Below are 112,737 nucleotides of genomic sequence, written 5' to 3'. Positions count from 1 at the left end.
CTGCACACAGATCTAAAACTGTTCAGATCTGGACTGAATTATTTTACACAGGATTTAAGTAAAGTTAGTTTGTGCAGCACCTTTCACTCGTCAAAGTGCTTCACAGAGAAAGTAAGTCAATAAAAATTACAACCCCATAAAATAGAAGAATAAAACTAACTAAAAGCTTGTTGGACAAAAAATGTTTCAGCTGCTTTTAAAAAAATAAAATCCAAACTACGTAGAGATAAGTGCAGGTTTTTCCACAGTCCGGGAGCTACTGCTTGGAAAGGTCGGTCCCCTCGAGCGAATACGAGGGGCGTTTAAAAGGATCTGATTGGACGACCTCAGACCACGACAGGAAGCAAACAGCTGAAGCGGGTCAGCGATGCAAAGAGGAGCCTGACCGTGAAGAGCTCTGAAGGTTCAAACCGAGATTTTAATCTCTGCAGTTTCTGATTTATGAAAACTTGATTAATGAAAATACAAGAAAAAAAAGAGGCCATCTTAAGTTTTTTTTTTCTTTTTTGGCATTAAGGCGCCGTTCACACAGCCGGTCTTAATGCACAAATTCCTTTTCTTTTTTTTCGTGGTCTTTCACATCTTTTCAGTTCAACCTTCATCAGATTAAGTGTGGACGGTACATTGAAAACACGACATCACGCAGTGTGTCGTGTTTACCGAAGTAAACATGGAGGTTTCATGTGTTTGTGTGAGAGTTTGGAAGTATCGGAACCAAGAAAGTTTTCCTTAATTGAAGGAAATTATGCGATATTTCCGTTTCCTTTCCACCGGTGCAGAATTGTGACATTAAGGTCGGATGAAATGTGACCGAGTCGCCTCCACACAGATCGGATCTGTATCCGATCTAGGACCACATAGGAAAGTGGCCTGGTTCGGATTTTAATAAATCAGATTTGTGTCATAAAAAATCTGATATCAGTCACATATGAGCATAAAGACGTAGTTGAGCTGCCGTGGGAACGAAGCCGTGGACGACCAGGTCCTGACTCGTTAAATCTGGGTTTCTGTCTCGTGATGATCTCTAAACTTCCTCCATGTGTCTGAACGTCCGTCACCGAAGCAGGAAACAGATTTGTGTCTTTCTCTGTTTGCAGTCTGATCTTCGGGATCATCACCTGTGTCACAGGTGTGCTGGGCGTGGCCAGCGGCGTGCAGGTGAGTCGGCAGCTGAGGACAAGGACGCCTCGAGCCGACCCGCTGGTGTGTGCCGCCGGCTTGCTGCTCTCGGCTCCGTTCCTGTACCTGGCCATCGTCTTCGCTGAGGGCAGCACTATCGCCACATACGTGAGTCCTTCACCATCGACCAGCGTCCAACATGTCGCCCGAAAGTCAGAATCACAGGATCAGTTCAGGACAGATTAAGATCAGGACAGGACAGGTTTTCATTGATTTACCCAAATCTGTAAAACTCTTGTTTCCTTTTGTCTTTACTTCTGGGTTTTTGAGGCCTTTTTCAGACTGAATATGTTCTGGATGTGAGAATAAGCTCAGTAAGGGATTCCCACCGTCTGTACATTCCTGATAGATCCTAGATCTGTTTGTTCTGCAAACATTCACATGAATCCATATCAGTGTGTTTCTGAACAAAGTGTTTGCATCAGGACTGACAGTCCTCATCTTTATCTCCGTTTTCTCTTCGTAACACGCTGAAGAGAAGTGCTTGTTTTAACTGCTAATCCAGTCCTCGCAGACAGACACTTTATTGATCTCAAAGCTGGGAAATTAGGGGTAGCAGCAGCACACATGGGTGCAAAGGACTCAGATAAACGAAATAAAGCTTGAACATGTGATTAATGGCTAATATCTAAACTAGTTCCAATCCTCAACACAGTCTCCAGGAATAGTTTTCCAGGATCCTTGAAGGACTTTCCAAAGATCTTCTTTGGATGTTTCTGCCTTTTGTTCCGTTCTCTGTGCAGATGATCCCACACGGCTTCAGTAATGTTGAGGTCTGGGTTCTGGGGAGGATCCATCCCTCCATCAGACCTGTTTCCACTGATCGTCAGTTCAGTTCTTGTGTCACGTGACACACCTCAGCCTTTTCTCCCTGTTTCCCTTCCTTAACAATCTTCTTAACAGCCACGTTTCCATGGAGACCATTTCTGATGAGGCTTCTGCCAACAGTAGATGGATCAGCTGAAGGTCTAGATGCATCTCTCAGGTCCTGGTTCAGGTCTTGCTGGATTTATTACTATTTCTTCAGGACATCTTATTTTGTCTTTCACATGTCCAGTTTCTGCCTCTATGCTGAGATGAGCCAAGTTTCCAGCTAACAGCTGTTTGGGAATCACCTTGTTGCTGCTAAAATCCTGTTTTCTGTCTGTCAGACTGTCTGATTTTTGCTGGTTTTCACACATGAAACTAAAGAAATGAGAACAAATTATGTCTTTATGACAGGCTGCCTAAAGGTCCCATTTATAACTGATTCTTGCTAAGTTGTCTGTTATGTGTCGGCTCTGGTTCATTCCTTGAGTTAGGGGCCTTTTTTATCCTGAATGATTCATAGGTCAGAGTGAAGGGGTTTGACAAGGAAAAAACAATTTAAATCATATTAGCCGAAACAATATATTATCTGCTCTATTAGCATTAAGCAGGTCATTTTAGCTAGTATATTTTGGCTAAAATCAGCAGAAATGTTCGTGTATTTCTGTTTGCAGTCCGTCTCTCCATCTGACGTCTTCTCTGTCTGCAGGTCTTTATTTTCCTCGGGGAGACCTTCCTCTCCATGAACTGGGCCATCGTGGCCGACATTCTCCTGGTGAGCGACTGAAACCTGTTGTTTCCATGATTTGTTGTAAAGTTGATGTGATTGAGACGCCCCTGTTTTTCCTGTTTCAGTACGTGGTTGTTCCAACTCGTCGCTCCACAGCTGAGGCCCTGCAGATCGTCGTCTCTCACCTGCTGGGAGACGCAGGAAGTCCATACCTGATAGGAGTGGTAGGCCTCACACTTCAAAATGTTTATCTATAGAAGGAGACACGGATCTCTGGGAATATTTTAGCTCCTCAGAAACCTGCAGGACGATGTTGTCCATGTCCTTATTGTTATTTACTTTTTTATTGTTATCGTTATTTTAACACTCTAAAGCACTTTGTAAATGAAATGTGCTTTAGAAATAAAGATTGATAGAAATCAGCGTCTACTGTAGTGGACATGATGGGTAATGCTGGGCTTACACCAAGCGATTTTAACAGTCAAAGACTAAAAACAGAAGTCTTTAGGAAATCTTAGGAGTTTTACTGGAGTCACAGCGCGCTCCCGTCATCTCGATCGTTAGGTTTAAGGTGGTAATCTGCACTATTTTATGTCAGTCTTTCTCTAGTCTTGGGTCTGCAACCATGTCAAACATGTTTGATATTATCGTAAGTCACAGTGACGAAACATGATGACAACCAATAGATGAGCTCTGACAAAAGCAGAAACAGGAATCCCGACAGTCAGAACACCGGCAAAAACGGACGGAAAAAAAAAAGAAAATAGGCGAACAAGAAGTGGTGATGAAACGTCGTCGGTGGACCATCCAGAAAGAGAAGTGGATGGTTATGTAAGGGATAAAGCCCAACGAGGTGTCCATTATCATAAATTATTGGATGATGCAGAGGCGTGAACCATCCGGCATTATCCTTAAATCATTTATTATTACGTTAATGTTTTTTTCCACCATTAAAAAGCCAATAAGCCTGCAACTGCTTTCACAGCTATGCACCATGATGCAGCCTGGCGTCTGAGTTTCTGTGTTTAGTCAGCGCAAAAATTTACAGCGATAAGTCCATTTAACCGGAACTCCTTTCATAGGTGTCTGTTATCACTTTTTAATGGACACCCTCCAGCCAATCAGAATCGAGTATTCACCCAGAGCATGGTATAATAAGAAGTAAACGTCTACTGTGGATCATTTATGTGTTAGAGTATAATGATCTAACAAATGAGAGAAGAATAGAAAATGTATTCATCCCTCCAGATTCTGATGAGTCTGTGTAACACCTGGTGGAGATGCAAAAGCACTCTTAATGATGTGTAATTCCTTATTGATACTGGAGGGAAACTCTCATCTTGCTTGCTTTGCTATGGGCAGATCAGCCCTGTTCGATACCAACTGTCCAACATATCACAAAAAATGCTAAAAGAATCTAGTTGTAGTCTCGTAAATAGTGATTCAGTCTTTGTCAAATCTCAGTCTAAGACTGAAAACTCTGAACATTTGTTTTTAGATGTGAGCAGCTGGTAGTTTTCAAGTCTTTTGCAAATCTTTTTAAAGTCTCCTGGTGTAAGCTCAGCATAAAGCGGTTCAATATTTATTTATTTATTAATCTGATCTGCTCATTTGCATATTAAAATTGACTTGTATAGAAGTTATTTGTGTATTTACCTGCTGGAAATGTCGATCAGAGGAAGACTGCAGCTTCATCATCCACATTAATCTCTCACCCCCCTCCTCATCATGCTTATTGTCCTTCGCCTCCTCTTCTTCCCACTTCTTTTCTTCCTCCTCATGATGCTCCTTTCTTTTTTAATCCTCCTCCCACCCCTCTTCTTCATCATCCTCATCATCTTCCTCCTCTCCCCCCTTCCTCCTCCTCCTCATCTTCCTCCCATTCCTCCTTCTCCTCTTCTTCCCCCTTCTCCCATTTCTCCTCCTCATCCTCCTCCCATTCTTCTCCTCTGCCTCTCCTTCTTCCTCCTCCTTCTCATCTTACTATTCTTCTTCCTTCTTCTCCTCTTCATCCTCCATTTCTTCCTCCTCTTCCTCTTCTTCCCCCTTCTCCTTTTCCTTCTAATCATCTGTCTCCTCCCCTTTTCATCCTCTTCTTCTTCCTTCTCTTTCTCCTCCTCCCTCTCCTCATCCTCATGCCCTTCCTCATCTTCCTCCTCAGGTTTCGGACTCTCTGAGGAAAACGGACTCTTTCCTCTGGAAGTTTCGGTCTCTGCAGCTTTCTCTCCTGCTCTGCTCCTTCGTGGCCGTGGTGGGCGGAGCTTTCTTCCTCGGCACCGCCCTCTTCATCGAACAGGACCGTAATCGGGCGGAGAGCTACGTCCCCTCAGGTGAGAAGCACCTGGTTGTTGTTGTTGTCCACCTTTCTGTCCTCTGAGTAAACAAACCTCTTCTTTTGTTTACAGATGACGAGCCCATCGTCGTACCGAAGAGTGGGCGGTCCACCCGGGTGCCGGTGTCCAGCGTCCTGATCTGATTCCAGGATCCGGAGGATGGCTGGTTTGTTTCACCTGCTGCGCAGAGACGCTTCTTTTTTTTTTTCTTTTTTTTTAACACTTTTTATTCACGTTACATTTCTAAGAGCTCCATGTCGGAGAGCGTGGCGTCGGAGGAAACCTTGTCATTTATTAAGCCACCAGACGACTTCGACGTGGATCCTCTGATCTGGGATCAGCCTCAAACAGGAAGAAGCTTCATTTATTACTTTTACTTTAACTACGACCTCCTGCAGCAGAGAGGAAAACACCCACCCAGAAATCTTTTTATTCCTTCATTCGTCCCGCTTCCTCCAAGGAACTTTTTACTTCCAGGAAAATTCCTCTTTTTATTCATCTGGAAACAAACTGCAGGAGCTTCATTTCAGCAACGGTTCTTATTTAACAAAAAAAAAAACTTTTAAATGGAAAATGAATGTTAACCTCTGATTATTTTAGCTTATTTTTGTGAACTATTAAAGGAGATTTAACTTAACAGACGTTTGTGTCTTTATGAATGAAAGTGAAGGGTTCTTAAAAAAAAAGAAAAGTGCCAAAGGAAGGGTAAACTAAAGAACTAAACTACAAAGAAAAGAGATAAAAACAGAACAAGCTAAAATAGAAACGAGAGAGAGAATACACAGTATGATACAGACATCAGAGGGAAATGCATCGTTAGGGCTGGTTGGGCAATATATCGAGATTTTCAAAAATATCGATTTTCAAATATATCGATTTTCAAATATATCGAGATTTTTAAATATATCAAATTTTTCACAATATAGAAAGAGTTTATATCCTGATGGCTTGTTTGAGTTAAAAGTTTCTTTTTGCATTTTGCACAATTATTTTTGTTACGGTCATTGAAAAGTATTTTAATTTTGTTTTGGGAGCATTTAATTTAATAAAAGGCTACTTTAACTCCAGTCATCTGTTTTGTTGCACATGTGCTACTATTCCTTTATAAAAGTGTATTTTGTGCACAAGGAGTAAATTCAAGCTGTTTCCTTTAGTTAAGATTTATATCTCTGTATAATTTTTATATCTTGATTCAGATAAAACAATATTGAGATGAAATTTGGTTCATATCGCCTACCCTTCATTGGTATGTCACTGTCGGTGTACAAATGCAAAAAGTATATTTAAAATAAAACTCTGGATCAGAGTTGGGTTTTCCAGGACTCTGGGTCGGGATCAGAGTTCACAATTATTATTTTAACTATAATCTTGAGATAATGGGATCATTTATCATTCATCTCGAAATCCTTAGAAAACTGAGTGTGTTTCTCCAGATAACATTTAGATATTTAAACCTTCGTTTTCTTGTTTTTATACTTTCAGTCTGTAAAACTATAGTCGGTTTAATTTTATTAATCGGAGTAATTCTTCTTTTGATCTGAATTGTTTAAGTCTGTTTGTTTTTAATCAGATGAACTTAGTGTGTTAAAGAAACCAATGTTTTTTTTTTCTTTAACACTGCTGCAGGTAATAACTCGTCCTCATTCATTAGGATTAATTCATTATTTACATCTGTTTAAATGGAATGGAAAAATCTTAAATAAAATGTCATTTCTACATGTTACACCCAAAACTTCTGTTTAAAACAAACAGTAAAATAAGAAATTGGACAAATAATTTTAATTAACTTACTTTAACTAACTTTAATTTAACAGACGAGGGCAAGGCGACCCTGTAGACCGAGCAGGCATAACCCCGGCATGAGGAAAAACAGCATACCTGGGTATATATATATATATATATATATATATATATCGCATAAATAGGTGGTATTTAAAATAGAGTATAAAATTAAATAAGTAAAAAAAAATCTACAAAATTGATAAAATAACAGAAATAAATAGATAATAACTCAGCTATAGGCTAAGCTATAGGTCTTGAGCCTTCTTTTTAAAAACATCAACCCTAAGGTTTTCTGGCAGGACGTTCCACAGTCAAGGGCCATAGTGCTGGAACAAAGCCTCATATAATAAACTAGTTTAACCTGCAAATGATTAAAAGCAGACCAAGAGACGTTTGGGTGAAGTGTGGTCCCGGGATGGATCCCTGAGGAACCCCTGTGGTTACACTAAGATAAATTAAAGCTGGACCAATCGTTCTACAGGGTCAGATCCTTTGGACAGGTGTTCTGTCAAAACGTACTACCGCAGACTGATTTTATAGGTTTATCTGTCGATCTGTGCTAACCTATCAGAAAAGAATACTGTGCATATTTCTCATGCAATTCAGTTTCCACAAGTAGCTAGATAGTTTAGAGATCATTAATCCACATATTTGTAGATTAATGATTTATAAACTAACTGAATTACTCTTCAGGTACAATCTTTAATAAAGTCATGGCCATTCAAAAATCAAACTTCCTCTAAAGGCAAAGGCAGGTTTATTTGTAAAACACATTTCATCTACAAGACAATTCAAAGTGCTTTACATAAAACATTAAACATTACAGCAGGGTGCAGAAAGCAATAAGTGCAATAAAAAAAGATTAAATAAAATTAATTAAATAAAGCAAAAAGGAAAATAAAATGATAAATGGATGAAGGTAGGGAGTCATTACACTGTTGTGACTCTGTTCAGACTCAGAGTTGAGGTCATGCAGCTATGATGTTTTTGTGTTGTGTGTGTGTGCACAGCAGGCATAATCTTGATATGTAGGATGAAATGATGAACTCCATCTGATCTAATCCGGACTGACTCCAGAAGGCTGAGACCAGGACTCGGGTTTTAACCTGGTCTTGGAATCATGGCTTGTCTTTGGTTTTCAGAGTTGGTTTTAGAACGGTCTGGGACTGTGTACTGAACTGATTGTGGACTTTGACTTGAACTACATTTAAAACGGCTTTACTAGATTTAAAATGTCTTTGAGCCCGGCTTATACTGGTTTTTAGACACTGATTACTGTATTTCAGATTACTTTTAGAATGGTCTTGGATGTTATTTTGTATGATTTAAAATGGTTGGGACGCGGTTTTAAGCTAGGGTTTAGACTGGTTGAGAGTAGTTTTTCTAACCAGACCTATTTGTTTTAGACTGTTTCACATTGTTTGTTTGTTAGCTGGTTTGAACTAGTTGCGGTCTATCTTTTAGCTTGTTTTGGACCGGTTCTGAAATGGTTGTGGCCTATGTTTTAGCTGGTTTGAACTGGTTGTGGCCTTTGTTTTAGCTGGTTTTGACCGGTTCTGAACTGGTGGTGGCCTATGTTTTATTTTATTTTATTGATTGTATTTAAAGCTTTAAATGGACTGGCCTCCAAATACATTACCGACTGCCTTCAAATGTACACTCCAGAGAGCCCTCTGAGGTCCGAGGGCCAGTCCCAGCTCGTGGTGCCTAAGAGAAGGCTTAAAACTAGAGGGGACAGGGCCTTCTCTGTATTCGGCCCCAGATTCTGAAACGTTCTTCCCCTCAATCTCCGATCTGCCCCCACAGTGGAGCTTTAAGTCTCGTCTAAAGACCCACTTTTATTCTCTGGCTTTAAACACTGCATGAGTTGTGTGGTCCTCTGTGTTTTTTTGTTTTTTTTTATCTATTGTATCTTTTCACTTTTATTAATTTCATTTATTTTATCTTTTCACTTGTATTTATTGTTTTAATATTTTATGTGTTTATGTTATCTTTTTATTTTATTTTATTTATCTTTTCATTTTTTTTTCTTTCTTTCTTTCTGGTTGTGGCCTATTTTTAGCTGGTTTGGACTGGTGTTGAATTGTCTGTGACCTATATTTTAGCTGGTTTGGACCTTTCAGATACATAGTGGACAGAGATTAAATTGGTCAGTTTTCAGAAGGTTGTGTTGGTTCTTGGACTCCTTTTGGAACAAAATGCTTAAAGAATCAGATAAACACACCTCAGATGTCCTCAGGTTTTCCTCAGCAGGTATCTTGCCTCCAGTCTCAGGGGGTTTCTCCATCCTGCTCTCCTTGTTTTCCTCTCCTTCTTCTTTCTGAAAATTGAGCAGAAGAAGAAGGTAGGCTGAGAGAAGACAAGAGGGGAGATAAGAGGACTCAGCTTCCTTTCCCCGGTGTGGTTTCCTGTTTGTAGGTTGGAGGATGTTGAGACGGTTGCAGCAGCTTTCTCACAGTGCTGCAGCTTTTTGATACCCGGTGACACTCGGAGGTGTCGCAGTTGCACCGCCTGATTGGTTGGAGGTGTTTGTGTCAAACACTTGAAGCTGCAGGGCCCCTTTTCCAATTTCCACCAGCAGTTTGCAGATGAGCGGCTGAAAGAGGACAGTTTGATCAGCCCACACAGCCTTCACCGCAGCTGAACTTATACTGGTTGCCGAGTGAGTCACCTTGTGCAGACATTTATCACACATCCAGGAACTGGTTCAGATTCTGTCAACTCTGATAGTTGCTTTTCTCTAAAGAAAAAGAAGACAGCTCAGGAGGTGATTGGGTGAAGCGATGACAGAGGAGGAGAGTCTGTGAGAGAGTCAGTCAGACTGCAGATCTTCATCAACCAGCAGAAACACATCCTGAGATATGGCGGATGTTCAGTTGCAGTAGGCGCCTCATGTGGAGCAGATAGAGGTGGAGACCAGCTGTTGGCTCTGAAACTTCACCCATCCTCAAGTCTTGCCGTGAGTCCTCAGGTCTAGGTAAGTTTTTTTTCCTAACAGGTGTGGCTGGACAGCCAGTATGAGTTTCTGTGGGACTTCAGGTTGAGGGGTGATGCCTGAACTCACATTCGGGTTTCCTCCACAGTGGCAGTTTGGGCCTTCTGGTTGGTTACAACGCAGAAATAAATAGAAAAAGGTTAACTTAGTTTCTCTTAATTTAGCTTCATATCATTCTGCGGGTGCACAATTTTTACACCATGCTCCTTTATTTTTATTTATTTTTTTATTTTTTTATTTTCACTTTTTGACTTTGTGAGGCTGCAGGAATGTCATAAATCAGAGAAATTTGGGTGTTTCACCACCAAGAAGACACGAGTTTTCTGTTTCAGCATTTATTCAGATACATTTCTTGCATCATGGTTGTTACACAGATGTAGATTTCACAGCTTTAGCTGCAACATGAAGTCATTTATAGTTTTTTTAATGCAAGATGATTAATTCTAAATGAAAACAGTGAAATCCAGTCACTTAAAAACCAGAAACTTGATGAGAAAAACAACAAAATAATTATACAGGTGCTTCATCACTTACAATAATTCTTTAAAACATAGTAAAGATTAATTTGGACTGGTCTTGAACAGCCTTTTAGACATAGTTTTGGAGTCCAAATGGATCTGGATTTTTTTTTTTTTTTTTTTAACTTGAATTCAGCTTTTAACTACATGAGTTCAGGACTGGTATTAGATTCAGTTTTGATGATGTGAGCTCTTGGGGAAGAATTAAAAAGTAGCACAATAACATAACTTTTTATTTGTTTTAGTTAGCTTCTACTAATGAAATAATACTTAATAATAATAATAATGATAATAATAATAATGATGACTATTTCAGAATCAAGTAACCCTGGAACCAGAGCTAAAATCCGGTCCGACATGTTGCTGGTGAAGCAGCACCTGTCTCATTAACACAGTCAGATCTGAAGGTTAAAACCATTTAATAAACAAAACTGTTTAATAATAAAAAAATAAATAATTAAAGATTAATTTTATAACTACAATGAATGAAGGGAATCTATCAAAAAACAGTTTTTCTGACATTTGAGATCTTTGTCTTTATGAATCCACAGCTACTTAGCTTAGCTTAGCTTAGTTTATCTTAGCTTAGCAGAAGGAGTGTAAATGGAGGTAAATTGTTAGCATGGCTCAGGGGAAATGTACCAGACTCCTCCTCCAGATAAAGTGATGTGACGTGAAGAAAGATGCTTCATGGAGGTTATGAGCAGAGCTCTTACCAGGGTAGAAGATGTGACTTCCTGGAGCTTCCAGGAAGTCCATAAAAACTGGTTCTTTGGGTATAGATGTGGTTTTGAATTGGTTCTGTTGTCTGGAGACTGGCGTTGGACTGCCTGTCTGTCCAGTTGGAGCTGGCTTTAGTCTGATTTTGGACTATATTTAATACTTTTTTTAGTTGGGGCAGGTACGTTTGGACTATCTTTTAGACCAGTTGAGACTGATTTTGGACTGGTGTCTGATCCTGGTTTGGCGTATGTTGGTGTAGTTTTAGACCGTGTTATAGTCTCATTTTTAAATTTTTCACCAGTTTTAGAATAATTTTTTGGACGTGGTTTTAGACTAGTGTTCTTGGCTTTGGACCTGCTCTTGGCTTTTCTTTTATATTGGTTTTGGGACTTTTTGAGACATTTTTTAAGACCATTTGAAACAGATTTCAGACTTTTTTTTTTTAGACTGGTTGTAGATGTATTTGGATATTATTTAGGGAAAATGCAGAAATGGTTTTGGATTTGTTTTAGACTGGTATTGGAAGTTGTTTTAGGTTATTTTTCTTTTGGTTTTGAACCTGGTTTTGGCTTTTATTTCATATTGGTTTAGGACTGATTATAAGCCATCTTTTAAAAATGCTGTTGGAATGGTTTGCAGACCAGTTCTAACTGGTTTCTGGCTATTTTGGAACTAAATAAAGATTACAAATAGCACTATTCCAGGTTTATGGCTTATCGTTGTATAAAGTAGTTAATACGACTCTTCCTTCACCTGCAACAACAATAAAAATGTTAAAAATGCTGATTTCCTCTTTAGTTTCATCAAATTGAATCTCAGTGCATTTCATCAGAGTCCAACTGATCAAATCAATAAAATCCTTCTCTTTGTCTTTTCCTGCCACTCTTTCTCGTTAGCCAGCTGCATTAAAGGATCCTGGAGTTTGCCCTTAACATGACTGCCTCATTCTGCAGGGGTGACATTAAAATCAGCTTTTAAATAAGTAGAAGAAGAAGTGGTGAAAATGAGGGGGGGTTTGCAGCAGGTTTCCATATGAGGGAGTGCAGGTGTTTGTAGCTGGCGACTGTTTAGTGGAGAGTTGAGATTTGCAGGGGAAAGAAAATGAGTCGCAAGACGAGAAACATGGTTTCCTTCCTGTGTGACGCATCTCTGCGATTGGCAGCCAGCTCCTCATTCGTCTTGTGGAGAAAAAACCATCAATTACTCAGACGGAGCTTCATCCTGATCACAGCTTCACTAGAAAAGATGCGTTCAAAGAAAAGCTCATGAAATCATCACAACTCTGTTGAGTAAATTTAGCTTTTTGATCAAGAAGAGTCCATTTCAAGTCAAATTCCCCAGATGTGGGACCCTGAAGTGGGCCTTTGATGTGGAAACCTGATGTGGGACCCTGAATTTCTGTCTTCTCCGTTTTATTGGAGACATGGGAGCTTTTGATGAGCTGTTCTCTGACTGGCCGGCTTCTACTTTGCATTGGGGTGGTTAAGGTCAGAATCAGACTGAAGCTTTTTCCTGTTCTGTAAACATCAACCCAAACTGTCACATACAGGCTGATCCCGATTAAGAACATCGGAACATCTAATCATCAGAACATCATTGGGTCGGACAGCAAATAGGGGGAAAAAAAAATAATGATAATTAGCTCAGTTTTGGGCTTTATTTTCATCTGGTTGGTTTTAAACCTCATTTTTATCTTGGTTTAGACTGGTTCTGGACTAGATTTGGACCTAATCTTTGGCTGGTTTTAGACTTGGTTTTGGACCTTATTTTGAACTATGTTTAGACTGGTTCTGGACTAGATTTGGACTTAATCTTTAGCTGGTTTTAGACTTGGTTTTGGACCTTATTTTGAACTATGTTTAGACTGGTTCTGGACTAGATTTGGACTTAATCTTTAGCTGGTTTTAGACTTGGTTTTGGACCTTATTTTGAACTATGTTTAGACTGGTTCTAGACCAGATTTGGACATTTTTGGGCTCAGTTTAAAAGTGGTTTAGGAGTTGGTTTAGAAGTGTGCTGAAACTGTTTTTGAACTGGATTTGGACCCGGTTCTTTGTTAGATTTAGACCTTTTTTGGACTTGGTTCTGGACTGGTTTTGGTTGGATTCAAACTTGCTTAGGACTGATAAGAGTGGTTTTAACTGAATCTGTACCTCTCAGGAGAACATGCTCTGGTTCTTCTGTGGATTTAGTTTTGACTGATTTTGGACTTGGCTTTTGGACACCTGATGATCTGGCTTTAGACTTAGATTCTGTTTAGACCTTTTCTGGACCATCTTGGACACAACGCAATGTCAGACAGTGTAACCACATATTTTTCAACTTGTTTGAACTGGATCTGGACTAGATTTGGACTTAGTCTTTAGCTGGTGTTAGGCTTGGTTTTGGACCTCATTTGGTACTTTAGACGGGTTCTGGACATTTGGACATTTTTGGACTTGGCTTAAAAGTGTTTTTGGAGTGGGTTCACAAATGGTTTTAGGCTTGAATTTGGACTGGTTTTGGACGATCTTGGACACCAACTTATGTTAGATAGTGTAACTATTGTTTTCAATATCACCTGGTTTTGGACATGATATTGAACTGAGTTTGTACTGGTTTGGATGTTTTATAGATTTTATTTTAAGCTGTTTTTGCCTCGATCTTCAGATGGTTTCAGATTTGGTTCTGATCCGGTTTCTGACTTATCTTTTGGGCTGGTTTTTAATTGTTTTGAACTGGTGTCTGGATTGTTTTTGGGCTGGTTTTAGACTTTTTTGGGCTGAGTTTGAACTGGTTTATGACATTTTTGGGATCTTTCAGACTTCTTTTTGGGACCATTTTAGACTGGTTTAAAGATGGTTTCTGACTGGTTTTTTGGCATATTTTAGACTGATTTTGAGCTGGTTTCAGACTGGTTTTGATCTGTTGAAGACTCTTTGTAGGCTGGTTTTTTTTACTTATTTTTAACTGGTTTCTGACTTGTTTCTGGGCTGTGGGTTGTGGAACTGCAGTCCTGCTGTGGTTGGACAGGGGTGGCATACTGCTGTTGTTCCACTGTATTGGCAGTCTCCGGAGCAGCCTGAAGATGTTGCCTGTTGTAACGAGTAACTGTACCGTTGTCCATTTCCACCACATAGGATCTTGGCTAATTGGACTTGCTGATTACTTTAGCAGGTGTCTACCAACATTTGTTCCCATCAAGTTTTAAAAGAACCTGTAAACTTCCTTGGTTGTGGCATCTTTCTGGTGGATGAGGTCCCAGTTGGCTGGCTGTGGCAGTAATGACGTGTAGTGGAAATTTCATATTATTCCCTTTATTATATTGTGTCTACTGATCACTCTCAGGGTAAACAGGTTGTTTAGGTTCTTGGTAATTAAGTTTAATACTGAGTAGCCTGTTGCTATCATGCATTCTTTAGAACAGTTCGCTCTGACCTGTGTGACTTATCTGATACCAGCCAGGCGCCTCAGGATGACCCAGCCGGGCATCCTGCCTTAATGTCACTGGGGTTGTTTATGTGCTCAGTAAACTGAAAAAGCTCATTAGGTTTGCTGAAGTGTCTAATCCTGTGTGAGGAACAGACAATCTCTTTGTTTGTATTTCATGATGTGCTGTGACGTGATCATTCTGCTTAAAAGATGCTGCATGTGTGTTTCTTATCAGATTCTGTTCAGATCTCTGTGCTGTCAGACCTCTGAGCAGTCTCTCAGGAATTGCAATTCTATTCTTTCTATTCTTCCTATTCTTTCTATTCTTTGTATTTTATTCTGTGTTCGAATAAACTTGTAATCATTCTTCACTTCAGAACCAGACTCCTCGTTCCTTGACAGAGTAACTTTTTTTGCCTCAACAGACGTCTCTAGTGTTGGAATAGTGGTGTGGAGTTGTTGTCCTGTCATCAGTTGAGAGGGGCTCGCTCCAGTCTCTGCGACTGATGTAGAGCGACAGCACATCAAGGCTAGGCAGGGGCATTGTCGCTGACCATCCCTGATAGAATTCTCCATCTCACAAATATTTGTTTGAGTTTTTCAATAAAGTGTCTGACTGTAGTGGTCATGAGGAGCAGTGTCAATGTATCTTGAAAAATAATCCATTACAATGAGGAAACTCTTATGCTCTAGCTTGCACAGACCGGCTGCAATCCTTTGCCAGGGGCTACTGGGTAAGGGAGTCATTACCAGTGGTTCTCGCCTTTGTGTCGGTTTGTGCTGTGCACAGAAGTCACATGATTTTACTGTCGTCGTAAGACGGACACCAATTCTGGCCCACCAGACCATTAACCTGGCTCACTCTCCACACTTGGTAAGTCCCTGGTGACCTTCGTGCAGCTGGTTAAGGACATCGGATCTGAGTGCTGTGGGGATTGCGATGCGATTTTGTTACAGTACAAGTCCATCTGATTCAGAAAGGTGAGCCCTGGCTGTGTGAAATCCTCGCAAAGGTGAGAACTCCCATTTACTGTGGCAACCCTTTTCTGATAAAGGTAATCACTTTTTATAGTTCAGCATCTCCCTCTGTGGCTCTGTGAATTCCGTCAAGCTTGGGTGACTTGATTGGCTTGCTAGCCACCACAATGTTCACATACACTCTAACTCTAAATCTGCCCATGGGAATTATGAATGTGGTCAATTTTCTGGCAGCTGGGGTCCAGTGGGATCTGCAAGAACCCACTTAAGGCATCTAAGGTGGAAAAAACCTTAGCTCCGGCTAACTTGGGTGTTATGTCGTCCAGCGTGGTCAGTATGCGCTCCTGCTATACTCCCTTATTCAGATATTTTAAATCCACGCGCAATGACCTTATCCTTGTTGTGCTTTGGAACAGGCATCATTGGTGCTCACCAGTCTGTGGGTTCAGTGACCTCCTCTATAATCCCCAGGTTGAGCATGCACTTTAACTTTTTTTTTACTTTTTGGAGAAGTGGAAAGGAGACTCTGCTTGGCATGTTCACACTGTACGGCACTGTGTCATCTCAGAGTTTAACAGGCTCACAGTTCAGTAATCCTATTTCTCCGAATACATCTCCTATTGGGCTACTGGTGATTTCATTGACTTGCAACTAGTCCCATTCGCTTTGCCACAGACTTGCCCAGCAAGTTACTTGTACATTGTCCCTTAATGACTGTAATTCAGTACTTGTATTTCTCTCTCTTATACATGGTAGTGGCAAGGAATTTTCCCACACATGAAATTTTGCCTCCCGGGCTACACACTGATGGCCTGGACAGGATCAGTCTGGGCCTCTGTCGTAATCTGCTGAATGTCTCTTCTGTCATAACAATCATATCAGCCTCAGTATCAATTTCAAACTCTATTTAAACTCTACTGCTATCAGCTCAACATCCCAATCTGTGGCTGAGTCTGGTTCCTCCTTGATGGTTTGTTTTGACTTGGTTACAGTTCCAAGGAAAAGTCCTCCTATGAAAAATTAATCATCCTCTGAATCTGACACAGTCTTTGTCCTGACTTCTTTTAGCATGCTGGTCTTACATCTAACTTCAAAATGGTCCATCTTGTTACACTTCCTGCATCTTTTATTGCGGGCAAAATAGCTCTCTTTTTTACCATGCATCATATTGCATCGTTGGCAATTCTGTTGGCAGATCTTACGCTCTCTCCAGCGTTAGATCTGCCTCAAGCTGTAGCGTCTGTGAGACCTCTTTGTCCAATGTTCCTATTGCAATATGGTCCCAGATCTGTTTGTCCTTACTGTTGCCAAACTCATACAGGCTCCGGACAAACGCCTCCATGGTCTTACCAGTCCTTTGGGTCCTTATGGCTGACATTCTGTTTGGGTAAAAATTGTTCGTCAAGCTTTTCCACCACAAATTTATGGTCGAGCTTGTGGTGTGAAACAGCCTCCGTGGCAGCAGGAAACACAAATGAGCTGTAGATAGGCTATGCATCTCTTGCCGTAGCATAGAGAAGAGAATTTACCTGCACCTCCCCGCTCTCCTTATCTAGCTTCGATGCCACTCGGAAACAAGAAAACCTCTGCCTCCACACCGGCCACAGTGCTGGGTGGGCAAAATCGAATGTCTCTGGTAGACTAAGCGCAGCCATGTCGTCGCTGCCGTTAACGTGGAGTCTTTAATTCTGACACCATGTCATGTAAATGAGGGACGATTCAGGTTTTTCCATGTGTCTTCCTTTATTGCTAGCATACACAACCCCCTAACAAAGACACTTCTGGCTCACTACAGAAGCCTCATATGAACATTATTTCACAACACACTGTCTCTTCATGTAATCCAGCCTGACATGATATTAAAGCTGGATAATAATTCAGGAGGCTTCCTGATGTGGATGGAGATCACTAAAAGGAGAGATTCTATCTTTGGCTCTCAGACTCCAGGTTACATGTTGGGGCGTGAAACTGTCTCTCAGACCTCAGATTCAGCTTCAGAAACGCTTCCATTAGAAACTTCAGCCTCCATTTATGTTTTTTAAATGAGAACTTCTTTGCTGGAAATTTCCAGTTGGTTGATTCAAAATTGGTGAGACAGCAAACATGACTGGAGGTGAAAAGCTTGGGTTAAAAACAGTTTGATGAAGCTCAGCAGGAGGATTTTACTGCTTCCTTTCGATCTGGGCCATCAAAACCAAAGTTGATCAGAGTTAATAGGTAATTTCCTGCATCATTTTCTGTCTGAAACTAGACTTCCGCTGCCGTTGTTCATGGTAATAATGCCAATAAACCACAGAGCTGATAATGTTTTACTTTCAGGTTTGATTATTATTAGGTTTACAGCCAACGCAGTGACTGGTTTTCTACCTGTTTCAAACTAAACTTCATGTTTGTAGTTTGGATCTGCACATGTCTGAACACCATTAGATTTATTTTGCTTTTTTTTTTTTGTTTTTTTTCGGTGAGCTAAAAACTATTTGTGGCTACAGGATCAGGAAGTTTTCTGAAGATCAGATCACCTGTTTTAGGTAAAAGATTTTGGATCAGTTTTGATTTATTAGTATAAATTTCTAGAGATCAGACAGACAAGCTGTCAACTGGAGAAGTTTCTGTTTCGGTCTTTCATCAACACGCCTCCAGGCTGACACCAGAGTTCTGGGTTCAGACCTGGTCTAAGACTAGTCTACCAACCAATTCAAGACTGGTTCTGTCTGCAGCTGGTTTTGGACTTTCCAACCTGTTTGGGCTGGTCTGGACTGGTTTCTGTCTGACATGTATGGCTGGTTTCAGACTGGTTTCTTTGTAACCTTTTTGGACTAATTTCTTAAGCCCCATTTCCACCAACGGATGTGGGTCGGGATGCTTTTTTTTTGTGTGTGTGTGTGTGTATTTTTGTGCATTTCAAGACAAGCAAAAACTGGGACGGGAACTCTACTATCCAACCCAGCCCGTTGCACTTTTTTGGGACCCAATTTAACCGATTTGACCCAACAGGGTGGAGCTTGACACACTGCAGTCCTCTGACTGGTTAAAATAAAAGTCACTTCACGTGCAACCTGACATAAAGCAAAGCAGGAACGGCATCTTGTTTGGAGAAGCAGATTTTCTTTTTGTTGATGAAATCTCTGTTTAAAATGGTGCTTCAAAGCACTGCCAAGAATAAAAAAAAAAAAACAGTTGGATGAGTGCCATTCCCCTCCTTTGTTTCCGAGTCCTGTTGTGGTTATACTTTAAGGAAGGCGCTGTGCTGTGATGGCGTCATGCTTTTATGTAGCTGAGGTATCTATCGCTATCTGGCTGATACTCCGCCTCTCAGGTTAAGTTACAGTTGGCTGTGGGAACACAACGAGATTTAAATTTACCAACCATATTTGCACCCTAACCGTCCCGCCCCGACCTGCACTTGTCCGTGTAAACTAGGCTTCACTGACCTGTTTGGACTGGTTTTGGACTGGTTCTGAACTTGGAACTGAGTTAAAGTCTTTGCTTTGGGCTGGTTTTAGATCGGTTCAAATGTCTAAATCTGGATTTAATCTGGGTTTAAACTTTGTTCTGTATTGGTCCGTCAACCTTGCGTGGTCAGGGGCTTTATTTGTCAAACTGTGTGTAGCAAAGCAAACTACAGGTGGCGTCTGCTGCACAAAAAGGGAAATGCTGCGCACTTCAACTTTCGAATTTATCAAAGAGTGCGCACACATGCCCTACACCTGTTTCTGTTTATAAATCAGAATCAACTCTAAAGCTGACGCACGTGAGGGAACGCCTTCCAACGGCCACATGGTGGCTGTAAATGGTCAGGTGGATGCTTGTAATACATATTCATAATATCATTTTATAGTTGTTTGGGAGGGAAAAAAAGTTAAGAAGTGGAACATTTCAGGGTGTGAAACAGAGATCCTGATGGACCACGCTGACAAACGTAAAAATGTTTTATTGGTGGGCACGGCGTGGGCATTGCTGGTGTCAGAAAGGCAGAATAGTGGCAGCAGGTGGCAGATGCTGACATCCCAGTGTCAGAAGGCAAGACACGCCAGAGGCATCAGAACATACAGCTGGATATCCCAGTTGACAGAGCATCCGTCTGACATGCAGGAGACCAAAGTTCGAGTTTTACAGGGCTGAGTCACCTTGGAGCGACTCACCCTGCTCCAAAGTGACTCACCAGCTAAATGATGCCTGTAATTTAGTCATTTGTTTTAATTTATAAAATAAATATGTACAGATACATCAGAGATTGGTATCAGTTTATTTAGTGTTAAATAATATTTCTTTCTAGCTCAGGAGGAAGAGCAGTCGTCTTTCAACCAGAAGGTAGGCGGATCGATTCCAGGCTTCCACTGAAGTATCACACTTAACCCCACATTGCCTCCTGATGTGCCTATCGGGGGTGTGAATGTGTGTGTGAATGGGTGAATGTGATAAGTAGTGTAAAGCGCTTTGAGTGGTCAAACCTGCTGGAAAAGCGCTATATAAGTAAGAGTCCATTTACCAATTACCTTAAACCAGGTGGACAAGGAGCTGCGGGAAATAAAGACAGTCTTGACAGAAATTAGGACAACAGTTTAAAAAAAGCATTGTGTAAGAATAAATAAATAAAAGGAAATCCACCTGTTATGTGTTTCATTAGCGTTGCAAAACTTCTAGACCTCCAGCCTCCAAATCTGCATCCCGCTCTGCTGAATGACTTTCTGACATGCTGGCAGCAGACTGTCACCTTATTTAGCTGGATGGATTTTATAACATGTAAGTTTTGTTTCACAATGACAGAACATATTTTAGTGGTTGAGGTTCTTATTAACATCATCTGCCTTTTTCCTGGACATCCTGTTTTTTTTTCCACCGAGTGTGACTCGAAAGGAGAATTAATATCACATGTGCGTCTTTATTCATTTCTGCAAACAGCTTTAATATCTAACATGTGGTGTGAAAGGTAATATTGGATTGTGCACAAATGTCTCACATTTCACATCATTTCCTTGATTTTATTCTGGACCGTTGGTGTCACCGTTTCCCGTTTCTCTAGATTTTGTCAGAGTTTGCGTAAAGGTTGTGGTTCCTACACGAGCTTGATAAATAAGGCCCCTGATCTTGAACATGGTTCAGGATTTGGACATCCTTTAGTTTGTATCTGAATTGTCTTCTTCTTTTTTTTACTTTGATTTTGGCTGGTTTATGATTGCTTTTCAGACCAGTTTTGACTGGTTCTGAATCCAGGTTTAGACAGCTTGGATTTGACAGGGTTTGAGCAGTCTGGATTTTGCCTTGTTGTCCACTAGTTTCAGAGTGGTACTGAACTTGTTTTGGGACTCAGCGTTGGACTTGGTTTAGAACTGGTTCTGGTCTTTCAGAGCAGTTTTGTACTGATCTTAAATGATGGACTCAGTTTTAAGGGATGTTTTGAACAGGTTTTGAACTTGTTATGGATTTTGGGTTTAATCTTTCAAACTGATTTCAAGTCTTTCAGACTCAGTCTGATTTTCTTTTTCAACCTGGTTTTGAAATGACTTTGGACTTGTTTAGACCAGCTTGAACTGGCTTTGCACTCGCTTTAAGACTTACTTTCAGACTTGGTTTTAAGTTTCCTTTAAGGGCAGTTTTGGACGGACCTAAAACCTGGTGTTAAGTGTTGTTTCAGACTAGTTTTAGACTGTTAAAATCTGACCCTCCTTCCTCATCAGATGAACTATGGAAGTCTCCTGGGTCGTCCTGCTCGTGTCAGCCGCCATCCTAATCTCCCTCGTCCTCCTGGCCTTCGTCTGTCTGGACTGCAGGAACAAAGGTCCACTGGGTGAGATGAATCTTCACACTTCATCAACATGTGGCTAACAGCTGTTCAACATTATGACTAATGGCTTTTACTCTGACTAGTTTGGACACTTCTGACTACTGACAGGTTTTAATGGTTTGGTTTTCTCTTCCAGCCTTAATTTCGCAAACCAACACGTCAGCCGAATACATACCGTAAGTATTCTGCATGACGGCTACAGAGATTTTAACAACTCACTGACTGTTTTACTAATATATCTTTTTTCTTTTAACCAGATCCACTCAGTTCAGAGTCATCCATTCAGGTAAGTCAGAAAATCTGGTTAAAAGTTGAAATCCATTAAACCATTTTAGAATTTCTACTTTATCAGGTCCACTGTGCCAGAACCTGGCTGGACCTCTTTTTCTCGTAGAGCTCTGAGATCAGAAGAACAACAGCGGTTAGTAGTCCCCAGGACTCTTTCCAGGCTTTTTCCTTAGCAGCCCCTAAACTCTGGAACCGTCTCCCTCTTTCTGTGAGGTCTGCCAGAACCCTGAATGAAACCCAACCTTTTACATTGGCTTTTACTCCAGAGAGCACAACCATTAGGATAGGCTTGGCACATCTTTTCTCTTTTATTGTTTATTTTATTGTTGTTTTGGTGCTTTTTTTATGTATTGTTATTTTTTACCTGTACAGCACTTTGGGCACCTCTTGGTTGGTGAAAGTGCTATGTAAATAAAGTTTGATTTGATTTTCCTTCTGGGTTGCATTAACGCTAGGTGTCATGCGTTGAATGTTTTTCTGCGGTGTGATTGGCTGGTTAGATATTTGTGTTACAAGCAGTTGAACGGGTGGAGCTGATGAAGTGGGTGGCACATAAACAGTAGCATGGCTCTGGAAGTTTAACTTGTAACAGGTGAGGGTGTCTGGGTGGCTCGCAGCTCACCTCTTCATGCCAATTTTAGTACTACGCAAAGTCAGTGTATGTCAGTGTATGAAAATTCTGTTTTTCCAGAAAAGTTAGGAAGTTTTTCTAAAATGCTAGTAAGTATTATTTCAGCAAATAATCATTTTGTGTGTAGACCATGTCTACATGGCTAAATACACTGGGTTGATGCCATGACTAGATATTTGCATCAACAAATAATTGAGTAGGTTAATCTAATAAAGTGGATGTTGAGTGTATGTAGGTTGCAGTAAGACCTCTGCCCTCAGTTTTCTACAACATGAGACCCGCTGATTGTTATAAATTCTTACAGATGATTCAAGAATCAGATTTTTTTAACCAGAGACCCAAAAACGTATTCTGCTTTTGGAAAATAAATAAATGAATAAATAGTTGCCAATTACTATCCTGGTTTTAGGTCTTCTCCATAGTTTATTATCACAACCTGGATCCTCCTAGTTTCTGAACCAGGATAGCCAGTTTCATGTTGTGATGACTCTGGTGATGTTTTCATTAATCAATGATGATGAAGGTGATCTTCTCTGTGTTGTGTTACAGCCCAGTCAGCCTCCATTGTGAACTCTTTGCACTCTCCTACCAACCTACTGTCGCCGCAGTGAGACACAGTGCTTCATATTTTCAGCTTTTCATTTTTATTTTTCACAGTTTCCACCATTTACTTTTCCTTTTTTTTCTTTTTAATCCAACCCAAGATCCAATAATCTGGTATTTCCTCAGCGAATCCCGTCCTACGCCCCAACAGAAACCGGTCAGGTTCTCCTTCATCGTCTTCAGACTTAAATTAAGACAGCTTACAGCTTATTGTGTACGTTTTCTCATGTGTTTACATCTCGATGTGGAAACTGTCTTAACTCACTAATTTCTGTCCAACAGAGAGTAATCCAAGTTACGAGAATCCAGTCCCCGGTAAGAGCTCCCATCTTGTCACATGTCAGATAAACTCAGACTCAGACTGTTTTATTTAAACATCTGGAAGATATCCAGAGGGCTGCAGTGGTGCACAACGTAGGTTTTTGTTTGTTTTTCTGAGGTGCACAAATACCCAAACATGCTGATGAGTTCTCCTGAGATTTATAAATAACAACGAAGACATAAAGAAAAAAACAAACGAAACCCAGCAGTATATTTTAGTAACTTATCATGAAATGGTCACCAGCTTCTAAATTTGTACCCCTTTTTAAATTCAAGTATTAAAAACTGTTTTAAAATGTACCTGTGTTAATTGAAGTGATAGGACGACACATTTATAAATTGATAAGTTTATAGGTTGATATTTAATTTGGGGAAATGTTCCTGCTAGTTAAACCTGCTTCTGTAGCAATGGGACCTGATTTCTAAGAACTGAAACTGTAAAGTAGACATGTAGGAGTCATATTCAACCATCTTCTGTCATTTGTTGGTTTTTAAAGTGGGAATTATTGGTCTTGGTAATGGAAAGTCAAATTCCAAAATACATTTGGGATTTGACTTTCAATTAAATGTTTTTCTTTACATAGGACTTGTTGGACAGGACATGGAAGTTATCAGACATGTGTAGGACTTTCTGGTTTAGTAGAGACTTTCTGGTCCTGGTTTGTTGGGATATTTAGATTGGACTTTGGATTTTGGACTTGGGGGATTTCTTGGCGCAGGTTAGGCTTTTGTTGAACTGAAGACATGTTGTAGAGTTTGGATTTGTGGTACTTTAACGTGATTTGTAACTTGGGGAAATTGTTGGACAGAGACTTGTTTGACTAGACAAGGGACATGAACTTAAAAAGCAAAAAGACAGGAATGTATTAAATTTGCTGGACTTATTGGGTCCAACAAATCCACTTCAGGACTTGTACTTGAGGACTTGGAAGCAGACTAAACTGTAGCGTCATCAGAAGATATTTAACTCTGTGAATTCTGGCTTGGTTTTTGTTGTTTTCTGCAGGACCTGACTCCATTGAGAGCGATGTTGAAGAAGGATACATGTAAGTTTCCTCTGCAACACAAAGCTTTTCAAGAGTTTTTATTTAACCAGAATTTGATCCTGTTAATATTTGTTTTTCTGGTCTCTGCAGACAAGTGTTGCCTGAGCCTGAAGGTCTACCAGCCAATCCGAGTCGAGCCTCAAGCATCAGTTCAGGTAAACTTTAAAATTCAGGCTTTCACCGGTGTATGAATGATTTGTGAGAAACCGAAGACTCTACTCTGCCTTTATTTCTAAATACTTTCATCTAGTTGAGAGCTTGAGACCACCAAGATCTCCATGGTAACATCTTCAGAGCCTGTTTAGTCTGTTCAGTTCAGAGGAAAAGAATAAAAATGGAGCTTTAATTTGAACATGAAGTTAAAGCAGCAGTAAAAGAATGTATTTCTCTCATTTTCCCAAAAGTTTGTATTTATATCAGCAGTCATGTTTGATGCCCAATATGCAGCCTAAAACAACTACATTCAGTTTTCATCTGAGGTTTATAAACACCATTACATTTATAAATATTTCTGTCTTTAGTTGTGGTTTACAGATAAACGTATTTATAAATGTTGCAAAAAGCAGCACAAACATTCGCCATCAGATCTTTATAAACAATCCCTGAAGCTTCATTTATAAATATTTTTGTTTGATCATTCCCAACTGGTGTTTACAGATCCTGCTATGAATGTCAGTGTATTTATAAATGTTGCATAAAACAACACTCATATTCACTGTTGAAATCTGATGTTTTCATCTGGCACTTTGTACTGTTGTAAACGACGTCTGAAGCTATGTTTATAATACTTTTGAGGGTTTTATCAAATCCAGCTATCATTCACAGGTCCTGCTGTAAACACCAGTATTTTTGTAAAAGTGTGTTCCAGTTGTCTTTTAATTCCGAGCAGCTGATGGTAGGTGACATCTTTACCAGGTAATTGGCATTCATGTTGCACCAATTTGGAAAAAATTGATGCCTCTAAAATAATTAATTTGTGAGCATCTATAGTTATGCCGTATAAAACTACAAAATCACAAACCCATTGTAAAAAATGTGCACTATGAGAACAGCAGCCATTTCTATTGGTAATGATTAATAAACCACATATATTATCAATAACTGGTTGCTGTATACAATAGAAACTTAGTGAACACAAAACATGTTAAAAAGACGTTTAATAAAGACAACAATGAACTACAGATTGTAATAGGTGCAGCCATCTTTAAATCTGGAATCTCAAGGTCCTCTGCAACTTATGAGATTTCCATTTGGAATAAACTAATTCACTTTGTCATTTCCAGCAAATATTCATTTTGGAAAATAAATTCCAAGGACAAATGGAATGCACGATAAATGCTGCCCAATATACTGAATAAACAGTCCTAACATCCAATTTTCATCTGAGGTTTATAAACAACGTCTGAAGCGGCATTTCAAATCAAATCAAATCAAACTTTATTTATAAAGCACCTTCCATGCCACGGGCAACACAAAGTGCTTTACGTGATTAAAAACATTTATGCATATTAAAAACAACCTATGTCCAACAGTGGCAACCACCCCGATTAGGACAGACTGGGGCCCACACCACAGCCAAAAGGCCACAGTGCAGGACCCCAGCCACCCCGATAGGTGTAATCACTGCGGCCGCCCCCAGACCGAGCAGGCAAAACCCCCGGTGTGGAGGATCCCCACGAGAAAAACACTGGAGTTACAATTAAAATTAAACAGCCTTAAGAAACAATAACAACAGCTAAGAATGAATGAATAAATAAATAAATAAATAGGAAGTAGTACAGTTGAGTAAAATAAAAATAAAATAATGTGAAATAAATTAAGGTCAAATAAAATTTTGTTAAAAGCTAAGCTAAAAAGGTAGGTCTTAAGCCTCTTTTTAAAAACATCAACGTTCTCTGCAGCCCTGAGGCCCTCTGGCAGACTGTTCCACAGGCAAGGGCCGTAACAATGGAAAGAGGCTTCGCCATATGTCTTGGTCCTCACCCTTGGAACAGCTAAAAGGCCAGTACCAGAGAACCTCAGGGTCCATGAGGGTTCATGACTTAATAGAAGGTCTGATAAATAAGATGGCCTAAGACCATTAAGACATTTATAAACCACTAAAAGAACCTTAAAATTAATGCTGAAACGCACGAGGAGCCAATGCAGCGATTTTAAAACTGGTGTGATGTGTTCCCGCCCTCTGGTCCTCGTCAGAACTTGTGCCGCCGAGTTCTGAAGTAGCTGTAGGTTTAAGATGGACTTTTTAGAAATACAAGAGAGCAGGGTATTACAGTAATCTAATCTACTTGAAATAAAGGCATGCATCAGCACCTCCGTGCTGACAAGGGAGAGAAATGGGCGGACTCTGCTGATATTTTTAAGATGATAAAATCCAGTTTTTGTTATATTTCTAATGTGTGTAATAAAATCCAGCTCAGAGTTGAAAAGAACACCCAGATTTCTCACACCCTGAGAAGGATTAAAATGATGTAGTTTTGATAAAATGATCTCTCTCTTGCCCTCAGGACCGATAATTAAAACTTCAGTTTTGTCCTGGTTAAGCTGTAAGAAATTCTCTGCCATCCATGACTTAATATCTAAGATACAGTTTAAAGGGACGTTAACTGGCTCCAGGTCATCAGGAGACACGGCGATGTAAAGCTGTGTATCATCAGCATAGCTGTGAAAATCAATGCTGTGTCTTCTAATGACATCCCCAAGAGGTAACATATACAAATTAAAAGGTATTGGGCCTAAAATCGATCCTTGGGGAACCCCACACTTGACTTTATGGATCCTTGAGGAGCATGTATCCATACTTACAAAGAATTGGCAATCTCTGAGATAGGAGTAAAACCATTAAAGAACAGTACCTGAGAGGCCCACCAGACTTCTGAGTCTGTCTAATAAAATCTGGTGATCAACTGTATCAAAGGCAGCACTAAGATCCAGTAGAACCAGGACAGAAAGTTTCTGTGCCTAAATTAAGTCTAAGGTCATTAACAATTTTTAAAAGGGCCGTCTCGTTACTGTGGTTTGTCCTAAAACCAGACTGATATTTTTCTAAAATCTTGTGTTTATTCAAAAACTCATGCAGTTGAATAAAAACACTTCTTTCTGTCATTTTACTTAAAAATGCCTAGTTGGATACAGGTTGGTAGTTAGATATGTAGATCTAAGTTACTCTTCTTCAGAAGGGGCCTCACCACTGCTGTTTTAAAGGCTGCAGGGAAGACGCCCGTCTGAAGAGAGTAATTTACTATGTTTAAAAGCTCAGGCTCAAAGAAACCATAACATGTCTTTAAAAGTGATGTGGGAATGGGGTCTAAAAGGCAGGTTGTTGGGTTTAGTTGGGAGAAATCTCGACCAAGCATTTCGCATCAACCAGGACAAAACTCTCCAGTGTTTCCTCAGGTAAAAACAAAGCTTCAGGTCTGTTAAAAATCAACATGTCGTTGAGATAAAAGACTGGATCTAATAGTATTGATCTTACTTCTGAAGTGGTCTGCAAAGTCCTCGCGTGCAGCGTCTGATGCAGGCATGGAGGACCTGTTAAAATCTGTGTTTGTTAAAAGATCAATGGTTTTAAAAAGGACATTTTTTTTGTTTTTATTATTTGTGATGAGATTTGAGTAGTAGAGTTTTCTTGCCTGTTTTACTGAATTATTGTAGATTTTGAGTTGTTCTTTTAAAATTTCATGATGGACTGTTAGTTTAGTTTTCCTCCATTTCCTCTCTGCTCTCCTGCAGCTTCTTTTTAACTCGTTTATTTCCTGGTTTCTCCACAGTGTTTTTGATTTAACTCCTAATGTTTTTGTTTTAAGTGGAGCTGCTGAGTTAATGGCTGATTTTAGTTTAGTGTTAAAATGGTCAACAATAAAATCACATAGTGCAGGTAAGATCTTAGCAGGAGTTTGGTTTAAAATGTTAATATAATTTGCAGTCACTTCAGAAGTAATATATCGTTTCCTCACAATTCTCACCGAGGTCACCCGATAGCTAAAACTGGTTATGTAAAAGAAACACACAGTGGTCTGACACAACCAGATCGACAACAGAGGACACACCAGCAGACAGGCCAAACTTTTTTAAACATTTCTGTGGGTTTTATCATCTTTAGCTGTGGTTTACCAATCATTATCGAAAAAGAATGTATAAATTCCTTTAGCAGTGATGTCCACTCTGACCAATAACGTTCACAAATACCAACTATTTTTTCAAAACAGCATTTATAACTCAGACTTACGTTTGTGGGAGAAAACCACTGAGCTCTGTTAAGATAAACTATTTTCATTTGCATTGTGGTCCTCTACAGAAACTCCTCGCACACCAAAAAGAGACATTTGTCTTTTTAGTTTTTTTTATTAATTCATTGTGTTCATGGTAATCTTTTTTTTTTAATTATTATTCCTGTTTTCTTTAAGCACTTTGAGAGTCCCTATAATATAAAATGCAAGACAAAAAAAATTTATTATTATCATTATTATTATTATTAATCATGAAAGACCCCAACAGCTGATTTTATGTCATATTACATATTATTTTTAATGCTTGATGTCTGTGTTTGGCTGCACAGATTCATAGCAGGAACACATTCATACAGTGTCGTGTAAGCACTAACGAGCTGTTTGTTTTCAATCACAGACACGCAACATGACTACGAGAACGTTGGTAAGTTCCTGTTTTCCTGCTATTTGACCGTTTAGGTTTTGTTGACTTTTTTGTTCATATTTTACTTTATTTGTTTTCAGCTAAACCAGATTCAGAGTCATCTTCACTGCCAAGTAAGTTTAAACATACAAAGACAGTGTTTTGATGTTTTTGGTGACCAATGCATTCTTATTCTGTCTCTTTGCTCTGATTGGCTTTGTATTACTGGCTCCGCCTCCTGTTAGCAGCTGCTTTGTTTTGGTTGGAAGGATTCTCGTCAGCCTTTACAAAGTTAAGGCAGACTTATGCTCGCACGGCGTCTGCGTGCGGTCGGTTATTGTGTAGCTGACGCTGGTGAGTTTGCTCTCGCGCTCGAGCATGTGGGGGTGTGTCGTTTTGGTGTCGTCTTGCAGTTTTTCCTCCTAACCTAAAGGTGGCAGTAAGGGTGGTATCAGCTGGTAAACTCACCAGGTCGGAGTTCTTTTGATGGTTCGCTTCTATTGGGTATTTTCTGTTTTAAAACAACAATGGCGTCCAGTATGGTTCAGTGTCTTTATTAGCTTGTGGAAGGAAACGAAGAAATAATTCGATCAGCCTCTCATCGACTTGATCCACTGGTTATTGTTTTTAAAAACGGTGGTTACCACACAAATTCAGCAAGAAGATCCAGATATTTGGCAACACGTGATCCATTGTGATTGGTCAGTTTGTGATTATGTGTTTCTGGATATTTGAATCTTCACACTGAATGACTGTGAAACGACATCTCCTTCTTCTCAATTGTGCTGTAGAATGTTCTATCGATGGATCAATTTTTCTCTCAAAGACACTGCACCATGTTGGCTGCCATTGTTGTTATAAAACAGGAAATACTTGCCGGAACTGAAGCAAACCACAGAAGAAATTCCACCCTGTGGCTTTACCAGCTAATACCAGCCCTACTGCGACCTGCAGATCCACAAAACAAACTGCAACAGGACACTGTTACCCTACGCTCGAGTATATAAGCACACGGACCCGAACTGACGCAGACGCCGCACGAGTGTAACTCCAGTTTAAGACATGATGCTGCTCACTCTGGGAATATTACATAGGTGGAAGAAGGTGGTCCTTGAAACTTGTTTTATATGTGAGTCAATGGTCAAATCCTGGTCCAGAATACCTTCAAGATTCCTCACTGTAGTACTGGAAGCCAAGGTAATACCATCCAGAGTAATTCCATAGTTAGACAGCGTCCTCCTGAGTTTGGGTCCAAAGACAACAACCACAGTCTGTCTGGATTTAGGAGAAAATTCAGGTCTTTATGTCTTGAACACACCTTTGTAATCTGACCAACTGGTGTCATCAGGCTTCCTTTTGTCATCTTGTCTCCTCAGAGAGCGGAGACTATCTGAACGTGGACCCGCAGACATGTTCACGTGAGTTAAAGGTCACATGATGCGAATTGGTACAGGGAGATCTTGAAACACGTTTTATAGCTAAAACTGGGTGTGGCAGATACAATGTGATCTTAGCCTCAGGGAGATGATTAACTTTTTTTTTTGTTTGTTTGTTTTTGTTTAGCTAAATATAAGATTGTAAGACTTGATTAGACAATTTTTGCAGCAATATGCCGTCAAACTCTTAATTCTAACCTAAAGTACGGAAGCCTACAGTGGCCATGATGAGGCATTTTTTAAATCATTATTTTGAGATAACAGAATAATTTATCTAGAAAATAGACAAAATTGTTATTGAGATTACAGGTTACTTATTTTTAATAACTACAATAAACCAAAAGTCGTTTCCAGGAAGTGAAGAGAAAATCATGTGAAAGCTTTAACTTGTGATCTTAAGGACACAAAAGCTTGTTATCTTGTGATATCCCGTTATGGTAGGTGGTTATCTCCAGAAAAGAAAAGGCTGATTTCTCAAGACTGTGAGATAAGTGTACTTTGAAAATGTGATCAAAATAAAAAAAAAGCAGATATGGCCACTCTTGACTTCCGTATAATTGGTGATTTTACAAACTTCACCCTCCTTACAGCCTAAAAAGGGAATAATAGCATGACATTTCATATATTTTTAATCTTGTTATCTGACCAAGTTGACAATCAGCACTGTGATACCATCCAGAGAGATCTCCATTATGGTTACCTTAAGCCAGATAAGCTAAAGATACCCTGGATATACTGAACATGCTTCCTCATTCAGATCCTGCTGTTACTTACACATTTAGAAAGTGTGTTTAAGAGTTTCTGTTACTCATGATTTTTCTTTAACCTGCAGCATCGACACCTGAACTATCGTCTCAGAGCGACAGCGACGATTACGAGGCTAACTACGTCAATCAGCCTTCTGTAGGCAAAATTACTCTCCTGTAAGTTTGGTAAAACATCCTGTCAAACAGCATTCGGCTTAACGTTTTGTGTTGCTCCTTTCAGATGATCGGCAACTAGTCCGGTTCTTGATGAGGGGAGCCCAGTGAGCCCTTCAGCCTCATCTTCATCAATCCATCTTTATTCTATAATTATGAGATGAACGTGTCTCTTTGTGGAGAGTCGAGACTCCTTTTTCTCAGCGGTATATATATATATATATATATATATATATATATATATATATATATATATATATATGTATATGTGTGTGTGTGTGTGTGTGTTTGCTTTGTTTTTTTTATTTCTTTTATTTTTGTTTTCTAACTTCCCGTCTAAAGGGCCGACAGGTTTTTGAGATTCTTCCGTCTCTCTCTGCTCACAATCAGACTTTACATAGATGCAGAACAACGTCTTCTTGTTTTCTTGGCAGTGGTCATGTAGGAATTTGGTGAATTACCGCCACCATCTGATGGCTGTGACGAGGTACCCACAGGCCCAAAATCAGCTTCTCTCTTCAACATAATGCCAAATTCAGATTTTTAATATGTAATGAGTAATAACTTTGCTATTGATTCATTTAAAAAATTAACGCAGTAAAAAAGAAAAATCGTGCTCATCATTCTCTGTTTTAGTGATGTAATTTTTCCAAACAAATCTGCTTTGAGACCTTGGAGACGTATTTTATTTTATTCTGAAAGTAAAAATTGAACAAAACGGGGTTCTACAAACTAAAATTTATCTTTTTAAAACTAAGACCGGATATATAGTGGAATAAAAACTGAGAAATATGGAAAAATATAGCGGTATTATTAAAGTTTTTTTTTGTCATTTGTATCTCCTTTTATTTCCATTTATTTTATTTTAAAAATTTTTTGCTTTTAAATTGAAATTTTTAGTTTTAAAAAAGATTTTAAAAAATAGATTTTTTACATTTTTTTTCTTAATTAGTGATTTTTCCCTGTTTATTTTTAGTTTATTTTTTTTATAAACTTTCTTAGAATTTATTCCTCTTTATATTCTTTTACTCTGTTGCAGATTTAATCTTCATTTTTATTTATCGACCTTAAAGGGGAGCTGTTCATCAGCTCATCTGACATAAATCCTGTTAAAACTGCAGCTAACTGCCTCCATGAATCCACATTCATCCACAGATTAAAATAAAACCACAATAAATGCAACATGTTGCCCAGTTTTGTTGTTAAACCTTCACAGAGCAACCTTTCCTGTAAAATGTTAAACTCCAGATTTTTAATGTTTCCAGCTTTTAATGGGATTTGTTCAGAATGAGCAAAATCTTTCAGTAGGCTTATTTGTCTTTGTTTTGTTTAATTCCTCTGTATAGAGTCTGCTCCATTAGCTGCTTGAAACTAAATTGTTTTTGTCATAATATTTTGTCCATAACAGCTGTTTTGGGCAAAATTTGGTACAGAAGAAAACTTAAAACTGGAGCTGAAAGTCTTTGTTTATTAATGTCTAACATGAGGAAGTGGATTTCTTTCCAGGAAAAACTGACTTTAATTTCATTTAGGAACTTACAGATGAACAGATTATCATAACAGTCCATCTTCAGAAGAAGTAAGGAGATATTTCAGATGTGAATATCCTCACTTTCCTTTATCTGAATTTTTTCTTTACATGTGACATATCAAAATTTACAAGGTGAAAGAGTTTGTGATTGAATAGTCCATGTGTTCAAAACAGCTCCATCATCAGTCATAAGGTTGGAAACACTAAATTAAATCCAGATTAGTCCAGATTACTAACAACAGGAGACGTCCTGCTGTCCGGTGTCGGATTCCGAATCAGCCAGAAAAGTTTCTTTCTTTTTTTTAAACCCATCATCCAGCTTTTTTGGTGTCTGACATCATGAAAGGCGTCCATATGATTTAGCTTTACTTTGATTTTACTGACAACTCCTGAGAATGTCTTAACCCAGTCTATTTATGTAATGTTACCATGGTTACTGATACCTCTTGGTTTGTAATCCAAGTTTGTGATCTAGAAATGTCTAAGTGACTAAATGATTAAAAAAAAATCTAACAAACCTGAGGCTGTTTGGCATTTTGTCACAGATTACAGGAGTGTTTGGATGTTTGGAGAGTTTTATGTGATGGACCCCGGAGGAACAGCTGCCGACAGGGTCTGAAAAAATGAGTGAAAAATTAAATGTTTTCTTTTCTGGAGTTTAAATAGAAATATCATATCCTGTCCGTCCATATATATACAGTATATACAGTATATACACATATATATATACACAGTATATATATATATATATATATATATATATATATATATATATATATATATATATATATATATATATATATATATATATATATATGTGTGTATATATATATATATATATATATATATATATATATATATGTGTGTATATACAGGGGTGCCGCCAGGAAATCTGGGCCCTATGAAAGATAATGGCATAGGGCCCCCGTATGAGTGTGTGTGTATATTATATATATATTTAAATATATATATATATATATATATATATATATATATATATACACACATATATATATATACACACACATTATATATATATATATATATATACACATACATACTCATACGGGGCCCTATGCCATTTTTTCTTTTATATACAATATACGGTATATATATATATATATATATATATATATATATATATATATATATATATATATATTTTATTTTTTTTTTTTTTTTTTTTTTTTTTTTTTTCTTTCCACCCACCACATCATATTATTCAACAAGGATAAAATTAATGATTGATGATGAGTAATGATTCTAACTGGTCTTTGAACATTGCTCACCTTCTTCATTGGGACAGGTGGGGGACGGGTTATGTGGAGATGGGGCTGCTGCTGGATCATCTGTTTTAATATGTTGAAGGGGTAAGGAAAGGAAAACTAATTTAATATAGATATCTTACTAAAATGTACTCCCTCTGAGGTCTGTCGCATTTTCATCTTGCCTGGTCTTGTTGTTAAAGTTTGTGAAGTGTCAACCCTGTGAGCTTTGTGGATTAAACAGGCTACTCGCCCACTGGATTATCTACAGACATACGATGAGTTTACTATAAACGCTAAAGAGGCTTGGTTTCATTAAAGATAAAAAATACACAAACACGGGTCGTTTTTATTTTTCCAAGGTAACTCGCGAACCGTCGGCTCGCGCATCACTAGGCATCATCCAGGCGATGCCTCTGACCTCAGAGGGAGCGGACTAAATAAGCTTGTAGGTAGCTAGCTTATGAGCAACAGGTTAATCTCAACCTCACCTTTCTTGGTGAAAAAATGGGTCACATATTGGCATCCTCTCTTCTGTCTTTCATTTCGCTCCTTTCGCTCTCTCCTTTTTTGAAAACCCGACTTATTTTTCCCTCGCTGCATTTTTAATATTCGATGCTTCCGACAGGTTCATTCAAACTGATGCGCTATTACAGCCAGGACCAAACCATTTAGTTTTATGGAGGTGGCCGTCAATAACAATTTTTTTTTTATCATTTTACTACTGAAAAATAAGTTAGAACAGAGTGGCAATTTATTTTACTGCTACATTTTCTCATTATACTTGAAAAAATAGGTATTATTTCTAGATAATGCTTAATAATTTTCTTATATATTTTTATATCTCAATGGGCCCCTATCAAGTCGTGGGCCCTTGGAATCTTCCTAACTTTTCCCCCCATACGGCGCCCCTGTGTATATATGGCACGTTAACGCATTAATCGCGCGTTAAGGCAACGCTTAATCAACAGCGTTAATTTTTTTAATCGACCGTTATTTATTTATTTATTTATTTATTTATTTTTTGGTTGTTTTTTTTTTTTTTTTTTGGTTCTCTTTGTCAAAATACATGCAGATGGACAGAACGTCGTAATTTTTGGACGGAAAACTTTTTTATTATTATTTTTCAATAAATGCGGTTTTAATTTATGAAGCATAAATCGGGTCTTCTTCTGCCTCTGGTTCGGTGAATCTTGGTCATAGCGAGATGAAACTTCCAGATGTGGAATCTGTGAGATGTGAGCTTTCAGTAGAGGAGTCGTTTGTTTGTGTTCATGTCGTGGGGTGGACACGGGGAGACATCATTTGTGTTTACATATTTTTCGGACTTTGTGTAGCTGCTCTTTAAATAATTTATTGTCTTAACTGTGTTTGTTGGTGATAGAAATGGTTTTACTGAGCTGGTAGCTGAGATTCTGGACTTTCTGTGGATACCACACATGTTTATAGTTATATCTACAGACCTGACGCTACACCCGGAAACAAGATGTTAACCCCTTAACTCCTGGTAGCGGAGGCTGAAAATTAAAGTTTAGAGAATTTATAGGCCAGAAATCTGGATAATGAAGCAGTGAAGGTGCATGGATGGAAGTTATTGTGCATATTGTGAATATTTCTCTCTCCTCACCATCTAGAAGCTGTGAGATTCTCATCCTGCTTTGTCTGTTCACCTGATGCTGATATTCATCACATATTGTTCCTTCTGGGTTTAGAAGGAAGCAGCTTCACAGCTTTAAATTCATCCTGCTGACTTTTTACCTTTTAGTTAGTAAATCCTGAACATTTCATCCTTCTTTCTCATAAATATTTGATTTTATAAATATATATGAAGAAATATTTTATCTGAAAACTGCTGCTAAACCTGTTTATGTGTTTAGTGCAGGGGTCTGCAACCTTTCCAATCCAAAGAGCCATTTTTCCCTCAGCCAGCTAAATAACACTACTTTAGAGCTGCAGATGTTACCAGACTTTTCAAAAAGGGAAGTTAATATATATTTTTAATGAAGAGCCACCATAGGATGTTTGTTATTTTTGAAGAACCACATTTTTATTTCCATTTTTAAGGTTTTAAAATAAAGAAAAACATAAAGCCTTTATTAAAAAAAAGAGGATAGACAGACTTTCTGCTAAGGAATGTAGATATTTGTGGAAAATTATGTAAAAGAAAGAAAAAAAAAAGTCCATGGTTTCCAACCTAATGACAAGAAAGATAGATTAAAAAAAATATTTTAGCCATATATTTAGAGGCATTGTGGAAGGTCCAGAGAGACACTTGCAGCTCCAGAGTTGCAGGTTGGAGACCCCTGATGTCGTGTTTGTAAACCAAAACTTACTGCATTTTCTTTTTATAGCTATAGGCCTTTTTTTAAAGGAAAGAGACATTTTGCGCGTAACGATGCGATTAATCGCAGCATGTCATGCGATTATATATAATATATGTATATATACATATATATATATATATATATATATATATATATATATATATATATGTATATAATATGTCACAACCTTCCCTTCCTTCCCAATCAGGAAGGGAAGGTCCTCTAAATGTAAACCCACTACTGTTTACATTTGTGTACATGGCAATTGTGGCAATTTACAAGAACTGTATTGTATAATGCCATCATTGTACTTTCTTTCCCAAAATACAGAGGTAGCATAGTGGTAACTTCAGTGGTTTTTGGTCCAGGCTCAGAAAGGCTTAGAAGTGTATTGGAACTATCATCCCATCATACTGAGCCGCTGACTAGCTCAGCTGGCGGGGCTTCCGCCTCCCACTCGGGAGACCAGAGTTCAAACCTGGATGTGAGGCCACTAAATGCTACGGCAAGGGGGAGCCAGGACGCCAGAACACAAGGGGGAGTTAACTTCCCCCCTTGAAATAAGATGTTTTAAAGTAGGGATATATCAATACAGATGACACATGTGAGAGAATGACTTGTATGTATGTGCTATGAATGATGATGGCCAACCCCACCACGCCACCGAGGACCCTTCACATTGAGCCATGTTCTCTTGGTGCTTTTATCTTTTCATTCTGGTCCTTAGACTTGAAAAGTGATGTGTGGAATCATGAGGTTTGATACCAGGTCATCCACACCGCAGCACTGACTCCTGCCAGCCTGAGCTATTCTTCCAGACAGACCAGGTTCTCATGTTAAAGCTTTTCACTCTTTACTTTAAATGGGACTCTGAAGAACCAACATTAAATTCATGGTTCTCCGGGTCAGACTGGAGTTGAACCTGCAGCTTGTTGATCTTCAGCTACTTCCCTATCACCCTGAGCTACCCCCTCACCTGCTTTAACTGTCCCTGGAGCATTTCTTACTCTTTCATTTGGCATTCAGAGTTTAAAAGTCTTTCCATCAGAATGATTGATGGCAGCTCCTCAGATCTTCACCAACAGGGTGAGCTATCCTCCCAGACACAGAGACGGACTTTTTACAAGTTTCCACATTTTATTTTTGCCCATTGGCCTCAAAAAGCAACATTTCCCTCTGTGAGCCGCTCAGAGGAACTGAAGTAGGTCCTTCTGCTTGAAGCAGCGGCTCACCTTCATCCTGAGCAATCCAGCCACAGGATGAGCCGAGTTTCTGACCAGCTTCTCTTCTTTAATCCAGGAGCTGGATTCAGAGCTTTGATCACATCTACAGTAACTAAACTCTGTCCTCTAACATCTGAGCTACTCAGCCATCAGACTGCTCCATCTTTTCATGCTTTATGTCTTATTGTTGCCTTTAAAGAAGTCTCTCAGGCCCAAACAGAGAATCTGGTGTTTTTGGGACTTGGAGCATCATTTCTGTGATCCAGAACAGAGTTTTAAGGCTGAGTGTTTCCAAGACTTCTTACTCTCTGGTTGGGATGTTGAACTGGGAAAGATTGTTCTAGGAATGAGAACCATCATGTTGGAACATTTTCTGGATGTTAAACATAATTTCCAGAGTAAATCTTTGACTCCTTCCAGCAAGTAGGAGACAATAAAGGGAAGATTTGATGTCTTATAAGCCTCATTTTAAAAACATATTTACACAAAGACAAACACACATACGCACATACCGACATATATACATACATATACTATATATATATATACAGGCATAGATACATTTATATATACATACATACATATAAACGTACATATATATGCGTACATACATACATACAAATATGCATGCATGCCTTCATACATACATACAAACATATATATATATACAAACAAAAAAAATATATACATACATACATTCATAGGCTGAGAGAGATGAGTTAAAAAGTTACCGTGTAGATGTCATGCATAGGCAAATGAGAAAAGAAATGTTTTTGACCTGGATTTAAAAGTGTCTACATTTTGGACTCTGGTCTGGACTCTGGTCTGGACTAGTTGACCAGAGTCTTTGGATCTAAGAGCTCTGCTAGGTTTATATTCTCTGAACATATCACAGATGTATTCTGGGCCTAAACCATTCTGGGATTCTTAAACAAGCAGAAGGGTTTTAAAATCTATTCTGTGACTGACTGGAAACCAGTGTAAAGATTTCAAAACTGGTGTGATGTGTTCAGATCTCTTAGTCCTGGTTAAAACTCTAGCAGCAGCGTTCTGGATGAGCTGCAGATGTTTAATGCTCTTTTTAGGAAGTCCTGTTAAAAGACCATTACAGTAATCCAGTCTACTGGAGATGAATGCATGGATGAGTTTCTCTTGGTCTTTCTGGGAAACTAAACTTTTAATTCTGTTGATGTTTCTGAGCTGGTAAAAAGCTTCTTAGTGAATCTTTGATGTGGCTGCTGAAAGTCAGGTCTGAGTCTATCAACACTCGATGATTTTAAGAGCCCGAGTCTCCAGGTGTTTGCCAATGCTGACCCTCTTCTCTTTGCTACCAAACAGAATAATCTCAGTTTTGTCTTCATTTAATTGTAGAAAATTCTCCCTTATCATGAATACATACATAAATCTATTCATACATATATACACACACACACATATATTGATACATTCATACATATTCATACATACATACATACATACATACATACATATACACACACACACACACACACACACACACACACACACACACACACACACACACACACACAGGTATATACATATATACAGGTGTAGCAGTTGGTTATCTGCTGTTAGGTTGGATTGAAGGGTTGTTGCCTTCTACCTGTTGTATTTTTGTCTCTTCTTTCCTTTTTACTTCTCTTCACCATTCTTGCTTTTCTGTCCCCTCTGATCTAGTACATGAAGATTACATAAAATCCATAATTGTAAATGAATGAATGAATGAATAAGAAGAAGTGCCTTCTACTCATAAAGCTCCTCTTGGCAAAACAAATTTGTTCAGCACACAACAGCAGCCAGGGACAGGAGAGATTTAAAAAAAAAAAAAAAAAATCTGCTTTCTCCAACCCACACTAAGTAAATGTTGACCGATGATGGGATGGAACACATTACAGTGAATAAACTGTTTAGATCTACACCTTTTCCTGACTAATCACTGGGGCTGTTTGTGTTTTTGTCGGCTGTAACGTACAAAGATAAATATGAAGAAAAGACATAACTTAGATAACGCTCCTTAAAACAGGTTCAAGCCTGTGCTTTAGAAACATTTCAAGAGTCCAAGTGAGTGTGTTTTTAAGTGGTTTTATTATTAATGAACTGGCCTTGTTTTTACAAAAAATATGACAAGAGGAGGGACAAGAAGAAGAACAATGTTTCTAGAGCTAACAGTCCAAAAGTTTCCACCAGTTTCACCGTCATCGGTCCTGCTTCACAAGTACAATCTGTACTTAATGTAAAAAACTCTCGACTCCATCTTCTCTCATCATCTTCTGAGGGCGTCTCTCAAAGGTTTGATTAAAAATGAGGGCTTGTTAAAGTGATGTCAGGAGAAGCTGAATCCAGGTGAGGACAGTTCAGTTAGCGGAGGGGTGGAAGGACAGCTGCTGGGAGGGGTGAGCCTGAACCTGAACAGCTGGAGGATACAGAAAACATCTGAATTTAGAGCCTGGACCACTGCAACTTCTCAGTTATTTAACCTTTCTTCAGTCTTACTGTGGCTGAAAATAACACACTGGTTGAGTGTTGGTTGGTGTAGATCGTCTTCTGCCCATTAACGTCCTCTACATCAGTTCAGATTGTTAAAACATCTCATTCAAGGATTATCTGCTTACCTTGAGGCGGTCCGATGTAAAAGTGTTGTGGCGCCCCCTGCTGGTGCGTTGGGCCATGTTGGGGATTGGAGCCACTGCCCTGCTGAGGGGCGGCGTAGTGCATTATGATAGGCGGTGGGCCGTGTCCGGCAGAATGGTGAGGTCCTGACATACCTCCTGGAAGCTGCAGACCAGAACAGGAGAAAAGTCACACCTCCATCTACACCTGCTGAAGGACTCACCTGGGCAGCACGTAGTCTGCCACATTACAGCTAAGAAAACTGAGGCTAGTAGTAGTAGTATCAGTAATAGTAGTAGTGGTAGTAGTAGTAGTATCAGTAATAATAGTAGTGGTAGCAGTAGTAGTAGCAGTAGTAGTAAAAGAGGAAGATGAAAAAGTTTGTTTTGGTGATTTTTCTATTCCATGTTTTACTATAAAGGTTGTTCATGTGGGTTCGGTTCACCTGTGTGAGCTGGCTGATGGAGGCGAAGCCGTGGGGCAGCGGGTGGTGGCTGGGGAGGCTGTAGCCCTGCATGGTGTAGGAGGCCTGAGGGGAGCCATGGCCCGGCGGCAGGTTAGGAGGTGTGGGGGCCGACAGACCCCCAGAGTGGAACAGGGACTGAGGCTGAGGACCGCCCTGACTCGTCTGACAACGGACACATTTAAATGCTTTTTGAGGAACTGTGTAAAAACATTCTTTAAATTAACATGACATAGAAAATCAGTCATTCTCCTCGGATTTCAGCAGCACCCACCTGAGCGTTTCCTGGACTGGGGGCTGTGTGCTGGGGTGGGGGCTGATTCCCAGTGGGGGTGCTGGAGGGCTGAGGATGATGGATGGAGCCCGAGTGGTGAGAGAATGACTGAGCGGCTGAGAAACAAATGCCACAAATTTTCAGTCAACAGGAAAAAAGACTTATATGATATTTTGATCTGGTTTAACTGAACATTAGCATGTTAGCACAAAGCTAAGGGTCCTCTGGCACAAACTCTTTTCTGGACAAACCCTTTAAATCTTTTACATTTCTTTGAAGGATTCTAAGAGTGATGTTAGTTAAAATTCCACTAGTAGAAGTGCTTTTTGTTGAGCTGTCAAGTCTGTAACACTAATCTTTCTGGTAACCAAAGACGGTGGACAACTGCTCCTCTAACTGATGCGAAGTTAAAATGTTATTCTCATAGCACAATCGTATGCTTAAAAATTTTTGGAACCACTCCTGAGGCAAGACTGTCATTCAGAGTGATTAACAATAATGGGCCCACAGTAGAAAAAAACTCAACAGCCATAGAGGAACAGCATTATAGGGTGAACAGAGATATTTTAAGAGTTAACTGCTTTATGGTTTCAAATGAAATCCAAACATCAGAGCAACACTGTTGACACAATTTGAATCAAACTTAATTTAAACTACATGGAGCCATTTAGTGAACACAATAATGAGATTTTACAAATCTCGTGAGGTACCTCACGAGAATTAGAACTTAATATATTGGTGGATTTACAGCCAATCTGACAAAAACACGCTGTTCTAACATCCAGTCTACCTCCCCATCAAAACTCATGTGTTTATCATTGTTATAATTCTAATAAAAAATAAATAAAATAAAAAATCCCAGAACGTAACCATTGTCTCCACCTAACTTACCATACATGGCTTGCTGGGGCCCCGCTGGGCCCTCGGCCTGGCTGGGGTATTGGGGGCCAGGAGGACCCATGGTCTGAGGGGCCCCAGATGTGAGCATTCTTGCACCACCTTGAAGCACTGAGTAAACCGGCTAGAAGTACCAAGAGGAAGAAGAAAGACACCTGTATTCATATATACATATTTTAAAATTTCCAGAAATGAAGAACAGAAGTTCAACGACGGGCCGACACCTGAAGTACCTGTCCGTGGTAGTGTGGCGGCATGGCCTGGATCACCTGACTGTACTGTAGGTAGGACTGAGGATATGGTGAGGCCACTAGGGGGGGTCCTGCAGCTGAAGCTGCAGCTGAGATCATGGAGGAGCCTGAGGAGGCATGGTGGTCTGGACGTGGACCCACAACCGGGCCTAAAACAGCAAGAAAAGGGACCACCACTTTAATCTCATGTCTGGCTTAAAACTACATTTCCCATAATGCTTTGTGGTGTTTGAGCAAAAGCGGCTTTTCCATCTTTTATAATGACAGTCTTTTTCAGAAAACAAATCTACAATGAAAACAGAAAACAAGATTTTTGTGACACTGAACTGCATCCAGGACTGAGATGAAGGCAGAAAATGTTTCCATGTTGGCAGATTTTTCTGTCTTGGGGGACGTCTCCCCTTTGTATCCACATGAACTGCAGATCATAGTTTCCAAAGATCAGCAGGCCTTTGTCTTTTTGTCTGTTTTTATATTTATTTTTTTTTCTTCTCTGGCCTCACTCACAACTTCCAAAATGCTAAGATGACTTAAGTCCAGCACCTTTTTTGAGCTTCAACCTCAGAGAACGAGTGTTTAAAAAGCACTAAGGGAACTTTGTGTGATGAAACCATATGATGAGCTTTGGACCAGAACCTGGCATTACAACCTGGGCAGAGCCTCAGAAGCTGTGGTCCAGAGCTTCTGTAAGCAAACAAAAGAGGATGGTGGTGACAGAAGTGATGAGAATGGAGGAAGACAGGCTCTTGGTCAAGTCAATCAGCCAATATCAGCAAGTATAGTGGGAAAAAGTGGGAGGACATTCTCCCCAGAACGATGGTGGAGTGACATGGGGAGGATACCTCAGGCAAGGCTGAGCTTTCCAATCAGAGCCTCATATGGCCCCCTGAGCCCAGTCAGTCTAGCACGATGGTTTGGCTCTTTTTAATCGAACTGACTGAACCATTTCAAAAATGTTCTTGTTTATTTTTACATGTTGTTTAATCAAGGTAGTCAAGCCATTGTTTTTTTTATTTTTTCTTTCTACAGCACTTTATTATTGTTCATCGGGTGTTATACTCCTACTTGCTCTGACTGAACCAGGAGAAGTTGATATAATTGTACATGTTTGACCAAGCTTGTGAAACTTATTTACAACTGTTAAAGTTGATTTAAGATTACTTTACTGGTGCACAGTTGTTAAATAAATAAGTAATTCAGTACATTAATATCTGTTTTTAAAAATCAGACAAAAACTTTTTAAGTCAAGTCTGATGTTGCCTTGCACAAAAGAAAGATTCAGTCTTTTCCACAATGAGGCGTCTTTTGTTCGGTAATTCAGTGCTGTTTTTCTGCAGCGTATTGGCCGATACTAAACCTTAAATATCGGCATCGGAAGTGACAAAATGCATTGGTGCATCCTTATTTTTAATTATTGTGCTGTTCTATGTGTCCATTGTATGTGTATTTTTATTTTATTGTTTTATCTTCTTCTGCTGTTTTATTCTATCTTCTTATCAGCCTCAGGAGCACGGATGGAAATTAGCATTCTTTGTTATAATTCAGCAAGCTTCCATCATGCTTTCTGGTACTGATGGTCATTAACCTGACCTGTCCTAAATAAATAAACAAATACATAAAAAAAAATTAAAAAAAACAAAACGTTTGTGTGTATGTGTGTACCTTTGGCTCTGGGGTATTTGCCCTGACCGACGGTGGTCATGGTGTACTGATACACCTGGGTAGGCTGCGGAGGAAAAAGAGACACGTCAACATGGACTCAGCTTCACCTTCTCAAGCTGCAGCGACTACAACACAAACCTGGATGGAGTGTCCCTGCAGGGGGATGGGGGACATGTAGGACAGGTAGTGTCCAGGTGGGTTGCTGTAGATGGCCCCTCCTCCGGGCGGTGGAGAGGGGAGGACCACGGGGCTGGGCGGGGTCGGACGAGGAGGGGCGGGGCCTGCTGCAGGTTTCTGTCGCAGCAGAACATACCGAGGTTCAGACTCAGCCCCTCCACTAAACCAATTAAATACTTTAACTCACTCACCAGAGCTGCGGACCCTTTAACAGGGAGAAACTCCTTTGCGTTTGGATTCAGCGTCGAGTTTTTCACCTGCCTGATGAGGAAAATAAAAATAAATATTTAAAAAGATTTTTTTTTTAATTTCTTTTCCATCAACACATCCTGATGTTCAGCAGCTACTCACACAGCAGCTGAAGCCTCTGCTGGTTCGCTGCTCTCTGGACACGCCTCCTCCCCACCACTGGGCGGAGCCTGTGGGCCCGCTCCAGACTGCAGCCCATCTGGTCCTGAGGTCTGGGGCCCAGATGGAGCTGCAGGTGTTGAGGTGGGAGGAGCCGCCTCCGAGGTTGGATGCAGCTCTTTGGCAGAGGAAGCAACAGGTTTAGGTGGACCGGGTGAGTGGTACTCGGCTGGTGGGACGGAGGTTTCCGCAGGAGGATCTGCAGACGGAGGGCTCGCTGTGGGAGAAGAGCTGGGCTGCAGCTGGAACACAGACAGGTGGAAAACAGAAATCACATTAAGACCTACAGCACTGATGTGAGGCAGAAGCTGGAAAAAACATGGATCACTTCAAAAATTACAGGTCAGTTGACCACAACAACAAGAACTTTTACAGGTTTTAGACTTTGTCCAGAAACTTCAAAGTTTTATCTTCATAACATGAAAATCAGCTGTTTGGTAAAAACAAATTGTAGAACTATGGCGGAAGCTTTTGAAGAAAGGCTGTCTGTGTCAGGAGTGTTGTAAACAACTTTATAGCAGTGCATTACCGCCGCCAACCAGTGTCTGAAACTAACGTCAGAACACGGAAGTGAACTCTGAACTCAGCACTGCCCACTAGTGGCTGAACAGACTTAACAACCATAGCAACGTAAAAGATGCATGGGCGTATGAGGACGGCAACCAATGACTATATTTAAAATGAATGTCCCATTTACGTACACAACATAAATGGCCCTTTAAGGTGAAAAAACATACCCTGGTTTTACCCTGTAGAGTGCGTTATGAGCCATTTTTACCCACAAAATCCCATTTAAATAAATTAAAAAATACAAATTTTATCAACAGTATATGTGATTTTCATCACAATTTAGTAATTCTGTGTTGTTTACAGCTCAAAAGCACATTTTTGGGTGCACTACCCCTTTAATATTAAATTATGCTTCTTGTATTATGTAAAGTACTTTGAATAACCCTGTCATTGAATTGTGCTACACTTGCCTTCACTTTCTGAATATGACTGATTACTTGGTCTAATGTTTGTTTATTAACTTTATTGAAACACAGCATGTAATACAGCACATGTGTGAACGCATTGGTCTGCCTTCAGCTCTTTTTTGTCTTTAACTTTACTGAAACATCAGTGATCCAGGGGTTTGAATTGCAGGTGAATCCAGCCTTTAACCGCTGATGACATCACCATTTATTGGCACCTGTTGGGAACCAACGTTTCAGATACGAACCAATTTCTTCCTGGTGTGAACGCACAGACTGTTTCATAAACATTTTGGAGAAGCCATGCCGGTACCTGACCGGTGTAAAAGCCCTAAGAGATCCTGCTGGTGCCTCTTTGCAAAGCCACTTCTGCCTCCCTCTCCCACTGAGGAGGTAAAACTGTAGGAAATGTTTGAGCATTACCCTGAACTCTTTGCCAAACTTGCGGAGCTCCTCCAGCTGGGCTATCTGCTGCACCGATGGTGCTGGGAGGGGGAAAATTTAGAGATCAGATGATAAGGAAGGTGTTTTCCAGAGATGGTTTGTGTGTCTGGTGGAGCTGTCTAAATACGTTTACCTTTGCTGCTCTTTCCTTCCTGTGGACCAGACAGACTTTCTGCTCGATCTTTAGCTGCTGAGCCGAGGATTTCATTCACTGTAGGAAAAACACAGAAAATGAGCAGAGGATAAATGAAAGTCAAGTTTCAACATCCACTCCTTTCAATCCAAAAACATCCACCTTGACTCTACAAAAAAAAAAAAAACAAAAAAACAAAAACAGAAACAGAAAATATCTGCTCACCATCGACGGGGAAGAGTGGGGTGGGACCGGAAGGTTTGATAGTAGTGGTTGCCGTGGTAACACAGGGAGGGGAGGAGTCCATGTGTGCAGGGCCAACCAGTGGGGGTTCCTGGGGAGGGGTGTCTGGTTTTGGACTGCGAGAAGCTGGAAGGAGGAGGGAGAGATGATGAGAGGAGGAAACAAAAAATAACCAGATGAAGTTTGCAGTTTCTTCTTTAAGGGCTATCCCCATGATGGGAACTAAACCCCCTGTGATCTGCACTGCGGTCGCTTAGCATGTCTGAGTTTTACAGGTTCTGCACACAGAAGTAAAACATGGCAGCTGCAGAATGCGACGACGGCCTGCAGCCAAAACCTCGCAGCAGGTGGAGGACATGTTGGAGAAGACCTTGTACCTGCAGGAGAGGACTGGGAATTCGGGGTCCGCAGAGTCCTGTTGCTTTGAAGTCTCTGGGACTTCGGAGACATCCTGGATGAGACTGAAAGAGAAGTTGAACTGATCAAATACTGATCAATAACGACGGATTAAAGCATGAAAGCAGCAGCTGAGATCAGGTCTGTCTAACAGAGAGCCCTCTCATCCCATATTAACTGTTATTTTAAAGCTTCAATTATTGATAAAAATCCAAAATAATCACATAATCTGAAACAAATCCAACTTTAGTTTTAGTTCGTTTGCACAGAATAAAAATACATCAAGTAGACTGAAAATAAATAACTAAAAAGTACAACGCAGGAAGAGGCAAAAAGCCAGTCTGGCTTATCTGAAGTCTCCACCAAAAAAAAATAAAAAAACAAAAACATAAAAACACAAAACAATAACATTTGATACAACAATGCAAATAAAGAACAATAATGAGAATGGAACGCTATTATGGCCCAATCTTTATTATATGATTTCTCCTCATTTTCCACTGATGAACAATGAACAACTCTTTTTTTCCTTTTTTTTTTTAGTAATCCGATTACAATCCTGTCCTTCAGATGCAGATTACCATCCTGGTTGCTCTGTGTACTTCCAGGCAGTTTGTTTTTCCTTTTAAACAAAAATGAAACAAACAAAAGAAGCGTTTCTTCTACAGTGAAGACAACGTTCCCATGTTGCAGGAATACCAGCAGGTTCTTTGGCTGCTATGGACAGAAGGGGAGAAAAACATTTCCTGCACCTGGCTACAATGAGAAACCAGTTGAATCTGATGGAATCCAGTAAAAATGTTAAATATCTTCCAAAATTTCTTCCAAATGAAATGCTGACATTTAAGTTTAACAATTTTAAACTGGAATGACTACAAGATTAAAATATGTAGTTTTAATGGAAGTCAATGGGACATTTTTGGCCACAAAGGTCCCCAATGGGTAGTAAATGTGAGGAGGACACAAGGGTTAAGGTGATTTCAGAGAAAAGTTTCTATGTTAACATGAAACTGGATCAGGAAAAAATGTTTTCAAAAAAATGATTTCCTAGTTACTGTCATTCACATTGGTTATTTAGGAGAAATAAAGAGAAACCGCACACGCAGAATAATCTGGAACACAGTGTAAATAAACAGAAGCCAACCAGAATCCTGATAGGACCTAAACTCAGAGCAGAACCAGACCCTGGGTCTGGTTGTCTGGGCCTGATGTTCTTACCTCCATTAACAGGTGAGCGCGTCATGTCGGCGAGCACCTGAGGATGTGAGAGCGAGTGCGGCAGGGCATGATTGGTGCAAGGCGGGCTGCTGGAAGTGGGAGGGCTGCTCTGTGATTGGTGGGGAGAGTAGGCGGGCCTGACAGACAGCGGGCTGGTCCTGTCGGAGGACTGTTTGGGAGAAGAAGAGCTGGGCGGCGGGTGCCTGAAAGAGGCCGGCGCTGTGGGTCGACCAGAGGTTCCGGTTCTGATGGCGCCAATGTCTCGAGTCCGTTGTGGGAGAGGAATGTATTTACCTTCCCTGGAAAATAGGAGCAAGAGGAAGTAGAAAGGATCAAACCAAGCGTTCATCACTTGATTAAAACATCCTGTGAGTCATTTAGTTTATTTATTCAAACAGCTTCATTATCTTAATTTTTAATCTTAAGTTTAATACTTGAAATTCCAAGCATTGGACATTATCGTCAATCTAAGCTCTCTGATTGGTGGAAAGTTTGACAGGAAGTGGCAACATCATCATTTCCAGGTCTAAATAGAGGTCTCTTAGCAATATAGTAGTGATAGTGATCTTTTTCTACAATGAAAATGTGATAAAAAATGCTGTTATCATGGATCATTGTGGATTTACCATACAGCTTCTAAATAAACACTACTTTTTGCAGCTGGATTGTAAACTTCCTGGATGGGATATAAATGCCTGGAAAATTTCCATAGATCACCTAAAGGGTAGCTATCCATCACAGTTAACCCACAGAGTTACACACTAAAGTTCCTGAGCTATCGTTGATCATAGAAATGACCGACAGCCAGTGGTGGGTCATGTGACTCGTACCTGCTGGTGGAGGTGAACCCAGGACTCCCCCTTTCCTCCCTCTCACGGACCACCGAGCCATATTTCTCCTCCTCGCTTCTTCCCTCCTCATTCTCCAGTGAAACCCGCCGGCGGTACTGCAGGCTGCTCTCAATCTCACTGGCTAACCGAGCCGCTCGCGCCTCTCGTTGCCGGTAAACCTCTGAGCTGTCCTTCTCCAGAGGCATGCTGGGAAACAGATGGGACAGTAACTACAACAACCTAAATCATTTAACCCCTTAAACCCTAGGGTTTTTGGAGGTGTAGTTCGACTGAACAGATCTACCCAAATTAAATCAACAATAACTCTGTAATTTTCAGGTCAATAACCTTGGTCTCAATGGATAGGTAAGACCCTATGGAATATAAATCCAGTGTCAGAAACATTGTGAATGTTAATATGCCTGTGCAAATTGTGATAAACCATAGGTAAAAAAAAAAAAAAAAAACATATACACGCCTAATTGTTTTTTTTTTTTTTTTTTTTACACAGATGAAAATATGATAGAAATCATTCTGTGCATAAAGATACCACTGCATGCATTCGGCAACTCGTTGACTACAACTGTACAAAGTTTCATGAGAACAGAACAAAGCTCATAGCTTTTATGCAGGTTTTAGTGTGGATAGGACCAGACCGACTCTCCATTTGGCCACTTGGATACACAAACTGTGCCAAATTGTGCTGTGTCTGTATTTCCTCCAGAGCTTCCAACACGGTGTATTTGGTTTTTCGGAATTTCTAGGACATGTTTATGGCTTTTATCCTTCGTTCTAAATGGATAAAAAGTCAAAATGAAGCAAAGAAATGAACGTTGTTCGATATTCGCTCTTTCCGGTGCGCCCACGTGTGTAACTGCAGCAAAATGGCAATGATGCTCCTTTGTTAACACGCAAGTATTTATACCTGACTGATAAAGTGTCGTTCAAGTGTAAGATATCATTGGAAAGCTCGTAAGATGTAGAATTTGACCAAACTTTATTTACACTGCCAAGACCCACAACAAGACAACAAAATGGCTGTAAATGGGAGCATATGACATGTTAGCGCATGACGCAGTTTCACGATTATGGATTACTATGCTGTGAGTTTTGGTTGAAGAACAGTGTGGATAGACTGAAAATGACCACAAAAAGGTAAGAAAATAAAAAACGTTGCTGTTTGTGAGAATAGTTTTGGGATTTGGTGTATTTGGTGATAAACATGCTGTCTGATAAGAGTAGCTGTGATATGCGACGATTAGCTTTGTGTTTGTTTTGGGACTGACATGAGGTGCTTTGTGAATATCTTTTTATGCTTGGTATCATATGAAAGTGCAGCTTTTCTAGTTTCATTTGATACCCAATATGATGGGGTGGAGTGAACGGATCGCGCGTTGTGTTGCATTTTGTTTCGGGTTTTACTGGTTATGGTGGCGCTGTTGTTTGTGGCATACGTATTTTAAAGTTGTTATCAAACAAAGTTGATTTAGTGGCATTAGTTATTCTTCTTTGAGACACATTATAAATAAAATATCCTTACATCACTAAAGTAACTTTTTTACACACATGAACTTGTGTTTAAACCTGTTGGACCCACCGGTGGGTCCGTCGGGCTTAAGAGGTTAACGCAGAACAGAAGACTGGTGCTCTTTGATCTAACCTGGATTTCAGCCAGGAAATCTTGTCAACATGAAAAAAAAAAATCACACGTGAGAAACCAAACAAGGCAGGTAAACTGGTTCACTGCTGAAATAAAAAAAGTCAAATCAAAAGTAGTCAAAAACGGTCAATTATACCCTCAACTTCAGAGGGTTAAAACAAAGTGTGGAGTAGATTATGACACCTTGGTTTTAAATTCATTAACAACTTTAGGTTTCTTTTCAGTCACCATCACAGCAGGATCCGCGTCTTATGTAGGATTATGTCATTTTGTCAATTTTAGACACATTTAAAAACAGTTGGTATGTCTATTCTTGAGCAACTTTTGGTTTATTTATTTATTTGTTTTTGTTTTGTTTGTTTTTTTGCATGAACATAAACAACTGCGTCATCAGCATACATCTGATAATTCATATTAGTGGTTATTTCCTCAATCTTAGCTTCTCTCCACTGGTGTCCGGTTAGTTTTAGTATTAATTTTAAAATTATTTGTTTTTAAATGTCTTTACGGCCTGGCCCCGCAGTTTGCTACAGCCTTACAATCAGCTCCATTTCTCAGTTTTTAGGCTGACTGAAGCTTTCCTTACACCTGAATAATAAATGTGCCAAAAGTCTCAAAATGGGGATTTTATTAGTGAGATGAGCCAATTTTTAGATTTTCATTTTGCGATAAGTTTTAAACAAAAAGAAGGAGAAAGCTGTTTTAAGTAAGTTTCACTGAAGATCAAAAACCTTCCTGACTGAAGGACTTTCTTTAGAAAACAGGACAGTACAAACAGGTTTTTGTATTAAAATGAGTAAAATGATGGTAAAAGATAAAAGTTAAAAGCAGCTCAAAGTGAGTTTGGGTTCATATTTTTGGAGGATGACAGTAGAAACATTTAGACTTTAACTGAACTTCTTGTCAAAATATCTTTTAAATTCTGCTTCAAGCCTCAAACTTCTGCTCTAACCTTGAGCTCAGTTTGCTTACGTGTAGGAGGAGAGGCTGGAATCGTATGTGGACTTCACGCCGTACGCTTCTTCGTTGAACTTGAACATCTCGTTGGCATCCCACCCATTCGACTGATACAGGGAAAAAAAATCTGATCAATAAGTTAACAGATGAGCACAAAAGTCAAACATGGTATGGAGGAAAAAATAAACATACTGTGTCCGACTCCAGCTCAAAGTTTTCCCCGTTTCCGTCTTCGTCCCACTTTTGCAGCACCTTCTCCCGGTGCTCGCCGTTCAGCCGCGAGGAGCTGATGGCGGCGTCGGTGAATGTGTCTGCAGGACAGAAAAATATCTGTTAGGAACTGAACTTTTATAAAGTTTTTGTTGAACTTTTAGTTTCAATCTGAAATGATGAGCTGAGAAAAAGTTTTACAGAAAAAAAGTGTTTCATAAAAGGTTTGTTGTGGAGTTTAAGAAAATTCGGGGGAAAAAAAAAAAGAACATCCGATTTATCAGGTCCACCTTCTAGTACTGGGTCAGACCCCCTTTTAATCCCTGGTGTGAAAGATAGAAGCAGGTGGTGGAAACCTTCCTCCATATTGACATGACAGCATCACACAGTTGCTGCAGGTTTGTCGGCTGCATCCATGATGAGAATCTCCCGTTCCACCACATCCCAAAGCTGCTCTACTGGACTGAGATCTGGTAACTGTGGAGACCGTTGGAGTCCAGTGAACTCATCGTCATGTTCTAGAAAGCAGGTGGAGATGATCTAAGCTTTGTAACATGGTACATTATCCTGCTGGAAGTAGCATCAGAAGATGTTACACTGTGGTCATAAAGGGATGGACATGGTCAGCAACAATACTCAGGTAGGCTGTGCTGGTTAAACCAGGAAATGTTGGTACTAAGGGACCCAAAGTGGGACAAGAAAATATCCCCCACACCATTACACCACCAGAAGCCTGAAACGTTAATCCAAGGCAGGATGGATCCATGTTTTCATGATGTTTCCATCAAATTCTGAGCCCATCATGAATGTGGAGCTGAAATGGAGACTCATCAGACCAACAACGTTTCTCCATCTTCTATTGTCCAGTGAGTGTGTGTGAATTGTAGCCTCAGTTTCTTGTTCTTAGCTGACAGGAGGCACCCGGTGTGTCTTCTGCTGCTGTAGCCCATCTGCTTTAAGGTTGGATGTGTTGTGTGTTCAGAGATGCTGTTCTGCAGACCTTGGTAGGAACCAGTACTGACTGGATTTCTTGTTGTGGAAGGGAGGTGTACATGGTTACCTCTGACTGCGAAGTTTAAGTCAACGTCTCTGCAGGTCATTGTGACGAGGTCAGATGGGCTGAAGATCATGGTGTCGGTAATGTCCTCGACCTTTGGTGGAGAAGACTGGCCTCCACCTTCCTCCCCTCCTCCACCTCCATCTCCATCACTCCGTTTGTGGACAGCATCCACAGCCAGCTCACACTGAGGGGCAGCAGAGCACATGATGGCATTTCTGATGATGTTCAGTCTCATTTTCTTATGTTAAGTCAATGGTTCTCCAACTTTATATAATTTTCTGTACGTGATGTATAATTTATATACACATAGAGAAAAAAAAAAGTACAACGGCCATGTTTGATATTCATTTCTTTACCACAACTTCACCTCCACAATCTGATAATTATTTTTTCACTTAAAAACTGCGTCATTAACAAACTGGGCCTAAAAATATACAAACTCATCAAATCCAAATAGAAAAATATGACAATTTACTATAATAAAATCTCACAAATGCTTTTTCTGATTAGTAAAATGACAAAAAATGAAAATATAAAAGAAAGAAACAACAACTGTGCTTAGATAAATCTTATATTCTCAGATCTTTAATGTCTGCCGCAAACTGCTAGAGATGTTCTTCCAGTGTGTGGAGGCCAGTGCATGCATGCTGTGGTGTGCTGGGGAGCAGCGTCAGCTCCAGGGATGCCAGCAGGATCAACAAACTGATCTACAAAGTCTGTACATACTGCTTTTTTATTTCCTTTATCATGTGTTTTGGCATCTGTTGTATATACAGTACATTGTGTTTAATTTTTTTTACACTTTTCTTATATATCTGTTCTTTATTTATTTTAATGTGATTGTTGCTTTAACAAGAATGAGAACGACCAGACGTGCTCCCCTGCCATACAGCATGGTTACGCGGATGGGTGGTAACTGTGACTTTTAAAAACAAAACGTAATATATGTATTTCATTTGCTTCCACGAGCTTGTGAAGACACTGCACCATGTCGGCCGCCATTCTTGTTCTAAAATAGGAAATGCCCGCTGAAAATGAAGTGAACCACGGAAAGAACTTCGCCGTCTACCAGCCGATACCAGCCGTACTACCACCCCTGCATTTCACCAGCGTCGGCTACGCTGGCTCTACCGTAAGCAGACATCACGGCAGTTTAAATAAAGCTGTAGAAGCTAAACAGGAAACCTGCGTTCCAGTAAAAACAGCCTGTTTATCTAATAATTACAGAAAGGAAATGAAAAAACAATGTTTAAAACAATGAAATGAAGAGATTATGTGGGAGAATTGTCCCATAACCAACTGTCTAAATTCATGTTTAAGTAACTCTGATGTTGTTCTTATTAATGGATTTTTATAACTAATAAGTCACGTATGAAAATGTTTGTTTCTGCTGTTAGTTTTTCTGGATTTCTATGATGGTAAAAGTAACGAACTCCTTCCTACCCTCTTTTATCTCTCTTACAGTAACTTAACTGATGTGTTTCTGTATTTTATTTATTTCATGTATTTTTTACTTATTTGTTGGAAATAAAAACCAGAGTGCTGGTATGATCGGCTCAAGTGACTTCTTCACAGCACAGTAACATAAAACCAGCTCACCTGGAGCTCCTTTCACCTTCACTGGAAAGTCCAGATCTGAAACTGTCTCCCAGTTGCTGCATGACATTGATGGACCATAAAAACTGGAGATATGATGGTTTTAATTTGATTATACAAAAATATTTATCTGTCATTTACAGATTACAAACTATTTAATCAGTAAACTGGTTGATGTCGGAAAAATTTATTGTGCCACTAGAGGGAATGCCACCAGTGGTTCGCGTACACAGACTGGGAACTATGGCATGAAAGCATTTAAGGCCATTTTTGATGCTTTTTTTTTTTTTTTTTTTGCTTTTTTTTTATCCTATTTGCTACTTTTAATAAATCATCTTTATTTCCTTCCAGCATAATTAAAGAAATAGCATATCACTGGATTTTAAGTTACTAAAAGCGACCAAACACTTGTGTTTTCCCCGCCAAAAACTACATTTCCTTTCCTCCTTTGCTTTAAAACTTGGTTGACATTTCTTTTTCTAACATTTCATTTATGTTTAAGGTTTTCTAGTGTTTTTCTTTGATAAATATCTTAAATCCATCTTCCTTGTCAACCTCAGCTGGGCTACATGGGTCTGATGGTTAATTTCCAGGTTTTATTTCTGTCATGAAAGTTACTTGAGTTAGTTAAGTTAAAGAAAACATAAACAGACATTACCTGTGAACTGAGGGTCTTGAAGATCCCCTCATAGACTGCACCATTTTTCACCCTCACATCGCAGGTGGAGCCCTGGAAGCAGCAGTGCAAAGAATTTTTGGTCTGTTTTCAGTGTGTTTCGGGGTGGGAATGACTGGAAGCAGGTAGACGAGAGCTGTACTCACCACAACTGCTGTGAGGAAGTGAAGCATGCGGGCGTTGTTGTAGACGCCTTCAAATACCTGCAAACACACAGATTTCCAGGTAAAACGGATTACTGGAAAACAATCAAATGAAATTCCTCCAGGGTTTTTGTTTATTTCAAAGTCATAAATATTGCTCTGTGGGTACTTTTAGTTGAGTGAAGGCTCCTGCAGGTTGTCATCAGATTTAAAAGGACGCTATACAAATAAAGCTGAACTGAATCAGATTTATGAGCTCAGCCAGCCTGGATCACGGATTTAAAGCCCATCTCTTTGTTTATTTCAGCCTGATTTCTCATGATGAAGCTCATCAGCTTCATGCAACTTTATGCTCGTCAGCTGTCACTTACTGAGCTGCTGAGAGAAGATGTCTGGGTCTGATGTGGTGGTTTCATTGTACTCCTGGTCCTACAGATCAAACAAACGTATTAGCTCCTTCACAAAGAATCATGAACTGGAAACACAGCGATCACTCTGATACACAAAACCTGTAGTTAACAGGCGGACATGGTAAGATGCGGACAACAGTTAACTAGCACAGACGGTTTCTCTTAATCTCGTGATGTTGTGGTACAGAATATTAAAACAGCTAGCTAAGTAAGCTAGCAGAGCTAGCTTGGCGGAGACGTTCAGCTTTTACTGACAGACCAACGGAAACTTATCGGCATCGCTACAAACTGACAGCAGAGCGAGTCTCGGGGTTTAAATTATACTTTTTAGTCATGTGCATCCCTGTTTATCCGGTGTCGTCGTCCCAGTGAAAAGTCACACGTTCTGACAGGCCGAACACGATACGCCGCAGAACAACAACAACAAAACATAGCGCCGGGTACGCTCGACTAGTGGAACAGAGGCAGCTACTGATCACGTGAGGCTGGCGGAGTTTAACGGCAGGCTTGGTCCAGATTTTCGAATAAAGAAAAATACTTCTATGTTTACACCAGATAGCTTTAACTCTAAATAACTTCACCTTCTCCTGTGATGGAGCAAGTTTGCAGATGTTTATATTGACGCATTTCAAAAGCGCGTCAGGAACAGTCCTGTGCACCAGAGTGTATGGAACAAACGCGACGATAAGCAACCCCGCCTACTTATATACTGCAACACCGGATTGGACAATATTTACCTCATTTTCTGACCTATTTTCTTATTGGTTTAACTTCTTGCCAATCAATTCACCCGGTCTGATTCTCTAAATCCGACTTTGTGGAGGTTACGTCATACAAATCACACAGGGTATTTTGTTTTTGTAAAGGAAAAATATATATATATATATTAATAATAATAATAATAATAATAATAATAATAATAATAATAATAATACATAAAAGGGAATACATATTTTTCATGTAGATATTTTTTAACTCTTTCATATTTCTTGACATTTAAACATTTTTCAAAACACTTTCAACATTAATAGAATAAGTTTTTTGTCTGGCATCATAGCAGTAGAATGATGGTCTGGCTGCTCCTATTAATAGATTTTTTTAAATATCTACATTATTTATATTATATATATATATATATATCTTATTTAATTTGAATTATGGGATTTACATAATCTTGCTGGACCTGACTGGAGGGGACAGAAAAAAAGGTACCCACTCCAATGTTCCAGCCACACACCCCAGGAACCAGGGAATGTAGATCATTTCCCCCATCCTCCAACACTATCTCCCCTTCCACCTCCCTCCCAACAACCCCATTCTCAACCCACTCCGGCTCTTCCCCACCTTCCCTCCTCCACCCACCCACCCAATACCCCTATATATCCACCCCCTGGACATGGAGAGGCAAGATGGAAAAGATGAACCACACCTGCACTTTTCCCTTATGTTTTTTTAAACTTATCCTGTGTCTTGCACCAACATGTCTGCTCTAGAGGATCTCTGGTCGTCTCTTTTTGTGCAGAAGTTGCTCCTCCTCCTCCGCTGATGTTGTTCGGTGAATCATGACGGCAGCTGAGGAGGAAACTAGCAGTTCATGGTTCACACCGTTGTACATTCGCCCAAAAGTATTGTTTTTGACAGGACCTTCTCTAAAACAGTAGCTGGCTGGTGGTAGACAGGGTTTATACTTCAGCTATGCAGGGGCGGGTCTAGATGAGTTTTGATGGGGGGCCAGACAGGAGCACTGACCAGGAAAAGGGGGCTCAAATGAGACCTTTTTTAGGTCGAGATTTTTTATGAAATATTCAACTGATTATTACAACTGAAGTGATCATCTAATTTTTTAAAAGTGAAGAAAAATTTGTAAAACAGACAACCAATAATGTATTTTATCAGCAGGTGTTTACTTTGGGTGATGCTGCTGCAGGACTTTTACCACTGCTGCACAAACACTCACACTTGAGTGATAAAAGGAAATGTGTTTTATCCAGATCATCAGTTTTATCAGAGTTTCTTCATCAATGTTGGATGTTTAACTTCAGTTTTCACATCTGCTGGTTTTATGACAGAAATTATCACCATGGAGACGATTGGTGAAGATGATGATATATGAATTCTGAATTATGATCTAGAACATGACAGAGATGCAACATAAAGAAGTACATTACATGCTGCATTTACTGACTATTGGACATCTGATGTTTATCCATTGGGGCCAGTTAAAATATTTGTAGCATTGACTCGTTCTGTTGATACAATACAGTAAAAAATGGACAAATTTCAGATATAGTTGCAATTTATCATGATTCATTCATTTGAAAGCTGTAATTAAACCTATTAAAATTTTTAATCATTTAACAGCCCTAAAATAAACAGAATTCAGACCCCAACAGGTGTTCCAGTGAGAGACAATAAAAACCAAGCTGAAGAGAAAGAAAAACACCACACAGCAGTCTGTATGTTTCACTATATTTATATTATATCATTAAATTCAATGTAGTACCTGAAACTAAGCACACAGGCCGGACAGAGGGCTCTGCCCGTCCTCAACACACGGTCCCAGCAAAGAGAGAAAACAGACAGAGAAAGGCACAAAGAGTCCTGAAACTGAGAAAAGGACAGAACATGATGACGGGGGTCCAAAAGGTGCATCAAAACAAATAAAACATGAGCAAAGAAAACGTGGCCAACTCTAAACTGAACGTAGAGAAGAGCGAGGCCAATGCAGGCGAACGGAGGCTGATGGCTGGACGACAGACACAGAAAGGCACGAGTAGAAAAAGTATTTTCATCCACATTTTCTGCTAATTTTTCCCCTTGATGAAGGAACGGTGAGGATGAGGAGAGGACAGCATGAAAAGAGTGAGGGATGCTGAAGCCGTGAGAAAGAGGCTTTTAGAGAAAACCTTACACTTTTTTTCCTTCTTTTATCTCAAACATAAAAAGGCACAAAGACGTTTGAACTGAATTACAAGATGGAGTCTGAACAAGCGTTACATGGAGTAGAATACAAAATGAAAAACAAGAACAAATAATACTATTCTGACAGTCATCATTAACATTATTTCCATCCAGGTTATTCTTATTGGTACCATCCATCATTTCACTCTGAAAGGAAACAAAAACTCTCCATCTTCTGCCTTTTGAGTGTCGGAGAGCAACTCGGAGAGAAAGAGACAAACAAATGTCCAGAGTGATGCTGCTGAGAGCAACTGAGGTAAATGTTTCCTGCCTGAAACAGACCCAAAGTGTCCCACCCTGTCCGGTGTCCATACAGGACAGAGTCCATCAAACCCAAAGAACCCAGATCACAGTCAGGACGTCTGCTAGAAATCATCTTCATGGAGTAAATCAGGGAGGATGAAATTCACATCCAAAGTTTCTGAAAATGGTTTTTTTCCTTTCATAAAGAAGAAAAAACCCTCATAAGAGGAGCTTTAAAGAACCACTTATCAGAGACTGATCTTTAAATAAAATCCCAGCCACAGAAATCTTTTATATGTAAAGTAACTTCACGTTTTGTGTTTTAATTCAATAAAAACAGTGATCATTGTCTTACCAAACGTACATTTAAAGGGTTAAAACAATTTAAATCACTACATATTTGGTAGTTTTTATTAGGACTGAAATTAAATAAAAGGTCTAAGTTTAAAAAAGGGAGGAAAAAAAAGTTTTTCCTAAAGGGTAGTAAATGAAGTTAAAGTCAGTAGTGCATCTGTTTGTCTCTGGACTGCATCACAGTCAGACCTCACAGCCTAAAAGCTGTTTAATAGCTTATAGCTGATGTATAAAGTCGTAGTATCATGTTGAGGGGGCTGCAGTCAGTCAGTGGTACCGTCTCAGTCTGTTTTAACTTGAAACTCCTTTTTAACAGCAAGTACCAGCAGTTAAATTCAGAGTACCTTCAGTTCAGTAAGAGTACCACAAATCAGCCCCCAGAGAACCAGCCACACCACAAGATCAACGTTTATCCTTTCCTGTGGATTCTTTTTATCAGAGATACGCTGATACAGTATTGCTATCAGTACCGATACTGGAGAAAATTCTAGATAAGGTATCAGTGACAGTGGGCTCTATCCATAGGTGCAGATCTATTTAGTGTAATTCTATGCTGTGCGCTTTGAGTGACGTTATGCGCTATCGTGGTGGAGGCTCAGATTTGTTCTCCAAGTGTAGCGAGAGAAAGGATCCGCCATCGGGAACTTTTTCACTACTTCAGCCAACACATTCAATATGTCGGTATTTCTCCATCTGTAATCAAAAGCGGAACTGTTTAATTTGAGGGCAAAATTTCTTGTTTTCACACTTAAACATCACACTTTTCTCTCTTAAAACTTTGCTCTCACACTCAAAAAGTCCCTTGTCCTCGTCTTCTCCTTAAAAACTCTGCGCCCCATCTTGAGTTTAGGGTTGCAGGTTCAAATCTCCTACGTTCAAGCTTGGTCTCTTTACCTTACACTCAGGCATCCTCGGCTCTCTCAACTTCTGCTCTCGGATATTTTTTTCTCTCTCTTAAGTTGCTAAATGAGCTGTCTGTCAAATGTCCCTCCAGCCAATAGAAAACTAGATAAATGATGACGGACCAAATCGTCCCCGCCTTCTTCAGGGTGCGCTTGTTTTAATTGACACAGTGACTCCAGACTAGTTCAGAATCAGAAACAAATGTTTATTTTTATTTCCACCGAAGTGTGCTAATTGTAACCATTTTATAATTTTCCTCTTTCATTTAAAAAGTAGACCCTTATTTGACAGTAATATTATAACCCATTGGGCCACTGGTAAATCCACATGATCAGCTACGGTCTCAGCTAAGATGACTGAGTGAAGATGATAAAAATCTACATCACGATGGCTTGAACAGACCTATAGGAATGATGATCAGCTCCATATGCATGCTAATTTATCCTAGGCTAATTCTATAGTACCATAGAAGCAGAACATCTATGTCTCAATTTATGATTCCCTCAGCTTTATACTTGGCATACGGTACGTTTGTATGGGTACAATTAGTTTTTAAATGAGTACTTTTGCTGCAGGTTAGCATGTCACTGTTTTTCTTTCATTAAAAAAAACATTCACATGCATATATTAAAAGACAAATGAAAACATAGTGCTTACTAGAGATTGCTGGGTTAGGTTATCCACACATGTTTAGTGATGATCCCAGTTAAGTACCAATTTTCTGAGTGCACTGTGTCAAGTAAAACAAGCACACCCTAAAGAAGGCGGGAACTATTTGGACCACATTATCTAGTATTCTACTGGCTGGAGGACGTTTAACAGACAGCTCACTCAGCAATCCAAGCGAAAGAAAAAAATATCCAAGAGCTGAAGTTTCGAGAGCTGAGGACGTGTCTGAGTGTGAGGGAAAGAGACCAAGTCTGAACGCAGGAGATTTAAACCTGCAACCCTAAACTTGAGAAGAGGAGCAGAGTTTTGAAAGAGGACAATATATTTGAGAGCAAGAAGGGACTTTCTGAGTGTGAGAGCAGAGTTTTGAGAGAGAGCAAAATTATATTTGAGCCTAAAAACCAAGTACATCAAACAGTTACACTCTTGATTAAAGATGGAGAAATGCCTCCATAATTTAACGACTATGTGTAAAACCTGCGAGGTGAACGTTCAGAGAAGCTGCCCGAGCCAGTCATCGACACCGAGTGGCATGTGTGTAAAAAAGCTTGACGAGTTGGGACTATCTGGTTTTTTAGTGGAGCTATTGTTTTATTCAGCAGCTTTTGTAATGGACGTTTAATTTCAGGGCTTAAAGTATCCCGGCACAGTTTCAGCACTTTATTTTATAGTGAGTGTTTTTTCTACTTGCTCGGAGCCAGAAGTTTTGTTGGGTAATTCAGTGCTGGTTTTCTGTATCAGTATCGGAAGTGAAAAAAGTGGAGGGTGCGCACTGCATCTGGATGATGTCACACACTTTGGTTTCCATGGCATCAATCTAAGACGTCTTAGTGTTGATGGAGGTGGTTTCTGTAAACTGTCCTCCAGCACGGAGGGCGGAGCTAAAGTGCAGCAGGACATGGCGCCTGATTTGCATTTATTTAACTTTAATAATGTTAACACTAAATATAACAAAATAAGACTATAATCTTATAAAGGAATATATAATATACAATAGGTCTGTAATGTATGGAGATCTGTTCAATTCAAAATTAAATAATTATTGAAACTCATAAAATGCACTTGAAATAAACATAATTTCCAATTAAATATTTTTTTTAAAATGTAAAAAAATGCAAATTTTTAATAGGAAACTCTTATTTCAGGCAACTTATATTTAATAAATTATTTAATTTAAAGTCCCCTGAAAAAAAAAAAAAAAAAAAAAAACTGGCCAAAAAAAAAAAAACATTAAGAGAAATTTTTCTAGTTGGAAAATAAATTTATTCCAAGGGAATATTTATTTCAGTACCTTTTTAGTCATGGCGCTCCAGAGACGGATGGACAACTCTGGACACGCAGCACTTTAAACTATGTCTTAGTGTTGGTTTTATTAGAAATGGAAAGTTCACATTCAGCCATTTGTTGGGTTTATTATTGATTTAAAGTTTATGTTTGTGGGTTCTCTAATCAAACATAAATGTAATAAAGTTTTACGGTTAAAATTTATGTTTTTGTTGTGGAATCGTTACTTTCTAAAATACAAACCACAGTAATGCTACATGTTCACAGGAATCAGCTTCATCCGCCACATTTGGTTTGAGCAGCTAAATCACATCCAAACACGTATTTCACATGCACATGTAAAACACGTGTTTCACGTGTGCTTCACACATGGACCACATACAAAGCACATGAAATTGTTCCAAAACCAAATTTCCACATGAATCACATGGGGAGTCCATGTTTTTACATGTGAAGTACATGTGATCCACATTTGTTTCACATGTGAGGCACGTGAAAATATGCCAAGAAAAATTTCCACAGGTGCTTTACATATAAATCACATGTGAAACACGTGTGGAAATGTGGTCTGGCACAGTTTTATGTGCTCTTTATGCGTTTTTCCCGGTAATGGGAAATCACCAGAGGGGGGCCCTATAGACTGTGTTGCTAGTGGTTATAATTCAGTAGAAGAAGTAGTTGTCCTAACAGGAAACAAAACAACTGTGGTGGACATCAACAAGAGGAAAGCGGTGTGGGAAGATGTTGGTTAGTCACATGACTCAGATCAGAAGATGGTCTCAGCTGAGTAAATAAAGGTTTTGGAGCATTAGTGGAATTTTATTTTGATTTGTATTGTTTTAATTCTCCCTTTTATATCAGCAGCCTGAGACATCCTTTACTTTTGTGTCTTTTTGGTTAACTTTTAGTTACTGACTGATGGTATTTTCTATCTTCGTATATAATCGATTGGAGTCGCTGAGGAACGATGTGATATTATAATAATATAATAGTACTTTTTGAGTAATCTATCCTAAACAGTTGTATGCTGCAGCTTAAGCTTGTAACATACTCCGTAAGAAGAGAGAACTTTGTTCTTGTTTCAAGAACAAGGAAACAAGTTTGTACTGGTCCAGTCCATTCATACTCCACCACAAGCTTTGTCCGTGATGGGGAGAACTGCAGGGGGTGGAGGATAGATGTCTGTCTGTTTATGTGCAATGAACAATTGACCAGGTGATTTTATACTGAACAAGAAACTTCATCTGTGGCAGGGTGGGGTTGTGCACGCGGCGGTGTCCGCATCTTTAAATCCCATGTGTTGTATACATTTACGTACTTTTTCACCACCTCGATCAGCTGTTCCTCAAAACTATCTGTTCAGCATCGCGTCAGGGAAATGCGGAAGCCACCACCTTGCGCTTCATTCTTTTCCACATTAACCACGCCCACCTCAAATGTCAGACCAATCACACAATACTTCGCAGAGCCCCACAAGAAAAAAGTTCTCTGTGGCTGATGTGTCGAGAACAAACCACAAAACGTCCCAAAACACGTCCAAGAGAGCAAGATTACATCATTTTGTTCTCGTGTCCTCTAGAAAAGAAAAAAACTTCCTTCTTGCAGCGTATGTAACAGCCTTTAGTGTCGCCGTGGTCAGATTGTAAACATGCGAGGCTGTTTTGTCGAGTGAGAGTTTAAAGGCTTTTCCAGGTCGTGTTTGACACAGGTGGACCATGTAAAACGGCAGATATGATCGTTTAATTTTGACAGAACAAAAATATTTAGTGTATTTTAGTTTAAAAGTGGGATGGGATGATGAGGAATCAGCTGTCACTTTCCAACCAGCGGAAGGAAGAAGATGCTTTTAGATGTTTTTCTTTGACTCCAGAACTCGGTGCCTTGGTGGTCGGACAACCAGAGAGGGTGAGATGTTTTGGGTCTGTCTGCCACAGTAGAAATGTCTGTGGGGTATTTTGGCCTCTGGCTAGCATGTGCTAGCTTGGCAGGACCACTGTGAGGTATGAGGGGGGCTCTGCTGGCTTCACGGCTGTGAGGCGTAAAAACAACGTACAGAAATGTAGCGCCGGCTAGCGCGTAAAGCTGCTCTCACCCGTCTCTGCTCTCTGTCTCATAGTGTTAGTACATTTATTCCTTCTCCTCTTCTCTTCCACCTTGCTAACAAAATAAAATACTGGTTATGAATGGCTATGATGTACGGCGCCTCATCCAATCTCACTTTCATACACACACACACACACACAAAAACACACATACACCTTCCTCCTCCTCCTCCTCATCAGAAGAAGGAGTACTGGTTATCGATGGCTCGGGGGGCCCTCGTCCCGTCCCTCTCTTCTCCCTCCACAGCTTCTAGTTGGCGGAGAGGAGTGTCCCTGTCCCTCTCCTCCCAGTCCTCCACTCCTCCTCCACTACCACCTCCACTGCCTCCACTTCCTCCTTCTCCACTTCCTCCTATGGTTGCCACAGGCACTCCTCCTCCTGCTCCTGCTCCCAGCTCTGTTTCAGTTCCTCTCTCCTGGGGCGGAGTTGGCGGCGGCGGCCGGCCCGGCGGCAGGGGAGGAGGCTGAGGTGGACTACGGGGTCTGCTGGTCAAGTCTGCGAGGAGAAGCAACAGACGAGAGAAAACAGAGGAGACAGAGAAGAGGGGGATGAGAGAGAAGTGTAAATAAAAGAAGGAGGAGAGGCAGAGGAGGTGAAGGGCAGTCGGAGGAAAGAGGGAGCGAGAGGTTGGGGAGAAAAAGAGAAATGACAGTGAGTTGAGGGTTTGGTGGAGCAGGTCTGTGGTGATGGAGTCCATGGAAGTCATGGAGGAAAGTCCAGCCCATGGGACACACACTCAGCACACTGGAAACTCACATCTCCACTTCCATCCAAACTACATCTGCACCTAAAAAACATCCGTTTTCACACACGGCCTCTGCAGAAGGTTTGAAACGTAAATTTACAATAATTTTGGGTCGGATTAATAAGACTAAGACCCCAACAGAAAGGTCCCAAATAGCTGGACGGTTGGATTTGGACCGTTATGTACCATGCCAGTTTTTGCCTGTGGAAACATAAAAAAATGCTTAATAAGCCGTACCACACCGAGATAGACTCACCGGTGGAAACAAGGCTTTTGATATTTCATTCCAGGCATGGAAATACCAGGAGCAGGTCTCCTGAGGGGAATTTCAAGTCATTTACAGATTCTGAAAGTGTCATTTCTGAGCTTTCCAATGATGGAAACACATGAAAATATTAGAAGATGTGGCCGTTTGACTGTTTGCATCCCTTCAACTGGTTTTGTGAGAAATCAGGCCTCATGCTTCCTCCTCACCTCGCTGTAATGCTTTTGGTTTTTTATGTAAAGCATGTTGAATTGTCTTGTACAAGATAAATGACATAAATAAACTTGCCTACGTTATTATTTTGTACATTCTTCTAGTCTAGGCGCACCAAACAAAACCCTCCACCACAATTTTTTACGTTGTTTTTATAACAGGAATTTTAAGAGAAAATGTTATGTAGGTTATAAGTTAACTGATGATTTGCACATGTGTGATGTCATTATCTTTATTTTTCTCTTGAAATATCCCTTCCTCCCTCCCCATGTAGAAAATGTGAGATTATAATCCTGCTTGTTGTCTGTTCCAGACCTGATGGCTGAAATGCACCATCACATTGTTCCCTCTGTCAGTAGAAGGAAGCGGCTTAACACGACTTCAGCGTTCATGCTGCTTCTTACCTTTTAGCTAATAATTCTTAAGATTTTTATTCTTCTTTGTCATAAATATTTAATTTAATTACTTTATTTGAGCTATTTTTAGTTAGCTAGTTTGAGTTCATTTTTAACATAAAAGAAAAAGTAAAAAGGGGAGAAAAGAACAACAAATAAGAATTAAAACAAAAACTCATTTCCTTTTAATGATTGTGGTCTGAAAAAGGGGCAGCTACTGTGTAAAGAGAATACTGTTATATATAGATGTACTTTTAAAAGCCTGTATTACACTATCTTTGAAACATCTTTGAATTTTGTGCGCAAAGATTTGATTAATCTCAATTCATCATAAGAAATCATGCGATTAATCGCAGTTAAAATTTTTCATTCTTGCCAGACTCTAAAAGAAACTGCTGCCGTTCATGTGTGAAAACGCAGTTTTTCTAACTTCAGAACATCTCCTGAAACTTTCTCAAATACCAGTTTTTGTTTTGTTGTTTTTTTGTGGCAGAAGTTGGAAAAATCTGGGTTTCTGCACACGGCTCCATGTTAAATCAAATTAGGAATCCCAAGATATTCAACCGGTTTTACTGAAAAACAGTCTGAATATTAGCCATTTTTTCTACACAAGAAATGTCTTAATAATAAAAGTGCAGCTGATCAATCAGTTATGTTGTTAACATAACTGTTGTTATGTTAACTTGAAAAACAGGACTCCTCTTCCATTTAAAACGGAAACGTCTAAGGTATAAAATTACTTTCACCGTAATAAAAAAAGATGATGAACAGCTCAATCAGTTTCTGAAATTCTCTAATCTGATTGGTTCTGAGGCATCACATGACCAGAATCACGTGTTAGTTAATCCCAACCTGAGAGTCGTGATGGATACGAGGAAATAGTCCTCACTCATTCACTCATTCACTCCTCCCTCTCGGCCGAGTCCGGTCGCACTTACACACAGTCAGAGATGGGGGTTGATGGAGAGTCAGGATGGCGCGTGGTGATGACATCACAGACTGTAGGCCGACTGCCTGCCCTGTCCCGGCCTGCAAGGGATGATCCAACGGATGCAACAAGACAACAACAACAACAACAGAGAGGTCAGAACTCTGATAGGTGCAGTTACACAATCTATTCACTTCTGCTGGGAAGTCAGTGGTGTGGGAATCATCTGAAAATATTTAAACTGCTGTGGAGCTTCCAGAAGCTCACGTTTGTTTGAGAAATGGATTTAAACTAAGCCAGAAATAACAGATAAATGATGATTTTTTTTTACATTTTGAGGTCAGTTGTTTGTGTACATGTAGAGAAGAAAGGAGAATCAACAGAGAGAGGAGGAAGAGAAGAGGGGGTTTCTCGTATGAGACCATGTGGAAAACATGGCCAGAATGCAGAAGTTCACAGATAATAAACTGATGTTTATTGGATTAAATAGATGTGGAATTACTTTGAAGTTATTCTAGACCAGGATCTGTCATTTAACTCACATAAAACAGCCTTCTAGGACCACCTTCTTTCACCTACGTAATATTCCCAAACCGAGGAGCATCCTGTTCCAGAGTGATGCAGAAAAACTAGTCCGTGGAGTTGTTTCTTCCAGATTGGACGACTGTAATTCCTGATTATTGATCTGTCCCAGAAATGTTTTGAAAAGTCTCCATTCGATCCAATATGCTGAAGCTCTCAGACTGGCTTCAAGAGGCAGAAACCCTCTCTACAGAAACTATTTCCATATTTCCACTTTTTCCTCATTTCCAGTTATTCCTGCTACTATTTACCTGCTGTCCTCACTAAACCAACTCCAGCTCAGCTGCTTTTTGGCGCCACCGTGCATCAGAAACGTTTTCTTGACTTTATTCGAGCCATAGAGGAGCATTATTTATCTTCTTTTCACACACACACATAGAACTTTCTGCTCACTGGTTGATCTTTGGCTGCTTCTGATTGGAAATTACCGTCAATCTAAGCTCTCTGATTGGTGGAAAGTTTGACAGGAAGTGGCTTCATCATCATTTCCAGGTCTAAATAGAGGTCTCTTAGCAACATAGTAGTGATAGTGATCTTTTTATGATGGAAATTTGATAAATAATGCTGTTATTATAGATCACTGTGGATTTACCAGATAGCGTCTGAATAACCACGACATTTAGTGGCTGGATTGTAAACCTCTTGGACGGGATATAAGTGCCTAGAAAACTTCAGTAAATCAGCTAAAGGGTAAGTTATCCATCACAGTTTACTCCACAGAGTTACACACCACCATTCCTTAGACACTGATGATGATAGAAGAAATAGCTGTCAGGGGTTCCAAAGTGCTGGTGGAGTTTAGGGTTCAGATCATCTTCAAACTTTCTTTTCTGATAAATCTTAAAGCAGGTCTGGATTGGTGACCCTGATCCATCCCTTTAATCCTCCTGCTATAGGCCGAGACTGCTGGGGGACGTCCCATGATGCACTGGGTTCCTCTCAGCTCTCTTTACCCTCCATGCAGAAACATCTGACATTGCTGTTTCATTTGTGTTTCTCTTCTTCTTTCTCAGCAGGAATCCCTGGATTAGAGTTATGCTGCTGGTTGGCCCCTGTTTCCCGTCCTCTCCAACCCCAACCGGTCCAGAAAGATGGCCGTCCTGCATGGTTCCGATGGAAGTTTTTTCTTCTTGGTTCTGGTTCTGATGGAGGGTTTCCTTCCTGGTTCTGATGGAGGTTTTCCTTCCTGGTTCTGGTCCTGATGGAGGGTTTCCTTCCTGGTTCTGGTCCTGGTGGAGGTCTTCTTTCCTGGTTCTGGTTCTGATGGAGGTTCTCCTTCCTGGTTCTGGTCCTGGTGGAGGTTTTCTTTCCTGGTTCTGGTTCTGATGGAGGTTCTCCTTCCTGGTTCTGGTCCTGATGGAGGTTTTCTTTCCTGGTTCTGGTCCTGGTGGAGGTTTTCCTTCCTGGTTCTGGTCCTGGTGGAGGTTTTCTTTCCTGGTTCTGGTCCTGATGGAGGTTTCCCTTCCTGGTTCTGGTCCTGATGGAGGTTTTCCTTCCTGGTTCTGGTCCTGGTGGAGGTTTTCTTTCCTGGTTCTGGTCCTGATGGAGGTTTCCCTTCCTGGTTCTGGTCCTGATGGAGGTTTTCCTTCCTGGTTCTGGTCCTGGTGGAGGTTTCCCTTCCTGGTTCTGGTCCTGATGGAGGTTTTCCTTCCTGGTTCTGGTCCTGGTGGAGGTTTCCCTTCCTGGTTCTGGTCCTGATGGAGGTTTTCCTTCCTGGTTCTGGTCCTGGTGGAGGTTTTCCTTCCTGGTTCTGATGGAGGTTTTCCTTCCTGGTTCTAGTCCTGGTGGAGGTTTTCTTTCCTGGTTCTGGTCCTGGTGGAGGTTTTTCTTCCTGGTTCTGGTCCTGGTGCAGGTTTTCTTTCCTGGTTCTGGTCCTGGTGGCGGGTTTCCTTCCTGGTTCTGGTCCTGGTGGAGGTTTTCCTTCCTGGTTCTGGTGCCGATGGAGGTTTTCCTTCCTGATTCTGGTCCTGGTGGAGTTTTTCCTTCCTGGTTCTGATGGAAGTTATACTTCCTGGTTCCGGTTCTGACAGAGGGTTTCTTTGAGCGGTCATTATCTATATGAACACAGTTATTATAAACTGGACTAATGTGGATCTTGTGCTGAATTTGTTTAAACTGGATTATAACTGGACTATGAAGAACTGGACTGTGTCTGTAAAACTGTCTTGGGAGGACTTTGTTGTAAACTGAAGGTGTAACAATAAAATTTCACTGAATTAAACTTAAAAATCAGAAAGTTTGATTATAATGAATCTGTATAATTACACGGATGACAACGGTCAGATCTGAGGTTTTATTGGTTCAGCATCTGATGATGTCACTGCTGCTCACCCTGCCATACACCTCGTTGTAAACGTCTCGCTCATACCTGGCTGGCGAACGGCGGTGGCACCCACGAAGCTGATGAGTGTAACATCTGAGGCGCCGCCGGACTCCAGAGGAATGGGATGCACCCGAAAATGCTCCAACATGTCGAAGATGGACTGGAACCAAAGGTGCTGCACTCGGCACTGACCGTCCTCGTTCAGGGACAGACGGAGATGCTGGGGGCAGGTAGAAGATATTAAATATACAAATATTTTAATTTAAAGAATCAAAACTGAACCCCCACAATGTTCCTTTGATATGAGAAATCTGTGGGAGAACAGGATGCCGCCTGTGCAGCAACCTGTCAAGCCTGGCAGGTAGACCGAGCATCAGCTGAGAATTACACCACCTGGTGACACCTCTGATGAAGACAGATGGGTTGCCATCTGTCTCGTCTGATAGAAAAGAAACCAAAAACTGCTGAGTAATTAATATTTTAAGGGACACGGGGCTCCAGACTAACCTTTAGCACTGGTTGCACCTAACGTTTTAATTTGGGTGCATGAGCAAAAAATTTGGACGCACCCCAATTTTTTCGTCTTTTTATCATTACACAAAGAAATGTTGGTTAATTCAATTATTGTGAACAATAATGAGGTTTAGAGAAATGTTTGTCTTTAAGTAAAAAAAACCCAAAACATTTTAAAAATAAAGAAATTACTAGCTTCACTGAACTGAATGAAACTAAACATTTCAAACTTTGAAATAACTCATGAGGCTGAGCTGCTTCTAGCAAATTTCCGTCCTCTGGATTCATGTTTTACCTTTTTAAATTTATCTACTTGGACTTGAATTTGGCTTTTTTTTTTTTTTTTTTTTAAAACACACCATGATTTCTCTGCTGAAACACCCAGAAACACCCGGGATTTTATTTTTCTGCTTTTTCTGTCCTAAAAACACAGCCGCCTCTTATACTACAGTGTCTTCCCTGCTATTATATTAGGGGGGGCGCCCACTAAAAGGACACGTTTATTTATTTTGATCTGGTTTTCTATACAGGGCCAGGTTACAAAGAAGTCATTAAAGGCTCCCTTTCCCTATAGAACAGGTTTATGTCGTCTTCTTTCAATAAAAACTAAACAGTGTGGTGTTATTAATGTGACATATAGACGTGGACAAAATTGTTGGTACCCTTCGGTTAATGAAAGGAAAAACTTAAAATGGTCACAGAAATAACTTGAATCTGACAAAATTAATAAATAAAAATTCTATGAAATTTAACCAATGAAAGTCAGACATTGCTTTTCAGCCATTCTTCAACAGAATTATTTAAAAAATAAACTCATGAAACAGGCCTGGACAAAAATGATGGTACCTTTAACTTAATATTTTGTTGCACAACCTTTTGAGGCAATCAAACGATTCCTGTAACTGCCAATGAAACTTCTGCACCTCTCAGCAGGTATTTTGGTCCACTCCTCATAAGCAAACTGCTCCAGTTGTCTCAGGTTTGAAGGGAGCCTTTTCCAGACGACATGTTTCAGCTCCTTCCAAAGATGCTCAATAGGATTTAGTTCAGGGCTCATAGAAGCCACTTTAGAATAGTCCAGTGTTTTCTTCTTAGCCATTCTTGGGTGTTTTTAGTCATTGTCCTGTTGCAAGACCCATGATCTGCCAAGCTTTCTGACACTGGCAGCACATTTCTCTCTAGAATCCTTTGATAGTCTTGAGATTTTATTGTACCGGCACAGATTCCAGACACCCTGTGCCAGATGCAGCAAAGCAGCCCAAAACATAACAGAGCCTCCTCCATGTTTCAAAGTAGGGACGGTGTTCTTTTCTTCATATGCTTCATTTTTCCATCTGTAAACATAGAGCTGATGAGCCTTGGCAAAAAGTTCCATTCTTGTGTCATCTGTCCATAGGACATTCTCCCAGAAGCTTTGTGGTTTGTCAACATGTAGTTTGGCTTTTTATGATTTGTTTTTAACAATGGTGTCCTGCTTGGTCGTCTCTCATTAAGTCCACTTTGGCTCAAACAATGACGGATGGTGCGATCTGACACTGATGTTCCTTGAGCTTGAAGTTCATCTTTAATCTCTTTAGAAGTTTTTCTGGGCTCTTTTGTTATCATTCGTATTATCCGTCTCTTTGATTTGACATCAGTTTTCCTCCTGCGGCCACGTCCAGGGAGGTTGCCTACAGTCCCATGGATCTTAAATTTCTGAATAATATGTGCAACTGTAGTCACAGGAACATCAAGCTGCTTGTAGATGGTCTTATAGCCTTTACCTTTAACATGCTGGTCTATAATTTCTTTCTAATCTCCTGAGACAAGTCTTTCCTTTGCTTCCTCTGGTCCATGTTGAGTGTGGTACACACCATGTCACCAAACAGCACAGTGACTACCTGTAGCCTATATATAGGCCGACTGACTGATTACAAGATTGTAGACACATGTGATGCTAATTAGCGATCACACCTTGGATTAACACATCCCTTTGGTCACATTATTATCATTATTTTCTAGGAGTACCATCATTTATGTCCAGGCCTGTTTCATGAGTTTATTTCTTAAAATAATTCTGTTGAAACATGGTTGAAAAGCAACGTCTGACTTTCATTGGTTAAATTTCATAGAATTTTTATTTATTATTACTTTTGTCAGATTCAAGTTATTTCTGTGACCATTGTGAGTTTTTCCTTTCATTAACCAAAGGGTACCAACAATTTTGTCCTTGTGTACATGACAGCAGGTCAGAGCTGCTCTGTGTGGATCTAAGTCCCACCCTGATGCTACACGCCAGCACACACACATGAGCACTGCGGTCAGCGCAGAGACTGCGTCGGAAAACCCGACAACCAGCTGAAAATCAGTATTTCTCCTGCTCTGATGTTCCCCCGAGAACGTTATTCCATCACGTGAACGAGCACAGCTGAACAAGCAGAATTTACCATCATTGTAGGAATTTCTGAGTCATATTACGGCTTTAAGTTGAGCCAATATTCTTTGTATGTTTACCATCAACATGTTGTCTATATTCTGTATTCCAGAGCTGCGCAGCGTTGGATATATTCATTTTCATTATAATCTGTTAGACACCGTCGAACTTCTGGGGAGATTGAGCAGCAGGGATTCAACTCTCATCCAGCTTTTCTGCTTGCTAGGAACATGTCTAAGTACTAGCTGGTAAATTCCACACTAAATATGCAGAAATCCGTGTTTTGTTTTGTATCTGCTGGATGCTGCTGGATCTGTACAGTAACCGTCTTCGTGAAGGTGAACACCTGAACTCACCTTGGCCTTGCCTTGGAAGTTGAAGGTGAGGACGTACTCCCCGCGGCGTGTCTCGCTCTGGCGGACCAGGAACACCCCGTGGCTCGCCGGACCTCCAGCCAGCACCAGCTGAGCAGCTTTGAGGCGAGACAGGGTGCCGTGGAACCACTGACACTCGCTGAGCGGATGCTCCACCGCCTCAGTGGTTGGCACGTCAGAGAAGAGGAAGGACCCTGTGTGATGGAGGGAAACGTGGCGGGTTAAATAAAACATGCCACATATGCATCAACATTATTATGAATATTTAACTGCATTTTGGTCAAAGGATCAAGGAAGTATCAGCTCCAAACGTCTGTGTGAAGTTGTGGCCTTCCTGCGGAGTGGTGATGACGTTTGTTTTTACTTCAGCTTAAAGGTTTAGTTTTTCTGCTTTATTCCCACCGTTTCTGCCATTGTATCGATTCTCAATCCCTCTCCAACGAGAATGGCTGAGATTGTGCGTTATCTACGGTGGAGATTAAACTTAAGATTAAGCCCCGCTCAACAGTCCTGCGTACACTCGTATGCCCGGCCAGTTTCTAAACCAGCTCCCTGGTTGCAGGAAACTTCTTCCGTCCTACTAAACAACTTATAGCTGTTTAGTTATCATTAATTAGTAACTATTGATAATTACCCCACTTGACATCTGATGCAAATTTGTGACATACCATATCTAACTTTATTTACCTAGTCCTAGTAAATATATTCTGGTGGTAGGGGTTAAATCCTATTCATTATTATGATTAATTATCAATATTACAGCAGATATCATTGTGGTCTGTTTATAACAAATGTAAAAATTTGTGTGGATGTTTTTCTTTCTGCCTTCTGAGATGCAGACAAGACGAGGAGGAAACAGAAGAGCAGAAATCATATCAACAACGGATGCCTGAATCTACCCACTAATTAAAAAGGAAAGAGAACAATCTGCCGTGGTTGGCAGGACCAGCTGGACCAAAAGGTGCTCTTTACATTTGACATTTTTATCCTTTTAAATTAAAAGAAATCTTTGAATTAAACTTACCTGTGGCATCTGGCGTCTCAGCAAACGGCGTGCCCAGACTAGCCCCGCCTCCTCCAAGAATCCTGCCATCTGGTTCGTCGAGAGGGGCTCGAGGAGGGAGCTCTGGAGGGAGAGGATCCATCAGGGGAGAGGAGCCCCCAATACCTCCATAACACACTGTAGGGGCAGAAAGAGGTCAGGAAATATTATTACAGCCTCAAACGGTTGAATGAAACGCTCTGAGCGGTCAAATAAGACCAGGAAAAGTCTGGAAGGTTCAGGTCATTTATCACTCAGATGATGATTTAAGTAGAAACACAATAAACCACGTGTTGACCACTCCATGATCGAACGTGTAGACATGATATCTAAATTTACTGAAAATTGTTGATTCTGCAGAAACACGGACATGAAGAAGGAAACCCTGAAACAAATAACACTCTGATCATGTAAGAACTTGAAAATATAAATATTTTATTTCCCCAAGAACAGCAGAGGAAAACTTTCAGGGTCATTTCAGAGATCTACATTCCTATTCACACTCATGCTCATGAATATGAAAAAAAAGTGAGCCGTGGTAGTTCAGACTGTGAACAAAGGACAACCTCAAAGGGAGATATTTCTGGGAAGTCCAATCAGAGGGACTGCATGGCAGACTGAGACAATGTGGGAGAAATCTGGTGACTGTGGACCAGAGCCCCACCACTGTAAATTTTTCTTTCTATGGAGCATTAATACAGCTACCAGCTGTACTAATGAAATTATCTTTAGATTTAGACCACTGGTGTTTGCTATATATAAGCAATACAATGAGTGAAGTTACAAAGTGGGCCAAGAAAATGCTGCTTCTACATCCTAAAACAACCTTTTGGATCAAAGCAGGCGGGTATGTAGGTCAATTGTGGGGATGAAGACAGTGGGACAGACAATGCCATCTTCTACATGATCTCTGTTGACTTTCTAACATTTATCATCCACTTAGAAGAAGAACCTCGCTGTATGAGCAGCTGACGAACAACAGCATCACAAGCTCACCGTGTGAAAGACGCTCGCCGATCTCAGGTGTCCCACTGATGTCCAACGGTCCCCCACACACTCCTTCAGCATCTTCTTGTTCACTGCAGCAAACAGAAGACAGTTAAAACCAGAGAGACACATGATCTGTGGGTGTAAAGATGCAGCTGATGGTGACTTCATCATTACCTGAGACAGATGCCGTTCCTGATGTCGCTCAGCCAGGCTCTCATCTGAACGGCATCTCTGGTTTCAATCACGTACTGCGCCAACCCGTCCAGCTAAGAACAAAAGCACAATTCAGATCCGACATTAATTCTTTCATCTTCTGCATGTATAAAAGAAAGAAAAACTCATCTAGGATTTGTTCATTTGGTTTTTTTAAACACAGTGAGCAGAATGAAATTTAAAGCTACACAGCAGAAGCTGTTACAGAGTCAAAGAAAGACAGAAATGTGGAAATGTGTTCCAGTTTCTAGAATATCCAGTAACATGGATCTGGATGAATCTGGAAGATTCTCCAATCAGCAGATTAACTGGCAGGGATGGACATATCGATAATCTGTAATCAATACTTCAGTATCTGCCTGTCAAAATATTGGATTCATACTTTTTTAAAAATATCCCAATACCACTGAGCTGATATAAAACATGCTAATGCTGATGAAGATGATGTATTTGCATGTTGTATGCAGGCTCTTGAGCACCATGTTCTTTAAACTTAAGAAACTGAATTTCATATTAACACGTAGTTCAATTATTTTTATCATTTAAAACATTTACTCTGTTTTATTTCATTTACTCATCAATATATTTTTATAAGCATTACTTTCAAGTTTAACTAGTCTGTGTTCATCTACATCAGGGGTAGCCAACGTCGGGTCCTCGAGGGCACCAATCCGGCAGGTTTTCCAGATTTCCCTGCTCCAGCACACCTGACTCAAATTGATTAGATCCAACAGCCTATAAGGATCTTCACAATGACTCGTTAGTTTAAGTCAGGTGTGTTGGAGCACGGAAATCTGGAAAACCTGCTGGATTGGTGCCCTCGAGGACCAACGTTGGCTACCCCTGATCTACATGTTCGTCTCTGCAGGATAAATTCCCAGAATACAACAGCACCCTTCTACCTGACAGATCTAGTAGTTTCCATCTAGTAAACAGCCTTTTCCTACCACGCCCCATGGTCCTGGAACAATCTCTAAAAAAAGGTTAAAATTGCTCAGATTCATTGACGATTAACGAGTATGTGTCATGAAGGATGCAGTAAAGAAGGAATGTCATTGCTTTTACTGATAAGATGCTGCATGAACAGCTGTCTTTTGTTTCATTGGAAACTGTGTTTATACACAGTTTTAATATACTTGATTTTTAAAATATAGTTGAATTTCTGTGGCTGATATTTTGGTTAGACCTTCCTGGTTTAAAACAATTAAATAAATATAAATAAAAAAATCACTATTTACTGATGATAGGTAAGGGTGCCAGCATAGGATATAAAAGTAGCATCCACCAAAGGCTTTGTCTTTCCAGCAAGGTTCACCAGTTTGGTCTAAACTCCACTAGAGAATCATCATAAAGTTAAAATTATTTTTCAATGACAGATTGTTAAGAACTTTGGTCTTTCAGCATCTACAGAGAAGAATGTTGGAAAGAGAAACAGAAGTCTGTGGTTATTTTATTGTGCTTATTGTGCATAGACATCCATCACAACATCTCTGTCCTCAGTAAAGAACAAACCAATTTCTCGCTGGGGAACATCAGAACCTCCAGGAGGAGAAGATAAGAAAATAAACAATCAAGACCTGATTCAGGCTGATGCAGAAACAGTTTTCAGAAGAAGAAGAAATCATCACCTGCAGCAGAAATGTGTTCTCCTTGTCGGGGACCTCCAGCGCCGTGGTGCTCCTCACGTCCACGATGGAGCAGCAGGGGACGGTAAGCCGGGGCTTCGATGACTGAGGAGTCAAACAAGGTTAAAAAGCTCCTGACCAGCAGGATGGTTACTGTTATCAAGCAACTGTTCTGACACAATCACGGTGAAAATCTAAAGCTGCTTCTAATCCTGATGTCTCAGAGAGAAAATATTATTTCTTTTTAATATTTCTGCAAGTTCAACCATGAAGACGCAACACACTGACGTCTGGTAACTGCTCTGCTAATGAACTGAAGTTAGTGGCTGTAGGTGTCACATTTAAATCTGCTACAGGATCACAACCAGCTCCAACATCCGTGTTCTGGTTTTAGGCAGATTTTCATCGCTGGGACTCTAAAACAAAGTCAAACTAAATCCCAATTGCAGTGCAAACAATTAATTAGTCTAATTTCTTACAATCTTTTCTTGGCTCGACTCCCCCTGTACAGAAGACAGCATGATGCAGTACAGAAGATGTTTGCAGACACAAGGAAGCAGCAATGCTAACATGTAGCATAGCAACATGACAGGGAGCAACTCTGCTAATCCCAAGAACTTACAAGTGAAACAAAATTTTAAAATTAGAATATCGTGCAAAACCTAATTTATTTAAAAAATTCAACCTAAAAAGTTAAACTAATATATTATAGTATATATATAATATATTATATATTTTTTTAAAGTGATTTCATTTAATATTCAAATTTTCTGAGATTTAGATTTTTGGATTTTCATAAGCTGTAATTCATAATCATCAAAATTATAATCAATAAATTCTTGAAATATCTAACTTTGCATGTAATGAGTCTAGTACTACTTTACTCCTTCCTAGGACTACTTTACTCCTTCCTAGGACTACTTTACTTGTTCCTAGGACTACTTTACTTGTTCCTAGGACTACTTTACTCATTCCTTGCACTACTTTAATCCTTCCTAGGACTACTTTACTCCTGCCTAGGACTACTTTACTCGTTCCTTGGACTACTTTACTCCTTCCTAGGACTACTTTACTCCTTCCTAGGACTACTTTACTCCTTCCTAGGACTACTTTACTTGTTCCTATGGCTACTTTACTCATTCCTAGGACTACTTTACTTGTTCCTATGGCTACTTTACTCATTCCTAGGACTACTTTACTTGTTCCTAGAATTACTCATTTCTAGGTGAACTGGGCTCTTATCTTCTGGTTTGCACTGAAAGTAATGGGATTTTATTTTAGCAGGAGATAAGCATTTAGTATAACATCTGCTGTGTTCCAGGTGAATTTACTCTGACACTGTAACAGATATCTTGATTCTGACACTTATGTAGCAATCTCACGTGTCAAAGCTTTCTGTAGAGACCAAGATTAAACATACAGTCCCTGTAGCTGCAAAGACATACTTCATTTATTTTATATGTCATTTCAGACAGGAGGCTGAAAAATAAACCTCTTGATGAAGAGGTTAAACAAGAGCACTTTATTATTCTTTTATGGAGGATAACTTACTTTTGGTGGAATGAAGAATTCCAGGTAGTATTCCTCTCCCCGCTCACCCCCCTCTCTGTCCCTCTCTCTCAGGACTAGGCGACATTTATGCCAGCGTCCCCCCCTCCAGGGCACGTTCCCTCCGCTGGCCAGAGGTTGCACTGGACCCGCCTGGGCTGCTGAGGACGAGGCTGAGGCAGTGGTGTTGTTGTCTGTACCGTGATGCAGGAGACCAAACGAAAAACCGGAGAAGCCGTGGCTTCCGCTCAACTCGTCGCTGGAGGAGCTGACACTCACCCCGCCCTCACGCACCAGCCGGCCCACCTTCCTCGGAGGCCCCATGGGGGCAGCGCTACTGGGAGGCAGCGTTGAGGTGGCGGCGTGAGAGCCGGCAGTGGCTGGCGTGAGGACGGGAGGAGGCGATCGGGATAATCGGAGTTTCTCCAGACGATGGCTCCACTTGTCCTTCTCCCCTCCTTCACCGTTGCTCCGCCGGCGATCCCGAGCCACTTCTGACAGAGACAGGGAGGTGGCGCTGCTTGAGGATGAGGGGGGCAGGGAGGAGGAGGATGAGTGAGGAAGAGAGAGGGGCATGGACAGGGATACAGGCATGGAGGAGGTGGGTGTAGGAGGCTGTGTGCCAGAGTTTCTCTTGGCAGGGTCCTGAACACCCATGGTGTAGCTGTAGCTGGAGGGCAGCTGGCTCTGAGCCGAGTCGCTGGAGGAGCTTCGCCAGTGCAGGATCCCGCGGACGCTGCCCCGCACGCTGCGGCCCACGTTCCGCAGGGAGAAGCGCTTCTTTAGCTTGTTTTTGGAGGAGTTGGGTGTGCTGTTACCTTTGGAGCCGGGTGGAGGAGTGATGGAGGAAGGAGGGATCTGAGGAGTGTGGGAGGGGTCTCCATGTCCGACCTCTGAGGATTCCATTTCTCGTTCTTCTGGCTCCACATCCTCCCCAACCGACGCCACCCCAAGCCAGCTGTCCTCCTCTTCCTCCACAGGGGCTTCCCCATTTCCCGGGCCGAGCATAGCACCCCTCTCCTCACGCCTCCCGTTGTTCCCCCCCACCGAGGAGCAGCATGACGATGATGACGATGGAGGAAGGACTTGTCCATGTGCATAAGAATCCTGAAATCTGTCCCCGCTGCGGTTCTCCAACACCAGCCGTGTCGGTGCAGGCTTGGAAGAGGCTCGCGATGTGTTGGTGGAGGGGCATGGAAGGGCCGTCCCCCCAGCTGCTGACAGGGGCGACACTGCTTCCTCCTCCAAGGAAGTAGCGTCTGAGGGGGGAGCCCAGCTCACCATGTCATCGCGCCCTGAAGCACAGCTCGGGGGTAGCGCCCCCTCCAGCTCACTCTGGAAGTGGCGAACAAAGCGGTCGGTGAAGCGGCGGCAGAAGGCAGCCGCCGAGTCCGATGTGTAGTGGGGGTTCTCCAGAAGAAAAGCCCGAAAGTGGCGTGCAAAGTCGCCGGCAGCGACACGGGCATGGAGCTCACAGAATTCGGTCCAGCTCAGGGAAGGTGAAGGGGACGGCGTAGGGGTGTCAGACAGTGAGGACAGGTGAGCCTGTGGTGGAGGGCTCACCAGAGGTGGGAGAGGGGGAGGCCTAGGGGACAAAGGCAACAGAGAAGGTGATGGAGGGGATGGAGAGGGGGAGGGAGACGGGGGTAAAGGAGAAGAGTTGGCTGCCCGTGGGCTGGGAGGGGTTAAAAGAGAGCCGTTCATCCTGGTGAAAGGCCGATTCTGACTGACCGTCGATTTGTCAAACCACTTCAAACGCACAGCAGAGAACTAAAGTGACTGCACAGCTGGCGTAAATAACTGGAGCAAACACAGCACATTGGTCTTCTAATTTACAGATGAGTGTGAAGTGAAACGCTGAGCTCGGCCCCATCTAAAATAAAGAGTCACAGAGACGGGACGCATGCAAAAAAAGAAGGTCAAATATCTGCAATGGTTGGATATTTGCTACATTATTTTCTGATATCAAATACGATTCTTTGTCAGCATGAAAACGATGGTCTCAAACAGGCAGAGAGAGGAAGATGAATGACTGATTTACAAGGTCTTTGCCATCCTCATCGTCTGATGTGCATCCATAGAGGCGTGGCCACATCCTGGAAAAGACACAGACAGGAACTTCAGTCTCACTCATCCACATCAACAAAAAGCATCACTTTATAGTTTAAACAACTGAGAGCTCACACACACAACCACACAAAAATATAAAGATTTAAAGCATAAATGAGACGAAAGTAAAATTAGGCTTCAAAATCAGCTGTACGACAAAGTACTGATCTGCTGCACATAAGGAAACGTTTTATTAAATCAAACTCCAGTGAATCAAACATTAAAGCTAAAACGACTTCATGATCATCTTAAAGATATTTCCATCCACACTACTGAAATGACACCAAGTGAAGCTTAACTTCCTTTACAAAGAAACTAAATCGAAAAAAGTTTGAAAAATGTTTTATGTTAAAATTCACAATTCTCAACATCACCCAGCAGTTAAACCTTTATTAACATAGTTCTGTAGCATAATGCAACTTTGACATTGATTAAAAGTGATTTATACATATATCTATTTTTATGTAGACAAGATTTTATTTATCTCCATCCAACAAAGAATTCACCATTTAGAAATCTTTAAATAAAAACTATTTCATCAAAGGTTTTATAGCTGAAATGATTGAGTGCGCACTCCATGACTGGAGACTGAAGTCTTGGTAACAGATAGCTCAGGTATGAGTTCCAACTTGTGGTACATGGCAGCACATAAGTTAAAAAAAACAAAAAAACAAACAAACTTAGAAATAAAAATAAAAGCATCAAAATGAAACAATTTCATTATTTTAAGTTTAAAGGACGAGTGGTAACAACCACAAACTCTCATCAAAATCAGGTTTAATATATTTTGATAGCACAGTATTATGTGTTTCACCGAGACACGGCTGCAGGGATATTATCACAGACTCATGTGTCTACACACTACTTTAGTAGCAGATGGAAAAAAGTAAGCAGAAAACATAAAGGTGGAGGTATTACAGAACTGATGGTGCCACCCTGGACATGAAAAAGGAGATCAGCACCTGGGGCATCCAACTCTTAGCTGTGAGCTTTCTTCCAGATTATTTACCCAGAGAGTTAACGTTATGCTGGTGGTGGTTTATATTTTACCTAGCAACCTAGTCTGCTGTATCCTAATGCATTCATTCTCATCTCTGGTAGGGATTAATGACATTGAATTTTTGGTTCAATATGCCAATATTTTTCACCTCATTTGGCCGACAACCGATACAGATATCGTACTGATAATATTGTGCATCTCTAATCTCTGGAGACTTAAACGTCTCCCTCTCTGCAACATTAACAACAGTTTGTCAGCTGCTCCACCAAAGACAAGAAGATGTTGGAATTGTTTGATGCAAATGTTAAAACTGTATCCAGCTCCTCTAGGAAGATAGACAATAATCTGGTTCTTTTCACCTCCATCTAAAAGCCCATTGTCCAGGAGAACCAGTCATCACACAAGACTATTAAAACCTGGTCTAATGCAGCTGAAGATGCTCTGAGAGGTGCTTTGAGGCCCCAGACTGGAATGTCCTCTGTGAACCACATGGAGAGGACTTCAGTGCCATGACTGAGTGTGTGACAGATTACTTCTGAGTGGAGAGCATCATCCCAAAAAGAACAGTGAGGTGCCTCCAATAACAAACCCTGGATTACCAGAGACCTGAAAAAGCTGCTAAACATAAAAAAGAAAGATTTCAGGGACGGAGAGTTATTGAAGACAACACAAAAATAACTTAAAGCAAAGATGAAGTAGTGCAAGGAGGACTAGAGGAAGAAGTTGGGAAGCAGCTCAAGCAGGACAATGTGAGGGATGTGTGGTCAAGAATGAAAAATCAGCTTCAAGTTAAAGGGCGATCAGACTGATGGAGGTCTGGACAGAGCGAATGAGCTGAACGTTCTTCAGTAGTTTCAGTTCACCCCCTACCTCCAGCCCAACAGACCACACCCCTCCATCCGCCAACAACTTTCCTGTCAAAACTCCAGCCTGTCACCCTGCAGCTCAGTCATGGACCTAAATACAGCCTCATCTCCCTGCACATCAAGACATACTGAGACTAGGGCTGGGCGATTTATCGATAAAATCGATAAATCGAATTTTCCATTTCTGGAGATTAATTTTTTTGAAAATCGGGATTTTTTTCCATAGTTAGTTAGCAGCAGACTTGGCCCTCCCTCCACACCAGAACGGTGTTTGTCTGACAGATTTTCAGTAAAGTGACCCGTCACTCACGCCTGGGATTTAGCTGTGCGTATAACTGCAGTGAGAAATGCTGCTCTCTATGAGATGCAGAAATCAACTTAACCCACAAACACTAGTTAAGAGACAACCTTCATCAGGGGAATTATTTCTGCAGTGGATCCTGTACAATAAGGATCCAGATGGAAAGAGATCACGGATGCATTGTGTCGCATATTTCCATGTAAGATATGAAGTCGTTTATATGGTGGAAGAGCTATGACATTATATGCTTTATTTTTGCTAGCATTCATCTATATAAATAAATGAATGTTTTAATAAGTTTATTTATGTTTTGTAAAAGAAAAAGAAAAAAAATCGATTAAAATCGGAAATCGGATTTGGTTATAAAAAATCGGAGATTTTATTTTTAGGCCATATCGCCCAGCCCTAACTGAGACCTCTTCTGCCTCCACTTCTAGCCCATCTGTCTCCTAAGACGTCCTCCACCTCGAGCCTGTCTGTCTCCTGAAACATCCTCCACCTCTAGCCCATCTGTCTCCTGAGACATCCTCTGCCTCCACCTCTAGCCCGTCTGTCTCCTGAGACATCCTCTGCCTCCACCTCTAGCCTGTCTGTCTCCTGAGACATCCTCTGCCTCCACCTCTAGCCTGTCTGTCTCCTGAGACATCCTCCGCCTCCACCTCGAGCCTACCTGTCTCCTGAGACGTCCTCCGCCTCCACCTCGAGCCCGTTTGTCTCCTGAGACGTCCTCCGCCTCCACCTCTAGCCTGTCTGTCTCCTGAAACATCCTCTGCCTCCGCCTCTAGCCTGTCTGTCTCCTGAGACATCCTCCGCCTCCACCTCTAGCCCATCTGTCTCCTGAGGCATCCTCTGCCTCCACCTCTAGCCCATCTGTCTCCTGAGGCATCCTCTGCCTCCATCTCTAGCCTGCCTGTCTCCTGAGACATCCTCTGCCTCCACCTCTAGCCTGCCTGTCTCCTGAGACATCCTCTGCCTCCACCCCCAGCTCATCTGTCTCCTGCAGTCAGATGAAGAAGCAACTCGAGAAACTGAACCGGAACAAGGTTGCAGGTTAGGGCTGGGCAATATATCGAGATTTTTATATATATTGAGACTTTATCAGACGCGATATAGAATGAGGGAATATCATTTATTTCGATATAGCTTGTTTAGAGTTAAAAGCATCTTTTCTTTAGCATTTTGCACAGCTGTATTTTTGTTATGGCCATTGAAAAGTATTTTTCATTAATTTTGTTTTAGGAGCATTTAATTTAATATAAAGCTACTTTCATTTCAGTCAACTGTTTTAATGCACATGCTGACCCTTAATAAAAGTGTAGCACTGAAGGCTGTAAATTAGAGCTGTCTCTTTATATATATATATATATATATATATATATATATATATATATATATATACACATACACATATACAGAGAGAGAGAGAGAGAGAGAGAGAGAGAGAGAGAGATCATATATCGTAATTCAGGTAAAAAAAAATATCGAGATAAAAGATTTGGTTCATATCGCCCAGCTCTACTGCAGGTCCAGATAGTTTCAGCTCCAAGGTTCTGAAAACCTACTCAGAACATCTATCGTGGATTTTCAGTCAGAATAAAATATAAAATGTTGGAACTTTTAACCTAGTTATAGGCAGTGTTCAGATTTATGTTCTCAAAATTATATATTTTTCTGTATGAATCACAAAATATTAAATAAACTTTGGGAACACCAATAAACTGGGAGGGATTTAATAGCGATAACGTTCTTTTTTTTCTTCACCTGTGATGTCTCTTATTAGAATAACTTCGGCTTATAACACTACTTCTACTTGAGTATTTTGGCTGTTTGGTCTTTGAACTTCTATGTAAATAAAGATTGTGAGAACTTCCTCCGTCACAGAATAATAATGAATCATAGCCAAAGGCAGACCTGAGTGTCTTAAAGTTGCGTTAATTTGTGAGTCTTGCTCAATCAAGTCTTTACAGACGTGTAACGTTAGCCAGCTAACAATAGCTACCGAACCTCAGCTTGGACGAGGGGCTGATTAGTATCTACATCTTGCAGCACTGGTTATTTATAACTGTTTCGTGGTGGCTGATATTAGCTGATGCTCAAATGACCACACAATAAATCATCCAACAGCAGCTAACGCCAAACATTCTCTACAAGCTAAGCTAACTGTTAGCCAGCTAGCTATTAATAAATCAGCTAACTAGCTATCAACAGAGCTTGAGCGGTGAGCTGTGTGACTCGTACCTGTTTATCACAACCCGGTGTGCTCATCTGCAAGTAAAGGCGGCACGCGTGTCATCATTCTCTCTGTTTACAACACCAAAGTATCATTTTCCTAAAGATTGTTGTTGTTGTTGCTTAATATGAATATTGCTATGTCTTGCCTGGAGCAGTTCTTATCGCACTGCCACCTTTCTCGCGATACTTGCGGTGAGGTCGATGAGTGCGACGTCTCGTTCCCATGCGACTGCTGCTTTTACACTTGTAACACACAGCTTTAACAAACAGTTGTATTTTCACGGACGGGGCAGGACACGGTATTTACTAAACAAATAAAATGCGGAGAAAAGCTGCGCGGGGATAGTTGCCACCGCTCAAACCCAACTCTTACTGACTAGGAGCGGATTTTATCAACTTTGATCAAAATAGCGATCATCCCCTTTGAGTTAGAATCAAACCCTAGAAACGGATTTTAAACAAACAATACTATTAATATTGCTATAATTATTATTAATATGAAAGGTAGGTTTATTTATATAACACATTTCATTAATATTATTATTAATATTATCATTATTATTATTATTATTACTTTGTATTAGGAAGCTAAATTACTGTGGTCTCTGTAAGTGGAATAGTCCATTATTAATTTTGTTTTATTGTTTTTTTAATGTGAAGGGACGACACGTTTGCATTGAATCCAAATTCTTCTGTTCCACCATCAGACTGATACCTGGTTGAAACCAGTAGGTTTTCATCTTAACTGAAGTTTAGTGTATTTATCTAAATAAACCCAGAATTATTCCTCTGTCTGCTCTCCTTCTAGTTAGTTTGTCCTGTTGAAATTGTCTCTATATCAGTTTCAGCGTGTTTGCTGCCCTCTGGTGGCCACAGGAACTACAACACCCAATTTACTCTGAACTCCACTGATAAAAAGCAGTTTGATGATCAATAATAACAGAAATGATGATGCTGGTTGTTCTCAGCTTCTGTAAACCAACATTTTACCTCTAATATGGACTGAAAATATAAATTATGTTTTGCGTTCCTGATGTTTCGCTGCTGAAACCAGAAAAAGAAACCAAAACATTCAGTAAATATATTTTGTTTATTGCAGTGTCCAGCAGAGAAAACATAACACATGGATTTAAACTTTTAAGATCTTTGGGACAAAATATACAAAAACATGGAAACAACCACATATTACTGGAGTATAAAATCATATTCAGACAAAAGTCAAACAGTCTCAGGTAAATCCTGGACCAGTCCGGAAATCAGAGTCCACGTTCAGGTCCACTTTAGTCCACCTCCTCGACGGTGGGCCCCTGGGTGTGGGCTCCTGCCTGCTCTCTACAAGAACCAGCGGGCCTCCCTCCCTGATACAGCTTGCTGATGATGGGGTTGCACACTTTCTCCAGCTCTTCCTGCTTGTGTTGGTACTCGTCTTTCTCAGCCAGCTGGTTGTTCTCCAGCCAGCTGATGGTCTCCTCACACTTCTCCAGCACCTTCTTCTTGTCCTCCTGGCTGATTTTGTCCTTCAAGCTCTCGTCCTGCACGCTGCTCTTCACGTTGAAAGCCAAGGACTCCAGTGAGTTCTTGGCAGCGATCTTGTCCCTCTGCAGGTCGTCCTCAGCTTTGTATTTCTCAGCGTCCTGCACCATCCTCTCGATCTCCTCTTTGCTCAGCCGGCCCTTATCGTTGTTGATGGTGATCTTGTTCTCTTTGCCGGTGCTTTTGTCCACCGCAGATACGTTCAAGATGCCGTTGGCGTCCACGTCGAAGGTGACCTCGATCTGCGGGACCCCTCGTGCAGCGGGTGGGATTCCCGTCAGCTCAAACCTGCCCAGCAGGTTGTTGTCCTTGGTCATGGCTCTCTCCCCTTCGTAGACCTGGATCAGGACCCCGGGCTGGTTGTCAGAGTAGGTGCTGAACACCTGGGTCTGTTTAGTGGGGATGGTGGTGTTGCGTTTGATCAGGGACGTCATGACTCCTCCGGCTGTCTCGATGCCCAGGGACAGAGGCGCCACGTCCAGCAGCAGCAGGTCCTGGACGTTGCTGGAGGTGTCGCCCGTGAGGATGGCGGCCTGGACGGCGGCCCCGTAAGCCACCGCCTCGTCCGGGTTGATGTTCTTGTTCAGCTCCCGGCCGTTGAAGAAGTCCTGCAGGAGCTTCTGGATTTTGGGGATTCGGGTGGAGCCTCCCACCAGGACGATGTCCTGGATCTGAGCCTTGTCCATCTTGGCGTCCCTCAGGGCTTTCTCCACCGGTTCCAGCGTTCCCCTGAACAGGTCGGAGCACAGCTCCTCAAAGCGAGCCCTGGTGATGGAGGTGTAGAAGTCCACGCCCTCGTACAGAGAGTCTATCTCCAGGCTGGCCTGGGAGCTGGAGGACAGGGTCCTCTTGGCCCTCTCACAAGCTGTGCGCAGCCTCCTCAAGGCTCTCTTGTTCTGGCTGATGTCCTTCTTGTGTTTCTTCTTGAACTCCTCCACAAAGTGGTTGACCATGCGGTTGTCAAAGTCCTCTCCACCCAGGTGAGTGTCTCCGGCCGTGGCCTTCACCTCAAAGATGCCGTCTTCGATGGTCAGGATGGACACGTCAAAGGTGCCTCCTCCCAGGTCAAAGATCAGGACGTTGCGTTCTCCAGACTTGCCTTTGTCCAGGCCGTACGCGATGGCGGCCGCCGTGGGCTCGTTGATGATCCTCAGGACGTTGAGTCCCGCGATGACGCCCGCGTCTTTAGTGGCCTGTCGCTGGGAGTCGTTGAAGTACGCCGGGACGGTGATGACGGCGTTGGACACCTTCTGGCCCAGGTAGGCCTCGGCGATCTCCTTCATCTTCACCAGGACCATGGAGGAGATCTCCTCAGGGTAGAAGGCTTTGTTCTCCCCTTTGTACTCCACCTGGATTTTGGGTCTCCCTCCTTCTGAAAGCACCTTGAAGGGCCAGTGCTTCATGTCCGCCTGCACCACCGCATCATCAAACTTCCTCCCAATCAGTCTCTTGGCATCAAACACCGTGTTGCTGGGGTTCAGAGCCACCTGGTTCTTGGCCGCGTCCCCAATCAGCCTCTCGGTGTCTGTGAAGGCCACATAGCTGGGGGTGGTCCTGTTGCCCTGGTCGTTGGCGATGATTTCGACTTTTCCGTGCTGGAAAACCCCCACACAGGAGTAGGTGGTGCCCAGGTCGATGCCGATGGCCACGCCTTTAGCTGCAGACATCTTGGCTGTGTTCACTTCCTGTTCTAAACATGCAGAAACATAAACATGAGAAAAGTCAAGAAACACAGATAAAACCGCAAAATAATAATAATCAAAAGACTTATTTACTTTTCCAGGCCTGTGTCCCCCCCCCCCAATAAAAAATTTTATAGACCCACTGCTGTGGACTGGTTGTTCCAGGAGAAATGAAGCATTTACTTACAGCTGAGTGTTGATGGTCTGAGCTGTGAAGAGGATTGATCTTCTTCTCTGGATTTTCTTCTCCTTCGTCTCTGGATCTTCTCTGAATCTTCTCTGAATCTTCTTTTTCTCTTTCTTTGGATCTTCTTCTGTCTCTCCAGATCTTCTGCTGCTCTCTGATCTTCCTCTAACTGTCTCTGCTCTCAGACCAGCTGCTTTATATCTGGTGAACCTGAACGTCTGGCTGTTTCTGGACGTTTCACACACAGCACAGTCAAGTTACTAGAAACATCACATACCACTTCCTGTTTAGCTCGCCAAAGTAACACTGATTCATTGATTATTAAACAGCAATTGTCCAGAGCATGACACGCTTCTGTTTTATTTTGAAGACCCATTATCATGTTTCTGGTATCTTTTATTAACTTGACAGATATTTCCTGGCCTTTCAGCCAAAAAGAAGATCCAGAGAAGAAGATCAATCCTCTTCACAGCTCAGACCATCAACACTCAGCTGTAAGTAAATGCTTCATTTCTCCTGGAACAACCAGTCCACAGCAGTGGGTCTATAAAATTTTTTATTGGGGGGGGGGGACACAGGCCTGGAAAAGTAAATAAGTCTTTTGATTATTATTATTTTGCGGTTTTATCTGTGTTTCTTGACTTTTCTCATGTTTATGTTTCTGCATGTTTAGAACAGGAAGTGAACACAGCCAAGATGTCTGCAGCTAAAGGCGTGGCCATCGGCATCGACCTGGGCACCACCTACTCCTGTGTGGGGGTTTTCCAGCACGGAAAAGTCGAAATCATCGCCAACGACCAGGGCAACAGGACCACCCCCAGCTATGTGGCCTTCACAGACACCGAGAGGCTGATTGGGGACGCGGCCAAGAACCAGGTGGCTCTGAACCCCAGCAACACGGTGTTTGATGCCAAGAGACTGATTGGGAGGAAGTTTGATTATGCGGTGGTGCAGGCGGACATGAAGCACTGGCCCTTCAAGGTGCTTTCAGAAGGAGGGAGACCCAAAATCCAGGTGGAGTACAAAGGGGAGAACAAAGCCTTCTACCCTGAGGAGATCTCCTCCATGGTCCTGGTGAAGATGAAGGAGATCGCCGAGGCCTACCTGGGCCAGAAGGTGTCCAACGCCGTCATCACCGTCCCGGCGTACTTCAACGACTCCCAGCGACAGGCCACTAAAGACGCGGGCGTCATCGCGGGACTCAACGTCCTGAGGATCATCAACGAGCCCACGGCGGCCGCCATCGCGTACGGCCTGGACAAAGGCAAGTCTGGAGAACGCAACGTCCTGATCTTTGACCTGGGAGGAGGCACCTTTGACGTGTCCATCCTGACCATCGAAGACGGCATCTTTGAGGTGAAGGCCACGGCCGGAGACACTCACCTGGGTGGAGAGGACTTTGACAACCGCATGGTCAACCACTTTGTGGAGGAGTTCAAGAAGAAACACAAGAAGGACATCAGCCAGAACAAGAGAGCCTTGAGGAGGCTGCGCACAGCTTGTGAGAGGGCCAAGAGGACCCTGTCCTCCAGCTCCCAGGCCAGCCTGGAGATAGACTCTCTGTACGAGGGCGTGGACTTCTACACCTCCATCACCAGGGCTCGCTTTGAGGAGCTGTGCTCCGACCTGTTCAGGGGAACGCTGGAACCGGTGGAGAAAGCCCTGAGGGACGCCAAGATGGACAAGGCTCAGATCCAGGACATCGTCCTGGTGGGAGGCTCCACCCGAATCCCCAAAATCCAGAAGCTCCTGCAGGACTTCTTCAACGGCCGGGAGCTGAACAAGAACATCAACCCGGACGAGGCGGTGGCTTACGGGGCCGCCGTCCAGGCCGCCATCCTCACGGGCGACACCTCCAGCAACGTCCAGGACCTGCTGCTGCTGGACGTGGCGCCTCTGTCCCTGGGCATCGAGACAGCCGGAGGAGTCATGACGTCCCTGATCAAACGCAACACCACCATCCCCACTAAACAGACCCAGGTGTTCAGCACCTACTCTGACAACCAGCCCGGGGTCCTGATCCAGGTCTACGAAGGGGAGAGAGCCATGACCAAGGACAACAACCTGCTGGGCAGGTTTGAGCTGACGGGAATCCCACCCGCTGCACGAGGGGTCCCGCAGATCGAGGTCACCTTCGACGTGGACGCCAACGGCATCTTGAACGTATCTGCGGTGGACAAAAGCACCGGCAAAGAGAACAAGATCACCATCAACAACGATAAGGGCCGGCTGAGCAAAGAGGAGATCGAGAGGATGGTGCAGGACGCTGAGAAATACAAAGCTGAGGACGACCTGCAGAGGGACAAGATCGCTGCCAAGAACTCACTGGAGTCCTTGGCTTTCAACGTGAAGAGCAGCGTGCAGGACGAGAGCTTGAAGGACAAAATCAGCCAGGAGGACAAGAAGAAGGTGCTGGAGAAGTGTGAGGAGACCATCAGCTGGCTGGAGAACAACCAGCTGGCTGAGAAAGACGAGTACCAACACAAGCAGGAAGAGCTGGAGAAAGTGTGCAACCCCATCATCAGCAAGCTGTATCAGGGAGGGAGGCCCGCTGGTTCTTGTAGAGAGCAGGCAGGAGCCCACACCCAGGGGCCCACCGTCGAGGAGGTGGACTAAAGTGGACCTGAACGTGGACTCTGATTTCCGGACTGGTCCAGGATTTACCTGAGACTGTTTGACTTTTGTCTGAATATGATTTTATACTCCAGTAATATGTGGTTGTTTCCATGTTTTTGTATATTTTGTCCCAAAGATCTTAAAAGTTTAAATCCATGTGTTATGTTTTCTCTGCTGGACACTGCAATAAACAAAATATATTTACTGAATGTTTTGGTTTCTTTTTCTGGTTTCAGCAGCGAAACATCAGGAACGCAAAACATAATTTATATTTTCAGTCCATATTAGAGGTAAAATGTTGGTTTACAGAAGCTGAGAACAACCAGCATCATCATTTCTGTTATTATTGATCATCAAACTGCTTTTTATCAGTGGAGTTCAGAGTAAATTGGGTGTTGTAGTTCCTGTGGCCACCAGAGGGCAGCAAACACGCTGAAACTGATATAGAGACAATTTCAACAGGACAAACTAACTAGAAGGAGAGCAGACAGAGGAATAATTCTGGGTTTATTTAGATAAATACACTAAACTTCAGTTAAGATGAAAACCTACTGGTTTCAACCAGGTATCAGTCTGATGGTGGAACAGAAGAATTTGGATTCAATGCAAACGTGTCGTCCCTTCACATTAAAAAAACAATAAAACAAAATTAATAATGGACTATTCCACTTACAGAGACCACAGTAATTTAGCTTTCTAATATAAACAGTGTAATAATAATAATAATAATAATAATAATAATAATAATAATAAATGTACTTTATACGTTTCTTTTAGTTTCTTAGTTAGTTAGTTTCTTTTTAGTTTTTAATGGTTCATGTAAAGCACTTTGAGTTGACTTCTACATGAAATGAGTGATATAAATAAACCTACCTTTTATATTAATAATAATTATAATAATATTTATTTCCTATGTACAATGCGTCTCTAGGCTTTGATTATAACTCAAAAGGGATGATGATCTCTATTTTAAGGAATGATGATCCACTCCCAGGCATTTAGAGCTGGCTTTGAGCGGTGGAAACTGTCCCTTCGCAGCTCTTCTCCGCATTTTATTTGTTTTGTAAATGACGTGTCCTGTCTCGTCCGTGAAAAGCAGATGAAAAGGTTGAACACGGAAATCTGAAAAGCCTAAAAGACTCAAAACGACTCTGAAAGTTTAGAGCTGTCAGACTGCCAGATGATCGTGTTAAAGTTCCCTCGTGGATTTTTTCTACCTGCTTCTAGAAAACTCTGATGCAGGGCAGTTTGCTGCAGGAGACGTCACCAAGCAGAACGACGCGCACGCGGCTTTCATTGGTCGGTTTTTCGGCTGTAAAGACGTCAAGCTAAAGAATTAATGCACATCCTTACGGAAGTGACGTCATTCATCAGTCAAATTATAACAAACTAATTGTCTGATACAAGATGTCTTACTGCTGCATGAAGGTAGGTTCATATTCACAAAGAAATTATACTTTTTCTGAAATTAAACCCAGTTTAATCTGATTGTTTATTTTTAAAGTTTATTTAAATTGGGTGACAATATTAATTGAGCAATATTTTAATTTAATTTGGGAATTTAAAAGAAGATGTTTTTTTTTAGCAATTTATTTAGACTGCATATGACTGCATCATTCATAATTTTGAAACTAAACATTAATTTACATTTTACATTGATTAACGAAATCTAGTGTTTATCTGCAGAGCGCAGAACTGTTTGTCTGTTGTGCTTTACACGTGGAAAGAAACAACGGAGTGTTGCATGTTTAAGGCAGAATTTGGTTTCAAAATTAACACACAATATCCCTGGAAGAGGTCAAAGAAAGAAAGAAAGAAAGAAAGAAAGAAAGAAAGAAAGAAAGAAAGAAAGAAAGAAAGAAAAATTGAAAGGGAGAGCACATTAAAAGACCAGTTTTGCTAAAATTGCAACAAAGCTTATATGACTAAATATTATATTGAAATATCTGTCATTTAGAGCTGAGTATTTACTGAGTTCATGGCTGCAGAAACCCACCAAAGAAGTGCAAACTTTTGGGCTGCCGTTAGACACGGGGAACACTTTTATTTTGTAAGGCACCACCGGATGTATGATGTGCCGCTGATCTTCTCGTGACTCCTGCGATTAAATGAAACTTCCAGAAACAACCAGACCTGTTTCCCGTCGTATATAAGAGAGGAAACAGCGGTGGTTCATCAGTCTGTGGAGGGGGAGGACGAAGAAGAAGAAGAAGATGGCGGTTTATCATCTCACCTGTGAGTACTCACCTGCTTCCTGTTGTTTGTCTGTCTGTTTGTTTTCTGACTAGCGGACTGTAGCTGCAGTTAATTGGAGAAGTTAAATAAAACCTGAAAACCTGTTTTATTCGTTTCAGAACGTCCGTGAAGCAAAGAGCCGTTTCCATAGAAACAGACGTAAAACGTCCCATCATGAGGAGCAGACGGCCGGACTTAGACGTTAAACCCGTTTTCTGATTTCTGTGTGACCATCTGATGGAGAACAGTCCATCCGAGAAAAAAAGGAGAAAAAAAGGAAAGAAAAAATAAAAAAGAAACGAACTGTTAAAATTTAATCTGGAACAAAATTACTGTAGTTTTTTAATGTTATTATTATTATTCAAATTCTGCTACTAAAGTAGGAATATATGGAAGTAAAACTGAAGGAAATACTGTAAAATTGTCTATTTTTCCATACAAAGAACATTTATTAAAACAAACATTTGATGCTTGTTGAAACGTTTTACTAACCGAAGTCTCACTGAAACTAAATCTGAAAACTAACTTGACTAAAACCAGTCGGTCTGTGGAAAAGTTTACACTGGTGACATTCCTGTGCGGAGTCGAGAGGGTTTGGCTCCCAGTTTCCAGAATATGTGGTGTCTTTATTTATTTATTTTAAAAACAAAACTTGAATTAACAACAGATTACAGATGACAAGTAAAATTACAGCAACAAACAACCAACAAGGAGGCAAACAACAACAAAAACAACATACAAATCAACAGTATTTAAGCTTACATTCATTAACAGAAATTTAATGGAGTTCTAATCTATTAAAGATATTTTCATAAAAATGAAGAAGTTTAAATTCTTTTTATCCTTCTTAATATGTTTAAGAGATTTAATTAATCACATAAATTCCATCAGAAATGGGGAAAACAACAGTGTATAAATATATAACTTTGCAGACCATATGAAAAAAATAACTATATTCAAAGGATTTTATAAATTTTTAGGTTTTCATAGTAAAATAAAAGTATGTTGTAGTTATAAGAGTTTGCCAGATGAAAGTAACCTTTGAGATGATTCAAGACTACTTTGATTCCCTCAGGTTTAAGAGAATAAAGTTTCATCCTCTGCCTCAAAGCAGGAACATTTATTAGGAACATACATGTATTTAGTCTCAGTTTGTAGCCTAACAAGATAAATTAGTAAGAAATATATAATATAATGAATTTGTTTAGTAGGTAGGGTAGGGAATGCAGCATTTTCTCTTCTGTGGAGTCATCCAGCCTCCAGTTAGCTCATACTGGTCTTCTACAGGTAAATGAAGTTCTGACAGATTTTACAAAATTTGGTTACTAAACTCAAAATATTCATTACATGTTGCTCTGTGGAAGGGGTTTATATTTACTTTGGAGAAAGAATTTCTTTTCTGCCTCAACCAGATAATAATAATAATAATAATAATAATAATAATAATAACAATAATTAATAAAAAAAAATAATAATACATTTGCTAACTTGTGTTCTAGGAAAAATTATGCTTTTAAAAGTGTCAGAAATACTTTAATTAAAGGTTAGAATCTTTGTTAATATTAACATAAACAGAGAAACTGTCTCAGACAAAAAGACACAAATTGTGCTGCTAAATTCTGTTATTATATCCTAAAAGTAAATTACTGTTTAAAATGTAAAATATAATCAGGACAAATAGAGCTAAACATGCTGCAGGTTTTTTCTTGTGTAACTTAATGATTTTACATGAAGAAATAAAATGAAATGACTCTGATGAAGAAACACGTTCATTTTAAAGAGACTGTTGATCTGATTTGATCCAAAGAGTGAGTCAAAATACAGTAAAACAGAAGTAAACCAATGAATCACAGAGAGCTGACGGATGTTAGATGAAGGATGTGTGGAAGATGGAGGACTAAATCCAGACAGGAAGTAAATGTGTGGAACGGTGAAACGAGTGAGGAAGGTGATGGACAGAAAACTGCTTGTGTTCCTGTAAAAAGACCAAATCCTGTGGGGAGAGGGTTGTAAATGTATATGAAATGATTGTATTAAAATTACTCAGCAGCCAAGGAGAACTCGAGCCACGCTGCATCTCTTCCATTTACTAATATGCAAGTCGTCTGAAAACTCTAACCCTACCCTGAATGCGTGGCGGGGTGATCTGGACACGGATCTGTCAGCATGGGAGTTTATTACAGCGAGAATATTACAGCACTGCATGTGTCTCTGGTTATGGACATAGATCTAATTTACCAGACATGCACTCCCGGGACCAGGACACAGGAACTGGTCAGGCAGCTGACCGCTGTGGCCGGACCCCAGTTATCGCCTTCATTTATCAAGTGAAGTCTGAATTTATGAGAAGCCAAATTCTAGAAATAATAATTCAATATTTGAACCATATCAAAGCAGTTTAACGTGCTTTCCCTCTACCATAAAAACAAATCTGAAAACCGGATCCATCAGCTGTGACTGACAGGTGACAGAAAATCCAACATTTTATAAATTTATAGCAAAGTCAGTCTGGTCATCTTAACCAAGAACCAGACATCATAATTAAACTGTCCGAGGCCCAGATCAGTTACGAACCTAAACAGGGATATTATGGGATGCGTCCAGCAGCACGGTTCGTGTTTCACACAGAACACAGATGTTTTCATCAGGCTCCTACTGCTCAGCAAACTTCTACATCCAGTCAGAGGAACCGTGGAGGAATGCTCAGTAACTCACCTGTACAGGTAGAGCAAGGCTACCAGAGCTGGTTACTGTTCTGCAACTTTAGCTCGGTTAAACATCTGGAAACATCTGCAGCGGATAAAAACCTGACATACTAAAATACTGTCAGTAAACATGGAACTGTACTTAAGATGAGGAGGGACACACTTGTGGTTGCTACGGTTACTCTGCTAGGTGTGCAATCGTCCAATCAGGCCAGTGTCAGGGTCTTTTAGAGCGGTGGTCACCAGCTCCGGTCCTCCAGATCTCCCATCCTGCAGGCTGTAGTGTTTCCCTGCTGCAACACCTGACTCAGGTCAGCGGCTCAGTAACAGGCTGGAGGCGAAGCTGATGAGATGTTGGAGAACCTTTTTCGTTTAAATTTGGTGTGTTGCAGCAGGAAACATCTAAAACCTGCAGACGGAACTGGAGGTTTTATATTTTTATATCTACTCTTTCTGATGTGGAGAAACTGGATAAATGAAACATCTGTTCACTACCTACAATCCTGTAGTTCCTATTGTAAAAACAAAGACATGAAAAGTTAATTTCCTCTATTAATGCTCCACATGACAAAAATATTGACTAAAGAAATGAGCTTCCGTGCTGTCATGCTTTTAACTTGCAGCAGGTGCAGAGAGACTGTTATCACTCACATCTAAAGAGACCAAAATTATTCTAAATGTTTCACACAGAGCTCTCCCTCTCTCATGTCCTCTTTGCTCTCTTATTCTTTCTCTACCTCCTGTCTCCTCACCTGTCTCCTCTCTACCTCCTGTCTCCTCACCTGTCTCTTCTCTACTTCCTGTCTCCTCACCTGTCTCTTCTGTACTTCCTGTCTCCTCACCTGTCTCTTCTGTACTTCCTGTCTCCTCACCTGTCGCTTCTCTACCTCCTGTCTCCTCACCTGTCTCTTCTCTACTTCCTGTCTCCTCACCTGTCTCCTCTCTACCTCCTGTCTCCTCACCTGTCTCTTCTCTACTTCCTGTCTCCTCACCTGTCTCTTCTCTACCTCCTGTCTCCTCACCTGTCTATTCTCTGCCTCCTGTCTCCTAAACTGTCTCTTCTCTGCCTCCTGTCTCCTCACCTGTCTCTTCTCTGCCTCCTGTCTCTTCACCTGTCTCTTCTCTACCTCCTGTCTCCTCACCTGTCTCTTCTCTACTTCCTGTCTCCTCACCTGTCTCTTCTCTACTTCCTGTCTCCTCACCTGTCTCTTCTCTGCCTCCTGTCTCTTCTTTACCTCCTGTCTTCTCACCTGTCTCTTCTCTACCTCCTGTCTCCTCACCTGTCTCTTCTCTACTTCCTGTCTCCTCACCTGTCTCTTCTCTGCCTCCTGTCTCTTCACCTGTCTCTTCTCTACCTCCTGTCTCCTCACCTGTCTCTTCTCTACTTCCTGTCTCCTCACCTGTCTCTTCTCTGCCTCCTGTCTCTTCTTTACCTCCTGTCTTCTCACCTGTCTCTTCTCTACCTCCTGTCTCCTCACCTGTCTCTTCTCTACTTCCTGTCTCCTCACCTGTCTCTTCTCTACCTCCTGTCTCCTCGCCTGTCTCTTGTGCCACCGGGCATCAAAGATATTCTCGTCCATTTTTTTATAAATTTAGGGATATTTACAAAACATTACTAGAAACGAATCCTTTCCCAACCTCCTCACCTATTAGCAGGAAGGGTAAACTTACCAAAACAAATGACTAACATACGCATCTACACAAACATCTGCATGTATATACACCCACATCTGCACAAACATACATGCAGAGATAAACAACAACAAAACGGGAAAACAAAATAAAACCTATTAATAAATAGATCAAATTTAAATTTCAAGGTTCATAAGAGAGATATTGCCCCACAGACGTTTGGGTTTGTCTTGAAGTTATACATCATTTATTTCTGGTGGGATAAAAGACGAGTTTGTTCAGCTACATACTGAAGAGGTGCAACACTTTTCCATTTAACAGCAGCTGTCAAGGACATTTCACTAATCTGATATTTAGAATATAAATGTAATACTGATTCATCTCCCAGTAATACAAATCTTGGGTTTAAGCAAAATCAGGATCATTAAAATTTTGTTTTAAAAGTTTTCTGAAACTTGTGTGAATGTGAGCATGAGCAGAGCGCTTGGACTAGAGACCCAGTCTCCGTTCTGCATCGCGGACACGAAGGTTGATTTTATGTAAACACTGTGGCGTACAGTACGCGCCATGAATCAAGTTAAACTGCTGCAGTCTGTGACGACTGTTCAGAGAAAACTGGTCATCTTCAAGTTCAACCCCAACATCTTGCTCACATTTATTTATTTTATTTTTATTTAAATTATTTTTTTCATTTCTAACTAAAACAAAAACAATCAATACAACAAAAAAATCCAAACACCTGAATGAAATGAGCAGAAAGAAGAAAGTTTATATAATCTGCCCCTCTCTCACAAAATAATTAAACCATTAATAAGTCACATTTTTTTATTGAACCAACACATCTGCAGGCCGGCATGCAGCCGGTTTCTACCGGAACATTTTACTCTTTATCATCTACAGATGGATCTAAATCTGCTTGGACTAATGATTCGTCCTGTTCTTTTCTGTAGAATGAAAACTGGATTAATGCACATTTTACATGTAATTCCCCATATTTCATTGCAATAAGTCAGAAATGGACGAATCAAAGAATGAAATAATAGATATAGAGAACTATTGTTCAATGACTCCTTAATTTTGTGTAACACCAAATGTTTTTGTTGTTATATTAATATGCAACTTTTACTAAATATTTTCATCAATAATACCCAAAAACGTAACTTCTCTTACTTTTTACTAACTTCTATATTCAGTGTAGTTTCTATATTTGTATCTCTTCTACTAAAAACCATGAAATAGAATAGAATAGAAATACTTTATTAATCCCTTCAGAGAGCCCTCAGGGAAATTTGGGTGTTTTATCCAGATTTAGGGATAATTTATTTACATTAAACCAGTGTTTCTTTTTTTCCAGTTCTTGTTGGACCACGTCTTTGATCTGCTGGATTTTATTATCAAAGCTGTTATTAAAACTCGGTGCATATTGGGCCGCAAACAGAAAACATCCAAACATTTTCTACATAGTGGAAAAAATCCTTTACATCCTTACCTGCTATTCAGGTGTCTAATTACCTCCTGGCTGAACTCTAAAATAATCTCTGACCTGTAGGTGCTTAAACATGTTTACAATCCAGGTAGAAGTCTGACCTTAACTGTTCAAAGGAAAACAACCATCACCAAATAGCCACCAAATATCTGAAAAGCTTTACTGAGCCATAACAAGCAGGACTCATCCTGTAATACCTCAAGTAGAGCCGGGTTAGCTGGAAGGAGGTAGCTGGATTGTTTGAAGGTTTTTAAGTGTTTTTCCTAATACCAGACCAAAATTTACACCCCTGTAAAAGAAAAGAGCTCTTTAAAATCCTTCTGAAAGTCTGTACAGAAGGTATATTTGGAAGGCTGGACAGCGTAATGTCTGACTGGTGTTACCAAGAGCGACGGCTCTGGTTATTGGTTTGCCCATATGGCCACTGACTGTACTGCTAAGTATCAAAGATATTTATTGTAAAGTTTTCTACCCCTTCCTTAGTTTCTCTTTATGTCTGAGACCAGTTTAGATTTAACCCACTGACAGGGGCAGATCTAGAAAACTATTTATAGGGTGGCCAGAGGGGGGCAAGAGTGTTTTTAAGGGTTAGCAACACATCGCAGTTAGGTAACAAAAAGGTCGTCAGAAGAATATCTGCAGCATTTATACAAACACAAGCCGAATAAAAAGCTTCCAGTGAAGCTCTGTGGACGGAGCTGGACTACGGTGAGCATAGAGCTGTTGTGTGGAAATAAATGCTTGACCACAACAGACATTGGTTTTATTGTTCCTCGCCGTTCTTTCCTCAGTAGTTTGAATACTTACATGTATTCTTTTAAAGCATGGGACTGTGGACACGACGTGTACACATGTATCAGGTCGTCAATGACAACAACACACACTACTCACCAAAGCTTAGAGGCATTAACAGAAAATGTAAACAGTTGATGCTCCACACAATCATCTGATGTGATATCAGAGGAGCATCAGCTCTACACGTTCAGTAGAATCGTGATGGTAAAAGCAGCAGTGGTGGGTAAACCACATCACAACCAGTCATGTGTCAGGTGTAGTCGTGGTCTGATGATGTCTGAAAGTGAAGAGGATGATGAAGAGGACTGTTTAGATACAAGCTGTTATTAAACTAGAAGATTTAATGCTCCATTCATGGTTGTTTTTTGCAATTAATCGTGTTGTTAGAGCAGCGTGATCTGCAGTAAAAACCTCAACATGGAACAGCTGGACATGCACATCTAAATGTTTAGAGAAAGTCTAATAAAGTCCACCTGTAGTGGATTTTAGCTTCACTCTGACATCATACAAAGCAGAACAGCTACTAAATTACTGTGAGTAGCGTACAGTCAGTGAGTTCTCCAGCCATGGACTGGTTTTGAACCAGTTTCTCCTGGTTCCTCCTTGGAAGGTCTAAGAGAAATTCACATGTTCTGGTTGTGTTGATCCCTCACTTGGATATGCTAGAAGATGGAGAGGAGGACAGAACCAAGCTGAAAAACAACTAAAGTAAAAACACTATTTGGAGCCGTTACGGCTGTTATCCCAGCTGTTCATATTAAAACATAATAATTAGGATGAATATAAATATTTGAAGAGGGCAAAGCAATGTTCTTTTTTTTACTTTGATTGATTGAAAAAGTTTATTTGAACATAAAGACAACATATAAAACAAAATAGAAATAAAAATAAAACCAAATAAGCAAAAAGTTCAAAAGGAGTGGAAGCATAAATTTATCTAATCCCAGTAATTTTTAGTCATTATGGAGTTATATAATAATAATAATAATAATAATAATAGTAATTCTACCAACAACAACAATGATAGTAATTGTGATACCAATATAGTAATGATAATATTATTATGTTTATATAATATATAGGTTTACAATAAGTAATTTCAATGATAGAGTTATATACTGCTACCACCACCACTATTACTACTACTACTACTACTACTACTACTAATAATAATAATAATAATACGTAGAAGTGAATAGTTCTTATCCTACGTGAACCAGCTGGACTGGACCAGATATTCTCTGTTTACTGTCTGAGCCCTTCATGTCGTCCTGTCTCACACTTTCTCCTTCCTCATCTTGTAGATCATCTCCCTCTTCCATCTCTTCACCACTGTGGTCTCCTGCCACCTCCTCTGCCTCATCATCATCTTGCCATTATCTCTTCTTTCTCTGCATCTCCTCCATCAACCTTACTCAGTTGTTTTAATCTCTGATTCTGTCACTTTGGTGAGAAAAAAACTAGAGATGCTGCCTTTCTTTTATATTTATGCAAGATGTGAAGCAACTTTACAGCATTTTTATTGCCAAATTTTGAACCACATTAGCTTTCCTGCCTTAGACAACTAACTTCAGATACTGTAACATTACATGCACATGTAGAGAAATAACCTTTTTATTTGACCCTGAATCTACATCACAAATATTAACAGCTTTTAACACCAAGCTATCGTTATTATTTAATATCTTGAAATGATGTAGTTATCTAGTGTTACCTCTTCCCTTTCATGCTGCTGTCTGCTGTAGGGCTGGGTGGATCAATCCAAATATCAAAATTAACAATACCAAGGTGACTGTTGGTATCGCTCGATACTAGCATGATGAGATAGATATTTTTCTTTCAGAGGGCTTTGGTGGCAAAAAGCCAAAGAATGAGAATGAGAGCCAACATGTAGCAGGTTTTGCTTTTGTTTTGCTAATTTGCACTCTGACTTTGTTTCAAACAATCGTGTGATTAAGGGGAATAACAGTTATTTTATTATTTTGTTACATCAATGTTATTTCATATTGTTTACTAATAAAAAGCTTAAATTTAAATTTTCCATTTCTGCCATTCAATTTGGTAATAAAAATGTTTTATTTGACAATAATCTTTATACTGTGTTTGATTCTGATAATAATAATCAATAATAATGCAACACAAACTCATTAAATGATTGAGAAATTTCAAGCATATCAGTGTTGGTATTGGTGATACTTGCCCTGGATTTACTTGGTATCGAATCGATTTGCAGTATTGCCGAGCTCTCTAGTCTTCTGTCCTCACGCTCGCTCATCAAAACAATGCGGTTTCAGCCGCTGACAAGCTACGTTGTGCTGCATTCACTGCAGTCAGACATCAGAGATTCACACTCATGAATGTAAGATTTGGCATAATTATTACTCCTTGAATTCGATGCTGTCAGCTGGGGAGGTAGCAGGGGTAGCAAGTGCCACCACATAGATCCAACCACCTGGATAGTACCTGGATAGCACCTGGATAGTACCTGGATAGTACCTAGATAGCACCTGGATAGTACCTGGATAGCACCTGGATAGTACCTGGACAGCACCTGCTGGATAGTACCTGATAGTACCTGGATAGTACCTAGATAGCACCTGGATAGTACCTGGATAGCACCTGGATAGTACCTGGACAGCACCTGCTGGATAGTACCTGATAGTACTTGGATAGCATCTAGATAGTACCTGATAGAACCTGATAGTACCTGGATAGCGCCTGGATGGTACCTGATAGTACCTGGATAGCGCCTGGATAGTGCCTGGATAGTACCTGGATAGCGCCTGGATAGTACATGATAGTACCTGGATAGCATCTAGATAGTACCTGATAGTACCTGGATAGTGTCTGGATAGTGTCTGGACAGCACCTGGATAGTACCGGATAGTACCGGATGGTACCTGGATAGCACCTGAATAGTACATGATAGTTTCTTGATAGCACCTGGATAGTACCTGATAGTACCTGGATAGTGCCTGGATAGTACCTGATAATAAAATTGTTAAAATCGGCCTTTTCATTTCAACATTTGGATTTTAGACATACTGTACATATTGCTCATCATGCAAACAACAACATGCTAGAGGTGTTGCAATATTAATCTCTAATAAAGTAACCTATCAACTAATTAGACAAATAGCAGACAGAGAGGGGAGATATATTCTAGTAATTGGACCTGCTGACCACAAACCGGTAACACTGCTCAATGTTTACAGACCACCGGGTCATGATCAGACACTTATTAAGAGAATATTCAACGTGATTACTGAGGAAACCATTGGTACCCTTATCTATGGCGGGGACTTTTCCCACCCACATAGAGTACACTCCAAACTCCACTGTTTTTTATATTTCATTCAGACAGACATAGAATCACTAAATGTGACTTATGAGTCAGGGACGTATTGGACCATGCAGGTGTTTATTTGTCCTTACATTTAGACACAGAAACAAAATTTACTACCTGGAGACTCAACACAAGATTATTAAATGACATGAAAAACAAATACGATGTCAGGAATGGACGGATTCCCAGCAGAATATTACAAAGTACTCAAGGACACAGTATCACCCCTGCTGTTGAAATGCTTTAACTTTGTACTCCAAAGTGGAGAGATGCCCATGTCCTGGAGACAAGCCATAATCTCAATAATTCCAAAAACAGGTAAAGACAAAACGGAATGCAGTTCATAACATCCATTATCAATTTTATACTCGGACTACAGAGTCTTTGCATCAATAATGGCAAAAAGACTTGAAAACAAAATCCCCCATATCACAGATGATGATCAGACCGGATTCCTCTAAACCGACAAATTCAGGATAACATAAGGCGAGCTCTACACTTACTAGATGGGATGAGCAAAAGTCAGAATGAATCCACTGCTTTGAGCCTAGATGCAGAAAAGGCCGTCGACTCGGTTCGATGGGAATACCTTTTACTAACATTGCAACGGTTCAGTCATCCAGCTGATGAAGAATTTATATCAATCACCAACAGCAAGAATAAAAATAAGTGGGGATCTGACCATGTAGTGTCCATTCAATGAGGCTGTGGGCAGGGCTGTCCTCTTAGCCCGGCACTATTTGTCTTATTTATAGAACTGCTTGCACAAGCAATTAGAGAAGATAAAGACGTCAGAGGAATTTGGACTAAGGACGTTGAATCTAAAACTTTATGCAGATGATTGATTATTGTTTGTTTCTTCTTTTCTCTGTACTGTATTTGTAAAAAAGAATCCTTAATAAAAAGAAAAAAAATCAAAAATCCCCAACCAGAAACCAGAGTCCTCGTAAAGAAAGAAAGGAATAAAAAAAAAGAGAGAGAAAGAAACAGCCTTTTCATCAGAATTCAGAGACACAAAGTCAGAATTTTTACTTTATTTCCTGGTTAAAATGGTCTTCTGTAGCATTAAATTCTTCTATTTTCTGAATAAAGTTTCTAAAATGAATCTTTAAGGAACATTAGACTTGAAAACAAACCTGAATAATTAATTGTGCTTTTCATACTAGAAACCCCATCAATGATTTCATTCATTCAGGAAAATTCACAAATAAACAGGATAAAATAGTCTGAAGGTTTAGTAGGTTTTAAAGGGATGGAGATGCCACAGAACTTTAAAATTTAACATGTGCTTTAGGTCATGTGAGTGTGGATTGAGTTGGGCGGGAATGTGTGGCTGTGGTCAGACTGGAATTAATCTTTAAGCTTCCCGTCTGACATCAGCTGATCAATGAAGAAGGTTTTTAAGATGCCTGTTTAACAAGCACAAACACCTCAAACACTGACAACTAATCATCTCTTTGTGTTTTATGTTAATGCTTCATGCTGAGAAGGATCGCAGGTTCATGTATTTATTTAATGTCCTCTGATGTTTTGTGTAAAAGAAGAAAATGTGTTTATTAGAGTTTTTTTCCCCAACTCTTCTCCTGTCTGTTATATCATTAGTTCGTCATCTTCCCTGCAGGTTAAACGCCAGTGAACTGTGTGCAGGACTGTCTGTTTAACTCTGTTTGACTGATAATTGAAGTTGAAGTGGGGCCTAAGTTATTTATACTTTATTTAAAATTATTTATATTATTATTTATATTATTATGATATTGGTGCAGTATTCATAAGCTGAAGTTTGTTACATTTGCAGATGACACAAATTTATTTTGTTCAGGACCAGATATTAAAGAATTGTTGACAACAGAAGAAAAGGCGTTGATCAGGTTAAAAAAGGTTTAATATCAATAAGTTTTCATTAAATGAAAATAAAACTAAATGTATGGTGTTTGGTGGATTTAAGGCAAATTGTGAAATTCAAGTAGTCCTACATGGAGTTGGAATTGAAAGAGTATATGAAACTACTTTTTTTTTTTTGGTAATTTTGGATCAAAGGTTCCGATTTTCAAATAGAAAATGTAAAACAGAAAACGTCTAAAACTATTGATATAGTTTAAAAAAATGTGATTTTTTTAAATAAGAAATATCTGCGTATACTGTATTTTTCTCTTATAAAGCCATATATGTCACATTGTATTGAGGTTTGGGGGAATACATACAGAACATGTACTGATCCTATAATTAAACTCCAGAAAAGAGCTATCAGAATAATAAATAAAACTTCCTATCATGAAACCCCTAATAAATTATTTGTAGTCTTGCACCTTAAAATGTCTAGATATCATAAACTCAAAAACATTAGAAATACTATTTCGAGTAAAAAATAAAAGTCTTCCCACCTGTATTCAACAATATTTTAAATTAAGAGAAAAGAAAATGATAAATTAGGATGTTTTGGTGTCTTTGAAAGAGGTAATATGAGATCTAGTGTTAAGTAAAGATGTTTTATATATTATGGAATGAACTAAGTGATGATTTGAAATTGTGCAGATCTCTGAGTTAAAAACATTAAGAGGTAAAATAATTCAGGATTACAATGTAAAATAACTGACGTGTGAAGTGATTGAGAGAAGAAGATTTTAGAGTAGGTCCTATGTTTTATTATATAATTTTTTCCTCTGTATTACTGATATTCTGGGTTATTTAATGGATTGTACAGGCAACAATAAGCCTCGGCTTCAGTCTATTCCCTTTTCAGTTACAGAGCTTGTAATTTATTTATTTATTTTTGTGCAAGCATTTTTAAAAGATGTGATATAGAAGAAGAGTTTGAAAGAAATATTTAAGACAAGAGGATATCAACATAAACTATATACATAGCATATAATAAAGCAAAATGTCTCCCTAGGGAACAGTTACTGGTCCCTAAACAGAAAGATCAACCAAATTCAGATCAGGTATATTTTGTGACACAGTATAGCAATGAAGCAAAGCAAATTAAAAAAATTGTCAAAGAAATTGGGACGTGTTGAAAAGTGACAGTGTTCTTAGGTAAGCTTTCCCAGATTCTCCAACTACTAGTTTTAGAAAAACTCCAACCTTAAACAATAAACTTGTTAAGTCATCTTGCCCCTATACAAGAAAAAAAAGGGTTAGGCTGAAAAGACTCTTGCAAAGAGAGTCGTTTTGGATTTATACAGTGAAAGCTGCACATTACCCAGGCTTAAATGGAGAACTAGATTTTTCTCCCTTTTGTAATTGTTTTGCTGTTTAACTGATATCTCTGTCTACTTATAAGCCCAATAAAAGGATACACTTGTTGATATGTATACAAATATATTTTTTACATCTTGTTTAATTATACAGTAAAAATTTATTTGCTGTAAGGAATCTTTGACTTTGTGAACGTCTACCTGCCCACACAGAGCAGCCATCTCTGATTGTCTATTTAAAAATGAACTGAGCTGACTGACAAACATTTTGCCTTGTAGATGATGAACAGCAGTGGCCCCAGGATGGAGCCTTGGGGAACTCTACGGGTTATATTGGTTCGCTCAGACACAAAGTAGTCCCTGTCTTTTAAATAGGACTCAAACCAATTAATTGCAGTGCTAGAAAGTCCTACCCAGTTTTCTAGCCAGTCTAGTAAGATGTTCTGGTCGACCAAGATATCTAAAGCCTAAGTAGCTGGAGTACCTGGATAGTTCCTGGATAAATTTTTTTATTTATTTATTTATTTATTTGGCACGTGTTAAAAGTCATAATACAAAAAGTATTTTTGCACTTGAGTCGAAAATTCATTCACAAAAATTAATATTAGAGACACTTTCTTTTCCTTTTCTTTACTCGTTTTCAATGTTCATGTTATACCTGGATAGTACTTGATAGTACCTGGATAATGCCTAGTAGTGCCTGGATAGTACCTGGTTGTACCTGGATAGTTCCCAGTACTACCTGATAGTACCTGGGTAGTACCTGGTAGTTCCTGGTAGTACGTGATAGTACCTGGATAATACCTGATCATACCTGGATAGTTCCTGGTAGTATGTGATAGTACCTGGATAATACCTGATCATACCTGGATAGTTCCTGGTAGTACCCAATAGTACCTGGATAGTTCCTGGTAGTATGTGATAGTTCCTGGTAGTACCTGATAGTAGCTGGATAGTTCCTTTTAGTACGTGATAGTACCTGGATAATACCTGATCATACCTAGATAGTTCCTGGTATTACCTGGATAATACCCGATAGTACCTGGGGGGTACCTGCCTGCTGGCCAAAGGACTCAGACTAACATCTGTCTCCACCCAAGCCGCATCTGACCTCCACCTCCTCTCGTCTTTAGTTCGCCTGCTTCTATGTTTGATTCTCAGATGTTTAGGGAGGGTTGGGGTCTCACACACATCAAACTGGAGCTGAAATATCTCCACTGATAATTGATCACCGATGAGTGCAACTGCATTGCAGCAGCAGAAGTAATTCCACCTATCCTCAAAGTTTAGTTATAGAAATGTTGGTATAGGAGGAATAGATATACCAGTATTGATCTGCACATTACTATTAATTAGTCTTCTCAGATAACTACTTGGGTCAAAGCGTAGGCCCGTTCTTACTTATCCACTTATTTATTTATTTATATATCTATTTGAAGCAGAGCCTGAAAGCGCATCCAGAGCATCAGTTTCCTATAGTTAGACAAAAACATAAAAAAATTAAAAAACGGTCTCATTTTCTCCACCTTTGAGCCAATCAGAAGCTAGGAGCGGTTAACCTAAGGTAAATAGAGGAGAAACACAAAGGCAGATTCAACAAACTGTCACTCTTGTTTGAAAATGCAAATATGGAGAGCTAAACCTGCAAAGATTACTTGTCAACACAAATATGTAGGTAGGCAAGGCTTTAACGAATATGCAGCACCTTAAAACAAATGAACTCCAATGAATGAATTACGCTGGGAATCTTACAGCAGGAAGAGTGTGAGGCCTGGAGGGCAGCTGCAGCTTATGTGAAATGTATGGATCTATCAGAGGACGAAGAGGAGTAACATAAACCCTGATCTTTGTTAGATAAGAACTCAGCTTAGTGGAAATGTGGACAATTAATTTGTCAAACCATGTAATCTTTGTTATGTATGTTCAATATTTAATTAGAGAAAATGCAATAAATACAGTGTATTTAAAATGACTGAGAAACTAAAAACTGAATAATAAAACTTATGAGAAAGATTAATGAAGAGATTTATCGCTGCAGACAGTGATGGTGGACATTTCTATCACTGTCAGCAGGAAAATATAGAGGATAAATCTCTAAAACATCAAAAAGTAAAATCTGGCACTGAAGAGTGCACCCAGAAGAGTTAGGGTTTTCACATTTTACAAAATAGTAACATAAATATACAAAAATGTAAAGTTAAAATATTTTAAATAAATATATTATAATGCAAAATAATAAGAAAAATTATATGAGATAAATAACTGAACTATGAAATTATCTTTTTTTAATTTTTATTATATAATGATTTGTATTATTTTTTTTATATTTTATTTATCATAAATATATAAAAATATATAATTAATTTGTGCCTATTTACTTTATATCATCTATTAATTTGTATGAATGTTTATATTTTTGCTTGTAAGATTAGACATTTTAGATTTAGATTATACACACACATATATATATATATATATATGTGTGTGTGTGTGTGCGTGTGTGTGTGTGTGTGTAGACAACTTGTAGATTATTAAAACTACCATTTATATTGATCATTTTGTTCTTTAAAAAAATAAATAAAAGTTATGTTGGTCATAATTTAGTTATTGAAGGACCAAAGTCTGGAGTGAAGATAAAAATAAAAATTATAGAAACCCAACAGATGTGCTGATGTGACCGAGTTAACTAAACTCAGTTGTTAACTAAAGACTCCTGGCAGAAAGTTTATAAATCACACTCCACTCCACACTGGCTCAGCCAACAAAAAGGTAATCCAAACCCAATGTTTTTGCAATGATTCATTATAAATAATGAATTTAGTTTAACCTGAAATCTTTATTTAAATTCATCATTTAGTTTCTTTCAAATAAAGAATCTGAATCACTCGGATTCATTTCCTTTGTTCCAAATTGATAAATTATTAGAGTTTTCCTAAAAGTAACTTTATATTAACATTTTTCTTCACTAAAAATAATGTTATTTATCAGCACAGTCTAACATGTGATTAACAGTTTGGCTGCAGACGTCATTCGCAGGGTTTAAATTACGGGGGAGCAAAGGGGAGCTTGGCTCCCCTGAAAGGTCCAAGAGCTCCCCTAAAGGCATTTAGCTGATACGTTCAGTGAGAGCCCTAAAAATGGTCCACTTTCAGTTTAAATTTAATTTTTCAATGAGGTTCCTGATGTTTGTTAAAGAGAAAATCATTCATTTGTTGGCATTATTCATCCATTTATTAAATTTAATTAATTAAATCTTCCAAACAACGCAGGTGATCCATCCCTTCAGCACCATGGACAGCAGCACGGTTTGTTGTGTGTTGTGAGCATCTGCACAACAAACACTTGACATGCTTCTTTTTTAACTTTCCGTCCCTGTTTCTGATTAACAACCTGCATACAGCAGTAGCAGTTTTTTTTTTCTTTGCTAATAACTACATTTTTTTTTACCACAACATATGCCCTAATACTGTATATATGTACATGCACGGGACTTGTGAAGTCATGGTGCATGCGAGAAAATAATGCTCCCCTGAAAGCCTGATCAATATTCCCTTCACATATCAGCCAGACCAGGGAGGACCTGCCAGTGCAGCCAAGGTGGAAAATATTTCAAGTTTTAAGGTTTCAGTTTGAAGTTCACAGCTGTCTTGAACACAAAAAATGGAGTGCATATTATTCTGCTTGCAGATGTTTTATCCTCATAAAAACCCAGAAACTGATGATGCAGCGCCTGGATACAAGAACTGGAAGAAGCTACTTCTAATTTTTCCATCCATGTAAAATCTGAGAGCCACGAACATGCAATGATTGCATGGAGAGATGAATCACAGAGCTGTAGCTGGTAACACTACGGTGGCTTTAATTTGGTATTTTTGTTGACAAATACTGTTCTATATCCTCCCTTAGATGGAGAACTGACAGATTCACATATTTTTAGTCTAATATTTAGATTTAGAAAATTGCTGTTAAGATATGGACTTAATCATACAGTAACTTTTTAAATCTTTTCCGTGATTGTGCCTCTACAGCAAACCACCTGCCCCCACCCGATAATGTTGCTGTAGGACAGCTGCTGTTGTCCCAGCCTGCAAAACACCTTTAATATTATGGATACTGCCCCTTTTCCTGAGAGGGAATTCAGAGTCTAACCTTGCCTCAAGGAAAAGGTGATGATTGTTTATGGAACGTAAATGAAAAAAATTTTTAATCTAAAGTTCATTTTGAGTTGAAACCATATTTTGAGGGTATTTATGATGACTGGTCAGGTGGGGGAGAAGGCTTCTTCCCATATAAACTAAATAAAGCCTCAATAAGAGATTTAATCAAAGATTTAGGAAGGTAAAGTGGAATACACTGAAACAGATGAAGAAATCGGGGGCACACCTATCCTTCCTACTGAGGAGAAGTAGTTTCCATTTCTTCAGGTCTAATTTAGTTTTTAAACAGCAGACAGAGGTTTTCTTGAAGTAGCCTTGGAGTGTAGACAGACTCAGATCTGAATTTCAGCAGCCACATAGAAGCTGTCACTAAGAAGCTCTTACAGAGTCTTTGTTAAATATTCAGTTACAACCTGCTACTGTTCATTCAGAGCTCTGAACGTTATGTTTAAAAACGCCTTTATATGAAAAATATCTGGTTACGTTGAGGTCAAGTTAAAGCTGATCAGCCAGTTAAGAAGAGGAGAAACGTACGATGAGGATGAGGAGAATGATGCTCCTACTTCTGTGATGTTTGGATCCATAGATGTTAGATTCAGTCTTAGTTTGACTTGCCATGATGATGAACAGAAACTAATAAAAACACCTAAAGATGGAAGAAATAACCAAAGAGACCCAGAGTAACTTCTGACTGGTTAATAAATATTCTTAAGATCTAAAACCAGGATGTTTTTGCAGAAATAATCAGAAATGATCTGATTAAATGTGTTGATTTGCACCTGTAAATGCAGCACTAATTACAAACAAAGAAGCAATTGTCACCCCCGATGCGATGGGGGTGGGGTGGTGGAGTGGCCTGAAGGCCCGGGACTAAAAAAAAAAACATCTAACATCAATACATGACAGATCAGTGATGTGGTTTTCCTGCCTGTAGGGGGCGACATCTGGCAGACCTGATGAAGCCGAAGTTTCAGGCTATGTCCAAAACAAATTCACATCACCATGAAAATAAAGAAACGACTGAACGCTGTCTGCAGCCGAACTAAAATATGACTTTGTAGCCCTGCCTCTGACACCACAACAGCAAGTCAGAAGGCTGGAAAAAATCTATTTAAATGGTGCAGGATGTAAATTTAAATATAATAATGTAAAAAATTGTGTCAACAAGATTAGCACCAGCACAGTGTTGGCCATGTCTGCCATCACCATGGTAACAAAGGAGTTAAAGGTGCATACTGTGATGCAAACCAAACGTGGCGTTGTTCAGGCCAGGGAGGAAGACAGGCTGGACCTGATCTGGCATGAGTGGACAGCAGACTGGCTCTTTGAAATCAACAAGCACTCTAGACATGATCCCATCCGACTTTTTAAAAACAGTTTTTACCTCAGTAGAAAGTGATCTTCTACTGATAGTTAACAGCTCACTGGCATCAGGCATTTTTCCCAAGTCACTAAAGATCGCTGCTATTAAGCCTCCTAAAGAAAAGGACTCTAGACGCCTCTATAATGAACAACTATAGACCGTCTCTAACCTCTTTTATTTCCAAGATTACTGAGAAAGTTGTATTTCACCATCTTAATGACTTTTTAAAGGAAAGTGGAAATCTTGATAAATTTCAGTCCGGCTTAAAAACATTTCTTTTCTCATGCGCCTATGCATGAAATCTGCATGTTAACTTTTTAACTTATCTTGCTTTTAATCATTTTAATGTAATGTATTATTTTATTGTGGTTATGTGTTGATGCCTTTTACTATTTCTAAATATCTGTAATGTCTTTGTTTTATGTAAAGCACTTTGAATTGTCCTGTACATGAAATGTGCTTTACAAATAAACTGCCTTGCCTTATGTAGGCAGGCTGAGTATAATCTCCCATTAGCACCACCATCACCACCACCAAGCCCAGCAGGAGTTCTGAGCCACAAAAGCAGCAAAAACAGACATAGAAACCAAAGAGAAATAGATTCCTGACAGGCTGTGTACGATCTGATGCTGCGAGCCAACACGGTATTTATTCTGTCCACACATCTGCGGTCCAACCAGATTATCAGATATATATTCAGATGTGGTGACTGAAGTTAAACATCCAACATTGATGAAGAAACTCTGATAAAACTGATGATCTGGATGAAACAGGTTTTTCCTTTTATTATTGAAGTGTGAGTGTGCAGCGGTGATAAAAGTCCTACAGCAGCATCACCCAAAGTAAACACCTGCTGAAAAAATTGATCATGGGCAAGTTTTTCTTTACTTTTTTACATTAGTAAATTAATCACTTTAGTTGTAATAATCAGTTCAATTTTATATAAGCAGTGATATGTATGTTTATGTATGCATATTTATAACTGTTTATAGGAGTATATTCTGTATAATTTTTTTTTTTTTTTTGGAATAAGGTTTGATTGAACTGATTTTAGATGTCCTAAACCCCCTTCTTTCTTTTTCTTTGGTCTACTGGCATCCTGTCATGTTGAGGTCCGGGATGTCCCATGTTCAATGTTTTATTAAAATATACTCTAAATAAAAATAGAAAAGAATAAACTAAAACAGAGTGAAGCATGGCTCCTTGTTTTTTTCTTTTGCTGCGTCGCAAGGGGTCAGTAGAGATGTTGTTCATGCATGAGCCGCCTCTGACAGCTGGTTTTTTCTAGTGAACGAACCAATTCCTGTCCTAAAGAGCTCAGTCTTTAGAAGGGGCGAGACTTTATTTTGATGGTAATTTCTATACAAGTAAAGACAAGGATGGTATCACTATGTAAAGAAAGAAGAGCATCTTAGGAGACAGGGAGTGTGGTGGTACA

General features: G+C 40.2%; 6 protein-coding genes and 1 long non-coding RNA gene across 12 annotated transcripts in view; 4 read left to right on the top strand and 3 right to left on the bottom strand.

Moving 5' to 3' along the window:
• spns1 (spinster homolog 1 (Drosophila)) overlaps positions 1-5,684 on the top strand; it is a 13,250-nt gene extending 7,566 nt beyond the window's left edge. The window contains exons 9-13 of the mRNA XM_041973981.1: positions 1,098-1,287; positions 2,696-2,761; positions 2,842-2,940; positions 4,878-5,046; positions 5,122-5,684. Coding sequence (XP_041829915.1) covers positions 1,098-1,287; positions 2,696-2,761; positions 2,842-2,940; positions 4,878-5,046; positions 5,122-5,192 — 595 coding nt within the window. The 3' untranslated portion in view covers positions 5,193-5,684. The remainder of the gene's footprint in view (positions 1-1,097; positions 1,288-2,695; positions 2,762-2,841; positions 2,941-4,877; positions 5,047-5,121) is intronic.
• Positions 5,685-9,347: 3,663 nt separating this feature from the next.
• LOC121628821 lies at positions 9,348-31,900 on the top strand. The gene is made up of 15 exons (XM_041968188.1): positions 9,348-9,493; positions 9,578-9,808; positions 21,135-21,244; positions 21,378-21,417; positions 21,499-21,527; positions 22,710-22,767; positions 22,865-22,920; positions 23,046-23,078; positions 24,091-24,130; positions 24,221-24,285; positions 28,757-28,783; positions 28,864-28,896; positions 30,139-30,180; positions 31,031-31,101; positions 31,186-31,900. The coding sequence occupies exons 3-15, from the start codon at positions 21,142-21,144 to the stop codon at positions 31,198-31,200; spliced, it is 612 nt and encodes a 203-aa protein (XP_041824122.1). The 5' UTR covers positions 9,348-9,493; positions 9,578-9,808; positions 21,135-21,141; the 3' UTR covers positions 31,201-31,900.
• A 7,655-nt stretch (positions 31,901-39,555) lies between these two features.
• atxn2l (ataxin 2-like) lies at positions 39,556-55,849 on the bottom strand. 5 transcript variants are annotated; one of them, XM_041968166.1, is made up of 23 exons: positions 55,751-55,849; positions 55,136-55,193; positions 54,768-54,824; positions 54,604-54,675; positions 52,350-52,533; positions 51,272-51,390; positions 51,095-51,186; positions 48,463-48,669; positions 47,633-47,931; positions 46,396-46,479; positions 46,001-46,144; positions 45,776-45,853; positions 45,622-45,683; positions 44,168-44,466; positions 44,008-44,077; positions 43,778-43,933; positions 43,640-43,703; positions 41,951-42,126; positions 41,721-41,850; positions 40,830-40,945; positions 40,538-40,720; positions 40,095-40,257; positions 39,556-39,895 (listed from the first exon to the last, which is right to left on the bottom strand). In XM_041968166.1, exons 2-23 carry the CDS (start codon positions 55,178-55,180, stop codon positions 39,837-39,839), a joined length of 2,859 nt encoding a protein of 952 aa, XP_041824100.1. In that variant the 5' UTR covers positions 55,181-55,193; positions 55,751-55,849; the 3' UTR covers positions 39,556-39,836. The 5 variants fall into 5 exon arrangements, with proteins under 5 accessions (XP_041824100.1, XP_041824110.1, XP_041824071.1 ...); XM_041968176.1 differs by having other exon boundaries at positions 55,756-55,840; XM_041968137.1 differs by lacking the exon at positions 55,751-55,849 and adding an exon at positions 55,518-55,707.
• A 7,147-nt stretch (positions 55,850-62,996) lies between these two features.
• Positions 62,997-84,566, bottom strand: sh2b1 (SH2B adaptor protein 1). 2 transcript variants are annotated; one of them, XM_041968097.1, is made up of 10 exons: positions 84,375-84,566; positions 79,902-79,956; positions 77,864-79,733; positions 76,316-76,417; positions 74,649-74,740; positions 74,481-74,563; positions 73,467-73,622; positions 72,425-72,636; positions 69,188-69,362; positions 62,997-64,186 (listed from the first exon to the last, which is right to left on the bottom strand). In XM_041968097.1, exons 3-10 carry the CDS (start codon positions 79,562-79,564, stop codon positions 63,867-63,869), a joined length of 2,841 nt encoding a protein of 946 aa, XP_041824031.1. In that variant the 5' UTR covers positions 79,565-79,733; positions 79,902-79,956; positions 84,375-84,566; the 3' UTR covers positions 62,997-63,866. The 2 variants fall into 2 exon arrangements, with proteins under 2 accessions (XP_041824031.1, XP_041824033.1); XM_041968099.1 differs by adding an exon at positions 66,248-66,338 and having other exon boundaries at positions 64,031-64,186; positions 77,864-79,956.
• A 908-nt stretch (positions 84,567-85,474) lies between these two features.
• LOC121628799 (heat shock 70 kDa protein 1) lies at positions 85,475-87,904 on the bottom strand. The gene is made up of 3 exons (XM_041968114.1): positions 87,858-87,904; positions 87,771-87,809; positions 85,475-87,591 (listed from the first exon to the last, which is right to left on the bottom strand). The coding sequence occupies exon 3, from the start codon at positions 87,566-87,568 to the stop codon at positions 85,649-85,651; it is 1,920 nt and encodes a 639-aa protein (XP_041824048.1). The 5' UTR covers positions 87,569-87,591; positions 87,771-87,809; positions 87,858-87,904; the 3' UTR covers positions 85,475-85,648.
• Positions 87,905-88,200: 296 nt separating this feature from the next.
• On the top strand, positions 88,201-90,560 carry LOC121628788 (heat shock 70 kDa protein 1-like). The gene is made up of 2 exons (XM_041968101.1): positions 88,201-88,264; positions 88,444-90,560. Exon 2 carries the CDS (start codon positions 88,467-88,469, stop codon positions 90,384-90,386), a length of 1,920 nt encoding a protein of 639 aa, XP_041824035.1. The 5' UTR covers positions 88,201-88,264; positions 88,444-88,466; the 3' UTR covers positions 90,387-90,560.
• Positions 90,561-92,483: 1,923 nt separating this feature from the next.
• LOC121628803 lies at positions 92,484-92,828 on the top strand. The gene is made up of 2 exons (XR_006008268.1): positions 92,484-92,621; positions 92,741-92,828. It is a non-coding gene; the product is annotated as an uncharacterized LOC121628803 (long non-coding RNA).
• The last annotated feature ends 19,909 nt before the right edge of the window (positions 92,829-112,737 follow it).

The sequence above is a fragment of the Melanotaenia boesemani genome, chromosome 2 (assembly GCF_017639745.1).
Source record: "Melanotaenia boesemani isolate fMelBoe1 chromosome 2, fMelBoe1.pri, whole genome shotgun sequence".
NCBI lineage: Eukaryota > Metazoa > Chordata > Actinopteri > Atheriniformes > Melanotaeniidae > Melanotaenia > Melanotaenia boesemani.
The sequence above is the reverse complement of the archived record's forward strand: the minus strand, read 5'-3'. Positions and strand labels throughout refer to the sequence as shown.

Bases quoted from the DNA above. Each gene is read 5' to 3' on its own strand.
- LOC121628799 (XM_041968114.1), bottom strand. From the start codon at position 87,568: ATGTCTGCAGCTAAAGGCGTGGCCATCGGCATCGACCTGGGCACCACC.
- LOC121628821 (XM_041968188.1), top strand. From the start codon at position 21,142: ATGGAAGTCTCCTGGGTCGTCCTGCTCGTGTCAGCCGCCATCCTAATC. The intron at 21,528-22,709 runs GTAAGTCAGAAA...GTTGTGTTACAG, and splicing joins GTTCAGAGTCATCCATTCAG to CCCAGTCAGCCTCCATTGTG. The intron at 24,286-28,756 runs GTAAACTTTAAA...TTTCAATCACAG, and splicing joins AGCCTCAAGCATCAGTTCAG to ACACGCAACATGACTACGAG.
- sh2b1 (XM_041968097.1), bottom strand. From the start codon at position 79,564: ATGAACGGCTCTCTTTTAACCCCTCCCAGCCCACGGGCAGCCAACTCT. The intron at 74,741-76,315 runs GTGATGATTTCT...TTTTGTTCTTAG, and splicing joins AGAACACATTTCTGCTGCAG to CTGGACGGGTTGGCGCAGTA. The intron at 74,564-74,648 runs GTAATGATGAAG...TGTTTGCTGCAG, and splicing joins AGGAACGGCATCTGTCTCAG to TGAACAAGAAGATGCTGAAG.
- atxn2l (XM_041968137.1), bottom strand. From the start codon at position 55,606: ATGTTTTGTTGTTGTTGTTCTGCGGCGTATCGTGTTCGGCCTGTCAGA. The intron at 55,194-55,517 runs GGATGCACATGA...TTTGATCTGTAG, and splicing joins CGACGACACCGGATAAACAG to GACCAGGAGTACAATGAAAC. The intron at 48,670-51,094 runs GTAAGCAAACTG...TCTGTTTCCCAG, and splicing joins TCCAGCCTCTCCTCCTACAC to CATGCCTCTGGAGAAGGACA.
- LOC121628788 (XM_041968101.1), top strand. From the start codon at position 88,467: ATGTCTGCAGCTAAAGGCGTGGCCATCGGCATCGACCTGGGCACCACC.